Raw genomic sequence first — 143,511 nt, forward strand, 5'->3', positions numbered from 1 at the left:
AATTGAACTCAGGACCTCTGGAAAAGCAGTCAGTGCTCTTAACCCCTGAGCCATCTCTCCAGCCCCAAGCCTGACTTTTCAAGTCTTGACAGAGCCACAAACAACCTTCCCAATATCTACTGTTAGAGTTATGGCCCAGAGAAAGGAAGAATATGAAAGTAATGCAAATAGAAAGAAGCTACAATTAGCAAAGCATCATGGTACCTGCCTGTAATTCTAAATGCTGAGATTTCTTCAAATTCACACCACTACACTAAGGTTTTCTTTGCTTATTGTTTTATTTTTTTTCCTCCTTGAAATAGGTTTTCACAATTGTCAGGGTCCCAAATATCGATTATGATTTTTTGGATCCAAGCCCCAGCTGCATTCCAGGAGCTGGAATCTCCCATTGTCTTTCAGATGCCTGCTGATTACCTCCAGATGCCTGCCTGGCCTTGAATGGTTCCTAGTTTGTGTAACAATAGACCTAGTTCCCAGGTGGACATATACCCGTCATGGGGACTGGTGGGATGTGCCTAGGGATTGGTGAGAGGCTAGTGAGGACTGCAGTTTTAGGATTAAAGGAAATATTTGATATCAGCTTTATACAGGACAACAGATGTCTTCTGCTGTCACCCCCACTGTTGGAAAGCTATTTAAGAGGATGCTTAAATAAACCACGGACTCCAGCATGTACTGAGAGCCCTCCTGAGATGTCTCTGTCTCGTCCTTAATGCCCCTGGGTAGCTAGGAGTTTCCTGAAGCACACTCCTCCACTCAGGGTCACACCCCGGGCTGCTCGGCTGGTTCAGATAGCAGCTCCAAAGACATCAGTCCGGAATAGATGGCCTCTGTAGCTTGGGACTGATACAGGCCAGACCACGGCACACAATGTAGCCAAGTATGGCCTTGAACTCATCACACATCTGCCTCCCATGTGCTGAGTAGTATAATTACAAACATTTGTCACTTAACTAATAAGAGCACTTAGTATTGTGGTAGAGGACCCAGGCCCAGTTCTATCTAGCACATACATCAGGTGGCTTAAGACCACAGTAGGCAGCAATGCAGTACATATACACACATGCATATAAAACACTCAAACAGGTGCCGGGCGTTGGTGGCGCATGCCTTTAATCCCAGCACTAGGGAGGCAGAGGCTGGTGGATCTCTGTGAGTTCGAGACCAGCCTGGTCTACAAGAGCTAGTTCCAGGACAACCTCCAAAGCCACAGAGAAACCCTGTCTCGGAAAAAAAAAAAATCATAATTTACAATCTGAATTCAAGGAACTGTTGCCACCATCCTCAGGTTGTTTCATCTGTTAGTATTGAAGGAACCGGCTTCCCTTTTGGCAGCCATAACAGCCGAACACGTGCTTGCCATAAACCTGCCTTGGTCACTTAGAGGTCAGATGCCTGTCTCGTGACAAGGAACCTTAGTCACTTAGAGGTCAGATGCCTGTCTCGTGACAAGGAACCAATCAGAAGTTAGCTGGTGGCGCTATGCTTTACGACCCTGGGTGTGCTTTACGGACAAGCGCACGACAATGACGTAAGAGCATAGCAACCACCCTGGGAGGGCCTATGGGCCATAACAACCAGTTGACCAATCAACACAGGGCAAGCCCTCCAAGCCTGGAAGCACACCAATCGTGAGCCTGTGCGTACCCCTAGACACTCCCCTTACGCTGCCCTATAAGATCTTTTGGGAGCCCGTAGGAGCCGTCTTTTCTAGCCGTCCGCCATGGCGGGTGGGTGAAAGACCCGAGCTAACATGGGGTTAGCTCGTTAAATTACAATAAAGCCTCGTGCAGTTTGCAGCAAGCTCTCGAATCCGCCTGGTGATTGGGGTGACCGCGAACCTGGCCTGAGACCCCGGATACTTGAGTTTTCGGGGGTCTAACAGTATAACTTTATCCTCTAATCTCTTATATCTCCTAGCTAAATGTACTGAGATACTTGACAAAGGGGATCTTCAATCTACCTCTTCTGGGTGTTTATATGTCTCTGAAGAACTGCAAAATCCACAAGGCAGCAAAAATGGCCTGTTATGGTGGTGCACACCTTTAATGCTACCACTGGGGAGGCAGAGGCAGATGGATCTCTATGAGTTCGAGGCTAGGCTGGTCTACACAATGAGCTTTAGACCAGCCAAAGCTACATAGTGAGACCCTATCCCTAACAAACAAAACCCTCACCCCTTCAAAGATTAGGGAGTGTCCAGAGGGAGAGACATCACCTCTTCAAGAAAGCTTTGCATTATCAAAATTAAAATTTATATTTGTTTATTGATTGACTGGTTGGTTGGTTGGTAGGTTTTTGTTTTTATTTTTGAGACAAGGTTTCTCTGTTTAGCCCTTGATATCCTGGAACTCAATTTGTAGACCAGGCTGATTCCAAACTCAGAGATACACCTGCCTCTGCCTCCTGAGGGCTGGGCTCAAAGGCACGCACAACCACTGTCCAGTTTATCTATTTATTTTTTTGAGGGGGTTAGGACTGGAAGCATGTTCTTTTTTTATTTTTTATTTTTTGAGGCAGAGTCTCACATGGCCCAAGCCTGCTCCAGCTAGCCTGGTAGCTAAGGATAACCTTGCGCCCTGATCATCCTCCTCTGCGTTCCAAGTATTGTGAGTACTGACAAATGCCAGCTAAAAGCATTTCATTTTAAAAGTCAAGGCCTGTTACATAAATAAACATTAGTTGAAATGGCAAAATTTGTGCTATTATTGCAAACTAAAAATAACAAATTAGTTAGTTAAAACCGACAAAAACAAGCCAGGAGTGGTGGCGCCTGCCTTTAATCCCCAAATTCAGGAAGCAGAGGCAAGCTATTCTCTCTGAGCCCAAGGCCAGCTTGGTCTACATAGTGAGTTCCAGGAGAGCCAGGGATACATGGAAATACCCTGTATGAAACAAACAAAAAGGGACAAAAAACAAGTTTAATGTTACTGAACATATCTTGAACATAAAGCTCTGACTCTTAGACCTTTGAAATCAGTGGCAGTGTGGTGTAAATTAGAGCCAACAAAGCATGAGCAAGAGTCTGAATGAGAGGCCTTTCCCTCTGACATGCTCAGAGTGACTACTCTGCACTGCTGGGCTGAGAACTCTAGTCCTGGACCTGGCTGTTTAGAGCAGGGTTGCATTGCAGTGCACAGTCATTGGTGGCAGATCCTGCCATAGTACAGTCCAAAGTTCAAGGCCCACAACCTACACACATCTTACTGCCTACGGTCTAAATCATCTTCATATTTTTTTGTTTTTATTTTGTTTTTTTTGTTTTTGTTGTTTTGTTGTTGTTGTTGTTTTGAGACAGCATTTCTGTTTCACAGAGCCTGGCTGTCCTGGAACTTACTTTGTACACCAGGCTGGCCTCGAACTCACAGAGATGCACCTGCCTCTGCTTCCCGAACGCTGGGATTAAAGGCGTGCATTACCACCTCTTGGCCCAGATTTTTTTTTTTTTTTTCGAGACAGGGTTTCCTCTGTGTAGCTTTGGAGCCTATCCTGGCACTCGCTCTGGAGACCAGGCTGGTCTCAACCTCACAGAGATCTGCCAGCCTCTGCCTCCCGAGTGCTGGGATTAAAGGCGTCCGCCACCAACACCCAGCGGTTTGTTTTTCTGAGACAGGGTTTCTCTTGTAACAGTCCTGGCAGTTCTGGAACTCACTTGGTAGACCACGAAGGCCTCCAACTCAGAGATCGGCCTGCAGTGCTTCCTGAGTGCTGGGATTAAAGTCTGGCTGACTTCTGTTTTAAAATTTATTTTTATTTACATGTATTTTCTGTTTTGAGACAGGGTCTCTGTAGTCTGGGCTGGTCTTTAATTCACTAAGTAGTCAAAAGCTGGCCTGGCATTGAACTTCTGATCTTCCTGCCTCAGCTTCCATAGCAAATGAGACATTGGAAGTATATCACTACATCAAACTTTAACTTTTTTTGTTTTTGTTTTTGAGACAGGGTTTGTCTGTGTAGCTTTGGAGCCTGTGATGGCACTGGCTCTGTAGACCAGGCTGGTCTCGAACCCACAGAGATCTACCTGCCCCTGCCTCCCGAATGCTGGGATTAAAGGCATGTGCCACCACTTTAACTTCTTACCTTTGGTGACAATAGTTGGATGTAGTGGCACACACTTTCAATCCCAGCACTCGGGAGGCAAAACCTGGTGGGTCTCTAGGAGTTCAAGGTCAACCTGATTCACATAACAAGTTCCAAGCCAGGCAGGAATTCACTGTGAGACTTTGTCTCAAAATAAATGATAGATAGATAGATAGATAGATAGATAGATAGATAGATAGATAGATAGATAGATGATAGATAGATCTTTGTAGGTTAGGCTGTCCTGGAACTCACAGAGATCCATTTGCCTCTGCCTCCTGATAGCTATCAGAAGCATAAGTGTGTCTCTAGAGTAGCTTGGGTTCTTATACCATGATTGCTCTCAGAATTTCAGTGTGGGTGGAACAGCGCCCTCTTCTGGAAGGATGTCCTGAGAAATCTTCAGCTCAGAGCTATAAAGGGTGAAAAGTTCAAATTAAGGAATAAAGAGAGTTCTGGAATTTGAAAAAGCAGATATCCCAGGCCACATCCTATATGGGACAGAGCCATGGGAGCTCAGTAACAAGTTCCCTTAAAGCTCAGTAAATTAGGGTTATTATTGCTATGACGAAACATCATGACTAAAGTAGCTTGGGAAGGAAAGGGTTTATTTGGCTCACACTTCCATCGAAAGAAGTTAGAGCAGTAACCTGGAGGCAGGAGCTGATGCAGAGGTCATGGAGGGTTGCTTCAGATTGGCTTGCTCCCCATGCCTTGCTCAGCCTGCTTGCTTATGGAACCCAGTACTGCCAGCCCAGGGGTGTCATTACCCACAATGGACTGGCTCCTCCCTCAACAATCACTAATTAAGGAAATGACCTACAGGCTTGCCTGGTCTTATAGAGGCATTAGTTGAGGCTCTCTCCTCTCAGATGGCTTTAGCTTGTGTCAAGTTGACATAAAACTAGCAGCACACCAAGGTGCTTTTCTCCCAGTGTTGAAATTTAATGCCTGAATGCTAACACCCAGACCATGAGGAAGCAGCTTCAGAGGTGAGCTAGCCTGGACAGTTGCTCTTTCCCACTGTCTAATCTTTTTTTTTTAATTATCTTTATTTTATGCGTATTATTGGTGTTTTACCTGTATGTATGTCTGTGTGAGGGTGTCAGATCTTAGAGCTATAAGACAGTTGTAAGCTGCCATGTGGGTGCTGGAAATTGAACCCAGGTCCTCTGGAAGAGCAGCCAGTGCTCTTAACCACCGAGCCATCTCTCCAGCCCCCACCACTGTCTAATCTTTTTACCCTTGGAGTTCAAGTTATAGAACAAGGACCCTAAATAATTAAATTTTATCCAGAAATCCCCATGCAGGGCTCAAGAAGAGTTGCAAATCCTGGATCAAGCCAGAGGTGGTGCTGTCACCAGGGGAAAGGTTACTGCTGGTAATTCATTCATCTCATAGCCCGGCTTGAGCACTGCTGCACCATGCTGCTCCTCCAGGCAATGTAGAAAGAAGCTGAGGGTGCTTTTTGCCACAGTTTTTTTTTTTTAATTATTTATTTATTATGTATACAACATTCTGCTTCCACTAGAAGAGGGCACCAGATTTCATAACGGATGGTTGTGAGTCACCATGTGGTTTCTGGGAATTGAACTCAGGACCTATGGAAGAGCAGTCAGTGCTCTTAACCTCTGAGCCATCTCTGCAGCCCCTTTTTGCCACAGTTTTGACAAAAATTCTAAATAAAAACCACCGTCCATGCCGGGCTTTGGTGGCGCACGCCTTTAATCCCAGCACTCGGGAGGCAAAGGCAGACGGATCTCTGTGAGTTCGAGGCCAGCCTAGTCTCCAGAGCGAGTGCCAGGACGGCCTCCAAAGCTATACAGAGAAAGCCTGTCTTGAAAAACCAGAAGAAGAAGAAGAAAAAGATATATATAGAGAGAGTTTATGCTGGAGCCAAATATGAGTGACCATGGCCTAAGAACAGTCAAATAAACACAAATGTCACATTCCAACACCGAGGCAGTTTCATAGATTTTTTACTCTTACAGACAAAGCCATAAGTTAATGTGCTTAAAATTAGTGGGAACCTGAGGCAAGCAGATTACACTGAAGGGGAGGTCTCTGCTGTAGCTTTGAGTATGGTAAAGGGAGGAGCTCTACTATAGCTTTGAGATGCTGTCACAGCTATTCTTGGTTTGGGGGCTAGTGGGTCTAAGTTCATATATCCCCAAATATTTCAAGTGATCTTAGGACACACGCAGAAGTGGACAATAAATAACTATGAAAGGGATCAAAGATTGCTCAAGATAATTTGTCTCTGAATCTGCAACATTCCAACTCTCCGCTATCATGAAGTTCTAGTTAGTTCTGTAGAGTCATTAACGTAGGTGTGGCTTTTTATTATTATTTTTTCTTTTTCCTTTCTGAGAAACTGAGCTCATTCCCACCCAGGAATCAGAGAGAAAGCGAGGTTATATTTAAGTGCTGGCATTGGCCTCCACACTCAGCACTAGTAAACCACTGAGGATATTTAAGGTTAGGGATATTTGCCTGGGAACATAACTCAGTTGTAGAGTGCTTGACTCACATGTAGGATGCCCAGGATTTTGTCCCCAGCTCTGCATAAGCTGGGTGTGGTGGCACAGGCCTCAATCCCAGCAAAAGGCAAAGGCAGACTGATTCCTATGAGTTTGAGGTCAACCTGGTGTGCATAGTGAGTTCTAAGCCAGCCCAGGGCTGCATAGTGAGACTTGGTTTCAGAGACAAAGAATAAATTAGAAGAGACTGTCTCACTGCATCACCTAAAGAGCATGGATCGGGATTAGATTCTGCTGTTTCATTTTCCTCTGGGTAATTGCAGGAGACTGCCAGCATGAGAACCACTAATTTAGTTGGCTGTGGGGCTCATGTCTGTTATCTTGAGGCAGGATAAAAAGATGGGGGAGATTAGGGGAGCTGGGGGAGCAGGTAGGAGTCTGGTTGAAGGCTCTCAGCGACCAAGAACCAAGAACACAGCACAGTTATCAGCACTGGCTGCAAAGGCTGCTCACAATAGATGGGGTACTTCTTTCAGTATGCAAATATTTTAAATAACAACACTAGATTAGCCATGAACCTCGCTCAGACCATACTGCTTTCCAAGACATTTTCTGGGAATCTTAAAAACAAGACTAAACAGTCATTTACAATAAAAAAAAATATGAATTTAATCCTGCAGTCCTTGCTCCCTAAAGTTTTACCTTATCCACTGTAATCCCTTCCCTGCAGATCAGAAAATGGCAACTGCTTCCTATTGGGTTCTGCAGAAATTCTTCTCTGTGGTGAAGTCAAGAATCCAGGTGGTGGCACACACCTTTAATCCCAGTACTCAGAAAGACAGAGGCAGAAGCAGGTGGGTGAGATCCACAGCCTGGACTCCAGAGCGAGTGCCAGGACAGGCTCCAAAGCTACACAGAGAAACCCTGTCTTGAAAAACAAAATAACAAAACAAAGCAAACAAACGAACAAAAATCCCAGCTTCACCTGAGCAGAGTGATCTCAGGAAGAGGGGTGCACAGGGGTCTCTTCAGTCTGCTTCAGGAGGCTATATTTCAGTCAGCCCTGTACCTTGCAGCCACTAATAGTCCTAGCACTGGGGAGCCTGAGGCAAGATCCAGTTTGTGGGAGGTGAAGATGAGAACTGTCTCAACTTCCAGGCTAGCCTGGGCTACAGAGTGAGATCCTGTCTCAAACAAACAGGTCTGTGCTTTCCATGTAAGCCTGAGGATCAAGTTTGATCTCTCATACCCATGAAACAAAACAATATGACAGGGTGGACCATTCCTGGAGGCCCAGATTCAGAGAGATGGAGGCGGTGGATTCCCAGGGCTCCCTGGCCAGCAGCCTAACCTACTTGGAAAGTTCCAGGTTAATGAGAGATCTTGTCTCAAAAATAAAGCAATGGGTTAGAGAGATGGCTCAGTGGTTAAGAGCATTGGCTGCTCTTCAGAGGGCCCAGATTTTATTCCCAGCCCCCACATGACAGCTCACAATCATCTGTAACTCTAGTCCCAGAGGTTCCAATGCCCTCCTCTGGCCTCTACATACATATACATATACATATACATATACATATACATATACATATACATATACATATACATATACATATACATATACATATACATATACATATACATATACATACATGCATACATACGTACATACCGAAAAAACAAAACAAACAAGCAAGTTGGATGGAAGAGCCTGTGAGACTAATCCTGCCCTCCACAACAACGTGCACACACTAGCATATGTAATGATACACTCAACTGTGCCCACATAAACACACACAAGCAACAACAAAAGAAACACTCTTCATATGAACATATTGGCTAACACAGAAAATTGCTAAGTTTAAAACATGACAAAATTATGCATTGTATAGCTAAATATTTATTAAAATAGAGATGAAATGCACACACATATACAAAACAATACATACACAAAGCTCAGCAGTTAAGAACACTTAAAATTGAAATAAGTAAATCTTTCAAAAATCAAACACATAGCCTTTAATCCCTGAGGTAAGTTGGTATCTGTGAATTTGATGCCAGCCTGGTCTATGTAATGAGTTCTAGAACACCCAGGCTACATAGTGAGACCTGATCTCATTGTATCTCAAAAAGGTGAAGTAAAATCAAACAAAAGGTAAAGCCCAACCAAAAACAAATAAAAATACCTGGGAGTGAGTCTAGCAAGTCCAAAGTGGGTCCCAAAAATGGCAGTACCTGTGACAATGTCCTAAACAGAAGGACTCTGACTGGGTAAACAGAAGAGTTGCCATTCAGTTAACAGAAGCCCAAACTCAGCATTCCTCAGGAATCTTGAAAGCCAGGTTTCTATGTACCAGGAAAACCACCACCTTCCCTTCCTACCCACAGTAGTCAGCTACCCATCGACAAGGGGCAGCTAGTTCCAGATTAATCTAGATAGCTTGTATCACCTCAAACACCTCACCCTGATGACTGCATGTAAAATCTGCTTGCATTCCCAACAAGCTGGTGTCATATGTTGTGGAATAATCTTTTTGTACATCGTGAAGATGTGTGTCTGCCAAGGCAACTTCTGATTGGTTTAATAAAGAGCTGAACTGTCAATAGCTAGGCTGGAGAGGATAGGTGGGACTTCTGGGCAGAGATAGGAACTTTGGGAAGGAGTGAGAGACACAGAGATTCACCAGTGAGACACAGAGGAAATTGGACGTACTGTACTGAGGACAGGTAACGAGCCATGCGGCAGAGTGTAAATTAGTATAAATGAGTTAATTTAGGTTATAAGAGCTGGTTGGGAACAAGACTAAGCAACATCTAAGTTTTCATACTTACTAAGAAGTCTCTGAGCCAGGCATTGGTGGCGCACGCCTTTAATCCCAGCACTCAGGAGGCAGAGGCAGGCAGATCTCTGTGAGTTCGAGGCCAGCCTGGTCTCCAGAGCGAGTGCCAGGATAGGCTCCAAAGCTACACAGAGAAACCCTGTCTTGAAACCCCCCCACCCCCAAAGTCTCTGTGTCATTATTTGGGAGCTGGTGGTCCAAAGAAAATCTTATGTTCTCAGAGGCAGCCCAACAATTTGTTCCCCCAGTAAACTTTTCTCTCTACCCATGGAGTGGTCCAGGTAAGTGGTCTCACTTCATCCCTTGCTACATGGCCACTGTAGACTGGGCCAGGAGATCAGGCTTTCATCTTGCTCTTTGTTATAGTTTGGATTTTAAATATCCTCCACATATCCATGTTGAAGGGTTTGTCTCTAGCTGACAGGCTCTGGGAGGGCTGGAACTGAGACAGACAAGCACAGGAGATAGTTTTGCTTTGGGTTATGTGCCACCTACTGCTTGTAATGATGCATGGTGTAGCATAGTCTGGTACCTTCACCTGCACAAACTATGCACACATTCCTCTGCAGACAACACATCTAGCAACTGCAGAAACATCGTGAATCCTTACCTTTAACAGGCTATTTATACTCCAGATCTCTGAATATTAGTATAAGGTTCTCCATCCCTGGTTACAATCAAATTTAGGCAGTTGCTATTCAAATGTAATTCCCAGCATATCCTGGTAAAAAGAAGGGCTTACCTAGTCTGAGTTGGTTTGGAGTACATGACCAGTAAGGCAACACTGTGCCCTTCAAGTAAGTAACCTTATGGGATAACTTCTTATTCACCATCTTTTTTTTTTTTTTTTTAAGATTTTATTTATTTATTTTGTATAGTCTTCTGCCTGCATGCCAGCAGAGGGCACCAGATCTCATTTAAGGTGGTTGTGAGCCACCACGTGGTTGCTGGGAATTGAACTCAGGACCTCTGGAAGAACAGTCAGTGCTCTTAACCGCTGAGCCATCTCTCCAGCCCCTTATTCACCATATTATGGTGAGATCAGAAACATGTAACCTGGGCCCAACGGTGGGTAACAGAACCCGTGAGAGGTGGCCCCATAGAAGTCTAAAGATCGTTGAAGGTGTGCCTTAAAAGGACAGTCAGCCTCCCAACCCTTTTCTTTTTGTTGTTCTAAATTATTACAATTTCCATTATTGCTCTTACTATGGCTACTGCTACTACAACTCCACAGTGTCTCACTATGTATGTAGCCTTGACTGGCCTGGAGCTTGATGTGTAAAGATCATTCTGGGCTCCAACTCAGAGATCCACTTGCCTCTGCCTCCCAAGTGCTGGGATTAAACGTGTAAGCCACCATGCCAAGCCAACATTTTATTTTCATTTTATGTATATGAATTTTCATGCCTGCAAATCTATCTGTATTGTAGCACATGTGTGCCTGGTGCCCATGGAGACCAGAAGAGGGCGTCAGAACCTGGAACCAGACTTACGGATGGTTGTGGGTTAACAAGTGGGTGCTAAGAATCAAACCTGGGTCATTTGTGTTAGATTTCTGAGGCAGTGTAAAGAGACAGGATGTAGAGACAGAAGTCTGACCTTAGCAGATGGAACTGTGTTTATTAGCACACACAGACAGGGGCAGCCTCTCTCCTGCCAGGAAGTTGAGGGGGTGGGAATTTGCCTTTTTGCCTTTTATAGGGGTGGGGCTTAGGAAGGAGGAAATTGTTTCAGCCTTTCCTTCCTGAAATTGTGTTTTTTTTGTTTTGTTTTGTTTTGTTTTGTTTTGTTTTGTTTTGTTTTTTGAGCCTGTCCTGGAACTTGCTCTGTAGACCAGGCTGGCCTAGAACTTACAGAGATCCGCCTGCCTCTGCCTCCTGAGTGCTGGGACTAAAGGTGTGTGCCACCAACACCCAGCTCTCCTGAAATTGTTTGCCCAAGGTCAGGTGAGACCCATTGTCCCAACAAACAATCCTTTCTAGGATGGCTGAGCAAAGTCAACTGTCATCTTGTGGGAATCCTATTTTACCACCCAACCCAAAGAGGCACTTAAGGGCAGCAGTCTCAGCCAGTGCTTTTAACCGCTGAGCCAACCCTGCAGCCCTGCGGCCTTCCAGCCTGTTCCTTTTCATCTTTCATGTCCAGGCTGTGAAGTGAAGGGCATTGCACACCTTGCCATCATGTGCTCCCCAGAGGGCCCAAATCAAGGACCAACACCCCCCCCCAAACTGTGAGCTAAAATAAACCTTTCTCTTTTTTATAGCTTGAGCTATGTCAGATATTTGTAACAGTAACAGAAAAGCTGACATATATTCTGCTACTCACGGCTTCTAATCAACAAATCACTTGCACAGAGAAAGTTTCTTTCCTAGGAGGCAGGCACTGTTTTCTGTGATATTCATAGCAGTCCCAAAAAGTAACTGCTATTTTGTTGTTGTTTTCTTTTTATTTTTTTTTGTGTGTGTGTGTGGTTTTTTCAAGACAGGGTTTCTCTGTGTAGCTTTGGAGGCTATTGTGGCCCTCGCTCTGGAGACCAGTCTGGCCTCGAACTCACAGAGATCCGCCTGCCTCTGCCTCCTGAGTGCTGGGATTAAAGGCTTGTGCCACCAACGCGTGGCTTTTTGTTTTCTTTTTAAAGATTTAGTTACTTATGTGTGTGGGTGCTCTAGTTGCATGTGTGCCTCATGACAGAAGAGGACTTCAGATCTCACTATAGATGCTGTGAGTCACTATGTAGTTTCTGGGAATTGAACCCAGGACCTCTGGAAGAGCAGCCAGTGTCATAACAGCTGAGGCCATCTCTCCAGCCCTGTTGTTGTTTTCAAGACAGGGTCTCACTAGGTAACTCTGACTGTTCGGGAACTCACTCTGTAGACCAGACTGGTCTCTGTCTGTCTCTGCCTCCCAAGTGGTGGGATTAAAGGTGTGCACCACTATGCCTGACTAATAACTGCTATTTTAATATCTGTCTTACAGATAAAGAAACTGAAATCAGTTAATTTTCCAGTGGTCACACACCTGCTAAATGGCAGAGCAGAGACACTCTAGCTTGAGAGTAACTTTTTGTTTGTCTATTTACTTATTCATTCATTTATTCACTTATTTTTGTGATCAAGGTCTTCTATAGGCCAGGCTGGCCTCAAATTCACTATTATATAGGAGAAAAACCAACTTGGATTTCTTTCTTTTTAAATGTTGCTGTTTTTTTTTTTAATTTATGTATTAAGGGTGGAGAGATGTCTCAGTAATTTAAGAGCATTTGCTGTTCTTGTAGAAGACCTAAATTTAATTTCCAGAGCACCCATGGCAGCTCACAAATGTGGGGCATTCACCAAAGAAGACTGCTTGGACCTGGATTTAAGCCAATAGAAAGTCGTTAGTAGCCTGCCAATGACTATACTGGGTGTTCAGGATCCCAGGGTAGCCTCGAGCTTTTCTCAGGGTGAGCTTTTGAGCATAAAAACAATGTCCTGGCTTGACATTCTTCAGTTAACATGAACGGTTAGCTGGAAGCAGAACTACAGAAATCAAGGTCAGTACATGTAGAGACTTTTCTTGAACTACGGACTTTGATGGATTAGGCCTCTGTTTTAGTTTTGACTGGTGGTGCTGTCTGTGTGCTGAGTTTTATAGCCTCAATGGTACTTCCATCATGGAATCAGTTGTGCTAAGGTCTGGGGCCTACTAAGTTCTGGGACCTTGTTACAACAACCATCCATTTTATTTATTTATATGTATGTGTGTTGTGTCTACATGCATGTCTGCTGTGTGTGCCCAGTACCCAGGGACAATATCAGAGTTATAGATGATCATTGGTCACCATGTGGGTTCTTGAAATTGAACCCTGGGTTCTCTAGGAAGAATATCCAGTGTTATCAACTGCTGAGCCATCTCTCCAGCCCCATCCTGGGATTTCTAGGCCTTCTCTCCACTTTTCAAGTGCTGCGATTACAGCAATACACCACCATCCTCTATTTATGCAGTATTGGAGAATGAACTGAAGGCTCCATGAGTGCCAGACAACCACTCTGCATGCTACTTTAGCTATATCCCCAGACGCAGATTTTACTCTTGTAAACCATATTTTTCAGATAATAACGTCTTTTCTAAGGTCAAGGCACTTTCTGTATTCATTTGGGTTTTTTTTTTAACCCCTTACATATCTTTTATTCAATTTACTATTAGGTTCTCTATTTTGCTATTTTTAAAAAAGATTTTATTTATCTATTATGTATATAGCATTCTGCTTCCATGTATATCTGCACACCAGAAGAGAAGAGGGCACCAGATCTCAATACAGATGGTTGTGAGCCACCATGTGGTTGCTGGGAATTGAACTCAGGACCTCTGGAAGAGCAGCCGGCGCTCTTAACCTCAGAGCCATCTCTCCAGCCCCTACTTTGCTATTTTTAATGATATTGTAAGTGCCCAAACTGGCAGGAATGAATATATGCTAAAGGGAAATTTGTGCTATCAGACCATTGAAAGAAAGGACCTCAGGAATTAGGCTTTCCCCCAGGAAGCTCCTCCTGGGAAAAGAAATGGCCAAAGCTTGAAGCTGAAGCAGGGGAAGCAGCCAGAGGAGGGGCTTGTCTCCTACAGAAATACTTTACAATTTATCAGATGACCTTGTAGGAGAGAGTGGTTCAATAGTAGACAAAGACCACACACCTTGCTCGAGTATTTAGTTCTGCATATCTCTTACTTTCTATTTAACTCTCCCCTCACATCAGGACCACGCCCTGCCTCCACACTCCCCCATGCCCTCTCAAACCTGCATCCCACCCCTGTGCAGGTCTTGCAAAAGTAATTACAGTTGATGAATGAAGCAGCCTTGTCTTGGCCAGACGACGACATTCCGAAACACTCCACCCCCTCCTCAAGTCTTTGTTATTAATATTATTTTGAATTACATATGTGTGGAGGGAGGGAGTGTGCTTTTGAAAGCAGGTGCCCTGAGCCGGAGTTCCAGGTGATTGTGAGCCACTGATGTGGGTGCTGGAGACAACTTAGGTGCTTCCGAAGAGCCGCAAGTGCTCAGCTGAGTCACCTCTCCTGCCCTCCTTCTTCAGCTCTTACGTTCTTTCCTAACCCTCTGTGGTGGTTTGAATAAGGATGGCCACCAGTGGCTCTAATATTTTAGTGCTTAGTCATCAGGGAGGGGGTAGTATTTGAGAAGAATTAGGAGGTGTGGCCTAGTTGGAGGAAGTGTGTGTGGGGTGGGAAGTGGGTGTCAGCTTTGCGAGTTTTAAAAGCCCAAGCAAGGCCCAGTTCTCCCCCTCCTTATCTGCGAATGGTTCAGGGTGTCTCTGAACTACTTGCTCCAGTGCCAGCCAACATGCCGCCATGTTCCCTGCCGTGCTGATAACGGACTAAACATCTGAAACAGTAAGGCAGCCCCCATGAAATGCTTTTTTTTTCCATAAGAGTTTGTGGTGTCCCTGTAGGCATCATAGCTGGTAGGGGAATGATGAAAGTAAGGTAAGAAGGAAACTGGGTTCAGCATGACTTAGGTATCAGATGCTGGTTCAAGCCTCTGGAGTCTTTGACACCAGGACCGTTTACTTTAGATATATTTAAGTTCTGTACAATCTTTTTTTTTTTTTTTTTTTTTTTTGGTTTTTAGTGACAGGAGACAGGGTTTCTCTGTGGCTTTGGAGGCTGTCCTGGAACTAGCTCTTGTAGACCAGGCTGGCCTCGAACTCACAGAGATCCACTTGCCTCTGCCTCCCGAGTGCTGGGAATAAAGTGCTGCGCCATGACTGCCCGGCTAAGTTCAGTACAATCTTGGGAAAAGGTTTCTGGTAACAATTATTCCAGTCCTACGTGCACAGTAAAGCTTAAGTTGTGATTACATCAACTTGCTTGAAAGTACATGTGATCTGTGTCATACACACGGGTCCTATAGTTTGAGGGCCCTAGGATCTGGCGTGGTCTCTGAGATAGCATCGAGGTCAGCAGGCTGTAAAGGACAAGTCTCCCCTAAGCATGGGTTCTATTGCCTGATCAACAAAGCTAAAGGTTTGGGGAGGGAGAGTCTGGGATAAGCATTTGGGGGATTTGGGTGTGGCCCAACCCTGCAGATAGCAAAGGTCTCCAGGTGGTAAACAACATTCCTTTCCAGTCTTCTGGGTGGAAAGCAGGTATATATTTCCTCCACTGATGGGACAACTTTGTATGATTATCATTCCTGGTTTCTCTAGTGCTTACCTGTGAGCACTCTACAAAGAGTCGCCTTGGTCATGGTCTCTCTTAACAGCAATAGTATGCCATTAGTGACTATGATCGACAGCTTTAATTGTCAACGTGGCACAACCCAGAATCACCTGAGGAAGGAGTCTCAGTGGAGGATTGTCCACACTGAGCTGACCCTTACTGAAGGGTTGTCCACACTGAACTTATCTTTGGGAGTGTCTGGGAGGGAGGTTGTCTTGACTACCTTATTGTTAGGAGAAAACCCACCCTAAATGTAGGTGTACCTTGTGGCATCCCAGATAAAAAGGGCTGGAAGAAGAAATGCTTTATCATATTTTTTCTCTCTTGGCCTTCTCTCTTGCTGGTGAACTCATTTGCTCTGTTTTGTTATGCCCAGACTCTGAAACCCCACCCCCGCCCCCCAACCACCTAGAGACGAGATCCGGATGCAAAAGCAAAGAGTCTTTTAAATTATGAGTTAACTCAGGTTCTCTGTCCGTACGACACAGTAGGAGGGACCCTGAGCCACAGTGGGGGCAGGGCATATATTGGGGGTAGAGCAAGTAGGGTGTCTGGAGTCTGCTAGTTGCTTAGTAAGTCTCAGTATTGGCCCAACTCCAGGATGGGGGAAGCTGTCCTGAGGTGATTGGTCAGCTGCAGCTACAGAACGGTGGCTATGCCTGGAGGCCCTCCCAAGGCCACTACTTCCTACTGCATTCCACTGTTATCAAAGCCGCCAGCTAACTTCTGATTGGTTCCTTACTGCATGGAGGGTATCTGGCAGTTTCTTTCCAGTAATTAGGACAAGGTGGTGGCAAGGTGTGTGTGTGGGGGGTGTCACCACATCCTGCAGAGAGCCAGGTGCCTACTATACCTTGCTGTTTTTTTTTTTTTTTCTGCAGCCTGTCATGGCTGCCAAAGCAGGGGGCTGGGTGAGGGTCTGGGCACTTCATTTTCACTGATACAGCTCCTGGCTTCCAACTTGGGGCCAAAGACTTGTGGCTCTCCAGGAATTCTCAGGCCTTTGGTGTCAAATTGGGATTGTAGTGGCACACAAGGTTGTAAATTGAGGGGCTACTAGATTTCCGGCCTCTCCGGTGTGAAATTGCTGAGAGGCCCTGCTGGTTGGAGGTTGCAGTCTACCATGGCCTGGCAGCAACATGGAAGACACTAACCCAGCCCTGGAGGAAGGTGTCCTGTTCTCTACCTGGCCTTACTTGCAGACTGTCTCTCTGCCCAGATGCCTGACTTATCTCTAGTGTGACCCTTGATGAAGTTCCCTGCAGAAGCTCCCTCCTGTTGCCTGTATGGTAATTTAGACATTGTGACAGGAACATTAAAATAGGACCATGCTTCCACATGGTAGCTAAAACTTGTACCAGCTTTATGATAGGAACATGATGTTTAATGCAAATCAGGTGGTCCCCCAGCTACTGTCCCCCAATCGTATATATTCCCTGTACTCTGGAATAAAGCTGAGCACAACTCACTGAAGCAGTCTCCTGGAGGGCTGTCTTCATCCCCACACAAAGGTCTCTGTCATCACTTCTGCCCCTTGCCCTTTCGGATTGGTGGCCAACAGGCTTTGAGGGAAAAAGGGACTCCCACCACATGAAACAGCCATTGTTCAGGACTGTTCCTCAAGTATATCGACCGTAATAGTGTTGAAGGAGGAAATAAAGTTAAAATAAAATGAAGGGAGAAAACAGAATTTCAGACATCATCTGGGGAAATGGTTACTTATAGCTTTCTTGGAAAACAGCTGCCTGTAATTAACATGTTTTACAGAAAGGAAAAATTCCCTATGCTCAGCGCTCTACCTGCTTCTGTAAACATGCCTGGACACAAGAGGTTTCTCATTTTGGTCTTAGTCATATGGGCCCCTCTGGCTGATAGAAAGTTAAGCCTTCCACTGAAGTAGTTGAAAATAATTCTGAAGGGCTTAGTGGTTAAGAGCCCTGGCTGTTCTTCCAGAGGTCCTGAGTTCAATTCTCAGCAACCACATGGTCGCTCAACCATCTGTAATGAGACCTGGTGCCCTCTTCTGTTCTGTAGGGATACACAGAGGCAGAATGTTGTATTCATAATAAATAAATCTTTAAAAAATTAATTCTGGCCGGGCGTTGGTGGCGCATGCCTTTAATCCCAGCACTCAGGAGGCAGAGGCAGGCGGATCTCTGTGAGTTCCAGGCCAGCCTGGTCTCCAGAACGAGTGCCAGGATAGGCTCCAAAGCTACACAGAGAAACCCTGTCTCAAAAAAAAAAAAAAAAAAAAAAAAAAAAAAAAAAAAAAAAAAATTCTGAAAGGGCTATCAGTACTGTTGCTCAGAGTTTTGGAGGTAACTCCACGGAGCCGCCAATGTGATAAACTCCCTGATCCACTCCATTTCTGGTACCTGTTTCAGGGAGAAGGCTTCCATTTCTTGTAAGTGTAAGGCAATCTCATACCCCCCTCCCCTTAATATTCATTCCTGTCATTAGTTCTGTTTCTCTAGAGAATTCCAACCAATCTAGTGATGTTCCCTGCGCCTTTGTGTGTGTGTGTGTGTGTGGTGTCCCAATTGGGATATAGATGTCCCAATTTGGGCCCCACATTTAATAGTCACTTATTCCTAGAACTTTGACTAGTCATGAGTCTGCAATCATCATTGCCACTGCTAAGCCAGGTTTCTGACTGAAACTGATGGCAGCAATGATCTGTGGGCAGGAGCACAACACATCCACTTAGCAAAAGCAGCGGTAGTCACACCTCCCTCTCGAGGGTCTGTGACCGCCACAGCCATGGTACATTGTGCTATCGTTTCACTCTTTTTTTTTTTTTTTGGTTTTTTTGAGACAGGGTTTCTCTATATTGCTTTGGAGACTGTCCTGGCACTCGCTCTGGAGACCAGGCTGGCCTCGAACTCACAGAGATCCTCCTGCCTCCGTCTCCTAAGCGCTGGGATTAAAGGCGTGCACCACCAACACCTGGCCTATCTTTTCACTCTTAAATTTTTTTTTTTTTTTTTTGGCCAGGTAGTGTTGGTAGTGCACTCCTTTAATCTCAGCACTTGAGCGGCAGAGCCAGCTGGACCTCTCTGAGTCTGAGACTAGTCTGGTCTACATGGTGAGTTACAGGACAGCCAGGGATACATAGACTATTTAAAAACCAAACAGTTACATTTACTTATTCAGTGTGTGTGTGTGTGTGTGTGTGTGTGTGTGTGTGTGTGTGTTCTGGAGATGTAACTCAGCTCAGGTCTTGAGAACTAGATACCTTTATCTTCTGAGCCATCTTTATTGGCCCCTTTTATGTGTGTGTGTGGGGGGAGGGGTGTTTGTTAATTATCTCATTAAAAAAAGCGATCCCCACCCGGCAGTGGTGGCACACGCCTTTAGTCCCAACACTTGGGAGGCAGAGGCAGGTGGATGGATCTCTGAGTTCGAGACCAGCCTGGTCTACAAGAGCTAGTTCCAGGACAGCCTCCAAAGTCACAGAGAAACCCTGTCTTGAAAAAAACAAAAAAATCCCCTCATAGTCAAATGTTGTGAGTTACACCTGTAATCCTAAGATTTGGGAGACTGTGGGCAAAGAACTGCTGTTAGTTCAAGGTCAATTTAAGTGAGCTCAAGACAGCCTGTGAGACCTCTCTCAGAAAAAAAAAAAATGTTTTTGTTTTGTTTTTGAGACAGGGTTTCTCTGTGTAGCCCAGACTGTCCTGGAGCTTGATCTATATATAGACCAGACTGGTCTTGAATTCAAAGATGATGAGCTTGCCTTAGCCTCTCTAGCGCTTGGATCAAAGGTGTGTGCCATGCCATCACTCCATGTTAAGAGATACTTTTGACTTAAATAGTCTAGTCTGCATCTAACTCTCATGGGTAAACTGTTGTAGAATATTATTTTAACATGTGTTACATTTGTTTGTGCTATGGAACATTTGTTTAATGATGCAAAGATGTTGTTGCATTTGTTGTTGTTGTTGCTGTTACATTTAAGTAAAATTAACCTGTGGCCAGGAGACTGCATCCATCAGCAACTAGCTGACGGGAAGTGGTAGGGAGGAGCCATGATGTGATGTCATAGAAGCTGGTTGGAAAAACTTGAGGGTTGTCTTGGAGGGAGACACAGAAAGGAGAGAAGGTTAGCTCCTAGCAATTCAGCCTCTCTGAGCTTTTGAGTTCTGTAGAGGGTACAGAGCTAGATAAAATTTCCCTTAGCAGCACTGAGAAAGCCAGTGCATGAAGGAACAGATTAGAACCCCTCCCCTGATGCTGGTAGCGGAGTTGCCTGATGAGGACAGCAGTTGCTCAGGGGGGAGCCCACTGTGTTAGGTGAAAAACAATAGTAAACTTTAGGGTTTTTTAATAACTCTAGTCTAGGCAAGTGGTGGTGGCAGCCGTGGCCCACGCCTTTAATCCCACCACTTAGGAAGCAGAGGTGGGTGGATCTCTGTGAGTTCAAGCCTAGCCTGTTGGTCTATAAGAGTGAGTTCCAGAATAACCAGAGATGCTACACAGAGAAATCCTCTTAAAACAAAACAAAAGAAGTCTTAGTCTGGAATCATCTATTGCTGTTATTCTGGTCCTTGCGAATGACTGATTTTCTGATTCCACATGCATTTTCTGGCCTACTGCTAAAGGTGGTGCTTCATCTTCCCTCTGTCACTTATTTTCATCCTTCATACTCTGCTCCTGAATTTGTTTCAGACAGGGTTTCTCACACAGTCCTGGCTGTCCTGGAACTCACTTCGCAGACCAGGCCTCCCTCTGCCTCCTGAGTGCTGGGATTAAAGGCGTGCACCACTACCCAGGTTCTTAATGCAACATCAATGAATGTAATTATCGGGGGCTTCAGAGATGGCTCAGAGGTTAAGAGCACTGACTGCTCTTCCAGAGGTCCTGAGTTCAATTCCCAGCACCCACATGGTGGCTCACAACCATCCGTTATGAGACCTGGTGCCCTCTTCTGGTGTGCAGATATACATGGAAGCAGAAAGTTGTATACATAATAAATAAATTAAAAAATAATTTATAAAAAATGAATGTAATTATCCTTGTAGTCTGTAAGTTGAAAAGAATAGAAAGTTCTTTCCCTTCACGCTCCCTGCGCTATCTATGGCAACTGTCTCTCCTAACGAATCTGCTCTGCAGAGCCAAAGGATCTGGTCATGGCTGCAAACGGGCATGGTACTGTAACTCTATATATTGTTCCTAGCTGAAGGTCAGGTCCTCTCCACCTCCTATCTCCTGGAATCACCTGCAACATCTTTATTTTTAACAAGAACCCTGGAATACCATCTTCTCTGTATCTTCTTTGCTTTTGCTGAGTTTTACTTGATCAGGTCTCTTACAGATTTAGTTGTATACACCTGTAAGCTCAGCATTTGGAAGGCAGAACCAGAAGGGTCCAGAGTTGAAAGTTGTTGTTGGCTCCAGTGGGAGTCAAGGCCAGCTTGGGCCATATGAGACTTTATCTCAAAATATAAGACCAAGCAAGACAATAGAGAAAACAGAGAAAAAAATTTGGGAGGGGGATGGGCACAAGGTCTCACTATGTAGCCCTGGCTGACCTAGAATTCCTATGTAGACCAGACAAGCCTTGAGTGCACAGAAATCCAAAGGCCTTCTGCCTGCCCTGTGCTGGGATTAAAGGCAAGGTGTCATGTAGCCCAAGATGACTTCAAACTTATAAAAATCCTGGCCTACCTGGCTCACACCTGTAAGCATAGTATTTGGGAGTCTGAGGCAGAAAAATGACATTTTGATACTAGCCTGCTAGACATGCTGAGTTTCAGGCCAGCCTGGACTACAGTATGAGACCCTGCCTCAGAATGAACAAACCAACAACAACCAAAACCAACAACAACAAAATCTATGTGGTGCCTGATGCCTGTAACTCCTAATACTCAGGAGACTGAGGCAGGAGGATTGTTGTGAGTTCTAGGTCAGCCTGGGATAGTATGAGATTTTTTTGTTTGTTTGTTTGTTTGTTTGTTTGTTTTGAGACAGGGTTTCACTGTGGCTTTGTAGGCTGTCCTGGCACTCGCTCTGTAGACCAGGCTGGCCTCGAACTCCCAGAGATCCGCCTGCCTCTGCCTCCTGAGTGCTGGGACTAAAGGCGTGCGCCACCAACACCAGCTAAAAAAAGCACTTGTTACCAACCTTCAAATCCTTGAAACCAACTACAGTTGAAAATGAGGAAATTGTTAAGGAAGTCAATAACTACAGTAAGAAAATTGGCTACTGTTCCAACCCAGCAATATTTGTGCCAGTTTTTAGTTGGATCAGTGATAACAGGTTGGAGCCAAGTGCGAATGTGCATTCCTTCAAGGGATAAAAAATGTCACGTAGAGATTGCATGCTAGTATGCATTCAATATATATACAATATAGTGTACCACCATGCCAACTGCATTGCTTTGATTTGTTTTTTGATAAAGAGTATTACTATGTAGCCCAAGCTGGCCTCCAACTCACAGTGATCCTCTGGTTGTAGCTACCCAAATACTAGGATTGCAGGAATGTACCCACTATAGCCAGCTAATGAACAAAACTCTAAAAGGGTTCCCCTTTTGGAAGACATGTCAAGAAACAAGAATTCTTTATAACCTGTAGGGGATATAAACCATCATTTCTGTGGGTGACAAATATTAAATACAGCTTCAAGTGCCAATATACCTGATTTAAAAATTATATTTCTTACTGTGTGAAGATAAATGTGTACCAAATAAGACAATGTCTATTACATAATAGATACTCAGCAAATATTTGTTAAAAAATCATTGTGAGGCAAGCAAGTATAGGAGACAGTTGAGCCTGTGAAGCATTTTTTTGGTTACTCACACCCTCTCTCCTGTAATATTAGACTTCTCTGCCTCGTTCCTTCATATTGAAGCAATACACAAGCATTCCCCTCCAAGCAATATCCCTAACAACCTCAGAATCTTTCCACCTCCCACCTCTATAGGGTTACAGTACCCCTTTCTCTGAACACAGCCTACCTGGGTAGGGAAAACAGAAGGGCTGATCTAGCTGGTTTTGGGTGTGTGCCCAGCTGCTGTGATAAAACACCATGAACATCAGTGTCTTATGGAAGAAAGAGTTGTTTTTGGCTTGTGGTTTCAGTGGGGGAGTTCATAATGTCAGGAGAGGAATGGTGGCCACGGGAGCAGGTCACATCTCCATAGAAATGAGACAGAGAGCATCAGCAGGAAATGAGGTAAGGTTATACACACGCAAACCCATCCACAGCAATGTGCTTATTCCTTCCATAGCCTCCCAAACAATGCCACCAACTGTGCACTGAGTGACCTCATATGTGAGTTTATAGGGGACATTTTCCTTTTGAACCACCGTGTGTATGAAGCAATGTCCTCAAATAACCTTTTAAGGAGAATCCCCTATTTGCCATTTTATGTCTGGGCATAACTTGACATGTTTCTAATCCAATTAAAATCAAATGTATTATGCAGTAGGAAAATTAATATAACACCCAGTCACCCTTACTACACCCCTTAGTAATGGCCCCTGCCTCTTGAACCCCATACAAGGAAGCCACAAACAATACTCAGGCCCTTTGAGTGCTCTCACTTTATGTGACTTGATGTCAGTCTGGACCCTGTATCCCTCTACATAATCTGTACTCTCCTGTAGCCTTCAATAAAGTTGTCTTGCTTCTTTTAAAAATCTGTGTGATAGCTGGGTATACACACCTTTAACCCCAGCACTTAGAGGAGGCAGAGGCAGGTAGATCCTGATGAGTTCAAGGATAGTCTGGTCTATATAATAAGTTCCAAGCCACTCTTGAATACATAGTGAGATCCCCTGCTACCTGACAAAAAACTCCGATTGATTCCTTACTTTCAGTTCTTTGAATACAAAGTACATGGAAAGCCTGGCCTGGGTCTTGGCTACCGATAACAATTGTTCATAATACATATTTTATATATACATTTATAAAACATTGTAATATAGTCAGACTGATGGCTGGGAGGCCAGCAAGGGACTGATCCAGACCCCTGAACATGGATGTCAGTGAGGAGGCCTCGGCACTCTATGGGGCCTCTGGTAGTAGACTTAGTATTTATCCCTGGCGTAGGCAAGGAGTTTGGGAGCCCATCCCATGTGGAGGGATGCTCTCAGCCTGGACACGTGGGGGAGGGCCTAGGTCCTTCCCCCCGGACGATATGACAGACTTTGGGGATCCCCCATGGAGGGCCTTGCCCTTCTTGGGGAGCAGAGGGGTGATGGGGTGGGGCTTGGTGGGGGGAGGAGGGGAGGGAGAGGGAGCTGGGGTTTGACATGTGAAGCAGACTTGTTTCTAATTTGAACTAATAAATTAAAAAAAAGAATATAAATAGTATACATACCTTCTTATTTTGGCCTGGAACTCACTATGTAGACCCAACTAATTCTGAACTCCACCTTTCTTTGCCTCTTGAGTGATGGGACTAAAAGCATGCATTACTACATCTGAATTTTTGTTTTCTTAATGGTAACCAGTCTGACTGGGGTGAGATGGAATCTCATAGTATTTTTAATTTGCATTCCCTAATAGCTAGGAAAGTTGACTGTTTTAAAAAATATTTATTGTCTGGCCATGGTGACATTCACTTTTAATCCCAACACTCCAGAGGTAGAGGCAGGTGGATGTCTGTGAGTTAAAAGTCAGCCTGGTCCACACAGTGAATTCCGGGACAGCCTAGGCTACATGGTGAGACCCTGTCTCAAAAAACCAAACCAAACCAAATAAAAAAACCAACCAACCAACCAACCAATCAACCAACCAAACAAAAAACCCAACCAAGCAACCCCCCAAATATTTATGGCTATTTGTATTTGCCTGCCTCCCTCCCTCCCTCCCTCCCTCCCTCCCTCCCTTTTTGGTTTGGTTTTTTGAGACAGGGTTTCTCTGTGTAGCCCTGACTGTCCTGGAACTCAGTCTGTAGACCATGCTGGCCTCTAACTCAGAGATCTGCCTCTGCCTCTCAAGTGTTGGAATCAAATGAGTGTGCCACCACCACTCGGCTGTATTTCTTCTTTTACAAACTATCTGTTCAGGTTTTTATCCCTTTTTTTTTTTTTCTCTTAATTGGGTTTTTTGCTTAGAGTTTAGATTTTAAGTTCTTTGTATATTCTAGACATAGGTCCTGTCAGATGTAACTGGCAGAGTTCTACTCTGGTCTCTTGGCAAAGTTAACGGTCTCCTTTGCTGGTTTCATCTCCTTTCCTCCTGCCCCTCCACCTTGAAGCATCTTCTCCACTTCTAGCCGTTTCAGAGGGTTCAGGGTTTACATCACGGTTCTTGATCTATTTAGAGTTCAGTTTTGTGCAGGACCAGATAAAGATCTCATGTCACTCTTCTACTCTTAGGTGCTTTGGTTAGCTTTCAGTGTCAACTTGGCATAAGCTAGAATGACCTGAGAATGAACGGCAAATGATGTATTGTCTGGACCAGACTGGCCTGTGTGCAAGCAGGACTGTCATGATTGTTAACTGATGTAGGTGGGCTCAGCCCACAGTGAGTTGCCCCATCCAATAGGCAGGTGGTCTCAGGTCATAGAAGAGCCTGAGGTAGCTAAGCATGAGCCAGCAAATGGCATTCCACCAGTTTCTGCTTCAGCTCCTCCTTGAGTTCTGTCTGACTTCCCTCAGTGATGGGCTGGAAACTGGAAAAAACCCCCTTCTCCTAAGTGGCTTTGGGTCATAGTGTTTGTCATAGCAACAGAAAGCAAACCAGAATGGCAGCTGGTAACCAGTTTTTTCAGAACCATCTGTTAAAGAGGCTGACTTTTCTCTGTTAGGTGTTTAGGAAGACACAGGGTTCCAAAGAAACATGAAGTTGGACTGTTCTTCAGGGAAAAGTTTCAGATAAAATTGTTCGATCAGAAGCAAAAAGCTTAGGGTAACAGAACCTGCTCTTTAAAACAGAACCTGTCCTCTGAGGGAAAGGGGAAGGGCATGTGTTGTGCCACAGCAAATGGGGCCAAGGTTGGGTGACATCCATCTTCTAACTAGGCTAAGATATTTTGTTTTCTGTATTTCTGGCTGAGGCAAATGTTTGAAGTTCTCAAGTATATTTCAGGTACATCAGGAAGAACAATGGGCTTAGTATGATAGGACCGTCTCTTGTCCTGCCTGTAGTTCTGTTTATGGTTTTGTTCTCTGAAAGGGGCCATTCCCAGGAATGGAGGTGAGGCATAAAAGTACTTGGATATTTGTGAAAGCAGGGAGGGTCGATGTTTGCAGCAGCTCTGGACACAGACTGTACCTGGGGCGTCTGGGTTTTAACATTCTCCAGAATTTTGGCATCTTTGTTAATCACAGGTTGGTTCTTTTTGTTCCATTTACCCACATTTCTGTTTTTGTACTATGCTACTTTTGTCGTGTGTATATATAACTTGACTCTAATATAACTTGAAATCAGATATGGTCATACTTGGAACTAAATTATTTTCCTTTTAAAAATAATATCATTTAGTCAGACATGGTGATGCACAGTCTTATCCAAAGGAAGCTCCAATTTCCCAAACTCAAAAAAGCAGACCAAATATTCAGAAATGGGCTCAACCTAGACTACAAGGATTTCTGGCAGTTTAGATAAAAGCCAGCATTCCTCAGGAACTTGTGGTTCCTGGTTCTTTTCTACCAAAAAAACTATTTCCCCTCATCTTTGACAGAAGGGACAAATAGCTTACCTGTGGTGTATGTCAGCATATCCAAGTACATGCTGGCCTCCGAGTTCCTGTCTCAAGTACCTGTTAGATTCCAGGCTCAGCATCCTGGCACTCCTCACCTCCCACCACACCCTAAACTCCCTCCAGCTCAAGGGCTCCTCGATGCTCATTCTTCTTATAGCCCTGCCATTCTGGCTCTTTTCTCTCTGCCTCTCACAGACCCTGGCCTGGTCCAGTTTGCTGGCCATGTTCAGTCTCTTTCTCTGGACTCTTCCAGATGTCTCTGGCTGTTCTATCTACAATAAGAATCTTCCCCTTAACCATACCATGGAGGAGTCATGTTTATGCATGCTAGTAGTCTCAGCAACAAATGGTATATATGCATACAACCATTCCCAGTAACGTCTATTGCAAAGATTAAATGAGTTACCTTGATGACACAGAAAAACTAAGTAAAAGGTCTTTACTCTTAAGCCTTTTGGCTAAGGAACTGAGTGGTATATTTGAGACAAGTAAAACAAAACTGAGGTGTGTCAAATGCGGGGTGGGGTTGGGGGAGGAGGATGGCTATTAAATCTACTACTCTGGGCATTTCAACAAGCACTACCCAGTGCCTAGTTAAGGCCCTGAAATGATGAAAAGGTATAAAAGTTAAAGGTCAACTTAATGGGATTGGAATCAATAGATGTTTCTGTGTGGGTTTTAATTAGGTATTTTTGAATCTCCAGTTGTGGGTTTCTCTGCCAATGCAGTAAGCCAAATCGAGCCAAATTAATAAGACCAGGTTTAATAAAGAGCAAAGCAACTCCATGGCAACCCAGGGGGAAAACAGGAGCAGAGATTCCCAACAGGTTTATGTGGGTATTTGCACAAAGGATTAACTGAGTGGGCAGCCTTTCCAACAGTAACCCAGTGGTCCAAGGTAGGCTGGAGAGAGGGGTCAGTGGTAGGTGATTTTCTGTTCCTCCAGAGAACCTGATTTCAGTTCCCAACTTTTACTCCAGGCAGCTCATAATTGCCTGCTTGTAACTCTAGAGGATACAAGGCCTCTGTCCTCCAAAGGAACTGGCACTCATGGTCCCATAAAATCTTAAGAGGTCCAAGGAAAAAGCAGTATTATATGTCCACCTTTGCTCCAGGCTTAGTCAGTGTACCCCTGCAGCTACTGTCACCCTCTAGCTCCTTGGGCACCCAATATGTACTGAATTGACTCCCTTCAGCACCAGGCTGGGATGGCTTGGCCGAGTCCTCCAGCTTCATTAAGCCAAAGGACTATTAGCCTGTCCATTGTGTAGACAGTCAATGTTAGGACTACCCAGGCCATACTGATTGCAAATAAATAATACATGTGCATATAAATGTGTGGTGATAATATATCTGTGATCCCCAGCATTCATGAGGTAAAAGCAAGAATACCAGAAATTTAAGCCTCAAAATAACAAACCAGAAGTACAGGCTGAGAGAGGATGCCTGTTCAAGGAGGGCCCTAATCTCAAAAACAGTAAAGGTGTTTCCACCCTCATTACAGAGCAAACCAGACAATGACAAAGTCGTCACATAAAGGAATATAAAACTATTTATTGACCACTGTTCACCATTATTTACAATAAAGTAAATATACAGTTGGATGACATTCTGATACTACAAAGTTACTTTTCTGGCTCATTCATTGAACCAGAACCAAATACTGAAAAGATGGATCCTACCAGTAAGGAATGAGTCAGGGTAAAGAAAAAGCATGCAAGTCATTAATTTATATTACCAAATTTTGTTCATTTATGTCAATGGGTTTGAAATTGCCAACATCTTCTTTAACTGTATTCCATTTCCACAGCAAACAGATAGTCCACGAATCATAACCTTTTAGGAGATTTCAACTTTCTACAAAGGAATGGTTCACTACAGGAACCTTTACATGCCCACTTAAATCTTTTTGTTTGGTTTTTAGAGATAGGGATTTCTCTATGTAGTCCAGGCTGACCTAGTCAGAGATCCCTCTGCCTTCAGAGTGCTGGGATTAAAGGCATGCACAACCACACCCAGCTTAAGTATTGTTATTAAAACTGTCTAAATCCAATCTCTGAAGGGGGGAGTTTGTAACGACAAAATTTTGTAAATAAACCACTGTATAATAAATTCTGATGTGCTTGCTGTAAAACTATCCGATAAATTACAGAATCACCTACTTGTAAGGTTATGGTTTCAGGAAAATGTTCACAATGATGGAACCTCATCAACACATTTTCATCTATGGTTTTTGAGTATTAGAAAACAAGACAAAACGAAAAAGTTACGTGTCTTATGCAACACACGAATACAAACAAAAAACCCAGAATGGTCCTTTCTGTGTCTCAGTCAAAAATAAGTTTTGGTTGACTAATGACTGTAAGATCTCCTCAGCGTTTAAGAAAAGCTGTTCTTCAAAGCCGAGAAAATACAACATGGTTATCAAACATTCTATTGTGAAAGGAAGCAACTACAGAAAGCTTTTATTTGCCCAAAGGAATCAGTCAGTGCCTTTTGATGCAAAACAAAAACCAAAAATATCCCAACTACTATCAATACTTTCAAAACCAGCATATCAAACTCGATTTTCATTAGAACGCTATTTTTTCTATACTAGTAATTCAAAACCCAAGATTCAGATTTTATATATATATAAATATATATAAAAAATGCAAACAATTATTGGGCTTCATCTTCTGGACAAGAATGCCAAGTCAGCCTCTCCTCATAAAAGGCAATGACAATCTGAGGACACTTCATATTTGCCTCCTTTGCCAGCACCAAGTCTGCCTCATCTGAGTCCTTCCTGTTGTGAGAGGGGGGAAAAAAAGGTTATAACTGTCATCTGAGCTCTATTCAATAAATAATTGAATAAAAATGAATGTTAATGTGGTTACATTTTAATAAACTTCATTTCTCAAAAGAGGCTATGCATTTGTTTCTTAACCTTCACTTGTGGCAATCCTACCTCAGTCTCTCTTTTTTTCTTGGTTTTTTGAGACACGGTTTCTCTGTAACTTTGGATGCTGTCCTGGAACTCGCTCTGTAGACCAGGCTGACCTCAAACTCAGAGATCACCTGCCTCTGCCTCCCAAGTGCTGGGATTAAAGGCGTGCGCCACCACCGAACTGCTATACACACCCAGGGTGTATAGCTGACTGGGGTATGCCAGGTAGTGGTGGCGCACGCCTTTAATCCCAGCACTTGGGAGGCAGAGGCAGAGGATCTCTGAGTTCGAGGTCAGCCTGGATAGCAAGACTGAGCTCCAGGACAGCCAGAGCTGTTATAGAGAAATCCTGTATCCACCCCCCCCCCCACTCCAAACTGTGTAACTTCCCCTCAGGCCCAATTCTTGAATTGAGGCCAGTTTGGTCTACACCAGCCAGAGCCTCTTAAGCCCCTCCTACCCCCAAAACACAAAAACTAACAATGTATCTTTTTAAACTTTTATCTTTACTTTAAACTGCAATGTAAGATGACATAGCAGGTTAAGATGCATGGCATACAAGCCTGGTAATCTGAGTTTGACCGCATGAATCCACATCCAGGTAGAAAGAATGGACTCCTCAAAGCTGTTCTCTAATATGTACTGTGATACACTTAGTGCCCTCACCATTATGCAAGCACACACAGCTAAAAAATAAAAGTCACCCTAAAACTATTGCCCACACACTTACCATTTCATGAGAAACATTAATTCTCCACTGCTGTCTGTGGCACCAATTATTCGTTCAGGATCAAGACCTCTGGCAAAACCCCTTGGTTTGTCAGCCTGTTTAGAGGATTAAGTAATAGTCTGCATAAATATTTCTATACAACAAACAATAATTTATAACAGTCAGATATAAACAACTAGAATAAGAACCCAAGTTACAGGGCTACAAAGAGAAACAAAAAAGAACCCAAGTTAGAGGCAGGAGGATCAGGAGTTAAGATAAGCCTGAGCTATTAGACAAGACATGTCTTAAAAAATAAGATAAAATTAAAATCTTACTATATAGCCTAGATTAGTCTTAAACTTTCAATCCTCCTGTTTGACTGTAGAACTACAAGTACGCAACAACACATTGAGAGAAGTATACTCTCTAGCTAGCACTTTAGAGGTAGAGTTCAAGGCTGGCCTGAGCTAGTATAGTTAACCAAGAACCATCCCCTAATGAAACAACAAGTAAATATACAGCCACGACAGTAACATAAGCCTAGAACCATAACTTAGTATTAAGGAAGATCGTAAGTTTTAAGTGCATCCTTCGCTACATAGCAAGACCGTGGCTAGAGAGATGGTTCAGTCATCTTATAGAGAACCTGGGCTCAGTTCCCACTGCCCACCTGATGGCTCACCACCACCTCTAACTTCCTCTTCTAACATCTGTGTTAGATGCACACATTTCTAATGTAATGTTAGTTATTATTGCTGGGCACTGCAATGCAAACTTTTAATCCCAGCACTTGGGGGACAGAAGTAGGCAGATCTCTGAGTTTAAGGCCAGCCTGGTCTACACAGTAAGTTCTAGGACAGTCCTGGTATGTAGAGACCCTGCCTCAAAAACAAACAAACAAACAAAAAAAACCCCAAAAGCAAAAAACCCAGAACAAATTAGTTACCAAGCCAACCCCAAACAACAGTAAAATCCAATGAACTCACTTCTGGGAAATCAGTCTAAATTATTTGCTTATTGTAAGACACACACGCACGCATGCGAGCGCGCAAGGTCTCCTATTGGGACTATCTCACACACTTCTTTTAAATATAGTCACAGCAAACCAAGACTGGTGGCACGAAGCCCTCTGATCCACCATTTAGATTCAATCTGGATGATCAGGGGTTTAAAGACTGTCTCATCTAGATTTCAAGACTTAACTTCAAACTCTTACCTCACTCAGTCCCTCAGGTGCTAGGATTGTAGGTATGAACTGTCCTGCCTTTTTTCACAACATGTTTAACACACAATAGGTATTATTTATATGCACGCTTGTATGTAATTTTGCTTTGTAGGTAATGACCTTGAATTTACCTCTCAAGTGTTTTGATTATAGGTGAATGCCATCATGCCAAATTTCCAATCAGTTCTGGCCTTAAACCATTTTCTCTTGTCTAGTTTTTTTCCCCTTTTGGTATTATTTATTTTTAAAAATTGCATGTATTTTTCTGTGTACCTGCAAGCATGGGTGCTCTTGGAGGCCAGAAAGGGTGTTGGTACTCCTGGAGCTGCAGTCACAGGCAATTTTGAGTGCCCATATAGGTGCTAGGAACCGAACTAGGGTGTTTCTACTAGAGTATTTGTATGCTCTTTAATTGTATTGTAAAACTGTTATCCAAAAAAGACTTATGTATTTAAGTGCACTACCTGCATGTATGATTGTGTAATGCCATGTGTGTGCCTGGTGCCATGGAAGTCAGAAGAGGGTGTTGGGTGCACTGTAATTGGAGTTAGATTGTTGTCAGCCACCAAATGGTCCCTCTTTAAGAACAGCAAGTGCCCTTAACCACTGAGTCAGTTCCCTAGCCCTAAAATTGTCCCTGACCCCACAGGGTCTCACTAAGTAGAGTAGGCTGGTTTGGGAAAGATCTGCCTGCCTCTGCTTCCCCAGTGCTAAAGCCAAGCCTCCAGCTGGCTGTTTTCAATTTCTAAAACAGCAAAAACAAACGTTGGTAATTACAGCCTACATAACTTTGGAGTGTATTTAAGAACTAATGGTATCAGTACATTAAAATTATTTAAGTTTCACATTGGCATAACCAGGCTCTGGAGTCAGACTGGGTTAGAATAACAAGTCTTTGAAGATCTGGGAGTTTGGGACGTTAATTATCTATGAAAAAAATTAGTCCCTATTTCATAGGTTTTTGGGAGTGTATCAATATGATTCAATATAAGCTGTTTGGAACACTGTTCAATATAGCTTAAGTATTACTGCCAAAGTTCTGCTTCCCTTATGCATATGCTGTAATGATCTTGTTTTCTTGTCTATACAACTGGGTCACTATCTAGACTTAACAGGGTTGGTATTAAAAGACTAATAACCTATAAGCAAAATTCTTGATACCTAGTTCAAACGACCACATTTGAAACTTATAGTTCTTTTAATAATTTAACATGTGCTGCATGCTTGGAGCCAAAGGCTAATTCAGCGTCAAGACTTTTCCTTTAATTATCACACTATGTCAATAGGGTAAATTCAAACCGTTTTAAAGATTACTTTATTTGTGCCATGAATGATGCTATAAAGTTTCTTTCTTAATTGGAGTTTAAAAAGTATTCTAGACAAGTTAACATGGGGTTAGCTCGTTAAAAAACAGTAAAGCCCTGTGCAGTTTGCATCAAAAAAAAAAAAAAAAAAAAAAAAAAAGTATTCTAGAGCTGGAGCAGTTAGAACATCTGCTACTCTTTCAGTCCCAAGTGGTTTGATATTCTCTTCTGGCTTATGAGAACACCAAAAATGGACGTGGCGCGCACACACACAGGGGTAGGGGGTAGGGGGTAGGGGTGGGGGGCGAGGCTGGGGACATGGGCAAAATACCATACATGTGGGAGAAAAAAAAAAGTATTGTAGTTTTAGCTGAACATGGTGGTGCATGCCTTTAATTGTAGTACTCAGGAGGCAAAGGCAGGCAGATTTCTGTGACTCTTGAAGCCAGGCATGACTACAAGGTGAAAACCTGTCTTCAAATCACTTAACCTATTCTAGTTTTAAGCAGGCACTGTGATGAACACCTGTAATTGCAGTGTCAGGTCAGAGGTAACAGGAGTGGTTCAAAGTCATCCTCTGTTAAATGAGATCCTGCCTCTAACCCAACCCTCAAAAGGAAACTAACCAGAAAGGGGAAGGGATAGGGAGATGAATTACCACAAGGTTTAATGATAACTATGTATGAAAATTACAAAACCCATCACTTTGGAAGATAATTTAAAAAATAAAATATGAACTAGGTAAAAAAACAAAAAGAAAACAAGCAAAAAAAAAAAAAACTAGCTGGAAAAGATTCAAAGTAATTAAAATTCAAGCCATTAACTTTTGATAAGACCCAGTCTAACGGGCAGTACTTTATACTTACAGCATCTCTCTTCTTCTTCGATTTGCTATCATCAGATTCACTGTCAGATAAAGATTTCCTTTTTGTACCATCTTTTTCTTTACCAGCTTTTTGAGAATTAAGAAATGCTTCAATTAATTCTGGACAATCTAAATTTTCTTCTGGTTCCCAAGTATTATCAGCACTGTGTTCAGTTAAAGAAAACAAAAAGTTGATTCAATTAAACATTGCCATTACCTGGACCTGTTCATAGCTATCTGGAAAAAGTCTCGCTTCCTTTCACGCCCCTCTCCACATCCCTAAGTGATCAATATGGTATTTTAACCCCAAAGGCAGTTGAACCTGACTCCAAAGGCAATCAATACTAATATTTTCCTGCTCCATATGCAATTCACTTCATGTAACCCTAGCTGGCCTCAAAACTTATGTAACCCAGTCTTCATTCTCCTGTTCCCAACCCCCAAGTACTGGAATAAAACACACTCTATCACACTCAGTTTATCTGGTGCTGGGGATCAAACCCAAGGCTTTGTGCATGCCAGGCAAGCATTCTACAATTGAGCTACATCCCAACTCTTTGAGTTTTCAAAAATGACTTTTTTTAAGAGAGGGGGATCTTTTGTACCACAGGCTGTCTGTGAAGAACTCTCAATGCTGGGATTATAGAAGAATTTTTAAAAACAGTGATTCCTAATTCCTTATTATCTTAGGTTTGGGATCTCCGATGATGTTTAGAAATAAAGATTCTGACATATTCTTTATGTGAAATATTTTCAACTTTTGGTGGGTTCTCAGTTTGGGAAAATGATGTAACACAAGAGCTGGGGAGGAAAAAATCCAAATCTAGATTGCTATATATATGGTTCATGAAGCATCAAAACAAATCCCCCCTCTAAAAAAAAAAAAGATAACAGTATTATATAGCCTACGTTGGCTTCCCACTCCTAATCTTGCCAAAGCTTTCATAGTGCTGGGAGTATAGTACTGTACCCGAAGAGTCATGCCCATTTAATGTGTTAGTTGCTGCTTTTATTCTCCTCATGCAGAAAAACAAATGGTCCCCCAAACCTAAAATAGCCACATAGATGCTTTGGTAGAAGATACCGTCAATTCCCGCACAAGGCCGAAGTAACCAATTCCATGTGTCTTTCAGAAGCGCCATGATGAAAATGAGTATCAACTCACAAATATATACAAGTTGTACCAACGGACAGACTGTTTTGTGCTCTGGCCACAAATCTTTATAGAACTAGATGGGACGAGTGATTTCAGTAATATCTGGTGTCATTAACATCTGGTACTCAATAACTTGGTCTGCTGATGATATCTTCAGACTATAACATGCGCAAAGCTTAATTTTGGAAGGAGGGCTGATGTTTCAAATTTAGCATTGTCTTCAGTATTGTCTTCTATAGTATAAATATGTTGTACTGTAAACGTTAGGCTCTTGGTCATAAATATTCAAATTAGCACAAAGTTTAATACAATATTAAAATTCTTTAATGAAAGATGCAAAGGGTAGGAGATGGGAGAGATGAGAGGCAACGAGAATCCACTACAACATGCTTTGCATGGCCTTTGCATGCTAGTTTAAAAATTAGGCTTTAGTGAGCTTTACTTTTCTGTTTGCCTTGACAGCAATAAACTAAACTCTAATATGGTAGGTTTCAACTGTTGCTAAATTTATTTTTTGTGTGCATGTCTCTTTTTTCGCCCCCAGCACATGGAGACATCAGAAGGCAGCACTGGATACCCTGCAACTTGAGGAGTTATGGATGGATGATATAGGGGCTACCATTGGTGTTAGGCACTGAACCCTGGTCCTTTGTAAGAACAAATGCTCTTAACCACTGAGTCACCTCTTCAGACCCCTAAACCTTAAATAAAACCAAAACAAGATAATTCTGGAATTAAAACTGACTTCAAACAGATCTTTGGGCAAACTGGTAAAATATTTAAGCTGAAAGTAAAATTTAAGTCTTTTCTAAGTAAAATTACAGGTACTGAAGTAAGGGTGTACTTGATAAAGAGTGCTGGTCCAGCATGCATGAAAACCTGGGTTCAATCTTTAGGTTCACATAAATCAGAAGTGGTGGTTCATGCCTGTGCACTGGGGAGGTGGAACCAGAAAGATCAGAGTTTAAGGTTATTCTTGGCCATATAACAAGTTCAAGAGCAGCTTGGGATTCATGAGACCCTGTCTCAACAGAACACAAAAAATAAGTAAGTAAATGAGACACGGTGAACACCTATAATCCCAGCACTTGGTAGAAGGAATGGAGTACAAGGCCAGTCTGTGCTACATGAGAGACCCTGGCTTAAAACAAAACCATAAGAAGTTTCTTACTCTGTGAACCCCTTCCACTTGAGGAAATACTCCACCTTCCCATTCACTACACGCCGGTCCAGCACTTTCTCTACCACAAATTCTTCGGGCTCTGCCTCTTCAACTTTTTTACTCTTTCCATTCTGTTTCTTTCCCATCTTTTGCTAAAACAAAAGAGAAATTAAGAAAATTAAAAAAAAACCTTGAGAACATTTTAAGGCCAAATTGTTTATTCATCTGACACAATTTTTTACTTTTTGGAAAAAACAAAAACCAAAACAACAAAAAGAACACCCCTTTTAAAACTTCCGTGACCCAGGGCAGGTACCTCCTAGAAAGTCAATAGACAATAAAACAAAAGCTTTGCTCCACTGATTTATACTTATAGCCCAATACCCTTCACCAGAATAAAAGAATTAAACAACAAAACATCTGAGAAGGATAACCTTATCCTTTCCCAATTTCATTTCCAGCATTCTACAAGACCATTTTTACCAGATCGACACTCATTTTAATCTCAATAGTGACAAATAACCAAAAGACAATGACAGAGAATGATGTAAATATTAGTAGTTGTGGTTTGAATGAGAATGGTTCTTCAGGCTCACATTTGAATGGTTGGTCCCCAGGTGGTGGAACTGTTTAAGGAATTGTGTGGCCTTTTTGGAAGAGGTATGTGGGGTGGGGGAGGGTGTGTCATGAAGGTTTGGAGGTCACTCTGCCTTGTGTTTCTAGATCAAACTCAATCTCTCAGCTACTACTTCAGTGCCATGCCTGTTGCCATCTTCCTGCCAGGATGGTCATGGACTGATCCTCTTAAACTGTAAACTTCAATAAACTCTTCTGTAAGTGGCCTTGGTCATGGTGTCTTATCACAGCAATAAAGAGCAACTAAGAATGAAGTGTGACAGTAAAAAAGAAAACTAATGAAAACAAAAAAAAAACAAAAAACAAATACCCAAGTCAGGGTCACATATAACCCAGGGTAGCCTCCAGTTCACTTGGTAGCCAAGAAGACCCTAAATTCCTAATCCTTCAGCTTCTACATCCCAACTACTGGGTTTACAGGTGTGCACCACCACACCCCACTAAATGATAGGTCTTTCCAAGTGTAGCAGAGTAGACCTATTAAAACTGCAGCTCTAAGACATCCCTTTCCCAATGATGGTATCAATTTAAAATTGTCCCAAAGATAAAAACTGCAAACTGAAAGCAGTTTTAGGCTCAACCATGGAGACCATGAATAAACTAAAAAGGACAAGATTCTTTCCCCATCAATTGTATGTAGTTAATTTCCCTGACCACTCAAATCTAATACTATCACTATAAGACACCAAAATAGTAGATTTTTCTTTAAGTGGGGGTTAATTTCTGGGCTTCAACCTAGAATCTTAACTGGTAACTGACTAAATTTACTTTGAAGAGTGGCATGAAGTGGACATGATGAGCTTACTAGCAAGCACCCAGGCAGTTGAAATAGGCTGATTACCATGGGTTCCGGGTCAACCTGGGTTATGGAGAAAAACCATGTCTCAAAAAACAACAAAATTTTTTCTTGGGGGGGGGGGGAATGGGCATAATACCAGTCACGAATGTTTTTTCAGCACATAAGGAGTTAAAGGAGTGAAGCTGGGTGTTAAAACCTTGAGATGGTTCATTACAAGCCCTTATGGAGTACCGCAATAACACAACACAGTATGCTCAGTCATTTCATCTCCAAGATGGTGCTATTCTTTAAAAATTTTCAGATAGTAGCCCAGTCTAGCCTTTAACTTGCTGTGATCCTCATGACTTAACCTCTCCCAGGGCTAGCATTATAGGTGTGCACAGGTGCTACTTAAAAAATTAAACCAAAACCAACAGAAAAACACCCATCAAGTGACTAGTCACTAAAACCATCTACCAAATGAAGAATCCAAGAGGGGTGGGGGGTAGGGGGTGGGAAGCAGCACACCAAGGCCACCAAGACACTTAAATCTATTAGCATATAGGGGCATACCTACACAAACATCCTATGGAATTCACCAGATGAGTCATGCTTTTTGTTTCCAGACAGGATTTCTCTGTGAAACAGTCTTGGCTGTCCTGGAACTCAGTTTGTAGACCAGGTTGGCCTCGAACTCACAAGATCTACCTACCTCTGCCTCCCAATTAAAGGCAAGCACCACCACACTGAGCCCAATGACTCAGGTTTTTTTTTTTTTTAAATTGTTTTCGAGACAGGGCTTCTCTATATTGTTTTGGGGCCTGTCCTGGAACTCGCTCTGTAGACCAGGCTGGTCTTGAACTCACAGAGATCCACCTGCCTCTGCCTCCCAAATGCTGGAATTAAAGGCATGAGCCACCAACACCTGGCTTATGACTCAGACTTTTTATCACTAAGGCTTTAACCTATATTTGGTCATTAATCAAGAGTGACCAGACAGGCTTTAGATCACAGATTCTAGTTGATTCTGTAGAGCATTCCAAGTCACATATAATATAATGACAGCACATATTAAAAATCACTATCTTGCCCTTTTTGGTGAGAAACTCAAAAACTATATGGATCAAAAGCAAGTTTTGTTTTACTAAGGTGGTAACACCTGCCTCCATATGCTTGTGATCAATGCATTAGAATATAGGAACCGTAACACTTTTTATATGTATCTACTAATCTAGACAGTTTTGCCGTACAGCCCTAACCTAGTACTTTTAGAGTCCAGGCTAGCCTCAAACACAGCAACCTGCTAGCTTCAGATCCTCAACATGCTGGGATTATGAATATACACCATCAGACCCAGTATACCTCCCCCACTCCCACAGGGTTTCTCTGAGTAACTGCCCTGGCTGTCTTGGAACTTACTCTGTAGACAAGGCTAGCTTCCAACTCAGAGATCCACCTGCCTCTACCTCTGGAATTAAGGGCTTGTGCCACCACTGTCCAGGTGACCCAGTTTTAACCTTACTTTTTTTTTTTAGTATAACTTAACAAAAATAAGCAAAATGTCCTTAGAAATTTGTCTAACTTGCTAGAAAACCCAAGAATACAAACATTGGGCTTAGAGCAATAGTCAGGAAATTGCTCAAAAGATACAGAATTGATCTACTATTGTTCTTTCATTCCTAGACATGGTTTGCAATTTTTGCTCACGGCAAAACGATGCAGTTTTTTTGATTCACTCTGTGTAGTGTCTTTTCTAAAATTCTGCATTAATGAAGACTTAGTGCCTCTAAAATTCAGCACAAATTTAAAGATAATCATACCAATCAACTAATAATTTAGAGATTTCCCCATGTACCATTTTTTCCATAATTAAGTTCATTAAAAGTGTAATCATCTGATAGTGGGAAGTACCTGCTTGGAGATGAGGGAACAACCTTATAGATTCTCTCCCCTTCCACCTTCCCTTGGGTGGAAAATTGAGCTATTTCACCAGCCACAAATATGCATTTTTATTTCAGAATAAAAACATTCAGCTAAAGTTGTACTATGTAGTCCTAAGATTAGGTTTTAAAAGATGCATTGTGACCCTCCTTAAGGAAAACCATTAAGAATATCTCAAAATTAACAACTCAGTTTTTCTTTAGAGTGCTGAGAAGTACATGGATGTAAATAATAGCTAGGCTTCAAACTCAAAGCAGTTCACCTGCTCCTTCCAGGATTAAAATCATGCACAACAACGTATTTCTTGACTTACAATTGTTTTTTGCCCCCACACAGGGTTTCTCTGTGTAGCCCTGGCTGTCCTGGAACTCACTCAGTAGACCAGGTTGGTCTTCAATTCAGAGATCCACCTGCCTCTGCCTTTAGTGTGCTGAGATTAAAGGTGTGTGCCATCACCTTATTGGCTTCTTAGTTGTAAATTTCAAAAACAAAAAATTCTTCATTTAAGATTCTTACATGTTTTGGGGTTTCACGAACTTACCAATGTAGTTTTATTGGAGGCCATTTTTTTTTTTTAAATCGAAGACTTGAAGAGCTATTACAAGAAAAAAATGCATCAGTTAAATTTTCATGACACACAAAAGGCAACTACAAGTTTTGTGTGGATTTCGACCTGCACATTTTAGATTAAGAGGCAGGTTAACAGTTCTGAGTTTCTGTGATTAGTGTTACATACTTGAGTGCTTTAGCGAAGTTAGTAAAGATAACCTAACAAAGGACACTGGTACCTCAGACAACTTTACATGGTGATAATCTTACTTGTAACAAATCCAATGTTTATTTTGCATAAAAGGCAATCTTCTGTTTCAAAATGGGGCATCATTACTTCATTTTTATCGGTAAATGATCGTATTTTTTTCCCTCTAGATTTGTGAATACTCCCAGGAGCTCCTACATAATTCCAGCCTGCCTTCTTCAGAAGCTCTCCCTCATCAACCGAGAAAAGGAAAACACTAAGAGGCCTGGGTCCTATTTCTTCTTTGTGTAGAGGGGAGAGAACTGCTCTCTGTAGCCCCGAGTGGGCTTTCCACCTAGGGAAGGAATACTCCTGCCTGCCTGCCTGCCTGGATCCTGCCAGAGGACGGATGAAGCTGGAAGGAACCGCCGTGCTCCGCGCCCGCTCCCCTTCCCCGCTCGTTGCCTGGTCACAGGCCGCGGCTGGGAGCCCGCCCCCCCCCACTCGGGAGCGCGGGCCTCGTGGTCAGCGCCTCCGCGGGGAGAAACAAAGGAGGCGGCGGCGGCTCAAGGGCAGCGCCAGCAGCGCACGCCTCCCCCTCCGGCGGCCGCCACGTAGCGGGGAGCGCGCTGCAGCTCGGGCCTGGGGCCTCGCGGCGGCGGCGGCGGCTCTAACGTTATCCGCGCCCGCCGGCCGCGGCGCGGCTGGGGGAGGGGACCCGCGCGCTTTGTCTGGAGGCCCCGCAGCTGTCATCGCTCTCCCACCCTCGGCACGACTGTGCCGTCCTCCCCGTGCAGCGGCGCGGCGCGGCGCGGCGCGGCGCGGCGGCGCCTCAGCCAGGCCCCGCCAAGCCTCCTCCCCGCAGCAGCCCCGGGTCCCGGGGGCCCACGGCGGGGGCGCGGGGGCCCGCAGCCTCCCCGCAGGGAAGCCGGGCGCACGGAGCATCCCCGGCCCCGCCGCGCCGCGCCGCGCTGCGCCACGCGCGACCAGAAAAGCAAGGCACCGACTTCACCGCTCAGATGCTCCGGGCGCGGATCCTGCAGAGTCTCCCGGCTGCGCGCCTCAGCTCAGCCACATCCGAGGGGAGGGGGCGCGGGCGCGGGGCGCGGGCGCGGGCGGCTCGGCCGGGGGGGAGGGGAGGGGAGGCACCGCCCACGCCCAGGCCGCGCGGGGCCCGCCGGGAACGCGTCCTGCGGGGGGCGGCGTGCGCGCCACTCACCGTCCGCGGCGTGGCGCCTTGGGGGTCTCCTGAGGGGAGGCGGGCGGGACCGCCGAGGCCGCTCTGCGTCAAAGCCCAGCGCGCCAAAGCCGGGCTCCGCCCACCTCCTCGCCCCGGGGCCTGCGGGGCTGGGGAGCTTCTGAGCACCGCCTCTCACGGGGCGCGGGGGTCCCAGGGCCTCGGGTGCCGCCGCGGCAGCCGCGCTCGGACTGCACCCCCCCTGGGGGACGGGCACAAACAAACAAAGGCCGGCGCGCCTCGAGAGGCCCGCAGCGAGGATCGGCGAAGGCGTCGTCGCCGCAGGGAGTGCGGCCGGGGTGACGAGGGCCTCACGCCTGAGCGGCGACGCAAGCCCCGCCCGGCAGCGTTAATTTCAAACTGCGCGACCGTTTCTCCGGCTCCTTGCGCGGAGGTGTGGGGGGGGAGGGCCGGACCTCACTCCGGACGTAGTAACACGTTGGGCGCGCGAGCCTTCCGCAATTCACCAAACGCGGTTGCGCAAGTGACGTAACGCGGCCTCGCTATCCCGGGAGGGGGAGGGCGCACGCACCCGGCGCAAAAGGCGTGTCGAGGCCCTTCCCGCCATTGGCGGCGGTTAGGACGTTTGCGTAACGGCCTGACGTAGGCGGAGACGCGTTAGTGGGGGGAAGGTTCTAGAAAAGCGGCGGTCCCGGCTCCAGCGGCAGTAGCAGCGGCGCCGGGTCCTGTGTGCAGGTCTTTCCCCCGCGGCGCGGTTTCTCGAGCGGCGGCTGCTCTTCCCCCCCCACAGCGTCAGGACGAGTCCCGTGCGTGTGCGTCCGCGGAGGTCTTTCTCATCTCGCTCGGCTGCGGGAAATCGGGCTGAAGCGACTGAGTCCGCGATGGAGGTAACGGGTTTGAAATCAATGAGTTGTTGTTGGCGAGGGCATGGCGAGGCCGCCGTGGAAGCCGGCCACCGCCGCGGCGGGCGGGCGGGCGGAGGGAGGGAGAGCGGCCGCCCGAGCGGCGGTTGGCCCGGGGGCTCTGAGAGGGTCGTTGGCGGAGGCCCGATTGTCCGAACGCCTTCCCCGCCCTCAGCCGCCCGGCGCCATTTCCCTGAGCCGGGTGGGGGATGGGGCCCGGCCGCGGCCAGCGGCTCGTCCTCCGCAGGGGCGCGGGAGCCCGGCCGGCCTGGTTCCCCCGCGGGCCGTGCGCGGGCCCCGGGGCCCGGGGCGTGTGCGCGGCGGAGCGTTCGTTCGGGCGGCCACCGGGTCCCCTGGAGCGGCTCTGCGCGGCTCCCTCCCCCTCCCTCCCTCCTCCCCCCCGGGAACCGGATTTGGCGGCCGCCATTTTCCCGTCTCCTTGCTCGCAGCGGTTTTTCGCGTCCCGCACTCTGCGGCTCTGCCCGTTCGGCCCCTTCCCCCCCGCGTGGGAGCCATTAGCTGGTTTCCTTTGTCCCCGGCCCGTTTTGGTGGCGTTCCGAGGGGGATCTGGGGTGTTTTGAGCTCTGATCTCGGAGTCCTGCGCACCTCGTTTTAGGCGCTCCGCCCTCCTTCCCCCTCGACGAAATGGCGCCATTGCGCTCCCGAGCCACACGGTGTGCGCGGCCGGGTGGGGGTGGCGGCGGCCTCCGCAAGGGTTCCCGGCGCAGGCCCCGGGCGAGGAGTGCGATCCGGGCCTGAGCCTGCTGCTGAAGGCAGCCTTGCAGCAAAGAAACCATTTTACTTCCCCGAGCTGGCTCCTAATTCCTTTAATTAAGCGATTTGTGAGTCTGCAGTTGTAAAAGGAAGCCCAGAGTGCTCAGCTGTAGTTAGAAGGTGATCTTGGGCGGAGGGATATTTTTTTATTGCTGCGTATGTTTATTTTCCTGAAGGATCCTGATGTTTGAAATAATTCAGATTATGAGGATTTTAAAGGGAACCACAGGATTTGTTCCTAAAACAACAGATCTTTACGCGTGATGGTCACGTTAGGGAAGAGAAAATAACTTTTCGTAGTTCACCTTTGATTACAGCATGGAACAGTCCAGTATTAACGCAGGAACCTAGCTATGTAAAAACTTTTATTTGGGACACAATGTATTTGAACTTTGTCATTTGCTTTTTTCTGATTTATGTTTGCAAATGGTTGATTATTACATTGATAAGCATAAGGTTTCAAATTAAAGGGGTCTACTTGGTTATATTCTTTGACCCTAAGCACGTTTATAAAATAACCTTGTTTATAATCGATAGTGGACGTCGGGTAAGTTTGGAAAAACCTATGAGGTAAGTAATAAGCTTTTGCTTTTTGTTAGTGACATTAAAAATGGTAAGTTTATGCTTACAGTTTGAATTTAAAGATGGCACATCTGTGGACATTTATCTAGAATTGCCTGGAAACTTGGATTTCCAGTCATACTAAGTATTTTACACGTCCTATTTTAATCTTTAACCTATTTTGTCTACTCAATTTCTCCAAATTTCAGAACCTGAGAAAGGGCATCGAACAAAATTTTTACAGACTTTTTTTGAAGGAACCTTAATAGATTTGGGTTGTAATAAGAGTTGTGGAAATTTTTTGTGTGTTATGAATTTTGTCTTTTCAGTTTGTTATGCAATCAAGACAGGTCCTGGATAGTATTACCCAGTTTATAAGCATCTTGGTTTTTAAGCTGTTTTATTTATAAGTCAGTAATAACACAACTTTAGTATTTACTTCAGGAAATTACTATTGGAAATTTTTGAGAGATTTGTCAGAAGGCCACTAATTACTAAAAGGAAAGTTAAGCCAGGCGTTGGTGGCGCACGCCTTTAATCCCAGAGGCAGGCGGATATTTGTGAGTTCGAGGCCAGCCTGGTCTCCAGAGCGAGTGCCAGGATAGGCTCCAAAAAAAATGTAAAGTAACTGTTGGGGCAATAGCAACTGTAGATAAATGTGTGCTTCTTAGTACTGTAGCCTGAACACCAGACAAGGAGTGCCTCCCAAAAAATTAGATGGAATAAATTTTGCTAAGTTAAAAGAAAACTATTTTGAGGTGGTGCGTATATCTGGTGTTCAACTTTACTCATGGAACTTCTTTCAGAGTTGAAGGATCCCCCATTGAAATAGTTAGTCTAACTCCAGGGTGGGGGGGCAGTTTAAGGAAAGGCAGATCTGCCACTACTCTGAAATTGAATCCTGAATTAAGCAGTGGATATCGAAATTTCAGGGTTTTTTTTTTTCAATTTAAAAAAATAAGTTTGAGCAAAGTTCTGTGCTTGAGTTGTAGACTTTAATAAAGAATTTCATAAGAATTCTTTGATACCCTTTAAATCAGAGTTGGTTATGGTTTTTCTCAAAGGTTTTTAAGAAAGTGTAAGCTAAGGTAATTTATATGAATTAAAGTTAGATCAAATATTAGTGACTTTAAAACTTGCATAGTTCAGCTGAGGCAATTTTTGGTGTAACACAACTAATATGCAGTTTAACATATGGTTTAAATTTGATGTAAGTTTTTTTTTTCCCCCCAGAAAACTTTAGAAACTGTTCCTTTGGAGAGGAAAAAGGTACTCTGCCAGCAGGTCACCTCATATTTAAGAATTTAATTTCCTGCATACAAAGAGAAAATGTAAATAAAAATTGAAATGGTATTTTCCTTTACAGAGAGAAAAGGAGCAGTTCCGCAAACTCTTTATTGGTGGCTTAAGCTTTGAAACTACAGAAGAAAGTTTGAGAAACTACTATGAGCAATGGGGAAAGCTCACAGACTGTGTGGTACGTTAAATGTGAAAGTCTGACTGTGGGTTTTAGTATGGTTGAGTTTAAGCATAAATTTTGGGCTGAGCCAGCCTGCAGTGCCACATGCCTTTAGTCCCAGCCCTTAGAGTCTGGCGGATCTCTGAGTTTGAGACCAGACTGGTCTATAAGAGCTAGTTCCAGGACAGCCTCCAAAGACACAGAGAAGCCCCTGTCTCCCAAAAATCCAAAAAGGATAATTTTCTTGTTGGGATGAATCATACAGGAAATTAGTATATAAAAAAGGACATTGGGGCGGGCTCTCAAACAGGGTGTCTCTGTAACCAACCACATTAGCCTCGAACTCTTCTCTCCAAATTCTGAGATTAAAGGCGTGTGCTACCACACCTGGCCAAAAAAAAAAAAAAAATAAAAAAGACCAATTGGTTTGTTCATAACTACCTTGAAATTAATGCTGACATCTTTTGGTTTTAAAGGTTATGAGAGATCCTGCAAGCAAAAGATCAAGGGGATTTGGATTTGTAACATTCTCATCCATGGCTGAGGTAGATGCTGCCATGGCTGCAAGGCCTCATTCCATTGATGGCAGAGTAGTTGAGCCAAAACGTGCTGTAGCAAGAGAGGTGAGCAAAATATGTTCAGTGGTTTTCTTGGGTTGTACTAGCTTTTTGTACATGACTTTCTAGGACTTAACTTCAAATCTATTGCTATATCTGAAGGAATTTGTCCTAAGACTGAAGTATAAGTTTGTGCTTTCAAGGTGGTTTAATTTGTGTATTTGTTTTTTCTGTCAGATAACTTTGTCACTATCTGTTGTAGGAGTCTGGAAAACCAGGAGCCCATGTGACTGTGAAGAAACTGTTTGTCGGTGGAATTAAAGAGGATACTGAGGAACACCACCTTAGAGATTACTTTGAAGAATATGGGAAAATTGATACTATTGAAATAATTACTGATAGGCAGTCTGGGAAGAAAAGAGGCTTTGGCTTTGTTACTTTTGATGACCATGATCCTGTGGATAAAATTGTATGTAAGTGTCTAGGCATAAGAGTGGTTGTATATAAAATGTTGGGTGTATTAACAGCCTGTTAAAACATTCAGGATTGCACTGGGTGTTGGTGGCACACACCTTTAATCCCAGCACTCAGGAGGCAGAGGCAGGCGGATATGTGTGAGTTCCAGGCCAACCTGGTCTCTAGAGCCAGTGCCAGGATAGGCTCCAAAGCTACACAGAGAAACCCTGTCTGGAAAAACCAAAAGAAAAATTGCTTATTAGAATGTATTTATGATTCAGTTTTTTTGTTTTTGTTTCAGTGCAAAAATATCACACCATCAATGGTCACAATGCAGAAGTTAGAAAGGCATTGTCTAGACAAGAAATGCAAGAAGTCCAAAGTTCTAGGAGTGGACGAGGAGGTAAGAAATCATACATTTTTAGATTTGTGTATTTTATATGTATATATACATTTGATGGGTTTTGTCTGAATGCTTGCTACTAATCAAAACATATATCCTAGGAAACTTTGGTTTTGGTGATTCTCGTGGTGGCGGCGGCAATTTTGGACCAGGACCAGGAAGCAACTTCAGGGGGGGTTCTGGTGAGTGTTTTTAAAGGGCATGATTTTTGAATGGAATGGTTTTATTCGGATTTAGGATGTCCTGTGTTGTGTGTTGGTAAAACATGCTGAGCATGTATGGTGCTATTAGCCTAATGTTGAATCCCTAACACCTTAATTTCAGTATGTGGGAACAAGAGGCAGGAGGATTAGAAGTTAAGTGTCTTCCTCAGCCATGCACACACGTTGAATTCAATATAAACACTAGACTGTTCATAAGTCTTTGTTTCTCCCCAAAAAACTGTCAAAACTGGTAGATAATTTATTTCTTCTTAGGTTATAGTTTGTGTGAATGTTGTGACTTAGAAGTTTTGATGCACTTTAGACCTTTATATTAAGAAAATAATTTTTCTTATTAACAATTGGGGTTTTTAAAAAATGAGTTGCTTTGGTAGTAAGATGCAGTTAACATACCCCCCCCCCCATGAATAAACTGGTTAAGATTTTCAGCCACCCTCATTCTGAGATACTAATAGAAAATATTGAGAAAAATAAGTGTAACTTTACTTTTTCTAAACAGATGGATATGGAAGTGGACGTGGATTTGGGGATGGCTATAATGGGTATGGAGGAGGACCTGGAGGTTAGTTTCATTGAGAGTTTAATATTTATTTAATATATTTACTAGTATACTTTGTGCTTTATTAAATATGTGTATCACTTATTTTGCCTGTCCGTACTTGGGTGTAATTGTTATTTGGCTTTTAAAAATGCACTCTTGAGTTTTGTAGCTAAGCAAAGCATGCCTGTAGCTAGGTGGGGATTGCACTTTGTAGAAAAGCTAAAATGTTGGGATTTTGAGGTCTGTGTGTTATGGGGGAATATCAAGAGTACAGGTGGATCCCCTTAGGATAACATTTTACCTAAGGGACTTATCCATAGCCTATAAATTTTGTTTTTTTAGATGATCTCTATGTAGACCAAGTTGATATCAAACTTAAGAGATCAGCTTGCCAGAGTTTAAATCTTGCCTGAATGCTGTCCCCATATTTCTTCCTCAAACTGCAGAGCATAAGAATTTCAAATATTTTCTGGTTCAAAGTATATAGTAATGGTATTACAGGTTACCTTACGTTGTTTTAAATGGTGGTTTGTGACCCTGAAACATTTGCTCAAGAATAGTTATTTTACCTTTGAGTAAATAGACTAGAATAGACTAAAATAATTAACCTTATAAAAAAAGTTGTATTTTGAAAAACCAGAAATGAGTGTAATAAAGACAATTCAAATGGAATTGTAAAAATTTAAGCAATTACTTAAAGGCTTATTTTATAATAGGTGGCAATTTTGGAGGTAGCCCTGGTTATGGAGGAGGAAGAGGAGGATATGGTGGTGGAGGACCTGGATATGGCAACCAGGGTGGGGGCTACGGAGGTGGTTATGACAACTATGGAGGAGGTAATAAATTCATCTACAACCTTTATGTTGGAATTTGGATTAGAATTAATGACACTTATTTTTATTGTCACCTAGATGCTTTAAATTGTAGGATTATAGATAGGTACCATATACTTTGATTTTTGTAGAAAATTTATCCTAAAAATTAAACCTCAGTTATGGTTTAGTTCTTATAATAGTTCAGAGGTCTATTAGCTGATACTCTTAATTCTTTCATAGGAAATTATGGAAGTGGAAATTACAATGATTTTGGAAATTATAACCAGCAACCTTCTAACTATGGCCCAATGAAGAGTGGAAACTTTGGTGGTAGCAGGAACATGGGAGGACCATATGGTGGAGGTAATAAGACTTGAAATACATCTAGGCAATTGAGGTATAGAAGTTAAGCGGTTCTGTTGCTCATAAAATTGTTAACATACATCTGAAGTATAATGTTAGAGGTGATTGATTGGGGTGGCAGGGATAATGTTCTTTGAGACCGGGTTTATGTAGTCCAGGCTGACCTGGAGCTACATAGGTCCACCTTTACATGGCAAGAGGGGAAATAGAGGCAGGAGGATAAGTTTTTCAGGGTCTTTAATGTACTAAACATGAAACCATGTCTCAAGTACGATAACTTGCCATTTAGCTTGTTGAAGAAGCGTCTTTTAACATAATTTTTTTTTTTGCTTTTGTTTTGAGGTGAGATCCAAATTTTTAAAAGCTGTTTATGCTTAAACATATTTAGAAGATGGTAGGTGTTACATCACACACCTTTCAGATCCCAGCACTCACAAGGAGTAGGATCTCTTTTGAGTTAAGGCCAGCCTGGTCTTCATAGCAAGTTCAGGACAGGCAGCTCTATGTAGACACCCCCCTCTGTCATAAAACCAAAATTTGTGCTAAGCTTGCTTCCTTATTTCAATCGTAGGAAACTATGGTCCTGGAGGAAGTGGAGGAAGTGGGGGCTATGGTGGAAGGAGCCGATATTGAGCTTCTTCCTATTTACCATGGGTAAGTAGCTTTTGAGTTTTACAATTATTATTACCTTGGGAGAACTAGCTGCAGGAGTTAAAGCATTTTAGGATCATGTTATCTTTCCTTAAAGTCTGGTTAGATGGATAATTTCATAACCTATTTTTTTTTACTCTTTACTTCTGTTGAAACAGGCTTCACTGTATAAATAGGAGAGGATGAGAGCCCAGAGGTAACAGAACAGCTTCAGGTTATCGAAATAACAATGTTAAGGAAACTCTTATCTCAGTCATGCATAAATATGCAGTGATATGGCAGAAGACACCAGAGCAGATGCAGAGAGCCATTTTGTGAATGGATTGGATTATTTAATAACATTACCTTACTGTGGAGGAAGGATTGTAAAAAATGCCTTTGAGACAGTTTCTTAGCTTTTTAATTGTTGTTTCTTTCTAGTGGTCTTTGTAAGAGTGTAGAAGCATTCCTTCTTTGATAATGTTAAATTTGTAAGTTTCAGGTGACATGTGAAACCTTTTTTAAGATTTTTCTCAAAAGTTTTGAAAAGCTATTAGCCAGGATCATGGTGTAATAAGACAACGTTTTTCCTTTAAAAAATTTAAGTGCGTGTGTAGAGTTAAGAAGCTGTTGTACATTTATGATTTAATAAAATAATTCTAAAGGAAATTGTGTAATTATAGACTTTTTATTTTAAATAAGTTAAGGAGTGGGTAGTATAATTAAGGTCCATTGCAAAGTTGTTGTTGTATTTGTGTAAGATAAAATGCTGGTCAGTTTTAAGTGTGTTGTCTGCAATTCATCAGGATTAAATTATCTAGTTAACTTAAGGGATATCTCTGCAAGGAGAAACACCTTTTTAGATCTTTTAGATGCTGCTTCTTCAATGCAAGGAAAGGAAATAACCCCAGCGAGGTACTCTTCAGGGACACAGGTCTAGTACAAGAGAACTCTTGACGACTAAGCTCAGCCAGTCTTAAGAAACTGTGCTGTATCTACAAAGCTTAAACTACAGTAGTTGATAAGGATGCCAACGAAAGCTGAGGGTGTAGAGCAAAGTAGTTCTAAGCTTCAGTTAAACTTCTTTAGGTAAGATCTTATTTACTTTTTCTTTCTTAATTTTCCTCCCTAAAAGATAAACTAATAAACTCTTCAATGGTCTTTTCAGTATAGTGGTTCTTATGTAGTTTAACATAGCTTTATAAATTGAGTTTAACATAATAAACTCAAGATAATTTTATAAACCCTGTTTTCCAATCTGTCATTTACTTATTATTTTGGTTTTCCCTTTTTTCCTTCTTTCTCACCCCCTCCCTTTCATGAAGATTCAGGTGCTTAACATATCATTTTTTTCCCTGCTGGAATTTTAGCATTGATATGAACCATGGACAAGTATATTCTGCTGCCACAAAGACTGTAAAGTGCTTCATTTCAACAGCTGAGGCAAGCCAAGTGATCATTAATAAAGCTTTTCTTGCTTCCTTCAGTGGTGTTGGTAGTAAAATGGTAGGTAAAAGTTAGGCTGCAAGTTCAATAAATGAGATTTACCTATCATTCCACCCTTGTGTATTTTATTCACCTGTCCTGGATCAAGCAGTTTGAGTCAACTAGGCATTTAAAAGGCATTATGTTTATTACTTTATGGTTCTAAATTTTACATGCTTATCAGGATGAGGATGACAGGTTAAGGATAGTGTCTTTACTACATAAGAAATTTTTGTGCAACAATAAAAAGAAACCCTTTTGTATACCCTGTACTAAATAGTTGGGTTAAAATGTGGTTATTTTGCCCATTGTACTACCCAAAACTGCTGTAGGTTGGCTACGGAAATTCATTTCCTGAAACTACCCTCTGACTTCTAGGCTTTATTGCCTTTCCAGAACTGTGATACTCAGGGCTTATACACATCAGTGAGTCTGCTTTAATCATAAAAACCACCACTGAAGTTATTTAGGTTCTTTGGACAAACATGATAAACTTCTTCAGATACTTTTTTTTTCCTTTGGCAGGAAGGTGTCTTGCTGCAGGTAACTAATGAAGAAGTGGTCAACCACAGAGTCTTCAAGAAATAAGAAATTCTGTACCATCTGAAAGTAGTTCTTGTTGGTGCCTTTAAGAAGCACTTTAAAGATAAAAGGGAATGTTTTCTGATTAAAAATCTTGATTTAGTACAGGTTCTTGATAAAATTACAAAGTGAAATGAGTACTGTTTGTAAAGAGTTAACATCAAATTAGCTAAGGATAATGTATTATGTTTTAAAATAGGATTTGTGAGTAGACAGATAAAAGCTATTTTGAGTACAAGTTTTATAAAATAAATACTTTTGTATCCAAATAACGGTGGTGTAATGCTTACACACAAGTGTGAATCTTGTTCTATCGACACCAGTTGTCTACAAGATTGCCAACCCTTTAAATTTTAAATTAGTTTTGCACAAAATACATTTACAGTTTTTATTCAATATTACTAGACAAATGAGAAAAGCGTTAATAGGCATTATTTGCTGTCCCTAATAAAATATTCCTTATTATGATATCTACATTGCTACAACTATGTTGAACATTAATAATGGCATTAAGGTTGAAACCATGAATTTTAACCAGGTAGAGTGATACTAATTTGTATGTGCACTAGAAAAGTCTTGCCAAGTGTGAATTCTTGTTTACACTTGAATAGCAAGTGGTTAAACTCGGTGTTTTGGTTTAAACTTACGGGACTTGGTGACTTAAAATGATTTTCATAATGAGGCAACAATACAGGTAAGTCAGTGACTAGTAAGTGTGAGCTCTTACATCTGGTGGACTCTAGTAGCTAACAGCCAGAAGTGGCTAGGATATGATGTGTGTGCCCTTAATCCCACCCCTGTGGGAATTTGAAGTTGGTAAATCTGAGAGCTCATCCCCCTCTGTACCCTCAAATTTGATGATCTGAGAAATATATTGGGAGGAGGGAAGGGAGATGGATCTGGGATTGACATGTAAAACAAGCTTGTTTCTAATTTAAATAAAAAAATAGAAAATAACTACTTTAAAAAGTTAGGATCTCAACTACAATTACAAAGAAAGCATTGTTAAAGCAGTAAAGGTAATGCCGTGAAAGGAAAATTAATGCATGGTTGTGGCTTGTGGAAGGTAAGGGACTAAGCATATACTTTTATCATGTGGGGTTTCATGCTGACTAGTATGAAAGGATTGTTGACATTATTTTAGCTTTTACTGTACATAGAGCTTTTTAGCTTTTTGTTGTGCATATAGCTTTTGGGTTCCCTGGAGCTGGATGGAGTTGCCTGTCATAGGTGTGCCTCCAGGAACTGAACTTGGGACTTGTATGATAGCTTTTAATGCCGAGTCTTCCTGATAGTTAGGAATTTAAAGTCTGGTGGACTGTCTGGTGGCAACTTTGCACTCTGGCAAAGGGTGTTCATTTACTCGCTAAGCCCTTTCACTGGTAATGGCATTTATGAAAGATAACACAAATGGGAAGCAATCTTGGGTGTGTTTCGTCTATTCACATGTGGCTGTATTACAAAGGGACAATGCAAAACTATTACCTTTGGTTTGGTCAAGGTATATTAGCACTTAGGCAGGAGCTGTAATTTTTAATCTATGGACTTCAAAGAAATATGGAGCTGGGGGGGTTTGATAAAAGTCCCATGCCATCGTCGCTTTACTGGGCATAATCAGCCTATCCGTTAAAAGAGCCCCCAAATGGTCTTGTAAACATGTAGACAAATCTCATCTGTGATCACACTAGCGGGTTGACTGGCTGGGCACGTGAGGGATCAGATTAGTGCAAATCTCAAGATGTGTTCAAAGATTTCCTTTAAATACAGGATGTATATTGGGTTTTCTGTGTGTATGGCTACTTTGCAGTGCCCTTGAGCAATGGGTCATCTGAAACTAACTACATGCTGGGAATCTATCTGGATTCTTGTTTATCCCTACTGTTGGTATATTCAGTTTTTTTTTTTCTTTTTTAACTTTCATTTGTTAAAGAGGACCTATGCCTGATGTGAATAGTAGGAAGCCTTGGTTCACAAGTTTTTTTTTTTTTTTTTCCTCATTTATAAAAGGAGAAACTGACACACTGCAATGGCTGACCATCTGGGCAATGTATTGTTTCTTTGGAACTAGGATGTAGTACAATGTTAAACATCTTACCTGAATTTGATGACAGGCTGTTCTGTTACAATCTGGTTGTGTACAGTTTTAACTGTTGAACATGTGAAGCCTGAAACTTCAGAATATTTTTGGTTGTGAGGCCATCACAGACTAGTACTGCTCCCATGTGTTTCTCAACACCAGAACTTGCATTCTATTAGGATATAGGCCTGTGACTGCATTCGCATACAGCTGGGGTAATCTGCTCTGAAGCTTGATGTTTAAACTTTTGGAGGCATCTCATGTTAACGTGGCATGTTGTTAAAACTTCATAAGGGTTAGAGTGGGTTTATTTTGAAGGACGAATAAGGCAAATATAAGACTTCCCGCTGATAAAATTTTTGTAAATTCAAATACAAAATTTTATTTTCAGACTTAAAAGTTAAATAAATATTAAAAAAATACCTTCAGAAAACAACTACAGGCTATTTCCATTTTGTAAGCATAATAAAGCTTTTTCAAGTGACCACCTTACTATAAGGAGGAAAATTCTTGGTGATTACATGGGTATTTAGGAATTTCAGTACAGAAGTGGTCCATGAAAAGGTGTGGCTCTCCCAACTTCACAGAAGCATAACCTTGAGTCATAAACATCAATATGAACTTCAACATGTACCCTTAACTGAATGATTCAAGTAGCAGTACTCTTCAAACCACTGCAGCCTGTTTAGTTTTTTCTCTCCCTCTTTCCCTTTGGTGTTTCCTTTTTGTGGCCTGATGTGACCAGTTCTTTTGGTACAATCAGAACAGTACCATCATGGCTGTACTGAAGTGCATAGTGGTTTGGGTTGACTGGCCTACCTTGGTCATCTCTCAACCTACTAAAAACATTGTAGTAGAGGTCATGCAGCTGCTGTTTCATCATGCCAATAGCTTTGTGACATTGAGCTTGCTCACTCTTAAGAGCCTCTTTCTTGGTTTGCAAGTTACAGATATCATCTTCTAGCCTTAGAATGATGTTTAGTTTACGTTTACGACAGTTCTGAGCAGCAACTTTGTTTTTTCCTCTTCGTCTGATGTCCCGGATGAGAGAAACTTGTAAATCTGTCAGGTAGTGTCTGCTTAACATGCTGTTGAAAGAGTCAACAGGCATTTGGACAATTTCATCTACAGAAAAGGGAATATGCAGGTCTTTAGCACGCTGTTCATCACGGCTCAAGTTTCTTTCTGGGTCATCATGGCACTCACTGATTTTCTTTGACTTCTCAGACCATGTAAAAGATTCAGACTTGGGCTCTAGTGCATCTGGCTGTATGTGGTAAGTGTGGTCATGAAATATTTGCTGACATTTGAGATCCTGGTGAAAGCCAGATACAGTCCTATGGTCCATATAACAATGTTTATGGGGTTCTGGGTAGTAGCCTCCTACAGCACCTAGATCATGGCAATTGTAACCTACAGCACCATCATACATACAATGAGAAGAATTAGACTTTGTGTTATAACTTGAATTTAATGAGAGCCCAGAATTAGAGTCTGGTTCTTCAAAAAGTTGAGAAACTTCCAGGGGACTGAATCCTGTGGCCAATGACATTAGGTTTATTCCATCAAATATATTTGAATCAAGGTCGTACAGGAGATCTTGGCTTGTTAGATTCCTCATTTGATTGTCAGCTGGTGAAAAGGACATTCCAGGAATGACTTGCTGAGGATTGACATGAGAATTTAATTGCAGAAATGGTTCTTGTGCCTGAGAAGTCCTTGCTGGATCTCTTCTAAATGTGTTGTTGGGACACAACAGCATGGCTTCATGAAGATTGACATCATGGCTTATAGCATGGCTTAAGTTTGTGTTACGTGCTGAGGAATTGACACTTTCATTGACACTGCTTAGAAAAGGTGGAATGTCTTCCAGTGAGATGCCCTGAAGAACAACAATACTATTTCAAAAGGAGTTCCATTATCTAATAAAATATCACATGCCTTTTATCTAATTTCTGTGTCCTAATATGGACATACTATTGGCTATGAACAACTTACTTGGGATATATCTCATCAGAATATGCTGTTTATCTGGGGGCTAGGAGTCTACTGAATAATCAGGGAATTAAATTAAGCCTTGTAGCTATCACTGCTTTTGGAGCCATAATCTACATTGTGAAGGGTCAAGGATAAGCTCATGAGCAGTTTGGCAAGGAGAGGCTCATGTTACTAGGATGAATGATCTAAATCTGACAATAGCATATGTTTAAATTCTCCAAAGTGTTTCTATGAAAAGCATGTATACTTCATAATGTACTTGACAAAATTACTACGTCATCCAAGTAGGAGAGTCCCTTAATTCACAGATCTGTCATTTCAAGTTTTTTTTTTTTAATACAAACCAAGATTCCTTTTACCTCCAGGGAATGTTCAGGCTGTGACGAAAGCAATTGAAATAAATCTTCCAGAGAGAAAGATGTATCAGACCAGTGTAGGTGGCTCTGTATATAATAAACAAAATGTATACCATCAGAGAAAGACAAATAGTAGTTACTAGGCTTTTTCTCACAAGTGCTGGAATTAGTTTCTATGTGTAAGCAAGGCTGGCCTCAAACTCAGATCCACTTGCCTTTGCTTCCCAAGTGTATGCTTAAAGGCATGTGCCAGTGCACCTGTCACTGTTTTAAAAATAGTCTATGACACCCAAGTCTACAGTTTTGAGACATTTGGTTTTGTAGAACTTGGCTATCTGTTCCTGTTACATAAAGCCAGACATAGTAGTGCTTTCCTGTAATCTCACCACTTGGGAGGTAGAGGCAGGATTGTAAATTTAAGGACATCCCCAGGGTACAAGTAGCAAGGTCCTGTCTCAAACTACAGAAACAGGAACTGTTGATTGGCCATGCAGCTCAGTAAAGTGCTTGCCTAATATATACAGAAAGCCCTGGATTAGGTCCCACCATGTGGGGACTATAATCAGAATCTAGAAGTTCATAGTTGCTGGACAATGTTGGCACATGCCTTTAATTCCAGTGTTCATGAGGCAGAGGAAGGAGGATATCTGATTTCTAGGACACCCAGGGCTACACAGAAATCCAGCCTGGGCTACCTGAAACCCTGTCTGGAGGGGAGAAAATGTCATAAACTTAGTTCTATGGACACAATTTAGCTATTTCTAGAAACACTGAAAGTATACTTTGAATTCATTTTATGTTGCTGGGATATGTGAAGCTTAACTTTGCGGGGGGAGGGGTTGAGGTGCATTTCTCTGTGTAGCCAAGGCTGTCCTGGAACTCGAGATCTGCCTGCCTCTGCCTCCTGAGTGCTGGAACTAAAGGTTTGCGCCACCACCGCCCAGCAAAGCTGAACTTTAAACTCATTTTAGACTGAGAATTCAAGAAACATGGGGAGGAGACATTTAATAGAGCTATCTTTTAGCATGTATTTCAAGCTTTATTTTCTTAAGTGAGAATCGATGGTTTTCAGATCACTTAATCTGCACACATTACCTGCCTGCACTCTGAGCCCAGGCCACATTTTAACAGTGTTCCTTGGTATTTTTCCAGGCTTTCTACTCAAAGTGATTTATTGATCTGACATTTTTGTTTCCCTGCTAAGATACGTCAAAACTGCAGCTAGTGCTGGAGAAATAGCTCAGCAATTAACAGTACTAGCTACTCTTGCAGAACCACTTCCAGTTCCAGGACATCCGTTGACCTTTTATGACTTCCACAGGCACCAGGCATGTTCATGGTGCAGAGACACAATGGCAGGCAAAACATGCATATATACACAAAAATTTTTAAGTACAGTATCAGAGCTTTCTTGAGACAGGGTTGCTCTGTGTAACAGCTCTGGCTGTCCTCGAACTAGCTCTGTAGACCATGCTGGCCTGGAACTTCCAGAGGTCCGCTTGCCTCTGCCTCCCGAGTGCTGGGATTAAAGGTGTGTGCCACCACCACCTCCTGGTTTAATTTTACTCTTCAATTGCTACACTGCTCTGACCTGGGAGTGTTTAGTTTCCATTCCTGGAAGTGTTGAGGATTCAACTAGGGCCTTGTGCTAGGCAGTCATTGTACCACTGGCCTGTATTCCCAGCCCAACCAGAGGGATTTCTTCATCTGAATCTCTAGAAGCCATGGCCCTGACCCATGTTTTTACCCATGGTATAAGAACAATGAGTAGGGGAGGGGGAGGAAGGGACCTGGGATTGACATGTAAAATAATTTTCTTTCTAATTAAAATAAAGTAACACACACACACACACACACACACAAAGAACAATGAGTTCCTAGAACTGGAGCAGGCTGGAAGAGGGGCAAAAGTAGTTGGTAGGGGAACACTGAACAAAAACTCCTGCAAAGCAGTGTCTTCAAGGACCGATTGACTGGTTAGAATGCAGTACTGTGGAAAGGTTGCAGTGTTGCAGGTTCACAAGCTAGTTACCTTATTGTGGGCTAGTTCTAGCCCTCCAAAAAGCCATTCTTGCCCATCTGTGTCAGAACTAACATTCTGGGACTGACAGATAAACCTTTTGTGATGTATTAAATTTGCAGACTAGCTCCCACCAACCCACAAGCTCAGAGAACATCTTGGTGAACCTATAGAAAGGCTGTCCCCACTTCACTGCCCTGCCTCCCTGACGTACCCACCAAGTATTTTAAACTTGTCTACTAAAAAATAACTTTATGAAACTGCTTCCATGTTTGAACATGGAATTTGGGATAATCTAAATCTGTGTTCCTGGGCCATGGTCACTCAAAATGACTCCAAAATAAACTCTTATTCTCTTTAAGATGGGGACTGTGATTTTTACATCAAGAACTCGAAAAGTCACATTCTTGATGTAATGTTACATGGTGATGAGGGCTGTCTAAGGGCCAGGGCATGGTACTCTCCATCTAAGGATTTTCAAGACTAAGCCCTAGATTCCACCTCCCAACAAAGGCAGGTGCTGGGGCTGCAGAGATGGCTCAGAGGTTAAGAACACTGACTGCTCTTCCAGAGGCCCTGAGTTCAATTCCCAGCAACCACATGGTGGCTCACAACCATCTACAATGAGATCTGGTGCCCTCTTCTGGTGTGCAGATATATATGGAAGCAGAATGTTGTATACATAATAGGATTAAAAAAAAAAAGGCAGATGCCGAAGCTAGTCATGATGAAGACAACCAATAGGGCAAAGATGTGCTTTGTTGGTGAAAGTGTCTGGAGCACCTGTGTGCCAAATTTATGGCTAGAATCATCCAGATCTCAAAACCAGGGTATGGCCCACATGAAACCAGGGGAAGCACTGACTACAGAAAGAACCCATCCCTTCAACTTGGTTCCTGGAATTTACCCTGTTCAGCCAAGACAAGTACAGAAAGATGCCCTCCAGAAGCCTGGACCTGACTCCTTAGGTGAGGTCAGGGTACGGAATGTGCTATTGGATGCCAGTGATTTGGCATAACTCACTGGCAGACTGAAGACTTGAGCTTTAGTGGAAATTGAGAGAAAGGTTTGTAAGCCTGGTCTTTTGTTTGATCTCCCAGACCTGGATAGTCTAAAATGGATGTCAGCTATTTTTGTTATGTTGTTTTTTGACACAGGGTTTCTCTGTGTAGCCTTGGCTGGCTTTGAATCCACAGAGATCTGCCTGCTTCTGCTTCCAGAGTGCTGGGATTAAAGGCATGCACCACCACTGCCCGGCTGCCAGCTTTCTTTTATCCCTTGTCTTGGCAAACACAAATAACAAAACTGCTAGTAAGTTCTGTCTTTAACCAGAGAAAATGAGTCTATGGGTTAATTGCTTTATAAGTATAGCTAACACACACACACTTAAATGTTATTTTCCTATGCCAGATTTGCTAAAGACAGTGCATACTTACACACTGAACTCCTTACCAACACAAACTCTTCATGACAGACAAATGACAAGCCTGGAAGCTTCTGCCACACTTACCTCATTTCTGGACTCTGTGATCTCTTCTGCTTCCCAGTCAAGGGCATCTATCATTTTGTTTTCATCTTTCTTACTCGGTTGTAGTGATTTCAGGTGGGCTGGTACCCCTTCCTCATCTTCCTCATGCTGGGAACTGTGATCCACGCCTTCGATCTTTTCTTTTAGTGTATCATTCTCCTGAGGGGGAAAAAAAAGCACCCAAAATTCTGCTAAGCAGAAAACCATTATCAACAAATAGGACAACTCTTTTAAAAGCCACACTGTCATCAGCTGAGGCTGGTACTTCACCATTTCACCATCAGAGAAACGTTTAATCCTAACACAAAGGTCAGTCTTATGCCCTGCCCTTATGTATCCCTAAGGACTGTCCAATCTGCATAACCTAAATCATATATATTTATAAAGCCCCTGAATTGAAACCATTAACAAATTGTCTTAAGTTTGGAAATCAATGTTCCCCGCAGGTAGTCTTTATTTAGTTCTCAGTTGCAAACAGATCAAAGACATATGTTGGAAGCAAATACTTATCAAATGTAGTATATGTATGTAGAAAAATCCAGAAAGCAGTATTCTTAAAATTATGTGCTGTGTTCTGTCTGAAAGGCAGACAGGGTTAACTTTCTAGACCAATCAGAACAGCTGTTTTTGTTTTTGGCTTAGATATTTCAATTTCACTTATTTACACAGAAGACTCCTTCCTGCTTTGAATTTACTTCACCTAAGAAAGTTTTTAAATGGTGAGAGTACTCTTCAAACCAGTCAAATGTTACAATGGAGCAGACTAGCTGCTGACACTTTTAATTATGATACCGAAAGGCTGAGCATATTTTGCTCAACTGTAACGTCACTCAAACATCTGCTTTCAATTTATTTTTCTTTCTGAAACAAAGGTCTCACTCTGAAGCTCAGGCTATCTTTAGTCTTGGTGCATTCTTCTTGCTTCAGCCTTCACCCTCAGCTTGGGATCATAGACATGTCCCTGTTCCTTTCCCTCCTCCTCTTTGCCTTTTAAAAAATCTCTTGCCAGGCATTGGGAGCACTGGGGAGACAGAGGCAGGTGGATCTCTGTGAGTTTGAAGCCAGCCTGGTCTCCCAGAGCGAGTGCCAGGATAGGTTCCAAAGCTACACAGAGAAACCCTGTCTCAAAAAACCAAAAAAAAAAAAAAAAAAAAAAAAAAAAAAAAAAATCTCTTTGTGTAGTCTAGACTGGTCTTGAACTAGTAGTGATCCTCATGTTTTATTTAACCTGCAGAGTACTGATATTACAGGTTCCTACCACCACTCCAGGATGGTTTTCTGGGTTACAGGAATATGATCTTAACAGGATTAACTCCAGGGTCCACTTACCCTCCAACACACAGGAATCTGTGCAAAATGTAAAAGTCAACTAAATGAACATCTACAAATGCTGGGAGTCAGGTGTGGGTGTGGGGCAAGACAGAAACCGTGCTTTTCTTGGCTTCTCCACCTGTCCAGGGGCACGGCATGGCACTCTGATACTCCAGTTTCCCTCCAGACCCCATGGTGTTTGTTCCCAGGGCAGGCAGTCCCTCCGTGAGCACTCTTCTCAGGACACTGGTGTTCACGAGTAGCTCCCACTACTTTCTTCCCTTCTGTTGGCAGGATGTTCCTTGTTTCCCATCTATGGACAATCCCCATTAGCTACCTACTGTGGGCTGGGGGCTCCTAGCTACAGAACTATTCCCTTGGTCCCCTATCCCTCCTTTAGATTCCATCCAACTGTTCTGCCCACCTTTATGGAAAAATTCTCCAAGAGTGATCTGCACTCAGTGTGTTCTCTCCATTCCAAACGAGGAACTATGTTCCCAGCACACCACTGAAACAGTTTGTTAGGGTCTCCCAAATCTAGCAGCTCTCCATCCTTATATGTGACCCATCAGCAAATTTGGACTTAGTTACCACTGCTTTCTCCTGGAAACAGCTGCCTCAACTGGCATCCCAGTACCCCATCTTTCTTCTAAGTCACCAGAGACTTCTAAGTTGCTCATTCTTGATCCTTAGATCTCTAAACTGAGCAATATCCTAAGGCTGTGTCCTCAAATTCACTCTCTCCAAGTATTATCATCCCATTTCTTCTTAGCTCTCCCTCTTTAATATAGTAAAAATTTATTTTTGTATGTGAATGGTGTTTTGCCTGCATGTATGTCTGTGTACCTCATGTGTGCCTGGTGTTCATGGAAGTCTGTAGAGGGTGTTGGATGCCCTGGGGCTGGAGTTACAGTCATAAGCCCCCATGTGGGCAGGTGGAGATTACCAGGGTTGTTTGGAAGCTCAACTAGTGCTCCTAACTACTGAGCAATCTCTCCAACCCCTCTCTGTGTTTTCTAAAAGCACCTCTACTGCCAATACTTAATTTTTTTGTACCATTTAGCACCAGCTATATTTGTTTGTTGTCTGTCCTACTAAAATGGTAGTCTCTCTCTGTCTCTGTCTCTCTGTCTCTGCCTGCACATGTGCACACGTACATATGTACACAGAAGCCACAGGAAGGCACTGTGTGTCTTGCTCCATATCACTCTCTGCTTTATTCCCTCCTGAACCTGGAACCTGGTTCCAGTGATTAATCCCCAGAATTCCACTCTGTCTCTGCTCCCCATAGCACTAGAGTTATAGGTGCCCAGTGACTGTGCCCAGATTTTTATATGGGAATTTGAATTTAGATACCATGTTTGCAGGACAAGCACTCTTATTCACTGAACTGTCTCCCCAGCTCCCAAAATGGTAGTTTCTTTTTCTTCTTTTTTTACTTATTTTATGTTCATTCATTTATTCACTCATTCATTCATTCTTCATTGGAGACAAGGATCTTTTCTGTACACAGCCCTGGCTATCCTGGAACTCACTATAGGCTGGCCTTGAACTCACAGAGGTCCACCTGCCTCTGCCTCCCCAGTGCTGGGATACAAGGTGTATATTACTAAGCCCAGCACAAAACAGTAGTTTCTTGAAGGCAGGGACTCTGTATGCCTTCTATCTACTCAAGAGCCTGTCATTTATTGTCTGTTGAAGTCAAATTTTAGGCACAACATCCTTAGGACTTTGGCAGGAATCCTTCTAGACTGTTCCTTCCTATAATCACAGTGCCGACTTCTCTAAACTGGGAAGGGAGGATGGGAGGAAAAAGTTACTGAGCATCATTTTGTTGCTGCCCATGTTTTGTCCAGGCAAGCAAGGCTTCTTTTGTTAACCCCAAATATTGGATTCTCAACAAAGCTGATTTTGTTTATAAAACTGTGGTTGGACAGAACTCCTAAAATCTAAAATGTGTGAGGCAATTCAATTTGTGAGAACACCCACACAAATGTGCAAACAGAAGGCCATGCCTATGACGTCATGCACAGCACATACAGGCTAGATCAAGCCCATAAGGAAACTGAGCAGGTGAACAGAAGTCTGGGAAGGCGCGCGCGCGCGCGCGCGCGCGTGTGTGTGTGGGTGTGTGTGTGGGGGGGGAGGTTAGAGTGTGGCAGGCTGGTAACAAATGTATGTAAGACATTCTGGAAAACTCAGGGAAGAACTTAAATTACAAAAATTCTCTGTATGACCAGAATAGCACTGCAAGAGGCCACAGGTGGTTAAAAGTTGAGACTAGAGAGATGGCTCCACAGTTAAGAGCACTGTATACTTTCAGGGGACAGGGGTTCCATTCTTAACATCCACATGGGGATTCACAACCATTCCGGAAGATCCAGCACCTGATTCTGGCCACCTAGGGCTCTACACGAACATGGTATATAGACTTACATGCAGGTATACCACTCATACACATGGAGGAGGGCACACGCCTTTAACCCCAGCACTTGTTCAAGGTTGAATGTGGTCTACATACCAAGTTCCAAACTAGTCAAGGCTACATAGTGACATCCTGTCTCACCTCTAGCCCCACCCCCAACCCTATCATGTGATGGTGGATCCTGAGTCACTGAATAAGGAGCTAAGCAAAAGGACAAATCCACTAAAGTATAAAATGACCAAATGAGTGTGTGTGGGAGGGGATCCCACAGTAGATTACAACTAAAAAAAAAAATGGTGATGCTAAATGTCAGGAAAAGACACTCTGACAGTCTCAGAATGTCTTTCTATAGACTGCTTGTTAATTACAAAAAATAACATTACAGGAGAAGCCTCAATGGCCACGTCTACCATCATAATCTGGAGAGGAACAGCATATACCTGTTAGGAAGGAACAATACTTACTATATGGATTTTCTGTCAAAAAACAGTCCAGAATAACAGACAGTGTGTGGCTGGTTAGATGCTAATGGGAACTCTGAATACAGACAGATAAGACAATGATCCTAGATTCATAATAAATTTCCTTACTCTGGTAATTGGCTACAAACGAACAAACAAAAAACCCCCACCACTCTAGGAAACATACAAATGTATCCAAAATTAATTGAAGCACTGGTTTTGATTCACTCTTTTTTTTTTTTTTACTCTTTCACCTTTCTTTTTTTTCAGATTTTTTTTATTTGAATTAGAAACAAGATTGTTTTACATGACAATTCCAGTTCCCTTCTCCCTCCCCTCCTCCCCTACCATTCCCCCCCAACTAAAACCCTACCTATCACATGTCCTTTCTGCTCCCCCCTGGATGGTGAGGCCTTCCATGGGGGGGGGGTCATCAGAGTCTATCTTATCCTTTGAGACAGGGCCTAGGCCCACCCCTTTGTGTCTTGGCTCAGGGAGTATTCCTCTATGTGGAATGGGCTCTCAAAGTCCACACCTATGCTAGGGATGAGTACTGAACTATTACAGGAGGTCCTGTAGATTTCCAAGGTTTCCTCACTGAAACCCATGTTCCTGGGGTCTGGATCAGTCCCATGCTGGTTTCCCAGCTATCAGTCTGGGGACCAAGAGCTCCTCGATGTTCAGGTCAGCTGTCTCTGTGGGTTTCACCAGCCTGGTCTGGACCCCTTTGCTCTTCACTCGTCCTTCTCTGCATCTGGATTCCAGTTCAGTTCAGTGATTAGTTGTGGGTGTTGCTTCTTCTTCCACCAGCTGCTGGATGAAGGCTATCAGGTGACATATAAGTCAGTCATCAATCTCATTATCAGGGGAGGGCATTTAAAGTAGCCTCTCCTCTGTTGCTTAGATTGTTAGCTGGTGCCATCTTTGTAGATCTCCAGACAGTTCCCTAGTGCCTGATTTCTCTGTAAACCTAAAATGTCTCCCTCTATTATGGTATCTCCATTCTTGTTATCTTCTATTCTTCCCCTGACACAACCTTTCTGCTCCCTCATGTCCTCTGCATCCCTCCTCTTCTCCCCTTCTCATTCTCCTAGCTCCCTTCCCGTGCTCCCAATTTGCTCAGGGGTTGATTCACTCTTTAAATATGTCATAACAAAAAAGAATTATGTATTTATACATATGGATGGTTATTAATATAAAGTCAAATGGGAAAATGTAAAATCTGGGGACAGGACATTATTCAATATTCTTGCTTACATTTTTTTTGAGATTTTTATTTCATGTGTTTTTGTATTTTATCTACATGTATGTCTGTGCACCATGAGTGTTCAGTGCTCACAGGGGCCAGAAGAGGGCCTTGATAATTTGGGGCTGGTTGTAAGCCGCCATGTGGGAGCTGGAAATTGAGCTCAGGTCTTGTGGAAGAGCACTGAACCATCTCTCTACCATGATTTCAGCACCACCACTTTTTTTGAGACAGGGTCTCACTATGTGTATTCCTGACGGGCCCAGAACTTGGTATGTAGAACAGGTTGGTCTGGAACTCACAGAGATCCACCTGACTCTGCCTCCTGAGTGCTGGGATTTAAAGGAAGACACCATCACACCTATATTTATTTTATTATTTACATCTGATATATATATATATATATATATATATATATATATATATATATAGGTGTTTCGAGACAGGGTTTCTCTGTGTAGCTTTGGAGCCTATCCTGGCACTCGCTCTGGAGACCAGGCTGGCCTCGAACTCACAGAGATCCGCCTGCCTCTGCCTCCCAAGTGCTGGGATTAAAGGCGTGCGCCACCACCAAAATGTATTATATTTTGGGGTAAAGAATTACCTTAAGTTTAGCTGAGTGTTAGTGGCTCACGCCTTTAATCCCAGCACTCAGAAGGCAGAGGCAGGCAAATCTCTGAGTTTGAGGCCAGCCAAGTCTATAAAACAAGTTCTAGGACAGCCAGGGCTACACAGGGAAACCCTGTCTTGAAAAAAAAAACTTCCAAAAAGAATCAAAAATCTCTATAGAGCAAATGATTTTGGCAAAGGGTTGACCCAGCAGAACCCTGCTTTCATAACAGTGTCCTGGAATCCAAGAGACTGTTTTGGGAGGAGGTGACAGGCCACATTGATCCTTCAAGATGAGTTGAGTCAAAAGTACCCATGGGACCTGCCAATAGGTTGGTGGCCTTCAATATTTTTTTAGGGTAGAAGCCTAAAATGTCATGATTTTTCTCTGATGGCACCTCGCCCATTTTATTTTGGCCTTTTCTCCCCTAGTAGGCTACAAGCTCATGTGACCTGTTCATTTGTCTCCCAGGAAAGGAGCAGGAAAGGGAATGAAGGCTTTCTTTATCAGTATAGAGAACTGTGGTGGGTGGTGGTGGCACACGCCTTTAGTGCCAGCACTGGGGAAGCAGAGGCAGGTGGATCTCTGTGAGTTTGAGGCCAGCCTGGTCTACAGAGGGAGTTTGAGGGGAGCAGGTGTGAGGGGAGCAGGTGTGAGGGGAAGAAGGGAAGCTGGGCTTGTCTTTGGAAGGTTTTTGTTTGTTTGTCCCCTCCCCCCCCCCCTTTTTTTCCTTTCTCTTGTAAACTTAATTCCACTGTCCTGAATCCTGAGGAATGGGTGGAGCCCTTACTCTTGCCTTGCCCTTTGTGAGCAGTAACAGTTGGCCTAACTGGCTCTTTCTTTTTCTCACCTGGGGGAGGAGTGAGGAGATCTGCTTTGACTTTTAGGGTTGGGTGAACCTTCAAAGACAAAGAACAGAGCAGTGTCTGTGAGTGGGATGACATCAGAGGGAGCTGAGAATCCTGAGGCCTGTCTCTAGGCTGCAGGCAACCTGGAGTCACCCTGCCTAAGAGAACCAAGGAGCCAGATAAAGACAGCCTGTGTCCTGCTTGGCCTGAGTGATTTTTAATAGCAGTTTACAATAATTACAGCTCATGTCCACTGTAGGCTGCACAGCTATTACCTCATTTAAGCTGCTCAGCATCCTGGCAAGGTGTGTACTGCTAACACTCCTTTCACAGGGGAGAAAACTGAGGCGCCAAAGTTAAGACAAGTAACCTCTGTCACACAGTAGTGAGTGACAGGATTTTCATTTGGCTGTGGGCATTTTCACTTCATAACCAGCTAGAAGCCCAATATTGGTTCATTCTCTCTCTCTCTCTCTTTCTCTTTCTCTCTCTCTCCTTCGAGACAGGGTTTCTCTGTGTAGTCTTAGCTGTCCTTGAACTTTCTCTGTAGACCAGGCTGGTCCCAAACTCACAAAGATCTACCTGCCTCTGCCTCCCGAGGGCTGGGATTAAAGGAGTTTGTCACCTTCGCCTGGTGGTACTGATTCTTAATGACCTTCTAGATCATGTATGTGTCCCTGAAGCTCACCCTTGCTAAGCTGGTGTAGGCAGGAGCTACAGACCAGTTCACACAGTAAGAGTCCTCAGTAGGGAGGGAAGGAGTCATTTCATGCTGAAGTAGACTGCACAGTCAGGCAGTCTTCAGCAATCTCCTGGAGAGGACAAGGTTTGCTGGGGCTTTGACATGGAACTCGTGGAATCTGTCAATACAGGGGAACCAGGCAGAGACTTTAACATGCCACTTACTCCTCACAAGAATGCTCCAAAAAAAGGACACTAATATTCTCTTCTCACCAGTTTGGACAGCCAGGTTTGCAGAGCTCCCAGGAGGAGGTAGAGCTGGAGGGTCAAGGCTTAGCTATCAAGGCATCCAGTGTCCATGGACTCAACTGCACAGGATATTTGCGCTGTAGGAATCTATGGCTCTAGTTATACCACTTGACTTTAAGTATCTTCTGTAATTGAGTAGCCATATCCAGTCAGTTGAAGGACTTCAGGAGCAACACTGAGGCTTCTGGGAGGAGAAATCCAGCATGAGCCTGCAGCATCCCAGCTCTAGCGAGCTGCTAAGACACCCCACTGTCTTACTGTCGGAATGTGCCAGTTCCTACAACTGCATTGGCCAACTCTTTGATTTGTCCGGGTGTTTATTCATTCATACTCTTCTCATTCCATTTTCCCGGCAAAGCTTGGCTTGGCTGATAAGATGGGAACCCAGTTCGAGTCCCTGGAGACCTCCCAAGTATGGCCACATTCTGCCAGCCACTACCTGCTACTCAACTAAAACTGGGGCACATGCCTCTGCCACCTCTAGCTGCTCAGAGATGTATGAATTGTCACAAATTCTTCACAGCTGTGTCTGAGGCGCCATTCCTTTACAAGGCTGCCCTGAATTCGAGAGGATTGTTTTTCCCTTTGAAGTCCCCAAGTGAGTGGGAGGTGTGGTTTACTCAGTGCTTAGGGACAGTAACCAGTCTATTCCAGGCAAGCTCACCACTAACTTGCTCTATCAGTTTAGGCAGTCCCAAATCTTGCCACCTGAGCCAATTATAATGACAACTGGAAAGTCTGCTTGAGTGGCTGGCTGGCATGAAGTGGTCAAGATTTCAGAGCTGACCTACTTTCCACTTGGTGATCTGGCCTTGAAGGACCCAAAACTCACTGCAGTCATGACATCCATCAAGTGCAAGCCCCTACAGAATGATGCGCAGATGTTACACGCTACATGCTACTGCAGCCTCTGCTCCTGGCCTTGGGCAGACTGAAGTTGAAACTCAAGCCACCATACTCCAGACACTGCAGTTCAAGGCAGAGAGTGCTCTGTGTCACAGAAGAAAGGCTCCAGGGTGCAGTGTTGGCTCAAGGGAAGAGGGAACGTTTTGTGGATGGCTGACAGTTGAGCCAGGCTGAGAATTTAACAGTGCCGAGGAATGAGAGGCAAAGGTAAGCGAGGCAAAGTGATCCTGAGGTTGTCTGGGGAAAGCAAGGGAAGGAAGTTTGGGCTGGAAAGTGGGTCACAGGCAATTATCAGCAGGCTAATAGTTCAGCAAGATCGGTGTTACAGTGGCCACACCTGTGGAGCCTTGAATGCAAAATATGGAACTGGAAGGTAATGAGGAGTGAGTGGGTGGAGGCCCTACAATGGAAGCAGCACCAGCAGCAAAATGAAAGGGGGGCAGACGGACACACGGACACACGACAACTCCGGAACCCTGCCAGGATGAGTAACAGTAGCTAATCATTCTAAGACAAGGGACCAGGACGGCGGCATGCCAGCTCCACTCAGCTTGATTAGCATCATCTCATTTACTCTTCCCAACAACAGAGAAGACAGTGCATGGTTCAGAGAGCCTGAAGTGAGCTCAGCAGATCTCTCATGCAGACATGGAGACAACCTCGTTGGCCTGGCACAGTGCTAGCACCTTGACTCCTAGGCTGGCCTGTCCCAAATCCTGGGCCCTGAATACTGGATTCCTACCATGAGCTAAGAAGCAGAAAGATGGAGAGCAGGGAATAATTGAACAGATAAAGAGATTTTTTTTTTTATCTGTAACCCGCCCGCAAAACACAAACACAAAAATAACAACAACGAAACTGTAATCACGACAATGGTTTGAATTAAGGTTCTCAGGATTGCACATCAAGCCAGCAAACCCTGCTTCCTCAGCAAGGCATACAAAGTCCCTTCACAAACAGCTCCACACACAAACAGACTGACTCAGTTTCTTTCTTTCTTTTTTTTTCCCTTTTGGCTTTTTGAGACAGGGTTTCTCTGTGTACTCCTGGCTGTTCTGGAACTCACTCTGTAGACCAGGCTGGCTTCACATTCATAGAGATCCTCCTGCCTCTGACCCCCGCCCCCTTCCCCACTGCTGGGATTAAAGGCATGCACCATCACTTCTGGGCACTAACTCAGTTTTTAATAGCTGGAATACAAGCAAGCTGTATAGTTGACAGAATGGTCATGGGATTTATTCAGGTTAAACTGTGTCTCCTAAAATTTCCACTAAGTTCTAACCCCTAAGACCTAAGAATGTAGCCATATTAGGAAATCTGGTCATTGTAAATATAATTAGGTAAAAAGAAAGCCAGATGGGTCCTTCCTATGCAAAGGGGAACGTGCAGGAATTACTCTGCTGATACCTTGCCTGGGACTTCATGTCCCCAGTAAATTTCTGTTTGAGCACCCAGTCTGAGCATGTCCTAGTGCTCTAACACAATAGCCTGTGTCGTTCCTTCCCACTCAAGGAGCCAAAGCAGACCTTTGCCATTAGATCCACTAATAGCAAAACAAAAACCCTACTGTGAAGTCACACTGCCATGAATGAAGACTATGCCTGTACCATGGCTTTGTGAAGTTTCTTTCCCACCTCTGACCAATTGCATTGGTCAGATAGGAGATACTATTGACTTTGAAATGGAAATAAAATTTACCTCAGCAATCAGAAATGGTCTTTCTCTCCCCTTCATTCTTCAGATTAAATATGGACTATATGTGATTCTATGACCTACGGGAACCATCCTAATGTAAATCAGGGTGTTTGGCAGGATTGCTCACACAGCAGAGGGGTTGCTGTGACAGGTGACACAGGAGGACCATAAGCCAACTCAGTTTCCAACAGCTCTTTGAAACACTGACATATTCAACCCCACAAGAATGTTACTTAATTTTTTTTATTATTTTCTTTTATGTGCATGGGTATTTTTGCCTTCATGTATGTCTGCACACCTTGTACATGCAGAGGTCAGAAGAGGATGTCAGATCCTCTGGAACTGGAGTTATAAATGATTGATAGCCACCATCTGCGTGCCAGAGGCAAGAAGAGGGTGTCACCTGGAACTGGAGTAGCAGACAGTTGTGAGCCATCATTTGGGTGCTGGGCACAGAACCAAGGTCCTCTGGAAGAGCAGCCAGTGCTCTTAAGCCCTGAGCCATCTCTCCAGCCCACAGAGCTTTATTTCTTGAGAAGCCCACAGTTCCCCTGCTGAGCATGGGCTCCATCAGTTGTAAGTGAATGGCCATGGTTATAAAAGGAAGCTGTCAGCTCTGGGGAACTCCAGAGTCTATTTTCAGAATTATTAGCACCTCTCCTAAGAAGTGAAATCAAAGCAGTATTTGGTTTTTGATACTTTGAAAATCCCCTATTCTAAAATGTTCTTGCATATGCATAGAAGTTGTGAAAAATTAGCCGGGCGTAGGTGGCGCACGCCTTTAATCCCAGCCCTCGGGAGGCAGAGGCAGGCGGATCTCTGTGAGTTTGTGGCCAGCCTGGTCTCCAGAGTGAGTGCCAGAACAGCCGCGGTAGTTGCCCGGAGAAACCCTGACTTGCAAAAAAAAAAAAAAAAAGTTGTGAAAAATTATACTCTAAAACCAGAATCTTCTACAACTCAGACGTACGCCAATTATCTAATTTTCCACCTACATTCCTACCGATCCTATACATTCACTTCCTGACAAGCAAGCTGGGTACAAACACATCCAAAGGGAAATAGCAAATGGGGACAAGCACAGATTTCAAACAAAGGGGAAAAGAACAAGTGCAATCCAGGCACCGTGCTGGCACATCAGACTAGCTTTCCTCTTAGTCGGCTCAACACCCCTCCAGAAACACTTCGCTCTGAGACACTGGGACTTGGAGTGATTCACATAACCCATGGGAGGAAATGCTAAGGTCTAGGTAATTGCAAAGACTGGCATTATTTCTCTAGCTCATATTCCCCAGAGTTATGGTCTTCATCATGAATGCAAAACCTGCCTTTTATTTATTTATTTTGTTTTGTTTTTTGAGACAGGGTTTCTCTGTGGCTTTGGAGGCTGTCCTGGAACTAGCTCTTGTAAACCAGGCTGGTCTTGAACTCATAGAGATCTGCCTGTCTCTGCCTCCCAAGTGCTGGGACTAAAGGCGTACGCCACCACCGCCTGGCTATTTAGTTTTTTTTTTTTTTAAAGAATTATTTATGCTTTTTACCTAATGTGTCTGAGTGTCTTGCCTGAATGGGTCTCTGTGCACTCTTTACATGCAGTGCCTGCACAGGTCAGAAGAGGGCGTCAGATCCTCTGAAGCTGGAGGTCCAGATGGTTGATATCTACCACATGAACGCTAGGACCTAAACCTGTGTCCTCTGCAAGCACAGCCGAAGCTCTTAACCACTGAGCTCTATCCTAGCCCAGAACCTGCTTAAAAAAAAAAAAAAAAAAAAAAAAAAAAAAATCCAAGCAAGGCATGGTGAGACACACCTGTAATCCCAGCACTAGATAGGCTGGGACAAGAGGACTAAGAGTTCAAGGCCAGACTGTTCAACAATACCCAATAAAGCTGTTGTTGGCTCATGCCTGCCATCTCGGCACTAGAGGGGGAAGAGAAAGGGAATCCTCAAGAGTTCAAGGTCACCCTTGGCTATATAGCAAGTCAAAACCAACCTGGGATACATAATTACAAAACCATCACCACCACCACCACCACCACAAAAACCCAATCAAACAGATAACAAGCAAACAAATCCAGCACCTGAAAAACATTGTCTTGAGGCTTGGAGACAGGCTGAGTCAGGGTCTGACTTATCCCATCCCAGAAGCATTCTTATGGAGGGAACCTGAGTACAGCCCACAGAACTTATATACAGTCTGGGAGACAGAAGACTGGGATTCACAGCCCACTTCTTGCATTAACTAATGTACGGGTTTAGCCAAGTTCCCTGACCTGGGTTTGTTTTCCTTAAGTGTAAGTTGGACATGTAAAAGGCATCAACACATCAGTGCACTGGTTCCTACCTCTAAAGTCCTCAACTGCCTAACTGAACAGAACCAAACCCCCACTGCTACCATTGTCTAGCAGGTGCTCATGCCAGCCCAGCCAGGTAAGGCACTGCCAAACGAGTGTTGGGGGGGGGGGGGTGTTCATGGGAGATTGGAGGAGGTGGGGCCACAATGACTTTATTGTCTCTCTAAGAAAGAGGGACTCCAGGTCCTCCTTGTGATCACCATTGGCTGACACAGGGTAAGAGAAAGATAAGAGGAGCCTGACACCTCGATTCAGATGCCACCTCCATCACTAGCCAGTTTTGTTACCTTGCATGAGTTTTCCTAACCTGTGTTTCAGTTCCCAGGCCATCAGAGCTGCCTCCAAAACCAGCCCACCAGCCTGTATAGGCACTAGCCAGGTAAAGATAGGAAGAAGTCCTCAGAGAGAAAAGGCTTGTATTGTACACTTAGCAATCTGGAGGACTTTCGGCGGCGAGAGCGGTGTGGTACCAAGTTGTGGAGAATCTACCTAGGATTCCAAGCCCACACTTTACAGGACCAGAAAAAGTTAGGGGGCAGCAGGTGCGCCGCCTCAGGTGACACCCCTCCCCCTCCCTCTTAGAGCTCAGATCTGTAGAGTGGAATAGGGAGTGGTTTCCCATTTGTTCTAAACCCACAGAAGTCTACCAAGACTAACACCAACCCCCACCCCATTAGTTCCCATCCCTAGGAGGAGGAAGGGATCAGATCAGCATAACAGTGAATCACCAGCACCTCCCGCAATGACCCCTCCGAGAAAGGGTGGAGGAGCCCGTCAGGCAACTGCCTACACAAACAGGGTGATTCTGAAGAGCCGCAAACAAACCAGTTTAGCCCCAATCCCCATTTTGCATAAGACTGCTCTTCACAGAAACAAAGTCCTAGGAACACTTGTGGATCCACATCCGTAGCGTCAAACTCTGGTCCTAAAAGGAAGCTCCCCGGTGAGGCAGGAGGTCTCTAGATGCAGAGGTCTTTCCAGTTTCAGCCCTTGGATCTTGGAGAGGGGAGCGCCGGCAACCAAAGGGAACTTGCGTGTCTCAGGAAAGACTGCGTGTTTTGCGTATGTTAATAAGGGATTTCACACGTTCCATTAGGGAGGATTCTTAAGCGGGGGTGGGGGGTGGGGGGTGGATGATTAGATCACAGAGGGACCAAATGCACTGAACACCGTGGCTCCTTATTCCAGGAGTACAATGGCACAACCACAAACGGGCTACAGTAAGGTTAAATTCAGGGCGAGGGCCCTGCCTTGCTTGGGTGAGTGGGCCTCCTCCAGATCTAGTCCCGCGCAGGTTCCCGGGACATCAAGACATCTTAATGCACGCGGGATACTGATTAAAGGCCGTGGACCAGACGGCCCCATCCCCTCTCGCTTCCCCATTGCCAAACCACCCTCCACAGCCACCGACCACAGAAGGGTGTTCTCCGCACGCAAATGGATCTCATCCACTTTCCCCAAATCAAATCTCAGCGCTCACCTTCTTCCTTCAAAAAAGAGGCAAGGCAGATTTGTCCCGCAACCTACAACTACCTAGAGTAAGAAGGAGAACGCGGGGTGTGGCCCCGCACAGCCGTCGCGACCACCGGGCTCGGGGCCACTGGGTAGACGTGCCACTCGCTCGAGCCCCTTTAGGTTACCTGGCTCCCGCGTCCGCCTGTGTCTCGCACCTGCGCCGTCGGTTCCGCCGCCTGGTCCTCCTCCGCGACAGCCAGAGGACTGTCGTGAGCCTCTCGGGGGTCCCCGCCGCCCTCGGGGGCCGCCTGGCCGCCGTCTCCCACGGCAGACGAGGCGGCGGTGCCGAGCAGCCCGTGGGCCCCGTCTGCGTCCCCGGTCGCCACGCTGTGCACTAGCCACGCGTCCACGCGGGTGCGGGGCACGAAGGGGACGCCGAGCGCGCGCACTTCGCGCAGCAGCTGACCCTTGGCAGGCAGCTGCGGGGAGCGTCCCCAGCCTCCCGAGGCCGAGAAGGGGCTCGAAGCCGAGGCGGGGCGGGTGGGACCGAGAGGGAGCGGCTCTTCGCAAAACGAGGCGGCCGGTGGCGGCAGGCAGAGGTCCAGGTCCACCCGGAGCCCAGCCAAGCTCAGCAGCAGAGTGAGGTTCAGGAGGCCGTCGCTCGCCCACCACGGCTTCGGGAGCTTCATCTCCCACGGCGCGCCCGGGATCCCGGCGCCCACCGGGCCCGGCACTGCAGCCGCCGCGGTGGCACGTGCGGGACCCTGTCGCCAGCACCAGCCGGGAAGACAATGGACCAGGGCGTGCAAGGGACCGTCGCAGCCTCGCCCCAGCCAGGCACAAAGGCGCTCCCTCGGTTGCCGGCACAGTGCCTGGCGCGGCCGGCCGGGGATTCCGAGAGGCGGTGGAGGAGGCACCTGCAACACCCAGCCCTCTGGGCAACGCCCCATTGCCTGGCCACGCCCAAAGCTAAATCCTGCACTCCCAGCCAGGCTTCGCCAGCCCCAACCTCGGGCATCTCTCTTAGGACACGCCCACGTCTGTCCTGGGCTCCAAGCCTCTTCACAGGAGGGGCCTCGAAGCACTTTGGAATGGAAGCGATTTAGGGATCCCAGATGTCCCTGGCAGCGCTGTGGGAGTGAGCCGGACCGCTCTAGCTGAAAAACTAGGGGTAGACGTGGAGGAAAGTTCGGGGAGTTGAGTGGGAGGACACAGGATGTGTAAACTAGGGGGAAAGTAGCTGGGCAGGCTCGAGGCACCAAGCACATGAGGGACCACTGACCAGCACAGAGGGTGAGATGAGCAAACCTAGCCGGGTGTGGTGGCTCACGCTTCTAAGCCCGGCATTCGGGAGGCAGAGTCAGGCGCATCTCTGTGAGTTCGAGGCCAGCCTAGTTTACAAAGTGAGTTCCAATACAGCTAGAGTTGTTACACAAAGAAACACTGTCTCAAAAACCAAACAACAACAAAAAAGAGGAGTAGCCCCTGAATTCAGATTGCATCCTCATTACCAGCCAGTTTTACAACTTTGCTTGGGTTTCCTAATAATCTGTATTTGTATTGCCTTCTAGGTAAAATGAGCATAGTAGCAACTCAAACAGAGATTCGGGGAGGCCAAGGGAAATATACAAAAATCAGGAATTGATACAGATTCCACGCCCTTTCCATGATCCTTCATTATTCCCAGATATGCTCTGCAAATAGCTAGTTTTCCCTCATGGCATCCTTTGCTCCGTAACATGAGCTCTACAGGATCCGTGTGTGTTCAAATCCGCCTGCCCCAGCACTGCTTCCTAGGCTGATCCTGGGCAAATGCTCACTCTCTGTGTGTCTCTCAGGAGATTCAGGCACAATTGCAAGGCAAGAAGTATTCTGGGTTATCTTTCCCCCATCTTGTAAGGGGTGGCCCCCAAAGCTACCTCCCCTGAATAGTCAGCATATGGGACTAATCTCTCCCGCATCTGTTCTCTCACAGTGCTTTCTCCAGCTGCCAACACTGCACTTTGTGTTTTACCAAGGCTGAGGGTTAGTCTGATTTGACTATTGTAAATTCTTGAAGGCCAGAACCTGTTTGGTTCACCTTTGTACCTGCCCAGTACCCAACATGGGCTTTGCAAATTGAGGTTTTATCCAACCTTTACTCCTTTCCTTTGGGGACTCTGGTACAGAAAGGCCCCTCTGAGGGGTTTGCCAGTTACTTGAGAAATTTTGCAAGGCTCTCTCTCTCTCTCTCTCTCTCTCTCTGTGTGTGTGTGTCTGTCTGTCTCTGTCTCTCTCTGTTTCTCTCTCTCTCTCTCCCTCCCTCCCTCCCTCCCTCTCTTCCTCCCTCCCTCTCTCCATCTCTCTCTTCCCTTCTCTCCTTGGGAGCTATTGAGTGACAAATGTCCAGCAAAAGTCAGAGGAGAAGAAGCCAGAGTTGTTTTTTTAGGGCTTGTTAGGGAGGGAATGTTTTGAGCTACATATGCACTCCTTGGTTTTCTGAGACAGCGGTCTTAGTATGTATTCCTGGCTGGCCGCAAATGCTCCAACCTCTGCCTCTGCCTCCCTAGTACTTGGATTCCATGAAGTGTACTGCCATGCCTGGCAGAAGGTATTTCTGCTTTAAGCCTTGCAGGATTGGGGGTGAGGAAGCGTGATGAGGATGAAGAGAATGTTTATCACTTAGCAAGACTTGGGACAGAGCCCATACAACATTCAGTCCTTTAATGGGGGATTCTGGATGATCTTGGATCAGTAAGTGTCTGTCACTTTCAGCATTTATAGACTGACTCCCTCTCTTCCTCCCTCCCTCTCTTCATCTCTCTCTTCCCTTCTCTCCTTGGGAGCTATTGAGTGACAAATGTCCAGCAAAAGTCAGAGGAGCAGAAACCAGAGGCTTTTTTTGGGGGGGGGGCTTCATAACCAGGTGTGTGTGGTGATAGTCATCTATAGTCCCAGCACCTACGGAGAAAAAGCAGGAGGACCAGACATTCAGGATCACCCTCAGATCCATAGAGAATTCAAAACCAGGCTGCACTACACGATGCCTTTTCTAAGAAAGGAAAAAGCAATGTTAAAAAAGTAAATGCCTTTTCTTCATTTGAATTCAAGATGTTACACTTAAGATATATGTTGAGGGGATATAAAGAGTAGGGGTAGAAAACAGTCTTTTGTGGGCAGGTAGAGAGAGGGGAGGCAGGGGTAGCTGGCTTGGAACTCACTATGTACACCAGGCTACCTTTGCACTCAGAGAGACCCAGATCCATCTGCCTCTGCCTCTGCCTCCTGAGATCTGGTATTAAAGTGTGTGCCACTATACCTGGCAGGAGGGCATTTTAAAAAGTCACCCGTATTTTACATCCTTAAAGCAGTGCTACTCAAAGAGTCTGAAGCTTGTACCAGTCTGAGAACATTCTGACCCAGAGGAAGTAAACTGTCTCTCTTGCTTTCAGTAAGAGATCAGTTCCAAGACCCTCTTTGGGGTACCAAAGACATCTATGGGTTATAATTCCTAATGCACTGCAAATTCATGTAAACAGCTGTCCAGCTTTATTGTTCATAGACGAAGGATGGAAAAAAAGTCTGTACAAGTTTAGTGCTGACAATTTTTCAAGTATTTCTTCTCCTTGGTTGGCTGAAGCTACCTCAATATGGAAGGAAGGCTAACAATGGAACCGAGAGTGCTTCTCCTTCTGAGGGATCTGTTCAGCTCCTCAGCTTTTAAAGTTACAGTTTGTTCATTTATTAACCTGGTGTGTGTGCACCCATGCACACGCAATGTGCTCTCTCTCTCTCTCTCTCTCTCTCTCTCTCTCTCTCTCTCTCTCGTTCCATAGTGCTTCTGAGGAGATTAGGGGACAGCTTGTGGGAGTTGGGTCTTTCCTTCTTCCATGTGGGGTCCAGGATTGGACTTGGGTCATTAGACTTGGTAGCAAGTGCCTTTACCTGTTGAGCCATCTCACTGTCACCAAGTTTTTAATTATTTTTAGTTTATATATTCTAGATATTAATTTTATCAGGCATTAACCTGACACAGATTTTTCTCCTAGTTGCTTCCTCTTCACTCAATTTACTGTACAAACGGCTTCCTTTTAAGGTCCATTTGTCAATATTTGGCCTTATTTCCTGAGTAACTGGAGTCCCATCCCAAAACTCCTCACTTATGCCTGTATTGTGAAGTGTTTTTTCCTACTAATTCCTCTAGTATTTTCTAAGTTTCAGGTATTTCATTGAGGTCTTTGCTCCATTTGGAGGTGATTTTTGTGAGCGATAAGGATAGAGTTTTATTCTACATGTGTTGGTTTTGTTTTTCTTTCTCCAGTGAGTATTTTTGACATCTCTGACTGTAGCAGTGTGTGTTTATGTCTGAGTTTTCTACTCTGTCCCGTGGATCTGTGTGCCTATGTATGCGACAGTGCCATGTTGTTTGTAGTTTCTGTGAGTCTATGATACAACTTGAAAGACAGTTTGGGGCACCGCCAGCATTTGCTCGTTTTGTTCAGGGTTGCTTTGGCTATTAAAGAGGTTTTATGGCTTTCCGTATATCTGTGAACAATGATGTGCTATTCTAATGGAGATTGGGTTGAATCTGCAGATTGATTCTGGTAAGATGGTCATTTTCACAATATTGAGTCTCCATTCCAAGAGCAGGGGAGGGATCTCCATATTCAAGTGTCATGTTCAATTTCTCTCTTGAGTGTTTTAAAGTTTCCATTATAGAGATCATTCACACCTTGATTAGGGTTATTCTGAGGTATTTTCTTTCTTTTTTTAAATTTAAATACTCATCCACTATCAGAGGCCCCATAGGTTGCCCAGGCCTCCTAACTAACACCCATGTTCAGGGGGCCTGGTTCTGTCCTATGCTGGTTTCCTACCTATCAGTCTGGGGTCCATGAGCTCGCCCTTGTTCAGGTCAGCTGTTTCTGTGGGTTTCTCCAGCCTGGTCTTGACCCCTTTGCTCATCACTCCTCCCTCTCTGCAACTGGATTCCAGGAGTTTGGCTCAGTGTATATCTGTGGGTCTCGGCTTCTGCTTCCATCAGCTACTGGATGAAGGTTCTAGGATGGCATATAAGGTAGTAATCAATCTCATTATCGGAGAAGGGCATTTAAGATAGCCTCTCCTCTATTGCTTAGATTGTTAGTTGGTGTCATCCTTGTAGATCTCTGGACATTTCCCTAGTGCCTGATTTCTCTTTAAACCTATAATGGCTCCCTCTATTATGATCTCTTTTCTTGCTCTCCTCTATTCTTCCCCCAACTCAATCTTCCTGCTCCCTCATGTCCTCCTCTCCCCTCCTCTTCTCCCCCTCTCTTTCTCCTAACTCCCTCTCCCCTCCCCCAAGCTCCCAATTTACTCAGGAGCTCTTGTCCCTTTCCCCTTCTCTGGGGGACCATGTATGTCTCTCTTAGGGTCCTCCTTGTTTCCTAGCTTCTCTGGCAGTGTGGATTATAGGCTGCTACTCCTTTGCTCTGGGTCTAAAATCCATATATGAGTGAGTACATACCATGTTTGTCATTTTGTGACTGGGTTCCATCCATTTGCCTGAGGATTTAAAGATTCCATTGTTTTTTCTGCTGAGTAGTACTCCATTGTGTAAATGTACCACATTTTCTCTATCCATTCGTCAGTTGAGGGGCATCTAGGTTGCTTCCAGTTTCTGGCTATTACAAATAATGCTGCTATGAACATGGTTGAGCAGATGTCCTTGTTCTATGAATGTGCATCTTTTGGGTATATGCCTAAGAGTGGAATTGCTGGTGAAGGAACCAGCTCCCTTTTGGCAGCCATTACAGCCGAACACATGCTTGCCATAAACCTGCCTTGGTCACGTAGAGGTCAGATGCCTGTCTCGTGACAAGGAACCCATCAGAAGTTAGTCACTAGAAAGTCAGATGCCTGTCTCATGACAAGGAGCCAATCGGAAGTTAGCTGGTGGCGCTATGCTTTACGACCCTGGGTGTGCTTTACGGACAAGCGCACAGCAATGACGTAGAGAGCATAGCAACCACCCTGGGAGGGCCTATGAGCCATAACAACCAGTTGACCAATCAACACAGGGCAAGCCCTCCAAGCCTGGAGGCACACCAATCATGAGCCTGTGCGTAAGCCTGTGCGTACCCCTAGACACTCCCCTTACGCTGCCCTATAAGATCTTTGGGGAGACCTTAGGAGCCGTCTTTTTCTAGCCGTCTGCCATGGCGGGTGGGTGAAAGACCCGAGCTAACATGGGGTTAGTTCGTTAAATTACAATAAAGCCTCGTGCAGTTTGCAGCAAGCTCTCGAATCCGCCTGGTGATTGGGGTGACCGCGAACCTGGCCTGAGACCCCGGATACTTGAGTTTTCGGGGGTCTAACATTTTGGGGGCTCGTCCGGGATTTGCGACCACCCTTCACCTGAGTGGATTCGATCTTGGAGGTAAGATGATTAGAGCTCGCAATTTATATATGTTCAATGTTCTATGTTTCTTGTTTTGTCTCTTGCTGTGTTGTTGGTTTGGTGCCATGATTTGTATTTGATCTGCACAGAATTTGTATTTGTAATTCGGACTTCTGGGGAAGACCCTGAAGTCCTGCCCTGGATGAAAGTCCGAGGGTTGCTTGATTTGATCTGCGCAGAATTTGTAATTTGTATTTGATCTGCGCAGAATTTGTAATTGAACCATAGGGTAAGCAGACTTGCGAGAACCTTGGTTCCACCCTGGATGAAAGTCCAAGGTTTGGTTGTAATTTTGGTTTGGGGCACCATTTCTTTGCCGCGGTTTGTCCTGTCTAATGTTTGTGCTGTCTAATGTGCTGTCATTTGTGTTATGTGTTTCTTAAGCATCTCTTTCTGTCCCACATTGCCCATGCACGTGGCATGCATGGGTCAGGGGGTCAGGGGCCTTTTCTTCTCTGAGCACATGGCGCCACCTCAACTGTGATCTACAGATGCGCCGGAGGACAGACTGCCACTCTGAGGACACCCAGGACCCAAGAGGTATGGACGTGGGCCAAGGACACTTGGACCCACCTCAGTTAGCCGCCAGGTTCTGCCGCCTGGCTTCCCGCGCCATTGCCTTATGAGCAGCGTGGGCGGATTGGGTTGGCGTCTATTCTTTCCTGTCTATTCAGGATCCACCACAACACCCCCTTTCTATTCCCACCTGAGGGTCTATGAGGCATGCCCAGTAGGGCTGTTTCTGCCCCAGCGGCTGTCTCGGGTGTTTCCCTGCTCTGAGGGAACATGGCTACAAGGCCACCATCTACTACTCATCTTTCTGTGCTCCACACACATGGTATGCAGGGGGGCCGCAGGAGTCTTTCCCACCCCTGGATTGGCCAAGGGTCTGGGGTTACCAGCAGCACCCCCACCCCAGGTCTCTCTGCCTTGAGCACATGGAGCTTGAGCGTATAAACTTATCTGGCCTGATCCGGACATCTAAATGGCCTTAAAGTTATTAAGAACTATAAAAGGGACTTTGACAAAATTTTTATGTTAACTAAAAAATAAGAAAAAAATGTAAAAAACTTAAATAATAAAAAAAAATTGTCTAAAAATGTCTAAGAAAGTCAAAAAAATAAAATAAAAGGTTAAAGAGAGTTAAAACAAATGGTAAAAGTTATAGAGGGTTAAAGCAAGTTGTTGGAGGTCAGAGAAAAAGATTGTTACAGAAAGTTATAGAGGGTTAAAGTAAGTTGTAGAAGGTCAAAGAAAAGTTGTCGAAGGTCAGAGAAAAGGTTGTTACAAGCCAAAAAAAAAAATGTGTAAACTGTGCTATGGTTTCTCATGTCTACAAATAAATTTTAAAAATGGTAATATAAGTTAAAATTTTAACCATATTAAGCTGATTTTGTTTTTTAAAAAGTCCTGTTTATTTCTCAAGTAAATTATGTATACTTGTTTTAAAAATGTTCTATTTCCTGATATAAACTTAAGCATGTTAAGCAAAGCAAGTTACGGCCATTTTGTAACTGGTCACATGACTTGACTGGTCGCCATTTTGCTAAAGTTAAAAAAAGAATACTTAAACCGCCATCTTGACTAAAGATGACCGCATGGAAATTAGAGGTACCATCTTAGAAACAAGTTTTTCAATTAAGATTTAAAATGTTAATGCTTCTATACATTACAGAAAGACCTTAAGGGAATTTAAATTTCTTTTTAAAACCAGTTTTCAAATGTTTGTTTTTATTAATGTTTGTACTTAAAGAGCTTCAATTTAGAATTATTTCTAAGCAAAGCCTGACAATGTAAAGCTCTTGTTTTATAAAAGATGCTAATCTGTTACAGTTTGTGTTTTCAGAAGTTAAGTTTAGGATGTTGGTAGCACACACCTTTAAGCTCAGGATGTTGATGGCACATGCCTTTAATCCCAGCATTCGGGAGGAAGAGGCAAATGGATCTTTATGAGTTCAAGGCCTGCCTGGTCCGGCAGATCGAATTCCAGGACAGGCTCCAAAGTCACAGAAAAACCCTGCCTCAGAAAGAAGTTAAGCTACTGTTTAAAAAATGTAAGGTAGCTCTATATAGTTTTAAGTTCAGCTGTATTACAGAAAGACTTTAACTAGCCACCTGTGTGCTTCTTGTATGCTTAAGGCAAGTAACTAAAACAGACCTCTAATGCTTCAGAGATCTTCAGAATATGGCATTTAAATTGTTATCTTTAAAGTTTATAATGTCAGACAGACTGCCAGATCTGGACAGTGACCCAAAGTCTCCAAAGATTATGAGGCAACCCAGTTCCTGCACCTGGACCAGTGAGCGAGATGCTCAGATGTGAAACCTGCCGCCTGCCAGAACCTGGCCGAGACTGTGGACAAAGCTGCTGGACACTGGAAAATTGATTACACCCCTTTGCCTAGACAAAACAAGGTCAGTCTTTTCCATGTCCCTCTTCCACAGAGAGAAAAAAACTCTCACAGTATAGGCCTGGCGAAGATTACTGGTCTTTAAGACACCTGCCTCCAGCGGTAATGGAGAAACTTGGGTGTGGCTAACTGTATATAGACTGGCTTCTGTCACTTTTCAGTAGATTCGGATAAAATATACCCTTCTCAGATCTCTGAAATATTATTGGTTGTCAGCTTGACAGCATCAGTCAGTCAGATCCACTATAGACTAGTCAGTATGTTAGCTGATAAAATAGTAACTATCTACTGTTCAGGCACGAGCTCAAAGTTTTTAAGTTTATTTTGGTTGTCATCTAAGTACAAACTTAAAGGGCTTTTCATCAGGCCAAAGGCACCTCTGTCCAATCCATACCTGGCTCTCTGGACAGAAGAAAAATATACATACTTATAGCCCAAATCTGTAGTTTTTGCTAAGTATGTTCCTGCTGTTTAAACAGATATCCAGATATCTGCTTTTTCTGCACTGTGGGCTTCAATAAATAAGTTTTAACCTCTGTTCCTAGTTTAAACATGTCTTAAACAGGTTTCTGCTTCTGGCAGACATCTGAGTATCAGTTGCTGACTACAGGCTGTTCCTAAGTAGACTACGAGCCCTAGACTTGCTATGGATGTGAACCAGTCCAGCTGATGTGGACACCCCCTGTCTCTGCAACAGTGTCTGCTAACCAGAAGCCCCTGATGGATTCCCCATTGCCTAAATTCCTTTTTGCTTTTGACTAGCATTTCAACCTTCTGGGGTCCCTAACTTCGTCCCAAAGTCAGCAGGAAGCAGTTTGGAAAAGAATTTCGCCGTCCATTTTCCCTGGTTAAAATGCTAAGTCAAAGGGAACTCCCTTGCATGGGGATGCCAGTATCTATCACTCCCTGATGGGGATGCTAGAGAGACAGCAATTCCATGATTGGAATTTACAAAAAAGAAAATGGGGGAATGAAGGAACCAGCTCCCTTTTGGCAGCCATTACAGCCGAACACATGCTTGCCATAAACCTGCCTTGGTCACGTAGAGGTCAGATGCCTGTCTCGTGACAAGGAACCCATCAGAAGTTAGTCACTAGAAAGTCAGATGCCTGTCTCATGACAAGGAGCCAATCGGAAGTTAGCTGGTGGCGCTATGCTTTACGACCCTGGGTGTGCTTTACGGACAAGCGCACAGCAATGACGTAGAGAGCATAGCAACCACCCTGGGAGGGCCTATGGGCCATAACAACCAGTTGACCAATCAACACAGGGCAAGCCCTCCAAGCCTGGAGGCACACCAATCATGAGCCTGTGCGTAAGCCTGTGCGTACCCCTAGACACTCCCCTTACGCTGCCCTATAAGATCTTTGGGGAGACCTTAGGAGCCGTCTTTTTCTAGCCGTCTGCCATGGCGGGTGGGTGAAAGACCCGAGCTAACATGGGGTTAGTTCGTTAAATTACAATAAAGCCTCGTGCAGTTTGCAGCAAGCTCTCGAATCCGCCTGGTGATTGGGGTGACCGCGAACCTGGCCTGAGACCCCGGATACTTGAGTTTTCGGGGGTCTAACACTGGATCTTGTGGTAGTCTGATTCCCTTTTTCCTGAGGAACTGCCATACTGATTTCCAAAGTGGCTGCATGAGTTGGCAGTCCCACCAGCAGTGGAGGAGTGTTCCCCTTTCTCCACATCCTCTCCAGCATAAACTGTCATTGGTGGTTTTATTTTAGCCATTCTGACAGGAGCAAGATGGTATCTCAGAGTTGTTTTGATTTGCATTTCCCTGATGGCTAAGGATGTTGAGCAGTTTCTTAAGTGTCTTTCACCCATTTTAGATTCTTCTCTTTAGAATTCTCTATTTAGTTCTGTACTCCACTTTTTAATTGGATTAGTTTGTGTTTTGGAGACCAGCTTCTTGAGTTCTTTGTATATTTTGGAGATCAGCCCTCTGTTAGATGTGGGGTTGATGAACATCTTTTCCCATTCTGTGGGCTGCCATTTTGTCTTATTGCCTGTGTTCTTTGCCTTACAGAAGCTTCTCAGTTTCAGGAGGTCCCATATATTAATTGCCGATCACAGTGTCTGTGCTACTAGTGTTATGTGCAGGAAGTGGTCTCATGTACCAATTTGTTCAAGGGTATCTCCCACTCTCTCTTCTAAGAGGTTCAGTGTGGCTGGATTTATGTTGAGGTCTTTGATCCATTTGGACTTAAGTTTTGTGCATGGTGATAGATATGGATCTATCTGCAGTCAAACTCTCCCAATTAAAAAAAAAAAAAAAAAAAAAAGCCCAGGGGCAAATGGTTTCAGTGCAGAATTCTACCAGAAATTCAAAGAATAGCTAATATCAATTTTCCTCAAAGTGTTCCATACAATAGAAGCAGAAGGGTCATTGCCAAACTCTTTTTACGTGGCTACAATTACCTTGGTACCCAAGCCACACAAAGACACAACTAAGAAAGAGAACTACAGACCAATATCCCTCATGAACATTGATGCAATAATACTCAATGAAATACTGGTACATTGAATCTAAGAACACATCAGAAAAATCATCCACCATGATCAAGTAGGCTTCATCCCAAGGATGGTTCAACATATGAAAATCCACCAATGTAATCCACCATATAAACAAGCTGAAAAAGAAAAACCATATGAACATCTCACTAGATACTGAAAAAAACTTTGACAAAATCCAACACCCCTTCATGATAAAGGACTTGGAGAGATCAGGGATAACAGGAACACACCTAAACATAATACAAGCAATATACAGTGAACCAACAGCCAACATCAAACTAAATGGAGGGAAACGCAAAGTGACACCATTAAAATCAAGAAGAAGACAAGACTTTCCACTCTCTCCATATCTCTTCAATATTGTACTTGAAGTTCTAGCTAGAGCAATAAGACAACAAAAGAAGATCAAGGGGATAAAAATTGGAAAAGAAGAAGTCAAACTTTCACTATTTGCAGGTGATATGATAGTTTACATAAGTGAAAGTGAACCGAAAAACTCTACCAGGGAGCTCCTACAGCTGATAAATACCTTCAGCAAAGTGGCAGGATACAAGATTAACTCAAAAAAATCAGTAGCCCTGCTATATACAGATGATAAATGAAGTGAAAAAGAAATCAGAGAAATATCATCCTTTACAATATACACAAACAACATAAAATATCTTGGGGTAACGCTAACCAAACAAGTGAAAGACCTGTACAGTAAGAACTTTGAGTTTTTAAAGAAAGAAATTAAAGAAGATGCCAGAAAATGGAAAGATCTCCCAGGCTCTTGAATAGGTAGAATCAACATAGTAAAGATGGCAATCTTGCCAAAAGCAATCTACAGATTCAATGCAATCCCCATCGAAATCTCAGTACAATTCTTCACAGACCTTGAAACAACAATACTCAACTTTTTATGGAGAAACAAAAGACCCAGGATAGCCAAAACAACCCTGTACATTAAAGGAACTTCCGGAGGCATCACCATCCCTGACTTCAAGCTCTATTACAGAGCTACAGTCCTGAAAACAGCTTGGTATTGGCACAAAAATAGACAGGTAGACCAATGGAATCGAATTGAAAACCCTGATATTAACCCACACACCTACGAACACCTGATTTTTGACAAAGAAGCTAAATTATACAATGGGAAAAAGAAAGCATCTTCGACAAATGGTGCTGAGATACTTTTTTTTTTTTATAGAGTTTTGAATGAAGTTGTTTCCTGATTCCTTTCTCAGTACGTTTGTCATTAGCATATAGGAAGGCTTCACATTTTTGTGTGTTAATTTTACATCCTTCCACTTAGCTGAAAGTGTCAGTTCTAAGAGTTTTCTGGTTAAGTCTTTAAGGTCTCTTTTTCACTCCACTGATTTTTTTTCATACAACATATTTTGATTATATTTTCCCCTCCCCTAAGTCCTCTCAGATTTTCTCTGCTTCCCTATCCTCCCAAACTCATATTCTTTTTCTTGCATCAAAACAAAACAAAAACCACTAAGCAGTGGTGGCACACTCCTTTAATCCCAGCACTCAGGAGGCAGAGGCCGAGGCCAGCAGATCTCTGTGAGTTTGAGGCCAGCCTGGTCTCCAGAGCAAGTTCCAGGACAAGCTTCAAAGCTACACAGAGAAACCCTGTCTTGAAAAACAAAAACAAAGCAAAACAAACTAAAAACCCAACAAAACAAAACAAAACCCAAATGGATAGACAAAAATATCAAACCATAACAACAATACATCTCTCTCTCTCTCTCTCTCTCTCTCTTTCTCTCTCTCTGTGTGTGTGTGTGTGTATTTGTGTGTGTGTATGTCTCTCTCTATCTCTTTGTCTGTCTGTCTGTCTGTCTGTCTGTCTCTCTCTCTCTCACACACACACACAGACACACACACACACACACAAGTCTGTTGGTCAAATACTCCTGAGACCTGCCCTGTGTGTATAGTTGATATACCCAGTGTCACTCCATTGGTGAAAACCGATTTTCTCTTTTCTAAAAGGTATCGATTGGAAATGGCTTCTTGGTTATGGATGGGGATTTGTGCTGACTTCCTCTTCTCTATGCTGGAGTTTTGTCTGGCTTGAATCTGTGCAGGTCTTATGTGTGCTGTCATAACCTCTGTGAGTTCTTCTGTGTGTCAGCCCTGTTGTGTCTGGAAAATGTTGTATCCTGGAGTTATCCACCACCTTTGGATCTTATGATCTTTTAGCCTCCTCTTCTGCATATGGCCCTGAGCCTTTAGTGGTGGAGTTTGATAAATGCATCCCATTTAAGCCTGAGTGCTCCAATATCTCTTACTGTCTGCACATTGTCCAGTTGTGGGTCTCTGGGTTAATAACCGTCTACTGGAAGAAGAAGCTTCTCTGATGATGGTTGAGCTATATATTGAACCATGGGCATAGCAATATATCATTAGGAGTCATTTTATTGCTAGTTCATTTAGCAGAATAATAGTAGTAGGTTTTTCCCTAGAGCCCATGACCTATCTAGGCTCAGGTTCTTGGCCTCATTAACAATGTCAGGTTTATGTTCTGTCTCATTGAGTAGTTCTTAAGTTCAATCAAAAAGTGATGGAACTCCCATAGTATTTGTGCCTTTATTGCTCCAGTGTATCTTGCAGGTAGGTTGGTGTTGCAGGTCTTAGGGTTCATAGCTGTGTGAGATTGATGATTACTTTTCTTCTCTGATGTAGTGGTTTGAATAAGAATGTCCCCCATAGTCTCTTATGTGTTTGAATGCTTAGTCACCCGGGAAGGACACTATCTGAAAAGATTAGAAGGATTAGTGGGTTTGGACTTGTTGTAGGAAGTGTGTCACTGAGGGCTTTGAGGTTTCAAAAGCTCATTCCAGGCCTAGGTTCTCTCTCTCTGCCTATGGACCAGGATGTAGCTCTCAGTTACTGCTCCAGTGCTTGATGCTGCCATGCTCTCTGGCATGATAGATTAAACCTCTGAAACTGTATGCAAGCCCCTAATTAAATGCTTTGCCTTGTAAGAGTTGCTTTGGTCATGGTGTCTATTCATAGCAAGAGAATAGTGCATAAGACATCCAGTAACATGTATAGTACCTTCCACTACTGTGAATGCTAATTGGTAGGTATGAAACTTCTAATTGGCCACCAGTTCAACTTCAAATGACATAAGTCAGTGGTGTCTTCATCAATAGGGCCTTGCCATCATGTTGTGTAGAGCAACCAATAGCATTGGCAATTGTCCATAATGGTATAATGTTTGTGGAGGGATTATGGAACCCCTCTGACCAACAGCATAATAAGATGTAACCTAATCTTGGAACTTGGTTTTATTTGCTTGCCTAGTTGGGACACTGACTCTCCCATTCTATGGTAGCTCCATTTAAATTCCATTTATATATTTAGGAATCTTCTAGAGTAGTAGGTTTCCATTTGTCTTTTCAAATAGCCTTTGGTGATAGTTACACTTTCTCATTTCCCTTCTTTATTTTACCCTCCCATCTACCTCCCCATTTAATCCTCCTACAAAAGTTCCCCCTTTTGTCGGGGCCCAAATATTGAATATGATATTTTGGATGCAGGCCTCAAGCTCAATTCAAGGAGCTTGAATCTCCCTTTGTCTTTCAAATTATCTCCAGATGATTACCTCCAGATGCCTGGCCAAGGTGGAGAATGTCTCCTAGTTTGTGTAACAATAGACCTAGGTTCTGAGTGGAGGCACACCCATCATGGGGGCTGGTGGGACATGTCTAGGGACTGGTGAGAAGCTAGTGAGGACCGCAGTTTTAAGGGTGTCTCTAGGATTAAAGGAAATATTTGATATCAGCTTTATACATGATAACACACAACATGATAGCGACCCTAGTGGCTGGACCAGTTTGCCTCTCACTAGCAATGAATAAGTGTCCATCCCCCCATCACATCCTTACCAGCATCTGTTGTCATCCGTTTAATTAATCTTGTCCTTTCTAGCTGGAGGTAAAATGGAATTTCAAAGTAGTATTAATTTGCATTTCACTGATAACTAAGGATGTCCAACATTTAAAGGTGTTTCTCAGTCATCTGTGTTTCATCTTTTGAAAATTCTCTGTTTAGTTCTTGTCTTAGTGTTGCCATTGCAGTGATGAAACACCATGACCAAAGAAACTTGGGGAGGAAAGCATTTATTTGGCTTATATTTCCATAGCACTGTTCATTACTGAAGGAAGTCAGGACAGGAACTCAAGCAGGGTAGGATCTTGGAGGTAGGCACTGATGCAGAAGTCTTAGAGGGGTGCTGTTTATTGACTTGTTTCCATGACTTTGGCCAGCCTACAGGACCACCAGCCCAGGGATGGTAACATCCACCATGGGCTGAATGCTCCTCCATCAATTACTAACTAAGAAAATGCCTTACAGCTGGATCTCATGGAGGCATCTTCTTCAACTGAAGTTCCCTCCTTTCAGATGACTCTAGCTGTGTCAAGCTGGGACATATGACTAGACAGGACAGTTGATTGGTTTATTTATTTTCTTGATGTTAATTTTTTATGTACTCTAGAGACTATAATTGGTATAATTGGTATTGTTACCATTCTGTAGCTGCCATCTTACTTGAATGATGGTGTCCTTTGCTCTACAGAAGCTCTTTAGTTTCATGGGGTCTCATTTATTAATTATTGGTCTTAATGTTTATGCTACTGGGGTCCTATTCAGAAAATCCTTTCAGGTGTCAATGAGTTAAGTATATTCCATACTTTCTCTTCAATATGGCATTATAATGAAGTCCTTGGTCCATCTGCAGTTGAGTTTTGTCATGGATCTATTTTCATTCTTCTACACGTAGCTTATCTAGTTTTATCAACACCATTTATTGAGGATGTTTTCAGTTCTCCAGTGTGAATTTCTGGCTTCTTAACTACACTAACCCTGAAGTGTGTAATTTTGACTTCTTTGTCAAAAAATCAGGTGTTTGTAGATGTGTAGAGTAATTTCTGAGTCTTCAACTCCATTGGTCAGTGTGTATGTATTTATGCTGATGCCATGGTAGCTGGAGTCTTATCTAGAACAATAATACAACTGAAAGAGATCAGGGGATAAGGGAAAAAAATCAATTTAAACATCCTTATTTGCAGACAGTATAATTCCATACATAAAGACCCTAATGTCTTCACCAGGAAACTTGTACAGCAAAAAGTAGCAGGCTACAAAACTCAACACAAAAAAGTCAGTAGCTTTCCTATATACAAATGACATACTGAGAAAGAAGTCAGGAAACAGTACCTTTCATAATACCTTCAAAAAATAAAATACCATGGAATAGTTCAAATTAAACAAGTAAAAGCCTTGGACAAAAAACCATCCAACCAAACAAAACCTTTAACACATTAGAAAAATAAGTTGGTGACATCAGAAGGACGAAAAATCTCCATGTCCTGTCAGATGACTCTAGCTTGTGTCAAGTTAACATAAAACTAGCCAAGACAGTTTATAGCTCATTTTTGATTGGGTTATTTGCTTTCTTGATGTTCAGGTTTTTTTTTTTTTTTTTTTTTTTTGAGTACTTTATATATTCTAGAGACTAACCCTGCACGTAGAGATTGGGCTTCTGTCAACAGCAGAAAACAAGCTCACGTCCCCAGGCACGATGGTGGAGGGCTTCCTTCCACTGTCACCATTTCTACAGGACACCAGGTAGGAGACAAGGATACAGCAGCAGTAGCCCTTCAGGGTTTGGAGAGTCGGCTAGTTCACCTTCCTGATTGGTCCCATTTTGCACCCCAATTTGCATTTGAAGACTCCCAGCCAATCAAAGCACACCAATGTCTAAATAGCAGTATATACAAGTTATGTACAGACTCTGATACTTAACTAAAGAAGGAAGAAGAGGAAGACTTCAGAGTCCCACCCTCCTCAGAATCCAGCTCTCAGCTGCCTCCCGACTCAGGCAGGACCCTAATCCCCAGATGTTCTTTGAAGGAAGATTGCTCCTGAGATTGGACAAAGGCAGTTATGCCAGAGACCTGCCATAGACCGGAGCTTTCTTGTGATCCCGTTACTTCTGCTCTAAGAAATGTTGTACCTGCTTCCCATGCAGGGAAATTGCTTCTGTCTTAGGGGTCACTGCTCCTATTTCAAGACACACCATGTCTGTCTCAGCCTTATAAACCTGCTGCTTCTGATGAACTTGCTCCAGCCCTGCCAGAGAAGGGAGACCTGTCACACCTACTCCTGAGGAGGTGACCTGTTCTCTGTGGTCTTGTTCTACAATAGACTAATTCAGTCTCTCAGTGCCCTTTAAGCATTTAAACCCATGACACCTGTTAAAAGTCTCTCAGCTAGCACTGGGAAGCTGCTGGGAGGTGGGGTGGGGCACAGCTGTGTGACTCCGCCTCTTTTGCTTGGCGTCTTGCTGCTGCCAAGGTCTCAGAGTTTCTACTCTCCCGTTCAAGATTTTACCTGCCCATTTGAATTGTTAGCCCCCTCCCCACCCCATGAAAAAAAAATAAAGTTCCTCTTGTTTTCTTTCCACTGTTTATTTTGTGCACTCCAGTCTTGGAGGGTAAGATGAGAACCTGATATATGAGAATCCATTGTCTCACTGTGGTAATTTCTTGCAACCATCTAAATAAAAAACTTTTCCTCACCCCATGTTTCAGACAACAAAGTGTGTGAGATTTCCACAAAAACTAATCACTAATATCCTGGGGACACCAACAGAGTAGCTTACAAGTTAAAAGCCAGTCAGACAAGTATGCCTGCACATCAGATGCCAACCTCCAATCCATACTCCCTAAACTTCCAACTTATGGGCCAAAATTGGGCATTCCCCTTGAATCAGTTGGCAGGAACCCATTTCCTATTCCCAGCTCCTGTCAAGAATGAAGTAGGCAGTCAGCAAAGAGAACGAACTGGAGGCATGCTGTCAGTCTGAGAACAACCTTAAACAGGAGAAAGCAATTGAAAACAGTGGGATTTGGTGGAATTTGGAATTTAATGGAATAGGGTTGAGCTCAGTAGCAGCAATAGATTAGCTAGGAGCCAGTACAGCTCTGAGAAGGGTGACAGTTCAAAAGCTCTTGGTGATCTGTGAGGTGCCAGCAGACAGCATTTTCTTATAGTCAAGTCTGCCCATGGAAGCCGAGCAGCAGCAGCCGTGGTGGCAGCAGCAGACCTTGGAAGCAGCAGGCTTTGGAAGCCCAACACCTGGGTACCTGGGGCAGCAGGTCTTGGAGGCTGGCAACAGCTGCAGGGACAAATTCCCTTTACTTTTTCAGCAGCTGGTCAAGTTCTGGAGGCCCAGGGCAGAAGCCTCAGGCACGGGGACCCTCTGGCTGGCCAGTCTTGAAGGCAGCCTTCCTTCTCTGATGAGCCAGGCCTCTGAGAGCAGGGCTGCTATCTTCAGTTTTCTTCTCCTGAGGAAAGAAGGAGCCTCTGTGGATCTAGTTCCTGGTCCTCCCATCCTCAGCCCCTGGTCCTCCCATCCTCAGCCCCTGGTCCTCCTGTCCTCAGCCCCTGGTCCTCCCATCCTCAGCCCCTGGTCCTCCCGTCCTCAGCCCCTGGTCCTCCCATCCTCAGTTCCTGGTCCTCCCAACCTCATTCCCTGGTCCTCACATGCTCAGCTCTTGGGTTCTCCCATCCTCAGCCCCTGGTCCTCCCGTCCTCAGCCCCTGGTCCTCCCATCCTCAGTTCCTGGTCCTCCCAACCTCATTCCCTGGTCCTCACATGCTCAGCTCTTGGGTTCTCCCATCCTCAGCCCCTGGTCCTCCCGTCCTCAGCCCCTGGTCCTCCCATCCTCAGTTCCTGGTCCTCCCAACCTCATTCCCTGGTCCTCACATGCTCAGCTCTTGGGTTCTCCCATCCTCAGCCTCTGGTTCTCCCATCCTCAGCCCCTAGAACCGTGTCTGTTGTCCTAAGTGCCAAAGGCTGTGGTCATTTATTAGGCATTCCTAGCGAACTTTGTGGTAAGATTACTAAGTTCTGGGGCTCTGTAGTGATCTGAACAGGAAGGTCTTCATAGGCTCATGTGTTTGAATATGAGTTGGAACTGTTTGGGAAAGATTAGGGGGTGTGGTTCTGTTGGAGGAGGTGTATCACACTGGGGGTGGACTTTGAGATTTCAAAAGTCCATGCCATTCAAAGTTAGCTTTATCTCTGTCTCCAAGTTTTGGATGTAAGCTCTCAGCTGTTCCTGCCACCATACCTTTGTTCCATCATCATGGACTCTAATTCTCTAAAGCCATAAGACCTAAATTAAACATTCAAAAAAATAAGTTGACTTGGTCATAGTGTCTTAATATAGAAATAAAAAAGTAACTAAGAAAGAAGTTGATAGCAGAGTGTAAGCTACTGTTGGAATATGTCTGCTCATGTTAGGTTTTGGAAGAATTAGGAAGACTTTGGGACTTCCTTAATCATCTTCCTCCATGATTAAGGAGAACTGCTGGGGCCAGGTGTGTGGCAGGGGAGTCTTGGCGTGCCGGCCCTGAGAGGCCAACATTGTATGCAGCTGTGAAAGTGAATCCTGGGATATCTGCCAAAGGGTACTGCATGGGGGAAGTAAGGCCAGTCCAAGAGAGAGAAGTTTGTTGTAGGCAGCAAAGATGGATGGGACATCGGATATGGAGCTACAGGGTTTGGTGTTTGCCTTGCTGGGTTTCAGTCTTGCTTTCAGTCCAGTGTTTTCTTATTTTGGAGGCCCCATTTCCTCTATTTTGGAATGGTAATGTATATTCTGTGCCATTATGTTATGTTAGAAGTATATAATTTGTGTTTTGCAGAGGTTGCCTTAAGTCTCAGAAGAAACTTGGAAGTTTGGACTTTCACACAGTGTTGAGACTGTGAGAGAATAGGTAGAGTTTTGAAATTGGATTAAATGCCTTTTGCGTTATGATGTGGTCATAAGCCTGTGAGGGCCAGGGAGTGGAGTGTGGTGTTGGATGAGAATGGCTCCCATTGCTCATTTATTTGAATGCTTGATCTCCAGTTGGTAGAACTGTTTGGGAAGGATTCGGAGTTGTAGCCTTGTTGGAGGTGTGCCACTGGAGCGGGGCTTTCAGGTTTCAAAAGTCCACGCCATTCCCAGTTAGCTTCAGCTGTGTTCTCTCTGAAGTTCCTGCCCCCAAGCCTTTGTTCAGTTATCACAGACTCTATCTGAAATGTAAGCCCCAAATTAAACACTTTCTTTTATCAGTTGCCTTGGTCAGTGTCTTATAGTGATAGAAAAGAAGCTAAGAGAGCTCTGATGCACAATGTAACACCATAGTGGTAACCTTGTAGCTTCATTTCAAGTCTACACACAGACACATAAAGGGAAACGGACACATACACCCCAACACACACATCACAAGTAAACTGTTATTAGTTGTGACTAGTTATGTTAACAGGGTAACCATTTTACAGTATATATTTCCATATCAAATGACCACATGGTATTCTTTCCGTATATACATTATTAGTTTCTGGTTGTGCCTCACTAAAGCCAAGGTGAAAAGGATTGGTTTCTGAGTAAAACCTGGATTGCTGTGGGTGCCCCTGGGCAGAGGGCAGCCTGGGAGCCCAGCACGGAAGGAGGCTGCTGTCCTAGGAGCACCGACAAGGTCAGAGCTTGTTTCATGGTCGTGTTGATAGGTGCTCAGATGGGCGGTGTCTTGTCTGAGGAGATTCCTCAGAGAGATCAATTCTTGTCCTTCTCCATTCACCTGTAGCAAGGACCCAAGAAATGCTCCTTCAGGCCCATCTTTCAGAGTACTTAATTAAATGTTATGTTCAGAAATAGAAAATGATGTTTGTTTCCTTCTGGCTGTAGATGACATGTTTTGTGTTCACCATAGATACTACATAGAAGGAAATAAGAAGTTACTATCACCCCAGGAAGCTTTCTCCTATGTAATATTTTGCAGGTTTATATATTTGCTTCTAAAGCTAGCTTTCATAATAATTAGCCTAGGATGGTCTTGAGCCTAACAATTCTGTTTTTCTTTTTCATATATTTGCTTATTTATTTATTTATATTTTATTGTGTATGGATGTTTTGTCTGTGTGCATGTATGCCTGCTCTGTGTATGGCTGATGCCCATGGGGGCAGGAGGGCATTGGATCCCCTTGGACTGTAGTTACAGACAGTTGTGAGCCTCCATGAGGTTGCTGGAACTGGAACCTGGGTCTTCTCAAAGAGCAGCCAGTGCTCTTAACCACTGAGCCATTTCTCCAACCCAACAATTGGGTTTTGCAAGTGCTGAAATTATAGGCATATGCCACCATGTTTAGCTTTGAATTATATAATTTTTATAAAAATATGGTAATTTTTTGTAACATGTTTTCATTGCAGCTTATTTATTTATTGTATTTAGTGTTTGTGGGTATGTGGGTGCATGGAAGCTGCAGGAACTGTGTAGAAATCAGAGTTCAATATGAGGGACTCAGTTCTCTCCTCCTACTGTGTGGGTTCTAAGGCTTGAACGCTGGCCATCAGCCTTGTTGACAAATGCCTTTACCCTCTGAGCCATTCCAATACTCAAAATTCTTTTTGATGATTACTTGAAAACAAAAACATCCAATTAAAAAGTGGGGTACAGAACTAAATATACAATTCTCAATAGAGGAATCTAAAATGGCTGAAAGACACATAAGAAAGTGTTCAACATCCTTAGCCATCAGGGAAATGCAAATCAAAACAACTCTGAGATACCATCTTACTCCTGTCAGAATGGCTAAAATCAAAAACACCAATGACAGTTTATGCTGGAGAGGATGTGGAGAAAGGGGAACACTCCTCCACTGCTGGTGGGAGTGCCAACTTGTACAGCCACTGTGGAAATCAGTATGGTGACTCCTCAAGAAAATGGGAATGAGTCTACCACAAGATCCAGCAATTCCACTCCTAGGCATATACCCAAAAGAAGCACATTCATACAACAAAGACATCTGCTCAACCATGTTCATAGCAGCTCTATTTGTAATAGCCAGAAACTGGAAGCAGCCTAGATGTCCCTAGTAACTGAAGTATGGATAGAGAAAATGTGGTACATTTACACAATGGAGTACTACTCAGCAGGAAAAAAACAACAATGGAATCTTGAAATTTGCAGGAGAATGGATGGAACTTGAAGAAACCATTCTGAGTGAAGTAACCCAGTCACAAAAAGACAAACATGATATGTACTCACTTATATGTGGATTTTAGACACAGAGTAAGGGATTACCAGCCTACAATCCACACTGCCACACTCTTTTAAGGAGGACAAAAAGAGATAAACTGTCCCCTGGAGAAGGGGAAAGGGTCATGATCCCCTGAGCAAATTGAGAGCATGGGAAGAGGGGAGAGGGAGCTACGAGAGTGAGAAGGGGAGAAGAGGAGGGATGCAGAGGTCATGAGGGAGCAGAAAGGTTGAGTCAGGTATAGATTAGAAGAAAGGGTGTGTGATAGGTAGGGTTTTAGTTGGGGGGGTGGTAGGGGAGGAGGGGAGGGAGAAGGGAACTGGGAATGTCATATAATTCAATCTTGTTTGTAATTCAAATAAAAAATGATTAAAAACATAGAAAAATAACAAGACTCTATGTTAACGCCAGGAACTCCATTCTTCCTGCCATGATTTCAACCATGCAAACTCCAAAGTTAACAAACTCCCTGCTTCCTCCTCCTAGGAACGGAAACTCACTTCTGTTGTGATTTGAAGTGGTCCTTGTAAAACCTAGCGTGAGAGGTTCTGTCCCATGCCACCTCATCCCTGTCACCAGCAGCATTTCCTTAGCTGTAACTGTAACAATGCTCACCTGGTATTGAGTCCCAAGAGAAGGTCTTAGCCTCCTGAATTTCTCTGGAGAAAGGTTGGCTTCTTTAGAAAAGCACCATGAAGAGAAATTGGAGAGGTCTTCTTGGGCAGCAGTGATAATTACCAAGCTTGCTCACAGCTTTATGGGACCAGGGTTTTGTAACTACAATGCTCTGTGGGATGTTTGCCACTTAGAATCTCCAAGCCGTCTGTGTGTCATCTAGCTCATCCCGGAAAAATGCCAAATCTTGGCATCTCAAATTCTCTGGGGTCTGACTCTACGATCTTCTGGGACTCCAGAACTTTGCTTGGCTATGTTGTTTCTCCTAGGTTCACACCACACAAGTACTGCTGCTGCCCTTGATCCTTTTATAGTCTCACTTTTCCCTAGGACAGAGCAGCCATCCTGGCCTCAGTGAAAGCCTCAGGCTAGGCGCTCCAGCTGTCCCTGAATCAGGCTGGAATGAGCTCTAGCTCATTCTCTAGCTCTTCTAAGAGTGCAGCTTGTCTCGCAGCAAGGCATTCAGCTGTTCTGCACATATTTTGTACAAATCCAGAAGGACCTTGGCCACTGTGTAAACATATCAATCCACCCCTAGAGGTATACAGGGAGCTTTATTTAATAGGGTTGGTTTGGGATAAATTTAATTATTTCAGTAAATACTTGATGAGCATCTACTACATATTAGACATTGTACTGGCAACATTAGTTTATGAATAAAACAAAACCTCAGGTCTGAGGAGCTTGAAATCCATTTGGCAGAGACAGAAACAAATAATTCGTTTGGGGATACTGAGTACTAGAAAGAAAAATTAATCAGAGATAACGGATGAAAGGAAGGAAACTGGAGGCATGGGTGTGGGCACGCATGCAGGCGGGCAGACACACAGAGAAAGTCTGCCTTGGAGAAAGGAGAAAGCCTCTAAGTTGTCTGAAGGAACGAGATGACCTGGTACACGCAAACATGCTGAGCAATCTATGGTGCCACTGAATTGTGGCTTTACAGGGTGAACCGGTAATCTTCATGTAGTGAGCTGCAGGGCGAGGGCCGCAGCTTTAGGCAGGCCCCCAGGGGCTGAGAGGGAGTAGCAGAAGCAATGGAGAGAAGGGACAGTGCTCCAGGTTGGACAGAGCTGATCAGGGACGAAGAGAGGCAGACCTGGATCACGTCCTCTCACAGACAGGGTCATTTGGGAACAGAGTGGATTTCAACTATGATGGTTATTCTCGGATGCCAACTTGACACGCCTGGCAAGAGGGAACCTTAACTGAGGAACTGCCTCCATAAGATTGGCCAGCGGGCAATCTTGATTGCTGACAGGCGTGGGGGCCTGGACCTGGGCTTGATAGGAAAGGGAGATGAACTCAAGCCTGGGAGTAAGCCAGTATGCAGTGTCCCTTTGTGGTCTATGCTTCAAGCTCCCATCCTGGGTTTCTGCCTTGGCTTCTTCCCTCATGGACTGTAACTGCAGATGAAATAAACCCATTCCTCCCCGAGGTGCAACACAAAAGCTAACTAGGACCCCCCCTTTCCAGTCTGATCTATTAGGCCTGGATCATGGTTGGCTATGGTCTCTCCAACTCTTGATTTACTTCTCTAGTGGCTGCCATGTGTGTGTGTGGTGTCCTGTTTTCTTTAGACCAGTAACAAGTTTTAACTTAGTATGTTAAGTTATAGCATTTTCTCACCCCCCCCCCCCCGCCTTGTTCTTTCCTTTTCTGCTCTGTGTAAGAAAAGATCTAGTTCTTCCTGGAAGGAAAGGAAATCCACTCTAGGATAGTTGCACACACCTTTTCCTTTCCTTTATGATATTGTGAAAAGTGTGCTGGCAAGGACCCTGGAATTGTCAAGTGAGTTGAACCAAGATGTTCAGAAGTTCTAAGGGTCCGAGGTCTGTGGGCTGGCTGACTGCCTGGTCCCTCTGCACCCTGAGAGGGTCACCATCCTCTTTTCAGGGGAAAAATCTGTTTCTATGTTCCAAGCCTCTTCCCTGCTCTCTAGAGCAGTCCCCCTCCCATGATTTGGGGCTTTAGTTGGTTTTATTATATAATTGTTTAATGTCAGGCCAAGAGACAGCGTGTGTGTTTGTTTGTGTGTGTATGTGTGTGTGTGTGTGTGTGTGTGTTTGTGCACAGGTGCCCAAGTGTGTGCATATTTGCATGTGGGTGCCTGCATTTGTCTGAACCAAAACAAGAGGTCCACTTCACATTGAAGTTATTCCTCCTTAGCCATAAGTCTAGGGTTTTTTGTTTGTTTGTTTTTCGAGACAGGGTTTCTCTATGTAGCTTTGGAGCCTATCCTGGCACTCACTCTGTAGACCAGGCTGGCCTTAAACTCACAGAGATCTGCCTGCCTCTGCCTTCTGAGTGCTGGGAAGTCTAGTTTTTTGAGACAGAATCTTTTTAGGACCCGAGGCTCTTGGGTTAGGCTTTTGTTTTTTGTTCTGTGAGGTTCAGGGGTTTGCTTGTCTTTATCTCAACCACTAAGGCAACAAGCACATCTCAGTACCTGGCCTTTTATGTGGGTGCTGGGATCAAACTCAGGTTTTATGCTTGCGTGTGTTTCACTGACTATCTTCCCAGCCCCTAAGAGACAGCTTTTAACAACCTTCATGCTCTCCTTCTCAATCCATCCTATCCGGGTTTTCATTTTGAATGGTTTAACAGTTCTTTCTCCTTTTGAGCCCTAGAAACCTACTTATAGATGACTATATAGTGGAGTCAGAGATAGGTTGATAAACGGTAGTTTATTGGGGAAAAGTACTCACGAAAGAGAGCCAGTGACCAGGTTTGCACCTGAGCAGGACAGACCCAGAAATGATTGCTAGTCAGCTCAGCCAGGCGAAAGAGAGCCATGTTCGAGCCTCTCTCTTTTTTAAACGCTTGCTATGTGTAACTCTGACCAGGCCCAAGCAGGCGTGGTCAGCGGTACTTCTAATCAGGATTTCTCCCTACACATACTTCTGGCTTTCGTTTAATTTTTGTTTTAAGAATGTTACTAGATGTGATAGCATGTCTATAAAACCAGCCCTTGGGAGAATCATAAGTTCTAGGTCAGCCTAGGCTACAGATTGGTTCAGTGGCAATTTGGGCTATAAAGTGAGATGGATCCCAGCACACCCTCACTGCCTCCAAGTTTGTTTTGAAGACTTCAATGTTGCCACCTTCCTCTCTCTCCATCAAGACCCCAGCACTCTCTGCTTAGACCTCCCCACTCCCACCTGCCCCCTTTGTCTCTCAGTCTTTCCTCAGATGAAAGCATCCAGGACACAGAGAATCTATCCCTGCCTCTTGCCCCTGTGTCTCCCGTTAGCTCCCAATCCTCAGTTCAGACATTTCTGCTGCAAGTACAGTGTAGTGTAGTGTGTTAAAGGCAAACTTCACAGGCACCTCAAAGTCTCAGCAGTTTCTAATATATCACCTTGGCATTTCCGTAATCAGTGCCTCCGCCCCTGAGTGAGTCTGAGAGCCAACCCCGTTCACAATCCCTGTCAACTCCAAAAGACTATAAACCATTTAGAACTGGTGTCGCTCAGATGCTAAGGGTTTTTTTGCTTGTTTCTAAGGGCTTTCCAACCTAGTCTCCACAGATATGAGGGCTGATCCCTCATGCTTGGCCCTTGGCCCGAGGAGAAAGGTTGTCAGGGGCTGTCAAGATCTTACACAGGCCTGCTGCCTTGCTGGACAGTCTTCACAGGTGGTCCCAAGACCACGTCTAGGTATTCACCTTATTATGTGAAACCTTCCCTCCTGGAGGAAGAAGAGGCTCACTAGGATTCAGGAAGCACACAAGGGAGCCTCAGAAGGCTGTAACTTACAAGTTCACAGGGCACCTCTCCAAGGTCACACATCAGCAAGCAGTTGCTGGGAGAGAGGACTCAGGCAGAGTTACTTGTAAGCTATGCAGGGAGCTCCAGGAATGCAGCTTCCTCCCTCCCTCCCTCCTTCCCTCACCCCCCCCCCCTCTTCCTTTCTTTTTCGAGACAGGGTTTCTCTGTGTAGCTTTGGAGCCTATCCTGGCACTCGCTCTGGAGACCAGGCTGGCCTCAAACTCACAGAGATCCACCAGCCTCTGCCTCCTGAGTGCTGGGATCAAAGGCTTGTGCTGCTGTGTGCGCTATGGGATGCAGATTTTGTGGGTTGTCATCCTCACTGGGGTGGGGTTTTTGGTGATATAGCTGCCTTCTAGCCATCTACACTCCTGTAACTCCTTATCCTTGCTTCACAAGGAAGCCCAAACTGGACTTCAGGAGAGTTTTGACTTTGGTCTAATTGTTGGTCTCCTATCTGGAAAGAGTAGACTTTTGTTCAAGCTTCCCCAGCCGCAAATGTACAACCTGAGTGGGGAAGTGATTCTGCCCCAGAAAGAACTGGCCTAGTGAGGACAAAAGGGCACTGTCATACAGGCTAGTAGTGTCAAAATGAAGCAGCCAACTTAGGGCACACTGGGTGGGTAGCCACTCATTTGAAAAAAAAAAAAAGCAGAATAGTGGGTATGAAGAGGGGAAGCACTGCTGAGCCAACCTGCTCACACTGGGGTCTTCAGTAACCACTGTTCTGTTTTGTTCTCATGAGGTGACTTCCAGGCGCCTTATCTGAGGTGAATAGGTCCTTGTTCTTGTCTCCCAGGGAAAGTGGAAACATTTGAGAGATTGATTTTCGGCTCATGGTTTCAGAGGTTCCTGTTCTTCACTCAGTCTTTGTGGTCTGGAGCATCATGGCAGGTAAGTAGAACTGCTCATCTCATGGAGACAGGAGGCAGAGAGCAAAAGGAAGGGCTTGTGGCAAGACACATCAAGACAGGTCCCCAGAGGTCTGTTTCTTCCACCTAGGCTCCACCTCCTAATAGTCTATTCAGTGTTGGATTCTTCTGTGAATTGATGTGGTCATGTGGTCCATTCACCTCTCAATAGTGCTACCAGCTGGGGATGAAGCTCTCAACACATGAGCTTCTTGGGCTGGGGGTTGGAGGGGCTTGCTTCATATACAAACCATATAGATATCATCCAGGGGACACCAGGGAAGGGAAAAGAAAGTCCCGCTGGCCCTGTCATCAGGACTTTCTGAAGCCTTTCCCCTACAGCACGTATTTGAGGTAACAACTGGTTTTCCTCAGTGCTGCTTGAGAACTAAGTTGGCATACACCCAACATTCCTAATTTGCCAGTTTAAACTGCATCCTTGTACTTTGAGTTTGGTGGCTGCAGAGAAAAAAATATGTTTGAATTACTCACATGACTATATTCAATTTTCATTGATGTAATTACTGCTTAGCAAAGAAGTTGCCAGATTTGGGCACTGGGAAACAGCCAGGGACATCAAGTATCACATCCTTCATGGGGTTCAAGAGGAGTCCTTGTTGACCAATCAGTGAGCTTACAGTGGAATGTGATTAGCCCACTGCTTTTGAGGTCCTTTTAAAAATTTGTGTTGTGCCGGGCGTTGGTGGCGCACGTCTTTGATCCCAGCACTCGGGAGGCAGAGGCAGGTGGATCTCTTTGAGTTCAAGGCCAGCCTGGTCTATAGAGCGAGTTCCAGGACAACCTCCAAAGCTACAGAGAAACCCTGTCTCGAAAAACCAAAAATAAATAAATAAATTTGTTATTATTGTGTGTGTGTGTGTGTGTCAGGAGGCAAGGAGGATGTGTGGAGGGTGGAGGACACCTTTCTGGAGTTGTTTTTCTCCATTGACCATGGCTTCTGGGGATTGAACCCAGGTCCTAACCACTGAGTCATCTCTCTAGTCTTTGTGTCCCTTCTTGCTGATTTTTTTTTTTTTTTTTTTTTTTTTTTTTTTTTTTTTGGATAGGGTCAAAAGAAATCTGCCTGCGTGGTGGCCCTTTATAGGGATCTTTATGTCCAGTACTTTGTGGGATTCTATAAAATGCAGAAGGACTTTTGTTTGTAGACTGAGTTCTTTCAAGTGTCTGTGCTTCTTGAGAAGGTCGTAGAGCTAGCTGTTAATAGGATACGAAGCAGGTGAGGACTGTCTGGGTAAGGAAAAGAAGAAAAGATGTGTGATTCTACTGTAATCAGCTTTTTATGAATGGGAGCTACGGCTGACTTTAGAAGTGGTAAAACCTAAGTCTTGGCAGCAGTCTTCATACTTTGGGGGCTGCAACTTCTGTGTAAAGAGCTCCTGTGATTCATGGTAAGATCAAAGTGGGTTACAGAACAATTAGAAAATGTGCTTCAACATAAATGTCAACTGAGGGATTCTGGGACAGCCAGCTCAGGCAGGTGCACTGTGTACATACTTGCCTGCATTTGAGTCATGCTCACAGAGTGGGCAAAGACGCCCATTGTTCTCTCCTCTGACTTCCCAACCTCTAGCCCTGGGATTAGAATTTTGAAAATCTGGTGGCTGAACATATCCAAGTCCTCAAATGCCCCTAGCCCAAAGGGCTCATCTGCTTCAGGCTTCCAAAGTCCTCCCACAGCCCTCACCCCTAGGCCTGCTCCCTGGGACTTCCCAAAGGGAATCCGATGTCTGTTAGAATGTTTTCTAATATTTGAAGTTAGGTCTCTTGCATCCTCTAACTTACCGGTTACCCTTTCCAAACTGATTCTGTGATCCTGGATCCTTCTGATGTCATTCATTTAATCAGGGATGATGGCCTTCCTGGAGCGAACAGAGGGTTAACTCGGCAAATGCTAGCAAGTATGTTTCTGAACTAGAATCTTACAGAGACTCCTGTGCCCCATACATATTCAGATTGCTCAGCTGCTCCTGCCTGGCAGGGAATCTAGAGCATTCTGGAGGTTCTCCAGGCTCCTTGGTGCTGGCACACTTCTCCTTTTCTAACTGTAGTTCTCAAGAATCACGGTGCTGAGAGTTGTGTGTCTAGAGGAGAGGAGACTGGTTGGCACGGCCTGGGTTCTGCTCGGTGTCCTCTAGAAATAGGATGTCCCTTGGTATTTTAGCTCAGCAGTTCATGTTCCATGGGGTATAACATGCAGGTAGATGTGGTAGCTGAGACCTGCAGGCAGCAGGAAGTGAGAGGCCCTGGGCCTGGTCTGGGCTTCTGAAGCTTCAAATCTGACCCCAGTGACATACTTCCTCTAACAAGACCACATCTAATCCTTTCAAATAGTATCACTCTCTGGTGACCAAACATTCAAATCTATGAGCCTACGGAGTCCATTCTCATTCAAACCACCACAAGGGGGAAACTTGAACATTCTGGTTGGGAAGAATGAAGAAAAGAGTGTGTGGTATTAGCAGAATAAAACTCTGTAATTCTATATTTAATAACAATGGCATTTACTGTAAGATTCCTCAAAAGTAGGCTCTCGTGTACAGTTTCCAAAGCCCCATCCAACAGAACCAAGATTGCTGTCCCTGAATCTGTGGGCTCATCCCTCAATGGAAAACTCCATGTCTGTCCCCAAGACATTTTGCTTCACTGAGTCTGGGGTAGGACTGCATTATAAGACTTAAATAATTAAATAAAATACCCATATTTTAAGGCATTCCTTGAGTAATTCTGATGGGCAGCCAGGCTTGACAAACACAGGTATAAATTATTCGGCTACATCCAAATTATTGTGACCCATCATAACAATCTAATAAATTTGGATGTCACCCTTTGGGGAAGAAAATCCTAGAAAAAAATATATCATAAAAATTAAATTACTCCTCAAAGGTGAATAAATTAACCTCAGTAAACATGTTACACCCATGGTATAAGGTGAAAACTTTGTCTGCCTAATCAATAATGAAATAAGCAGAGAGGAGACATTTGAGAGCCTGCAGGGGAGGTCATAATTCAAGCAATAGCCTGGCACTGATAAATATTTTATGGACAATCAATTTCATTTCATTATGCTTTAGAGGAAGGACATGTGCTCCTGTCTGGCAGCATCAAGTTCTGTAAGCTATGAAGCCCATGGTGTTGGCTAACATGGCGTGACTTTCAACCCACTATTAGTAGCTTCATGACTAGAAGGCACTAGGGCACTTTCCCTCCTCAGTATGAGCCACTTCAAATGCCTGAGCCTCTGTTCTGAAGTTCAGTGTTGTTGACCAGTGTCTTAGTCACTGTTTTATTGTTGTGAAGAGACACCATGACCAAGGCAACTCTTACCAGAGAAAGTATTTAATTAAAGACTTGCTTACAGTTTCAGGGGCTTAGCTATTATCATCATGGCAAGGTGCATGCAGGTGCAGGGGTACTTCCTGAGAGACACATCCTGATCTGCAGACAGAGCCAGAGAGAGACTGAGCCTGGCATGGCCTTTTGAAACCTCAAAGCCCACCCCCAATGGCAAACTTCCTCCAACAAGCCTCCACCTCGAATCTTATCTTGTGTTGGAGACCCCAAGATGTTCGAGATGGTGGAGTCGTGGGATACTTGCCAAGGAAATCTGAAGACTGGGTGTGGAAACAGCTCAAGAAAGAGAAGTGTGTTCTAGTCAAGAAAGCTGAAAGGAGTTGGAGATCTGAAGAGCTCTTTGACGTCAGACATGGAGATGCAGTATTTGGAGTTTGCCCAGCTGGTGTGCAGTCTTGCTTTGGTCCAGTGTTTCCTCGCTATTCTTCCTTTCCTCCCTTTGGGAATAGTAATGTATATTCTATGCCATTGTATGTTGGATGTATATGTCCTGCTTTTTTATTTTGATTTTACAGGGGGTTACAGTTAATAGATTGGCATGAGTCTCAGAAGAGACTTGGAATTTTGGACTTTTAAACAAAGGAAAAGGTGATAGTCTAGAGTTGGGACTTTTGATGATGGGACAAATGCATTTTGCATTATAATATGGCTATAAGCCTATGGGGGCCAGGGAATAGGATGCAGTGATTTGAATAAGAATGGCCCCAGTAGAATCATTTATTTGAATGCTTTACACATCAGGGAGTGTTCTTAACCACTGAGCCACATATCTGGCACCCGAGATAATATTAAATATAACAAATCATGGGTAAAATTTGTCTTATAGAAGATTTTTTCCTTTTTTTGTCTATTTGCTTATTTGCACACAAGGTGGTTTCCTCAACTCCTCTTATCCTAGCCTCAGCTCAGTGGCAGACTTCTAGCTCTTGGAATTTTCTGTGAGCTCCACATTCCTCCACTTATTCTCACTGGTCTGGTCTCTGGCTTGTAAGGGAGTCTGTACATTTTTATAGCAGTTGCTCTCTGAGTCGAACCCTTAGCTGCTGGAAGCTGCTTTGACTTCGTTCTAACAGGTAGGAACTCTCCTACTGGATGAACAGCAGGGAAAGGACTCCCAATCTAAAACCAACAATCTTGAAGCATACACATTTGTTAGATGTTATGGTGACGAAACTTGTGACGGGAGAAAACACTCACCTTGTGAGTGAAAATAGGAGATAAGTGGGTCACATACACTCTGGTTTTTATTTTATAAAAATAACAGGAAGATAGAGCTTGGTAAGGTAATTAGCTATTTCCCTATGGCCGTGTTTAAATATTGTGACCAAAGACAGCTTTCAGCAGGAGGAGTTTACACTGGCTTACAGTTCCAGAGGGATGAGAGTCCATCATGGCAGGGAAGCATGGCAGGAAGAGACAAGCATGGCAGTGAAGGGACCAGCTCCCCATTTCGGCAGCCATGACAGCCTAACACATGCTTGCCTGACCTTGTCTTGGTCACTAGGAGGTCAGATGCCTGCCTCGTGGCAAGGAACCAATCAGAAGTTAGCTGGTGTGCTATGCTTTACGGCTCTAGGTGTTCTTTACTGACAAGTGCACAGCAATGACGCACAGAGCATAGCAACCACCCTGGGAGGGCCATAACAACCAGTTGACCAATCAACACAGGGCAAACCCTCCAAGCCTGGAGGCACACCAATCCTGAGCCTGTGCGTACCCCTAGACACTCCCCTTACGCTGCCCTATAAGATCTCTATCCTGTGGCTTCGCAGCATCTTTCTAGCCATCTGCCATGGTGAATGGATGAAAGACCCAAGCTAACATGGAGTGAGCTCGTTAAACAACTATAATAAAGCCTCATGCTGTTTGCGTCAAGTTTTCGACTCCATCTGATGATTGGGGTTGTTGAGGTCCTGGGCAGAGATCCTGGGGGCCTGAGCTTCTGGGGGGTCTTTCAGCAGGCGTGGGGGAAGCATGGCAGGAAGCGGCAGGTATGGGGGGAAGCATGGCAGGAAGCGGCAGGCATGGTGGGAAGTATAGCAGGAAGTGACAGGCATGGCGGCAGGGGAGGGAAACTGAGAGCTCACATCTCAACCATAAGCCCAAGCAGAGACTGACCTGAAAGTGGTGTGGAGCTTTTAATCTCAAAGCCCCCCACCCTCACCCCCATGATGTACTTCCTCCAGCAAAGCTGCATCACTTAACCCTCTTGAACAGCACAATCAATGGGGACCAAGAATTTAAATGCCCAAAAATATGGGAGGCATTTCTCATTCAAACCATCCCAGTAGCTTTTTGTTTGTTTGTTTTGTTTTTGTTCCCAAGACAGGATTTCTCTGTGTAGCCCTAGCTGTCCTTAAACCTGCTCTGTAGACCAGGATGGCCTCAAACTCAGAGATCCTCCTGCCTCTGCTTCCTCAGTGCGGGGATTAAAGGCATGCGCCACCACTGGCTACCACAATAGCTGTGATAGTGCCATTTGTAAAGGGATGTTTGCACACACACACACACACACACACACACACACACACACACACACACCAGTATTGTCTTATATCAATGTATTTTGTGAAAAGAAATGGAAAAACAAATCACTTTTGAGATCCTAAAATGAAAAGTTGAACAGATATTTTGTTTTCTACTAATGTGAAGAGAAAAAACGTACCCTAGTTCCAGGTCACGGGAGGCAACACTGCATTTTAAAGGAGATGAAGTGGCTTTTGGCTGCAGCAAGGCTGGGCATGGTCTGCATTCCCATCCTGTCTTTCGGAGACTCCACTAGGTGCTTCCTCTTGAATGGCTGCTACAGGCTGTAGTTTCAGTTGTTGATGAGCCCTGCAGCTCACTTGTCATTTGCAGGTTAGCTGTTTTGCCACGTCTTGGTGCAGCCCTCCCCCAGTGACATACTTCCTCAGCTATCCTCTTGGTTGATGTAAATTATTCCCTGTGGGAAGCATTTGTTCAGCAGTGTGGAGAAAGCCCTAGAAAGTTCTCCCTGAGTGTTTAGGTCTCATTGGTCACTATTGTTGGAAAGTGCGGTTTCCCTCCTGTCCACATTTGTCTCTTACCTGTAGCCCTGTGGTAAACAGCACTGGTTCGTGCTCATTAATCACTATGCATAGCAGGCAAGACCACAGCAAATGCCTTGCTGACATTCTTCCTGTTTTAAGAGAAGAAATACTGGCTGTCGGTGCCAGCATCTCCTGTCTTTTCAGGGTGTAACTTTACACAGGCAGAAAAAAGCACAGCTCATTACAGTCAGGGCTAAGCTGTTTTGTTGAGTGGCTGTGGAAGACTGGCCTTGAACCCCAAGAGATTCCCCATCCAATCTCTTAGCACAGGGGCCTTTGAAAACCACTGTAAAATGATGCTTGACATTTTCCCTTGGCCAGTTCAGAGAATAACCCGATGAAGGGAGAAGTCTCTACTGGTAAGCTTTTATTGTTTTTTACCTTTTTATTTTATTTTTTGTCAGGCTAGGGACTGAACCCATGTCCTTGTGCATGCTTCACACAGTGTAATGCCTTCGGGTCTATGGATTTATTGTTAGAAGATTTTTTGTTTTGTTTTGTATTGCTGTTAAACTGTTAGCCCCCAGAACTGTGGCTAATACATTTCTGTTGTTAAGCCTCTCAGCCTCTGGTGCTTTATTGTAGCTGCCTTGACTGATGAAGACAGTCAATGGATCCTTTGAGCTATGGTTGGGGGCTAGATTGAATCAGAAAGTCAACTCTGCCACTTCTCAGATAGGGCTCCAGGCAGACTAGCTAACCTCACTGGTTTCCTTAGACTGAAAATGGGGATAAGACTCTCTCTTTTATGATGTTGCTGTTACGTGAATCAATGCAAGATTATGGGGTGGAGCACTTGTTGAAAAATGGGAACCACTTTGGACACTTGGCTCCCTCAAAACACAGTTCTAACAGCATTTCAATGTGGCTTATTGGCTAAGAGCACTCAATGGTCTTGCAGAAGATCAAGGTTGATTCCCATATTGGCTCACAACCATCTGTAACTCCTCACACATAAGATGCACAGGAATGCACGTAGGCGAAACTTACACACGTGAAATAGAAATAAATAAGTCTTTAAAATTAGAAAAAGAAAGATCATTTTAAATTAAAATAAAACAAGACCCAGCATGACCAAAAGACCAGAAACTTTAACATGTACAAGATATTATGCTGCTAAGGCCACAGCTGAGACAAGTGGCTCCATGATATTTCTTCTCTTCAGGGAAGAGGGAGAAAATTCCGAGGAAGCTTTTGGTGATGGCAGTCCTACAGCAGGTGTCAGCTATGTCACAAGCAAGGGAGTTCACCTCCCCTGCAGAAGGTGTGCAGTGGGTTTGAGATCTGGGCAGGTTAAACCCTACACTGGGGTCAACGATGCAATGCAGCTGAGTCTGGCTTCTCCTCATCCCGGGAGAGCCAACCTAACAGCACAGACTGTTCCTGGGGAAGCAGTCACAGGGCATATCCAGGGGCTCAGCAGGGAGGTGGGTCTGCTTCCTCTGCCTGTGTGTCACCACTGGGATTCAGGCGTGCATTTCGTAACATTAGCAGAGCCACCGCCTAGTGTGTGTGTGTATGTGTGTGTTTGGTTTGAGTAGAGCACAAAACTTTGTTTATAACAACCAAAAAAAAAAAAAAAAGATCATAAGCTGATTATTGGATTACATGCTTTTATTATGACTTAAACTTACAAAAATATAAAGTTATCTAAACATTTTGTGTATTATTTATGTAATTTCATATACATGTATTTGTATAGATATAATGACAAAACAGTGCATTTTTGTGTTAAAAACTCAGGTCCTGGAGCCAGACCTTTTTGGTTCATATCCAAACCCACTACTTGCTTGATGCCAGGCTCAAGCCAGTTAAACTCTGTGCCTTGGTTTACTCACTGAGACAGGAAGCTCATAGTAACCATCTCATAGTGTTGTGTGGATTAAAAAAAGCTAATTTAAGGTCTAGGCAGGTAATTCTAGCCACTTGGGAAGTTGAGACAGGAGGATCACAAGTTTAAGTGTAATCTGGGCAACTTATTGAGACCCTGTCTCAAAATAATAAAATGTAATAGTAAATAGTAGGGCTGGACCACACAGCTCAATGGCAGGGCATCCTGGGGTGGGGGAGGGCTATCCATAAAAAATGTTATTGAAAGAGTGTCTTTAAGGCGGCCATCACATAGCAGACATTCCACAATCATGTGCTGGTATAGCAATGTCTATGTATTAATGATGCCCAAACAATGGCAAAGCCAATATAACACAAGTAAGTCCCACTAGATTGTATGATAGACACTTCTGCTGTCTTAAAGCTAGTAGCATCAGGTTGAGCATGACAGTAGGAAGATGTGGTGTTGGGCCAGTTCTGTACTGTTCCTGGCCTGGGTTGGGGGTGGGAGGCGCTAATACAGAGGTTGTCTGTCTCACAGACTTCATAGTCAAGCTCCTCCCTCAGGAACTCCTGAAATCCATCTTTAATGAGGCGGCTTGGTAAGCCTGGGGCTGTTTTGTTCATCGAGAAAGGCAGTTTCATGGTGTCCTGGAGATTTGTGCTCGACTTCTAATTGTGTAATTGCTAGTAAGAGGGCTAGAGACTCTCCCTATTGTTCCTTGATTGCCATGCCAGCAACAAAAGGACTCTGACAAGTTGGGAGCGTCAGACTGGTGCCCATGAAGAGTGGTTCTGTGGTTCTGAGTGCTACAGGGCTCCTTCCAACAGGTTGAGATGCCAAACTACTGAGCATTTGAAAGACTCAAATGTATTGAACTTACTGGATCTATTCGTAGTTCCTCGTACTGGGGTATCATTTGACCTTTACTTAGTGAGTATGTATTTAATCTCTAACTTTGTATGAAAATGCCATTAGAAATTATCCTTAAAGTGAAAACAGGCAAAAACAACAACAACAAAAAACTACCACACCCCCAAAAAACCTAACCAACCAACCACACAAACAAACAAACAAAAACAATACAGAACTCTTCCAGAGAAGTGAATATTTCCTGGGAATCGAAGGACATTCTCACTTTGGTAGCCTGGTACTCAATAGATATTTATTTCTCAATGAAGGAAAGAAACGGGTGTGGGAAGTGAAGGCCAGAGGCCATTCTTATGGCTTAGGTCAGTGTTTGGAGGGCAGGGAAGATTCTGGCTCTGGGAGATTTTGTGGATTCCTCACCTAAAGCTTTGGGGCACCTTCAGGGAATAGGAAGAAGCAGAGGCGGCTGGGCTCCTGGCCACAGGACTGGAAAGGATGGCCTAATTATAGCCAGAGTGGGTGGAGGGTGGGACTGAGGTCTGGGCATTGGGATTGCTTCAAAAACCGGGACTGCAGCTGGGGCTGAGGAACCCTGCCTGCTGTGGGGGTAGGGCATGCGATAACACCCATGCCTTACGTCTTCCTAGGCAGTAGGATAAAACACACAGGTTTATCGTGGGTGAATATTGACCTGTTCAGGGCAAACAGAACTCAATATTCTGAAACTGTCCGCAGTAGAACAAGATGACCTGCATCCCACCGTTGTGTAGTGTCCCGGGCCCTAGCCAAGAGATTAGGATTCTTTGTGTTCCCCCGAGGTCTGCATTTTAACCAAGCTCTCGAGGTGATTTTGATACAGGAGCATGTAGCTCCACCGAAGCGCATGCCTATCGGGTTTCTGCTCATATAAATACTCCACAGACCTGGGTTGCCTAAATAAAACGCTGAGTTAACTAATTAGACAGCCAGGTTATCTTCATCAGTTGCCTGCCACATCAGGGCTCTCTGAAACTAATCAAGAAAGGTGGGTCTCTGCGCCTCCCTCACTCTGCCCCACATCCGGTGACTGCGATCTTTTTCCTGTAATGACACCTTCCACGGCGCCCCAGTTTGATTCACTGAGTACTTGTATTGTTCTCTTGCTCCAGAATCCATGTTGGTATTTGTCTCTTCACTCCTCTGGAATTTGGATTCCAAGTTGCCCTCAGGACTTGAGTCTCCTGAGAGTCTGTCTCCTGCCATGAAGACCTCCCGAAGCTTCGGGGTCCCTGGGAGCTTGCCTGCCCTCAATATGCTTGCTCTGCGGGGCTCGGAAGTTCTCCCAGCAGCAGCTGATGGGACAAGGTTGGTCTGAAGATGTCCCCATCCTAGCCAGTCGAGATGAGCTGGGAGAGAATCTGGGGAATTTGGAGTTTAGTATCAGAGGCTAAAAAGACCACGAGAGACGTGGCTGCTAGCTCTGTAGCTTTGGTTGCTTTGCTTAAAGGCTAGCTTCAAGAAGCAGAAGCCCTAACAGAGAGGAAGAGACTGGCCAGAGCTGAGCAGCTGCCATTCCCCGCCTCCCTGGGACACCTGGCTGCTCAGTTTGCTGTGGGACTGCAAGCATGTGTGTGTCCTTTCCATAAACCCTGTTTTCCCAGGTGACGGGTCCTGACTAGCACAGCCATCTGTTTGTACACCCAGTCCCCACCCCCTGCCGGAACTAACCTGAAGTCCTGGCAGCATTCAGTCAAAGAGCTTTCCTTGTACCCAGGCACACGCCCCTGACCTGTGTGGGATGTGGCCCCAGGGACTGAGGCACCTTCATCTGGGCTGAGCTAACCGATGACCAGCCCTGCCCCTGAGATAGTTCCACATTCAGGTTCCACTGTAAAATCTTAAATTTTGTCTGTTTTTAAAAGATTTATTCTTATTACTAATTATGTGTATTTGTGTGACTGAAAGTGTGTGTGTGTGTGTGTGTGTGTGTGTGTGTGTGTGTGTACATTGTCTACCCTTAGAGGCCAGAAGAGGGTATAGAATCTGAACTCACAGGTGGGCGCCGGGAACTAACGGGTCTTCTGTAAGGGTAGTAAGTACTTTTTATACTTTGAAAAAGTGACATCACTTCCTAAGTTTTTAAACCCTAGGGACCACCCTTTTCCATTCCCATCCTTTCACTAAACTGAACTTGAAAGAAATGATGACTTGAAAGGAAACAACAACAAAAACACATTTTGTTTTTCTTTCAGGATGCTGATATTTTAATTGACTGCAGGGAAATTCCTGGAGAACTCTTTTTGCACGTGCAGGGGAGGGAGGTAGAAGACAAAACTGTTCTCTAATTGTGACTCCTCGTGTGAAAATTGCTTTCATTCACTCTAGATCTTGATACTGTGTATGACAAGTCACAGGACCACACTTCTTGTCCCTTTCCTCAGCAAATTTCAGGCAGTGCCTGTGAGGTTTCATGCTCCAGCAAGTGGCTGTAGTTAGTGTGCCTCTGTGGATAATTCCATCACACAGCTTCTCCCAGCTTTCCCCACAAGGCCTTTTCTTTATTAGCAAACCCATCTCTCCGGCATTGAAGCAGGTTGTTCTCTGAGCCAGTGCTTCACCTTACTGTCAAAATGTACATCCATAGGACTGTGGTGCCCATGGTTGTGGCATTTGCTGGGCTCTCTTCCTGCTGGAAGGTTGCATTCAAGAGGCAGTTTTCTTGCTGCCTAGAACAGCCACACAGCCCTGACTGGGCTCCTGATTTTGCTGGAGTTGGAAAATGACTGTCTCCATGGAACATGCTTATGAATTTAATGTGTATTGACAGGGAACTGAGATGCTGTGAGTAGGCCAATCACAACTTTTCTTTTATAATAATTTTTATTATTTAAGAAAAAAGTTGCAAAAATAACCAGAAGCCAGCATATAATAAAATAAATGTTTCCAAGTAGACTCCTTGGGAAGCTATGTTGCTCTGTTTACCATGTGGTGTGTAAAGGAGAAATGAAGACTTTGGCATTACTGTGAACTTCTAGAGTCTGTAGTCTTACACTCTTTCCACCTCCTCTTCCACAGGGTTCCCTGAGCCTGGAGGGGAGGCTTCAGAGACATCCCATTCAGGGCTGAGTGTTCAAGGCCTCTCACTCTCTGCGGACTGTCTGGCTGTGGTGTCTCTGTATGTTCCCATCTGCCACAAGAGGAAGCTTCCTTGATGGTGGCTGAACAAGGCACTGATTACTGGAATAACAGAATATCATTAGGAGTCATTTTATTGCTATGTTCTTTAGCAGAATGACAGTATTTGGTTTTACCCTAGGCCCCTGGGCTATCTATTTTCAGCTTTCTCGTGTGGGTTCTATCTCATGGAGTGGACATTCAGTCAAATCAGATATTGGTTGGTTATTCCCACAAGCTTTGCACCACCATTGTACTAGTGGGTTATGTGACAAGCCCTAAGTAGACACCAGTAGAAATGGAGTAAGATGATATTCTCTAACCCTCATTATATTAATTAGTTGATTTGTTTGTTTGTTTATTTTAAGTTTTTCAAGCTCTCTGTGTAGCTTTGAAGGCTGTCCTGGGACTCTCTGTGTAGACCAGGCTGGTCTCGAACTCACAGAGATCCACCTGCCTCTGCTTCCCGAGTGCTGGGATTAAAGGTGTGCGTCACCACCACTTGACTGGCAATTACTCTTCTCATCACTGTGACAACATACCTGAAAGATGACTGAAGAAAGGAGGAAAGCTTCATCTCGGCTCACAGTTTCGGTGGACAGCCTGTCATGACAGACAGGGAAGGCCAGCTGGAGCAGCACAGACTCAGCAGCTTCTCAGACCCTGGCAGTGGGAACTTGTGGCTGCTGTTTCTCACATCATTGATAGTCAGAAAGCAAAGAAGGGGACAGGAACTGGGCATAACTCCAGAGGCCAGCCTCCAGTGGCATTTCTTTCCAACCAGGCCATTTGTCCCTGAGGTTTCACCACCTCACACAAGACAATACAGCCATCTGAGGACCAACTGTTTAGACACAGAAGCCTGTGAAGATGTTTCTGACAGACCACAGAGGTGCTCTTGGACCAAAGCAATCGTAGCTGCTGAAGTCTGATGCACAGGTGCCAGGTGCTGTGACTCAGTGTGTCCTTCCTCATTGTTTCGTCCTCTCCGTGGGAGTGGGAAGATTTACTAAGCCAACCCTCAAAACCCTGTCTGAGCTGGGTGTGGTGGAGTAAGCCTGTAGTCCCGGCACCTGAGAGGTGCAGGCAGGGAGATCAGGAGTTGAAGGTCACCCTTAAGTATGTATGAACTCAAGGCCAGTGTGGGCTACCTAAAACGCCATTCCAAAACCAAGTGAACAAACCCCTGAACCAAAGATGGAACAAAAGCTGCTTAAGCACTTGTATAAACTTTTCTTTAAATCCAGCTTGGAAGCTCTTCAAGGAGATACTTTCCATTGCATTATGGCCACACCCCCTTTGGGTTAATTACCCAGGCTGCTCAGTCATACACGTGTTCCTAATGTCCTTCAGCTATTTTATTTTATCTTTGAGACAGGCTCTTTCTCTGACTGGGGCTAGCCCTTGCTGTCCTGGAAATCACTATGTAGACCAGGCTGACCTCCACCTCACGGAGACTTGCTTGCTGAGATTAAAGACACGCGCCATATCCGGCTTCGTTCTGCTGTTTTAAATAATCACTTTTGTTCTCCAAACACAAAGATTTAACATTATGCCAGGTACTAAATAACAGGCCCAATTCTGTGTAAAATTCTTAAGGAGAGATTTAGGGTTTTGAGCCACAACATGATGTTGGAATAAAGACATGGCTTCCCAAGACTGTGTTCATGACAACAGCAAGTTCCAAAGTGTTTAGTTGCATAAGGTTTTTTTTCCTATGGACGAAAGTAGTATAAATAATGTGAATTTCATCCTAGTTTGCTGTTGTCTGAAGCACTGCCCTTGGTTTGGGGAGATTTCGAGGTTCTTTATTTTTTTCTATATTTATTTATTTAAGATTTTATTTATTTATTTGTATACAACATTCTGCTTCCGTGTATATCTGCACACCAGAAAAAGGCATCAGATCTCATTATAGATGGTTGTGAGCCACCATATGGTTGCTGGGAATTGAACTCAGGACCTCTGGAAGAGCAGTCAGTGCTCTTAACCTTGAGCCATCTCTCCAGCCCCTATATTTATTTATTTTGTATGGGTGTAGATATGTGTGGATGCACATACCATAGCAGATATAGAGAGGTCATGGACAACCTGGTTCTCTCCTTCCACTATGGGGTCCTGGGGACTGAACTCAGTTGCCAGCTTTGGCAGGGTTCTCCTTTACCTCCTTAGCCATCTCACCTGCCCAATCTTTCCTCTTAATGAGTGAGCATTTAAAATAACTCAAGACAATCATGTCTTCTATTTCATTATAGTCTTCATCATCTTGGGATTTGAAACTACTGGGGCAATCTGGTTCTTAAACCTGTTTCATAGATGTGAGCAAATAAAGTAATTTATTGGTCTCTCTAGCAAATATTTACTAAGCATTTACTATGTGCATGGGAGCAGGAACCTGAATGCCTGCAGTCGTGCTGATCTGATATTCTCTTGCAACCAAAGCCTGGAGTAGAGGTCTGGGAACACTGTTTAAAAGAGAGGAAAAAGTCCCCATAAGCCACCTGTTGGATGAAACTTGCTACCCACATGTGCTGGCTAGCTTTTTGTCACCTCCACATAAGCGAGCTTCACCAAGGAAGAGGGAACCTTGATTGAGAAAAAGCCTCTGTAAGATTGGCCTAAGGGCAAAAAAATGTAGAGCATTTTTGATTAATTATTGATTAATAGAGGAGAGTCCCGCCCACTATGGGTAGTGCTACCAGGCAGGGGTCCTGGGTCGTACAAGAACACAGGCTGAACAAGCCACAGCGAGCAAGCCAGTCTCTGCTTCAGTTCCTGCCTCTATGTTCCTCCTGCCTTGCGTTCCCATCCTCAGTGATCCACGGTGACCTGGAAGTTGTAAGATGAAATAAACCCTTTCCTCCCCAAGTTAGGGTTGGTCAGTGTTTTATCACAGAAATAAAACCAAACTAGAGCACCGTGCATACCACGCAGAATAATTCTAGATGACACAGACTGTGTTTTTCTCCCCTGGTCTCCATTAATCAAAGTATTAACTCATCTTGGACAAGCTTTGCCCAGCCCCAGAGACTTTCATCCAAGACGCTAAGGCTGCCCATAAACGGTAATTATGTCCTTTGACACCCTTGTTGGCCCCATTTAATGGAGAAGAAAAGTGAGGAGGAGAAAGATTCATTGCTTAAAGAGGAGCCACCAACAGGGGATGACTGATGCCTGTGGCCAGCTGAGACCAGATCTGTCTGAAAGTTAAAGCACCTGTGGCCAGCTTCTCCAGAGTGAGGCTCAGCAGTCAGCTTGCTCTATCTTCCTTGATTTCCTGAGCTCCTGGGTTCTCAGAGTGGGAAGTGTAAGCAATACAGAGGCCCCAGCAAGGCCCTAAACATTCCTCTCCTCTTTGTAAGATGTAGGACAGTTGCTTTGGTCTCTTTGGAGATGGTAATCAAACAATATTGACCATTTTTCTAGAACCCTAGCTGGAACCCACAACATAGTATGAAAAGTTGTAGGAAAATTACAGAAACAGTGGAAGAGAGATTAAAAATTGAGGCTATCATGGAAAACCCTGTACACATGGAACCCTCGGGGCTCACATAGCCCAGGCTAGTCTTGAACTGCTTACCCTCCTGCCTATCTATACCTTCCGACTGCTGGAATAACAGGAGTGTGTTTATGCCTGGCTTACGAAGTGTGCCTTTAAAAGAGATATAGATGGGCTTTTAGATAGGCCGTGCATGGCTATAATTCCAGCTCTCCCGTCAGTCTGGGTAATATTGTGAGACCCTGTATGGAGAGGAGAAAAGGGAGAGAGGGAAAGGGAGAGGGAACACATACACAGTGGGAATAATTTTGCATCTCATCTCAGCTAAAGATGATGAAAGGAAGGGACTGGAATAAAGCCTGGTGACCCCTCAAAGTTCAGGTAAAAGAACAGACTGGATGCAAATTCATGCCAGTGAGAAGCAAGAAGGATGCTGTGATAATTCAGACCATACATGTGGGGGCTCAGTGTGGGGCCTCCCTCTCAACACCGCAGGGCCTGCTCAGCGATACCATGGTGACTAGACTCCTTAGCCACATGCTCAGCTTTATCCTGCATCCCTTGGTTAGGCGGCTGAGAACTCCAGGGTAGCTGAGGCAGCTGAGGGGCTGGTCCCAGGCTGCCTGCTGCCCTCTGGCTGATGCTGCTTTGTGCAGAAGCACAAGGGAAGCTGGGCTGCTTCTCCCATGAATGGAGAAGGAGAGACCTGGTTCCCCTGTCACCCAGCATACATCTTTCCTCTAGGACTGAGAAGGGAGGCTGGGAAGAAGAACTGCGTCATCTTTCCTCCCCGATACCGTTTCCCCCTTAATCCTTAAAATGGGAGCTGGAGGAGATTAGAAAATGAGTCTCATGTTCCAGTGAAGTTTAGACCCGGGCCACCCCTCAGTGGAAGAGTGTTTGCTTCCCATGGAAAGGGCCCTGGGTTTCACCCCCATTATTGCAAACAAACAAGCAAGCAAACAAAGCTGTATCAGTTACTTTTCTGTTACTGTGTTAAAACACCGTGACTAAAAGCAGCTTCTAGAATAAAGGGTTGATACAGGTTTAAGGATCCCGAGGAAGAGCCCATAATGGTAGCGGGAGGCATGGCAGCAGGAGCAGGAGGCTGTGAGGTCACACATCAGCCACATCCAGGAAGCAGAGAGAATGAACTGGAAGTGGGGTGAGGCCCAAGCTATGATACTTCTTCCAGCAAGGCTTCATTTCCTAAGGGTCCATAACATCCCAAACCACATCATCAATTGGGGCCAACTGTACTGAGCCTATAGGGGACATTTCTCATTCAAACTACAACATAAACCAAACATTATCTGATTAAGAGAAGTTTTTCTTTCGAAGTTGTTCACCCAGTGCTCTTAACCTCAGAACCATCTTTTCAGACCAGTGATTAAAAAAACGTAACACGATGAAATGTTATATGACAATGAGCAGGAACAATCACAGGCATTTCTCAGAGAAATACGGTAATAGGAACTGGATACAAGGAGCACACACAGTATGAGTTCATTTAAATGTAGTTCAAAATCAGGTGTGTGACTGAGTCTATGGCATTAGATGTTAGCATTTCTCTTGGTTTCCTATGGTTATATTGTTGTTGTTTTTTTCTAGGTATGTGTCTTGGTTACTGTTCTACTGCTGTGATAAAATGCCATGACCAAGGCCACATACAAAAGAAAACATTTAATTTGGGGCTCACAGATCCATCAGGACAGACAGCATGGCAGCAGACAGGCATGGTACTGAAGCAATAGATGAGAACTTATATCTATTAACTCGGGGTGGCATGGGCTTTTTTGTTTGTTTGTTTTTTTTGTTTTTGGGTTTTCAAGACAGGGTTTCTCTGTGTAGTCTTAGCTGTCCTGGAACTTGCTCTGTAGACCAGGTTGGCCTCAAACTCACCTCCTGCTTCTTCTCCTGGGATTAAAGTCGTGCAACACCACCAGCCAACTCTGACTTGGGCTTTTTGAAACCTCAGACAAAGCTTGCTCCCAGTGACTCACCTCCTCCAACAAGACCGCACCTCCTAATCCTTCCAAAATGGTTCCACAGCTGGGGACCAAACATTCAAACATATGAGTCTATAGGGGCCATTCTCATTCAAACCACAGTGTATTTGCTTTGTGAAAATTGACTGAGATTATAATTTGTTCACTTCTGTATGAGCATATTATACTTTGTTACATCTATCAAAAATAGCATGCATGTTTGGATTTTGTTTATGTGTGCATGCAGGTCGTGTACCTGTGCACATACATGTGTGTGATGGCCCGAGGATAACCTCCAGTATTATTCCATAGGTGGTGTCTACCTTTTTTTTTCCACACTTTTTTTTATTAGAAACAAATTTCTTTTACATGTCAATCCCAGTTCTGTACGGGAAGCTGTAGCCACGCCTACTTAGGAGCTGGCTACAGGTGTGCCTGACCACTCTTTCGAGGGCGTGGTCAGGATGACGTAGTGTGACTGCGTTTTCTCTTTCGGTTTCACTTTGGTGCTTGCTGGACAGACCGCTGCCACGCCGGCTGGCTAGGTCGCTCTGTAAGTAAGGCTTTTCCCTATCAAATACCCTTGTATTTCTACCTGACTCCGTATTGGTAATTTCCCACTATACAGTTCCCTCTCCCTCTCCTCCTCCCCTGCCCCCTTACCCCCCATCCCAATCCCTTTCTGCTCCCCAGGGAGGGCAAGGTCTTCCATGGGGGATCTTCAAAAGTCTGTCATATCATTTGGAGCAGGACCTAAACCCTCCCCAGTGTGTCTAGACTGAGAGAGCATCCCTCCATGTGGAGTGGGCTCCCAAAGCCCATTGCTGTACTAGGGATAAACACTGATCCACTACCAGAGGCCTCATAGATTGCCCAGACCTCCAAACTGACATCCTCACTCAGGGGATCTGGAACAGTCCTATGCTGGTTTCCCTGCTATCAGTCTGGGGTCCGTGAGCTCCCCCTTGTTCAGGTCAGCTGTCCCTGTGGGTTTCTCCAGTCTGGTTCTGACCCCTTTGCTCATCACTTCTCCTTCTCTGCAACTGGATTCCAGAGTTCAGCTCAGTGTTTAGCTGTGGGTGTCTGCTTCTGCTTCCATCAGCTACTGGATGAAGGCTCTAGGATGGCATATAAGGTAGTCATCAATCTCATCCGGGAAGGGCATTTAAGGTAGCCTCTCAACCACTGCTTAGATTGTTAGTTGGGGTCAAACTTGTAGATCTCTGGACATTTCCCTAGTGCCAGATTCCTCTTTAAATCTGTAATGGCTCCCTCTATTGTGGTATCTCTTTTCTTGCTGTCCTCAATTCTTCCCCTGACTAAATCTTCCTGCTCTCTCATGTTCTCCTCTCCACTCCTCTTCTCCCCGTCTCTTTCTCCTAACTCCCTCTCCCCTCCCCCATGCTCCCAATTAGCTCAGGAGATCTTCTCCCTTTCCCCTTCATGCATGTCTCTCTTAGGGTCCTCCTTGTTTCCTAGCTTCTCTGGCAGTGTGGATTGTAGGCTAGTATTCCTTTGCAATATGTCTAAAATCCATATATGAGTGAGTACATACCATGTTTGTCTTTTTGTGACTGGGTTACCTCACTCGGGATGTTTCTTCTAGTTCCATCCATTTGCTTGTGAATTTCAAGATTCCATTTTTTTTTTCCTGCTGAGTAGTACTCCATTGTGTAAATGTACCACATTTTCTTCATCAATTCTTCAGTTGAGGGGCATCTAGGTTGCTTCCAGTTTCTGGCTATTACAAATAGTGCCGCTATGAACATTGTTGAACAGATGTCCTTGTTGTATGAATGTGCTTCTTTTGGGTATATGCCTAGGAGTGGAATTGCTGGATCTTGTGGTAGACTCATTCCCATTTTCCTGAGGAATCACCATACTGATTTCCACAGTGGTTGTACAAGTTGGCACTCCCACCAGCAGTGAAGGAGTGTTCCCCTTTTTCCACATTCTCTCCAGCATAAACTGTCATTGGTGTTTTTGATTTTAGCCATTCTGACAGGAGTAAGATGGTATCTCAGAGTTGTTTTGATTTGCATTTCCCTGATGGCTAAAGGATGTTGAGCACATTTTTATGTGTCTTTCAGCCATTTTAGATTCCTCTATTGAGAGTTCTCTTAGTTCTTTACCCCACTTTTTAAAAAAAGATTTTATTTATTTACTTATTATGTATACAATGTTCTGCTTGCATATTTTGCCTGCATGTCAAAAGAAGGAAAAGAGCACCAGATCTTATTACAGATGGTTGTGGTAGCTGGGAATTGAACTCACGACCTCTGGAAGAGCAGCCAGTGCTCTTTACCTCTGAGCCATCTCTCCAGCCCCTGTACCCCACTTTTTAATTGGATTAGTTGGTGTTTTAGTGACTAGTTTCTTGAGTTCTTTGTATATTTTGGAGATCAGTCCTCTTTCAGATGTGGGGTTGGTGAATATCTTTTCCCATTCTGTGGGCTGCCATTTTTGTTTTGTTGACTGTGTCCTTTGCCTTACAGAAGCTTCTCAGTTTCAGGAGGTCCCATTTATTAATTGCCAATCTCAGTATCTGTGCTACTGGTGTTATGTTCAGGAAGTGGTCTCCTGTACCGATTTGTTCGAGGACATCACCTACTTTCTCTTCTAAGAGGTTCAGTGTGGCTGGATTTATGTTGAGATCTTTGATCCATTTGGACTGAAGTTTTGTGCATGACAATAGATATGGATCTGGTGATGTCTACCTTTAACATTTTTATTATGTGTGTATGCACACGCTCGCGCACGTGCGCATACACATCAATGTTATGTGTGCATGGAGGTGAACAACTTTTAGAAGTCTGCTCTCTCCCGCTGTGTGAATCTCAGGGATTGACCTCAAATTGTCAGGCATGGTGGCAAGTGCCCCAACCCATGGAGCCATTTTGCTAGCCTTCTTTTTTTTTTTTTTTCCTCACTGGCCTGGAACTCACTTTAGATGAGACTGATTGGCAAGTGAGCTCCAGGGGGGGTCTGCTTGTTTCTGCTCTTTCTTTCATGTGGAACCTGAGGCTAGAACTCAGGTCGTTCATGCTTACATGGCAAACACTTTACCAACTGAGTTATTGCCACACCTTCCTAGGTGGAGTTTCTTAATCCTGTTTCCCAAATGAAGAAACAGTGGCCTAAGTATTTACTCAATGTGTTTTAGGCCAACAGTGACAAACAATGGCCAGGTTCTAGTAGACTGCTTGATCCTTGGAAGCAGGATCAGGCTTCACGCCCTCCCCTAGGCTCCACAGCTCTCCATCAGGTCTTTGAATCTCTTCTTCCTTTGGCTACGAGCTGGGTTTCCATGGAGAAATTTGTTCTTGCCCTTGGGTAGCCAGGTATCTGTCCTCCACACTGGAGCTTGGGTGGGAGGATGTTTGGTGTGACGTCCTCTGTTCTCTTCTAACACTGTGCAGATCTGCCCCATGCGCCCTCCATCCTAGCACCTTTTACTGCCTGGAACTTTCCTACAAGTTCCAGATAGGGGGCAATGTGGAGGAGAGGGATGGTGTTCACCTGTCACGTTAGAGCTAAAAACAAAAAGGGAGGTTATAGTGAGATGCCTACGGTGGCTTGGTACCACTGATTGACACATTCTAGTTGCTATTTCCAGTGAGAGGGTCTATCTAAGACACAGCTGACTCGGTCACCCAACATGACCGAAAATCCTTCTGGTCACTTACTAGGACACTATAAGCCAGACTGGGCGTGGGAGGGAGAGTCAAGACAATGACAGGAAAGCAGTGTCTTCTGAAAAATACAAAGGAAAATGATACCCAGTAAACGAGGGATATCTAGACTTGCTTGGCATACGGTGATTGCGCAGCATCAAAGGCCACAGAACCTTCCACCCACACAGGAGGAGGTCAGTGATGCGTCCTCAGCGGAACCCGGCCCTCCTTTCAGAATGCATGCTTCCAACAGCGATTGCTCTAATGAACTGAATCAGAATTTTAAGTGGAAGTTTTACCTCCTTCAGATAATTTTCCAAGTTCTTAGGGCAGAGTTTTTAGTTTGGGGCATTGCCCTGCCAGAGATCCTGAATGAGAAGGTTTTCCATCAGGGCTGGGCAGAAAGGCACTTGCTGTCATCCCAGCACTGGGAGGCTGTGCAGGAGGAGAAGCCAGAGCTCAAGGCCAGCCTGTGCTATACAGAGAGGCCTTATCTTAAACAAATGAGGAAAAAACCATTAATAACATCCCAGCAAAGGCGGGCCTGCTCGGGCACAGGAACACCATTTCCCTAGGCCCACATGGATACACGGAAAACAGGGTCTAAATATACTTAGATTACTATATGGGCGGGGTGACTCAGAAAATAGGAGTTATTATTTTCTGGATTTTTAAGTTTAGAGTTCTGGGGAGCGGGTAAACAGGAGAGTACAGACTGTTTCTCACAGCAGGCTCTTTAAATATAAACTCACTCTGCCACAAGCTTACACGTTTTCTTCTGTGTCTTTTCCAGCCCCAGGACTCCCAGAAGATGTTTGACACCCCCCCCCACCCCCTGGCCCTTTGGTTTTTATGAGACAGGGTTTCTCTGTGTACCAGTCCTGGCTGTCCTGAAAAATCTCTTTGTAGACCAGGTTGGCCTCGAACTCAGAAAGAACCACCTGCCTCTGCTTCCCAACCACTCAGCTAGACTTTCTTAGTTCTTAAGAAAAGGGGTCCATTCATTCAGAGCACCCAGACAGCACCCTTTCTTTCATCTCTGGAATTCATCTGCTTTCCTAGGCTCATGTTACCAATTCATGAGTGGGATTTACAATGGGGACTAGAGATGGGGCTAGTATATTCCTTAGCATTGGTTTTATTTTGATTTTATTCAAAAGTTTTATTGTGATAAAATACACATAGCATGGGTTCAACCATTAAAGGCTAGGCTCACAACCAACCTGTCAAAATACAGATAGCATAAAATTGACCATTTTAACTATTTTTAGTGCACAGTTTAGTGGTGTTAAATGCATCCCACATTCAATACCCATAACTCTTTTCATCTTATAAAATGGAAATGCTACCGTCATCAAATAATGATTTCTGTCCACTCTCCTCTCAGCCCCCTGTAACTACCGGAGTTCGATTGCTTTTATATCACTCCCTAGAAATCGGGGTATGAGATGTTAATGCAGTTTTTTTAAGGGAATATAGACATAATTTCATTATATTTCTCCACTTAAAAAATTAAGAAGGAAGGAATTTCTTTGTCTTGGAGCGAAGACCAATATTAAAGTCTCCGGGGACATGCTGAGAGCTGGTTGGCTGCTTTCAACTGCAGGCAAAGTGTAGTGGCCAAGAACAAAGAGCCTTGTTCATGCAGGCAAAACAGCGACACCTGCTGGTGGCCAGTAAAATTTCTTTTCAGATATTCACAAGACTGCTAAAGGTTTTGTAGGGACCCATCTTGTCTCACTGTTTACAGAGATGCGCTGTTTTGGTTGCTGTCCCTGGCCAGAGTTCTTGGAGGAAAGGCAATCTTTCCCTGTCGTGTTTCCCTGTCATTTTTGGTTCACAGACTGTAGTGAATGGCTCTGCAGGGCAGATCTGCAGAAAGAGGATTCCTTCTAGGCAGACGCCGTGGTGTGCATCATGTCTGGGGAAGGGTGGTCCTGCTGGAGTCTAGCCCAGCTTCTCCGGGCCGGCTGTTAATTCTGTGTGCTGCTGTTCAAAGGGACACACCGACTGCCATTCCTAGGGCAGAGGGAATGCTGGAGACATAGAATGCGGTCTATGTCTCCGAGAGAAGACATAGACATATAGAAGACATAGACATAGAGAAGACATAGAAGGGAAGGCGGCTTCCCTTCTCTCCCCCCTCCCCCCACACAACCTGGTCTTACAGAGGGCCAGGAGCTCAGAGATGCTCTGTTCCCCACCTGCTCCTTTCAGCTCCCTGCGGAGACATGCCCTGCTATTTATCTCAGACACAACAAACCTCAAACAGAATTTATCCTCTCCAACTGCTTCCCACCCTCAAATGCCTTTGCCAATAGAAGAAGTCTTAGTCAGTCATGTTAGTCTCAGAACAGGCTCTGAAGTCATGGCCTCAGTTTTCCTTTCTTGAAAACGGGGAACATAATCCATTCCCAGGTATGCTTTCTAGGTGAGCTCAGAGGCAGTTGTTATACAAGTTGAGGTACACAGCTTGGTTTTTGGCTTTGTTTTTCCCCCATTTCTGTTGCCTCCTGGCCTGAATTGATACAGCTGTGGAATACAGACCTCTGGGCTGGCCCCTGACACCTTCTCCCACTGACCCTACAGGCTGCTGCCATCAAGCTTTTCATTTTTGTTTTTGTTTTTGTTTGAGACAGGGTCTTGCTATATATAGCCCAGGCTGGCCTTACACTGGCATTATCTCCTGCCTCAGCCTTCTGAGCATGGGGTTACAGCTGTGTAGCACAGCTAAACTAATATCATTTAAATTCAGTTCTTGATGAGCTATTTTGTAGTAAAAAAAAACAAAAAAAAAAACTAGGTGGCATTCTTCAAAAATCAGCCTAGCTCTCTTGCCTTTCTATAACTTCTTTATAGTCGGAATTTTCCCCATATTATGCAAATTATCCAGCTTCACTAATCCTCTAGGCAGGGGAACCTGTGTGTGCTCGCTTGACTATGGTTCCAACCTTTGTTTATTCAGTCATTTGGTTCCCTTTATCATCCTTGTCATCATCATCATCATCATCATCACCATCATCATGTTTGTTTTGAGGCAGGGTCCCACATGGTAGTTAGTCCAGACTGACTGTATCTGCCCTCCCACCCCTCCATCCTCTGAGAACAGAGATCACAGATGTGCTTAGGGTCACATGTACAAAGGCAGTGCCCAGCCACTAGTCTGATCCCTTTCTGTGTGCACGCAGGACAATAACAGCTAACACTATTAACACTAGTGGCTGGGCACTGCCTTTGTACATGTTTTATTATTGGGCATGCTTCATAGAGGAAGGCCCTGCGTCTGTGCCCTTCACAGCTGTCTGACTTAACATTATGTGACTTTTGAGCAGGACATGAATTCATTTAACAAATATTTATTAAGATCCTTAACTGCTTCCAGATACTTACTGTACTGTAGCTTTGGGTCTTAGCTTTGTTTATTTTCTTACAGATGTAGCCAGCCAATCATTCATATCCAGAATAAAAAGGCAGAGCAGATACACTCATCAAAGGGGCTTCAAGTTCAAGTCCTGTCTTTGCTTTGGGTAAACAATCTGCCTCGGCCGGCTTCCATTTCCTCTGCTGTACAATGAGCTCAGGAGTCTGTGTCTTTATTTTGTTATTTGTTATCATCAACTTTAGGGTTAGCCACACGGTAGCCAGGCAGGTCCTAGCCCTCTGTCAGGTCTGGCTTATAGCAGGTGAGCATGTGTAAACTGCTTGTCCAGATCTGACACTCCCTTAGCTTGTCTGTGGCTGTTGGCTCCCCTCCTTCCACTTTGAAGAGAAAAGCCTCTCTGAGGGTTACTACCTTGTCCATATTATACCCCTTATTATTGTCTTAGAAAAAGAGAGGTGTTATAGAACTAAAAATGGAAAAGAAAGGCTGCTTCCGTTTGAAGAGTTCTTTTTTATTTTGAGTTGCCATGTGTTTATAAATTTAGTGCTCTGCTAATTACACTCTGGAAGTAGTTAATGGGACATGAACATTGCTTTGATAATAATAAGACAGATCTGCAGAAGAGTCAGCCGATTGGTAGTCATTCATATATTCTTAATTTTGTATTGAGACAGTGCTGATAGTTTGGGAGCCACAAGGCTTTATGCTGACCACTCAAAAATAATATTGACTTATGCCTTGTTTTTCATTTCTGTCCCGATTCTGCACGTGTCTCCAGGTTTATAGTCTCACAGTTTTTACAAAGACATGTTTGCATTGAGAAATTTAACCCAAAGGGTTTTGATAGGAGGAAGTAGACCTCCAAGTACCATTGTAACTAAAGTCTTATTTAGTCATTATAAATACTTATCTGTCAGTTTTGACAGATGGGGGCCAGCTTGATATTTTAACATGAGCCAAGTATGGAAGCCTTAAAGGCTTACTCAATTTTTTTACCACTTTATTGAAAATATTTGAAATCTGTTTTTACATTTTTTTTTGGTAATCTGTGCCATAAGATTTGAAAACCACCAAAATTATAAGAACTTTTATATCCAGTTCCTTTTTGGGGGTAATGTTAAGTTGTATAGATTATTAATGCATGTTTGCTGAATATAACCCTTGTTTTGTGATGTAATTGCTTAGATTTTGTTGATAACATTAGATTAGTGGTTGTATTAAATAACTAAATTCTCATTGTGGCTATTAATTGAAATTTTATCTTTAAGCAGAAAATTATTTGTGATTTTGAGTTTGTGCTTAGAGAATGTATGTGTTTTCATCTGTCAGTATGGGAGCACATAAATGTTTGCATCATTTAGTGAAGTTAAAAAAAAAAAAAAGAGAGGCTTTGACCTTACTCCCCAAATACTGTAGAGGAAGAAGTGTGTATATCCTTTTCTACTTACCTTCTTTCTCTTTATTTCTCTGCCCCTAATTAAATTACACGTGTATATTCTCCATATACGTACAACACCGAGACTCTCATATGTATGTATCTATGTATGTATATATGTTCCTTAATGCAAGACCCCACCATATATTTAAATCCTGGCCGTGCCTGTATGTCCCTATCATGCTCCCAGCCCAGTGTTCTTGCTTTACCCAAGCTTGTTGACAGATGGACACTGCCTGGTGGGCTACTTCGGTCATGTGTATGGAACACTTCTTTTTCCCAGTGGTTTCCAAGTGCATGTGGGGTTTGAACTCTCTCCTCCTTTTCCTCCTCAGTGGGATCAGAATCTGCACTGAGAAACCTGGATGTCTGACAAGCACCCAGGTAATCCCTCTGCACACTTACTAAATAGCCAAGGATGGCTTTGAGCTTTTTTGTTTTGTGTGTATGATGTGTGTATGTTTGTGTGTGTGCACAGGTGTGTGTGTGTGAGAGGGAGACAGACAGACAGAAAGAAACAGAGAGACAGAGAGAGAGGGATAGAGCACACGCCACAGTGCCAGTGTAGAGGTTAAAGGACCACTTTGCTGTCGGTCCTTACCTTTGTCTTGTTCCACAGAAAATCTCTCGGCTGGCTTCTGCTGCCTGCCCACCGAGCATTCCCTGCCTCCCGTCTTGCTAAGGATGAGGGCTGTTGCACTCAGCTTTACATGGATTCTGGGTTTTGTCTTCAGTTCCTCACTGGCAGACATGTTACCCACTGAGCCATTTCCCCATCCCCAAACTTGAACTTCTGATCCTCCTGCCTCCACTTGTGGAGTGCTGGGATTACCTGCATGCCTCTCCCGGACCAGTTTATACAGTGCTGGGAATGCAACCCATGGATCTGTGCATGCTAAGCTATATCACCAGCTGTTGAATCACAGCTTGAGAAATTTTATGCTGAGACTTGGGATATGTACAGATACAGACACACAAATTCACCCAGTAGTCAAGCACATATTTTGACCACTGGTGTTTTCTCTTCTATTTCATCAAAAGATAGTCTTTTAGGTGCAACATCTGGGTCTGGAGTCTTTGGCAAGAGTCCATCAGTGACAGCTTCCATTTAACCCTTCATTGTTTTCAATGCAGTCTCTGTAGAGCACACACAGCCCTGACCAAGACATTTTCCTGTTTGGTCACTCCAGGAAGGGCATCACAATGCTGGTGAAGGAGGGTGACATTGTATCTAACACTTTTCGGATCTCGGATCTCGTAACAAGTTACTACCTAAACAGGAGAGGGGACCCTACTTTCAGAACACCTGAGTCAAAGTGTGTGTGTGGTCTCTACCCAGTGTAGAGCTGCTGGAAAGCCTTTCTAGTGGGCTGCACAGTGAGGTCAAGGCTAACCTGGGTTGCACGAGACTCTGTCTCAAATAAAGAAAATTTTAAATTGAAATTTTCTATCTTTGGTGCTTGTAACTTTTAGGAAAGTTGCTTGATTCTTCCACCAGGCTGGGCATGTTGGTGCACACCTGTAATTCTAGCACCCAAGAGGCTGACCCTGGAGGATTCTGAGTCATCTGGATGCTAGCCTGGCCTATACAGCAAGACTTTTTCTTAAAATTGGATTTTCCCAATCCTCAGTTTTTCGAATCTGTAAAATGGATCTGAGAAAGCTGCAGTTTGACTGACTGGCTTGGGGAGGACAGAGAGTGCAGAGCATCTGCAGTGTTCAGCAGACTGTATGCGCATGTTTGCAGAATTCTGAACATCAGCTGTTTTATCCCTTACCTGACCCCAGTCATAGTCTCTTCCCTTCTAATGTCTTTAGTGGAATTAAAACAATTAATTTCGCCAGGCGTTGGTGGCGCACACCTTTAATCCCAGCACTCAGGAGGCAGAGGCAAGTGGATCTCTGTGAGTTCGAGGCCAGCCTGGTCTCCAGAGCGAGTGCCAGGATAGGCTCCAAAGCTAAACAGAGAAACCCTGTCTCGAAAAAAACAAAAAAAAAAAAAAAAAAAAAAAAAAAAAAAAAGAAAAAAGAAAAAAGAAAAAAAAAAAAGAATTTCAGAGGCTGGAGAGATGGCTCAGTGGTTAAGAGCTCTTTTGTCCTTTAGAGGACCCAGGCTCAATTCCCAGCATCCACTTGGCAGCTCACAACTGTCTGTAACTCCAGTTTCAGGGCACCTGACACCCTTACACAGACATATATGCAGGCAAAACACCAATGAACATTAAATAGTTTTTAAAAATTTATTTTAAAAATTAATTTTATTTAAGTATGTGTGGGTGCCTGCAGAGGTCAGAACAGTGTTGGATTCCCTGGAGTTATTATAGGCAGTTGTGAGTTACCTAATATGGGTGTTGGGAACCAGACTTGGGACCTCTTCAAGAGCAGCAGGTACTCTTAACCACTGAGCCATCTCTCTAGCCGTTGTTCTCATATTTTGACCCAAAGGCTAGAAGCACAGGAAGCAATGACCATTAGTTTGCTATTTTCAGCCATTGCTGAGTCTGGCAGCTTGTGTAAGATCAGGGTCTGTCTGAGAACAGTGTAACCAAACTAACTATCTTCGTTAGGGGCCAAACCCTCTTCATTTCACACCCGGTATTCTTCCCTTTGCTTTTTGCCTTCAAGGGCTCTAATCTCTGTTCCTTCCACTGCTTGTTCTCTAACATAATCCCCTCTGTACTCCTCAGCTGACACTAATGAGTATCTTAAGAAACTGGAAATTCTTGAATGGTTGTGCAGGCCATTCTGCTCCTAGACATGTGTCTTCCGGCAGTTTCTCTGGCTACAGCAGGAAGAGCTCTCTAATTTTCAGCTCCTGTGGTCTGGCCCTTCATAACTTGGTCAGATTCAATTGTGAGTCACATCAGTGCTCTCTGCCTTACCCTTTTCTGTTAGCATAGCGGTAATACACAATCAGATTACTTTCTGGATCCTTTTTTGAGAAGGAGATTGAGTTCTAACTTGGAATGGGGATGGCGCTATTACATGTCGGTGTCTAAACACATGAAAACACACCATTATCAGACATGAAACATATACTCTGCACTGAGACTTCTCATCTTTACTCTGCTGTGACTTGTCCCTGTTTTAAAGATGCAAACCTTGAGTGACTTGCCTGAGAAATACCTAAGTCCCCACCACACCCTAGTCCCTAGTGCACATTCTAAACCCCAGCCCCTGACATCCATATACCCAAAGAGTCTGGGATGTTCTGGTGGAAGCTTCACCCCAGCCCCTAGTATCCATATACCCAAAGAGTCTGGAATGTTCTGGCATAGGTTCCACCCTAGGCCTCCTCCCCAGCTCCCTCCAAACCCTGCTGCATCTCAGAAAGTCTGCCAAATGATGACCCCTCCCCCAGAGATACTCAAAACCACTTCCACAGGGTATTTAAACTGTCCTGTCCCCCTCTCTTTTCTGGGGGACTGGAAGGCCATCTGGGAGCATTGTATTCATCAAATGTGGGCTTTTCTAATTTGGTTTGATCTGGTCTGATCAGCAGAGAGGCTTATGGGGTACACAAACTTTTCAGATATGTAAATGAATGGGTGTGGCTGTGTTCCAGTATAAAATGTTATGGCAATGAAACTAGAATTTCACATGATTTTGACATGTTACAAAATGCATTCTTTGTTTGACACCCCCCAATTAAAAACAAATCACTCTCAGCTCCCAAGCACAAAACAGACAAGCTCGGCCTCTGGGTCCTGGGGGTGGAGCCTGATCTAGATCTTTGAGAGCAGAGCAGACAGGACACCTGTGAGCTTGTCCATCTTCCCATCTTCTTGAGATCATTCTCTGCCTGGACACTGTTGAATTTTCTTATCTCCTTGATTCTTGCACTCAAAAGTTCCTTTTAAGCTTTTTTTTTTTTTTTGCCATTATAAGCTTTTGTGTGTTTATTATTATTTTTTTGCTGGCTAAGTGTGTGTGTATGCATTTGGAACCCAGAGCAACAGGATGTGCTATTGTATTTCAGTTTTCTTAGATTTATTTTCTGTCCTCAGATTATGTCAGTCTGTACATTCTAAATTTCCAGTTCCTCTGTTGGGAAGGAAAAAGAAAAGCTGGATAGTTAACCTGTTATATTATCTGACATTCCTATTTGGCTTCAGGAAGGAAGCTTGTAGAATAACTACCTTTCTACTCATTTTCTCCCTCTTGGTCCAGCTGGGCATCCAAAGGCGGCCTATGGTGTCTTGTCCGAAACACATGGATATGGAGCAGGGATCCCACTCTGGCTTACGTGTGGGCAGCGTCACACGTGCCATCCAGCCCCTCTTAGAGATGAGGACTGCAGATGGATTGGCTGAAGAGCAAACCTAGTGATCAAACCGTGCAAGGCTCTCTACACATTTGGGTGCTGAACAGGCTTTTTTTGTAAGGACCTGCGCTCGCTCGTTACACTCACAGATTTGAATCTCTGTTCTTGTTTCACTGGAGGGACAGACAAGATAAAACCTAAGAGCAAGAAACCCACTTGCTGTGTGCATGTCCACACAGACATAATTCTCCAAGTACCTAAAAGAGGGATAAGTGTTACTTAAATTTGTGTTTAATTAATCTGTCTGAGGACCCTGATGTTTCTACGGCAGTGTCACTTAGTGTTTTGATGGTATCAGATCATAGCAAAAAATTCATCGAGCGTCTATCGCATATTAAGAAACAGCACACACTCTATCTATCTCTTTAGGCCCGACCCTTAACAAGGACACGACGGCATTTACTTCATCCGGCAGATGAGAAAACTGAGGCCAAGCGACTTTCTGTGTCTCCAACCATACAGCAGGGGCGGAGCAGAGCTCACCCCACCCTGCCCCTGGCGCTTTCGACTCTGGGACCCCGCGCACCTGCTCCCCCGCGCATGCGCCGCCGCCCCAGGGAGCGAGCCACGCTTTGGCTTCTTTGTCTGCGTAGGGATCTGCGCGTGGCTTCGGCGAGCTGCGCTTTGTTTTCCGCAGAGCTGTTTTGTTCCCGGGACCTTTACACCCGGAGTAGGTTTTTTGGGCTCACAGCTGAGAAATGTAATCTTACTGAAACTTGTGTTCACAGTCCCCTAGCGTGGAACTGGTGTGTGGGCTGGGACGGGAGCGCTGGGGACACAGAACTGGCTGCAAGGACCAGCTAAGGGATTTACGGAAATGCCAATGGTGCCGGGATGCACACCAAGAGCGAGGCTCGTCCGTCCGTAGAGACTCTCTTCTCTGTGGGAACTCCTGCAAGTGCCTTGGAGTTTATTCCTCAGATTTTGTTTCACGGCATATTCAGTTTGCAGATTTTGTTCCTATGTTTCTTAAACGTCCTGCCTTTTTTTTTTTTTTTTTTTTTTTCAAGGATTCTTCCTCCCCCACCCCTTCCCTTATCAAGTATCAGTGAACTTTGCTTTGAAAAGCATTCGGGATGGGTTAGTATTTCCGAAGCCAGCTCACCGAGGCCCCTATGGGAAACCCATTCCTGTGCCCATGCTAACACCTCCATTCCAATTTCAGTGCCCATGGCGCTAACCAGAATTGTAAACAAAGGTCCACGATCATCACAGGTGAGTCAGGAGACAAGAAAGATACGATTTGATTTTTTTTTTTAATTTGCTTAGGCACTTTATTTATTTTTAAATAGTTACTTACCTGAAACAGGGTCTTCTATGGGATAAAGTACTTTAAAACTCCCCATGCAGCTGAGGCTGGTCTTGAACCCCTGATCCTCCTGCCTCCACCTCGCAAAGGCTGGAATTACAGACATGGACCACTACACCCAGCTAGTCACTTCGGTTTAAGAACACTTACGGTGTTGGCTTACACCTTAAATGCCAGCCCTTGGAAGGCAGAGGAAGGTGGATCTCTGTGAGTTTGAGGCCAGCCTGATCTACAGAGTTAGTTCTAGGACAGCCAGGGCTACACAAAGAAACCCTGTCTCAACAAACAAACAAACAAACAAACAAACCAAACAACCCGTGTTCAGGGTTGGAGAGATGCTCAGTGGACAGTTATGTAAGTCTGCTCCCAGAGGCTCAGTAGCCCTCACCTAGCCTTAGTAAGCGCTACTCATGCTGCAGGCACCTTGTGCGCAGATATACGGTCAAGCAAACAGGCATATACATAAAATAAAAATACAAATAAAATAGAATCTCAAAAAACAAAACAAAACAACTCCCCCCCCCCAACCCAAAGAAAGCCTCTCTATGCTCTTACCATGTTCTCAGCGGATACTTAGTTTCAGTTTCCATCAATTTTGGTTTTGTGGCATTTAAATCTCCTAAATACCATAATAAGAATTAGCATCCCAAATACTGGAAGTTTAAGCCATTTCTTCCTTTCCCCTCTACCTTCTTTCCTTCCCCTCTCTCTCCCTCTCATCTTCTCCCTCCCTTTCCTTGGTGAAGAGGAGGCAAATTCTTTTTAATATTAAATTTATTAAGAGATAGCATATGTAATGAAATTTTCATGTATTTCTTTATACTAAGAAAATAGAATGTTTCTCTTGAGCAAGTCACTTGGAAGTCTCAAGGGCAGAAGACATATTTTAGTCAGAAGGCAGTTTAGAGAGACCCTCATAGCAAATGAACTGGAAGAAATGCTATCTGGTGTGTGGCAGGGCCGTCATGTTATTGCCTTGCTGTCAGTAGAACCTGGAGTGATCGATGGCTACCTCTTCCTGGCATGGGAGATTAATGAATTGACTCTAATTTTGGCAACCTTTGTACACTGAGATGGGAGTGTCACATACTCTAAGTTGATTTGTGTAAGCGTTTGAACAGAGCGTCTGGTCCTCTAGACACACTGGTCATGTTCATAGTGCTATTTCATTCCTAGTTAGTGAGGGCCACCTGTGCCCTTCGTATCTGTCCATGCCCACACAAGATGACTCCGTCTGTGTCTTCCAACTGGCCTCTTCTGTAAGAGGGTGTGTCCAGTCAAGAACTGTGTTTTCCAGTTAAGAGTTATTTGGTCTTATGATTAGATTTGTATGGAGTCACCTGCTTTAGGGGTCTGGGGAGATGGCCTAGGTAGATGGGAGAGTATGAATGAAGGTGAGAACCTGTGTTTGGATCCCAGCACTCAGGTAAAAGTCAGGCATGGCAGTGTGGGTCTGTAGCCCCCAGGGCTAGACTTTGGGTGGGGTTAATGGCCAGCCAGTCTAACCAAATTGGTGAAGTCCAGGTTAAGTGAGAGACATCGTCTCAAGCAACAATGCGGATAGCAATTGAAGTAGATAACTAACTTTAGCCTCTGTCCTTCATTGCACACACACGAACATGTACACAGACACAAGAGTCAGCCTTAAAAATAAAACAAAACTGTGATTTCATCTCTACCCCTTTAATTATACAAGTTACTTAAGTCAAAGGGTTTTCCCAGTAAAACCTGTATAACATTCAAGGCAATTATTCTTTATTTTTTTTCTTTATTACATTTATTTGTGTGTGTGTGTGTGTGTGTGTGTGTAAAACACTACACTCAACCATGGTGCATTGAGCTCAGAGGACAACTTTAGGGAGGTCTTGAGGACCCGACTCAGGCTGCCAGGTCTCTTACCTGATGAGCCATCTTGTTGGCCCTACATTTATAGGCTCTATGTGCTAAAAAACACAGAGGAAAATATTTTCATTATTTTAACAAAATCTTATTAACATTTTTGTTGTGCTGGAGAGAAGGCTCAGCAGTTAGGAACACTGGCTGCTTTTGCAGAAGATCCTGGTTCGATTCCCGGCACCCATTAGGCTCACAATTGTAAGTAACTCCAGTTCCAGGGGATTCTATGCCCTCTTTTGGGCTCCCCAGACACCAGGCATGCATGTGGTGTGCTCATCTGTATATATAAAATTAAAAAAATTGTTTTATGGGTTTCTCTAATCAGTCTATGCTAACAAAACTTATGGCTGGTCAATGGCCACTGATATCATAAGAAGAAACAGGCAACCACTCAGGCTGGTTTATGTCTATAATCTCAGCACTGGGAAAGTTGAGGCAGGAGGATCACATAAATTCAAGGTTAGCCTGGGCTGTAGATTGAGACTGTGTCTCAAAAAAGTAACAAAGAAACAAAACAGAAAAAAAAAAAAAGAGGCAAGCAGACGCCATGGCCCTTCTGACGGAAATGTATAGTGTTTGTAGTAGTCTTGTTGAGCAGCAAACATGAACAGTATAGAAGACAAAACCCAGAATGTGGGAAACCACAGGCAAAATGCCTCCATGGCCTGAACATGTGAACCGCCTGGAAAGGCATGCCACAGGGAACCCATAGACTAAAAATAGGCTCAGGAGACGTGGCAGCCAAAGGCAGCATGTGGACCTCACTGGAACCTTATTGGTGAAGGACACTTAGGAGATGATTGGCGGAAGTGGCACATTTGGTGAAGTTAAAGAACATTATAGAGATGGTAATTACTGTGAGTTCCTGTTTCCAAAAGCATCTAAGAGAAGAAACTCGTGCCTGAGTGTCATAGAGATATGCATTTCAATTAATTTTTTTTTAACATCTCTGGCTGAGGTGATACGATGTTTGAGGCAAGATGAAGTGAGGGCAGCCCTGCTGGTGGTAATTCCCAGAGCTCTGTGGTGGGTGGGTGGAGTTTACGATACTGTGATCCCTACTTTACTATATGTTTAATGTCTTTCATGAGGAGCAATCACTAAACCTGATGAAAACAAAGCAAAACAACAACAGAAAACAAATCCTGTCAGAATCTAGGGGGTCTTCACTGTCTGAATCCCGGTGTGTGTTTCTGGGCCGTGGATGACTGGTGGCCTCCTGGGGGTGGAGGTGGGGGGTTGGGGGGTAGGGGTGGGGGGTTGAGGGGTGGGGGTGTGATTCCTCCCACCACACACCACTATCCTTAACAGAATTTGAGAAAATGGCTATTTGAGGCTGCTTTCTGTCACCTGCCTCTGAGGTCAAATACTGCTATCAGGACTTGACAGTTGTTATTTGGCCCAAAGCACTTGAGGTCATGATCGCTGCATTATTTGCCCGAGACAGTCATTTTTGAACCCGCTTTACTGGCTATCAGGGCCTCAGTCGGTCATCTTTTTACAGGCAACATCAGTATCAGCTGGCATATAAAAGCTTTCCCAGCCATGATTGCCTTATTAATCAATTCATAAAGCTGATCAGGAGATTGTTAGGGGGCCTGGTAATGTGATAGTTAGAAAATAAATCTCAGAAACCATTTTGTTGGCTAAGTAGGTGTTTTGGGAGGTAGGGATGGGATAGAGTTCAAGCACACAAAAATGCATCGTGTTATTTAATTTGCTTTTCTGCCTCTCAACCTATACTTTTGCTCCAAGGTGGCGTCTTCAGTTAGCAGCTAAAAATACATCTGAGTGCAGATAGCCATAATTTGACAGTCTGGATTCCTTTGGTTGTTATTTCTCCATCTTAGAGAAACTAAATGTAAGATTTTGAGGTTATTCAAAAAAGAAACACTGTGCTAAAAGATCACATATATTTTTGTATTAAAAAAAAGTTTCCGGACACTGCGGTACATGTTTGTAATCACGATGCTTGGGAAACTGAGGCCAGAGGACTACCATAGTTGAAGGCCAGCCTGGGTTAGTGACCCTTGTCTCAAAACAAGTTCCTGCTCTCTGCTGGCCTTGGAAGTTTCTAGAACTTCAGAATACTGTGTCAGTTCCTTCCACGAAGTTCTCCTCTGTGTGCTCCTTGCTCCTGATATCCTCATGGTGGACTCACGGACAGCTCTGCCATATGTCCAGGTGGATTAGGGGTCTTTCTCTGCCAATTTTGTCTTCTGTGAGAGTGTAGGAGTTATTTCTTCTGTTGTGTTTTCTGCTTGAATAAGCTTACCTCCAGCACTTTATCTGTTGTGTAAACAGGTTTACAGTTTATACCATTGTCCATTCCTACCCCAGGACTTACAGCTTTCAGTCTCAGAAGTCCTAACTGGGCTCGGGGCCATCGTTCTAGATGTAGCCCTTTCCTGTTCCCACCTTATCCTGCATTTTGCCTTCTGAACCTTTCTTGGTTTGCATTTGTGCATCTGTGTATCCTGGCTCTCCACTGAAGGATCCTTCAGTGTGTCCTACCAACCCTGCAGAAGAATGCCAAACACCTCCACAGAGGGCCTACATTCAGTTTGTGGAAGAAATACAAATACAATCTACATTGCTTTGTTCTTTGAAGGCACCTCCCCTCCCCTACTCCCCAGCACACACCAAGCAGCTGTCAAAATAACAGAAAAAAAAAAAAAGCAGAACTTTTTGTTTTTAATAGCTTCATATAGAAGCTGAGTCTTACCACAAACAAGCTGAGTGGCAGGCCTAGTATCTTGTTATATAAAAGCTACTGCCAGAATTGTAGTAAATATGTTTTTAAAAATAGCTAAAACAGTCAGTAACATTTCCCACACATTCCAGTCTCCTGAAGATAAGATGTTGAGTGGTTCCCTCATTTCTAGGAAATAAACTCTGTACCTCCTCTTAAGGAGGCACCACCCCAACTCTCCTTATGGAATCGGGAGGCTTGCTAAAGTGTGGTATGCAGCCTGAGAGATGGATGAGTCACCCTGGAGACCTCTAAGTTCAGGCTTTGTGTGGTCTCACACTGGGGAGCTGAGATGGCAGGCGTGCTGAGGTTATTTTTGCTTGGAATCCTGAGCATCTTCTCCAAAGTGTGTCACTAAAATATGACACCCATGTCATCTCCGTTTCATAAGTTGGGGTGCCACGAACTGACTGAAACAGAGGCTCAGGTCTGTGGTCAGTGGCTTAGGACTGAAACTGCTCTGTTTTGGGGTACTGATGTGACTAATTTTGAGGTTGAAGTTAGATGTATTTCCTATGAACACTAGGCCATCCAGCTAAAAAGGATTAGAGCAAGGACCTGGTATGTGATTTGCACATGAATCTACAACTGGTTTATAATAATCACGTAATAAGAATTGCTTAGCTGGGAGCCACTGTGCAGCAGGGTTTAGCTGCTTGCTTGCAATATTGCATTTACAAAAATTACATATTTCATATAATCAGGCCTGTCTCTTACTTAATCATCCCACACATCATATAAATCTTTAAAACGGACAGGTCTATAAATCACTAGCATTTTTCATTTACCACTTATTCTAAGCCAGGCAGTTTCTTATTTAAATTGCCATATGGATAAATCTAATAATCCCTATTCACTTACATCATCTCAAACTTTAAATCTTATTCTGGCTGAGGTCATAAGTGAAATCAGTATTGAGGGCAGAACTAGCAGCTGTAACAGCTATAATAGCTTTCCAAATTATATTAAAGGGCCCAAATAACATTAAAAATGAGGAAAAATTGAATTACATTATTAAAGTGTGATCTGCTGAATCAGGCAGATGTAGGGCCTGAACAGAGCTCCTGACTGGGGCGTGGCTTCCATTGGGAATATGTGCCAAAGGGAACCCCTGGCCTGAACCCTTCTCTTATTTGCATATTTTGATACAGATCTGGATTAGGGCTTCTCAGCCAGGTCCTGTTGACTTTTTTGGCTCATACAACTCTTTGTTAAGGGCTGTTCTGTGCACAGTACGGTGATTAGCAGCATGCCAGGCCACTACCCATTAGATGCCAGTAACACTTCCCAACCGGTTTTAACAACCCAAAATGATTATGGTGTGGGGGGCACACCCTCTCCCCACTGCTGGTAACTCCTAATGTAAATAGGTTAGTATTGAATGGCTCCAGGTCGGTGCTCTCTACCCCTTTCCCTGGCAATGGTGCTGCTAGGTCAGTGGACCCAGCGTGTTTCCAGTGTTCACTGAGCAGTGGTTTGGGAGAGCCTGCTAGGAGCAAGGATGAGGAGAGTTGGGAGTCTTTCCATGAATGGGGAAGTTTTGAATTCCTGGCAAATGCTTCTGATGTTTGGGAAATTTTTCCTTGCCCTTCTCAGGTGATCTCAGGTGATAGATATGGCAGCCTACTCTAGACCCTTTCTAAAAACAAAGGGATGTCACAGACCTGGCATTTACAAGTATCACATCACCATGGCTGCAGTATAAAAGTAATTTTTATACCTATTACAAACGTCTAGGAAGGAGAGTGTGATTTCGTGGCGGACTAAAGGAAAAATAGTGAATGTTTGCAAAGGAGACATTCAAATCTCAACCCCTGGCTCGTGAACAACTTTGCATCCTCAGGAATAACATGGAGGCTGAAGAGCTGCCTTTCTCTCTTTTGGTGCACAGAGTGCGTCTTCTGACGGCTGGTGGACGCAGATAGTTCATCTCAGAGCTATGAAAGGAACCGGCTTCTATTAGTCTCCCAGAGAGATCCTGCCAGGTCTTTGACAGCTGGAGGAGTTATTCCCCATATAAATCATCCCTGTGCTGCCATCTTAAATGCACATGCTTTTCTAGAAAGGCATCCATCCTCTATCACCTAAGACCAAATAAAGTGGATGGCGCCATTACAATTTGGAGATGAAACTTGCTGACAGCACGGTGTCACAGAGTGCTGAGGGAAGGTATCGGTAATTATGAGCTGGCAGTGCCTCGTGCCTAACTAATGGGAAGTGTGACATCATTTATACTGAGGACCCAGAAGACAGAAGTAGGAAACAATATCGGGATGAAATTTGCTGTGTTCAGGGACTCTGTTTTCTGAAAGGCTTTTGACCAGCATTACACTGAGAGAGTCTTTCCAGTGTCTCGCAGCTTCGATCACTTCTGACTCATTGAGGTGTCAAGCTGATTCACTTTGTATCAGAAAGAGGCCATTCATCCAGCTCGATTTTACAGATAATTTGTGGAAACTCATGCAATCTTTCCCTTTTATTTCTCTGTATAAAATATTATTTTCATTCACATTCTTTAAGGATGAGATTAAAGCTCTCAGCTCCTTCGTTTAATCACCCTAGAGCAGGTAGAGCTCATGCCTCTGGTGCCTTCCCACCTAATTAAAGCAATCCAGGATGCCTGCTATGGAAGATGGTGGCATTACTTCAAAGGCACAGAGTATCAATCTCCCCTTGGATGATTTTCTACCTGTCCCTGAGTAGATAGAGACAGCATGAAGACAGGAAGTATGAGATGCTTTCAGGGTGTCTGGGGTCATGGCCACAGTCAGGTCAGCAGCTCGGCCTCTACTCCAAGAGTATCAGGAGGACCTGGCCTTGGTGTTTTCAGAGTAGACGTTGAGTTTCAGTTGAGTACGTTAATGTGTTTTTTTGAGTTTTAGCATAAATATTCTGTGACTCCAAAGCCAGTGAATGATAAAGAGGAAAGTGGAGATAAGATTTCATGGCTTCTAATTGGCTGGTGGTATCCACAGACTCATGTTCTACTCCCTCTCTGTACCCAGGGCTGGCCTTATACTTGGGATAGCTTTTGCCTCAGTATTTTGGGTACTGGGACTATAGGGAGGCACTACCATGTCCTTCTCGACAAGTCCTTTCTTTAAATGAGTGCCTGGTGATAGCAGTTGCCTTTTGTAGGCAGAAAGGTATCAAGGAGTTTAGATTCCAGACATGAAATCAGATCTACAAATGATACTCACTAAATCATTTTGTGAGTATGCGTGTGTGTGTGTGTGTGTGTGTGTGTGTGTGTGTGTGTGTGTGTGTGTGTGAATGCTGGTGCCTCTGGAGGCCAGAATTATCAAATCCCCCTGGAGCTGGGTTACAGGCAGTTGTGAGTCACCCAGTATTGGTGCTAGGAACTGAACTCAGGACTTCTGAAAGAACAGTACATAATACTTTTAACCACTGAGTCAACTCTCCAGTCCTAAGAGGTAAGATGGTTGAATCATTTTGTATCTCTCTCTCTCTCTCTCACACACAAAAGAAAAGATTTTAATGACCCCTTTGTCTTGTTTGAGATAGGGTCTCACTATATAGCTCTGGCTGGTCTGGAACTCGCTATTTAGATACCTTGAGCCCACAGCTATCTTCCTGCCTCTGCTTCTCAAGTGTGGTGATTAAAGACATGCACTACTGTACCTGGCATTTAGTGACTTTTTTTTTCCTGGGAGAATAGAACATTTATAAGTCAATATTAGCCCACCCTTCTCTGTAATTGTGGATGCCTGATGAGATGGCAGTCACCTGTTAGCCATCTGGATCCATGTGTGTTGTGGGATATTAATCACAGTATGTTACTGTGATTGGTGTATGAAAAGCGGAATGGCCAATAGCTAGGCAGGAGGTATAGGCAGGATCTCTGGGGAGAGAAAGGAAGAGAGGAGGAACCTAGGTGAGCAGAAGACTACAGGAGACACGGAAAGGAAACAGGAGGTGAAGATGGAAGAGAGGTAATGCCATCCTACAGAACGTTAGATTGATATAAACAAGTTAATTTAAGTTATAAGAGCTAGCTAAAAACAAACCTAAGCTATAGGCTGAGCTTTCATAATTAATAGTAAGTCATTATTTGGGAGCTGGCTTTCAGAACAGAGAAAGACTTGTTACACACGTGGTAGGCTAAAGCTTGCTAGAAGACTCACTCCAGAAGCCCTGGAAAGCTGCAACCTCTAGACTGCCTGCTATTTGGATAAGAGTCAATGTTTTTATTACCCATGCCTTGCCCAGGGCATGTTATGTATAAGAACAATGGTAGCTTTTGTCAAGTGTGATTACAAGCCAGGCACAGCGCTAAGCACTCAGTGCAGATAACCTGTTGGAGTTGCATGGTGACTTCACATAGCACCAGTAATTTCACTCTCGCTTCCTTCTCTGGCTCTTTCTTGAGACGAGGGGAGGAAGAGGAGATTCTGTGGACCCTTTCCTTGTCCTGGTGCAGCATTAGCTGTGGAAACAGCTGAGTCCCCTTCCCGGGTGCCACTCTTCCCAGCCCTGCTTCTGTGGTACGGTGTCACTGCCTGCTGTGGCTGCATCTCCAGCCCTGTGGTGGCTTCCTCAAGTAGCTAATCATCATGTATGATGGTTTGAATGAGAAAGTCCCCCATAGTCCCTGGCTTTTGAATACTCCGTCCCCAGTTAGTGGTGCTGTTTGGGTAGGTTTAGAGGAAGCATGTCGTTGAAGATGGACTTGGACATTTCAAAGCCACCCTCCATTCTCAGGTTGCTCTCTCTCATGCCTGCCACCTGCTGCTGTGATTTTCTGTCATAATGGACTCTTATCCTGTGGGACTTGAAACCCAAATCCTTCTTTCTGCAAGTTTCTATGGTCTTGGTGTTCTATCACAGCCACAGAAAATTAAGATACCACTGGGTCTCACAACCCCATTTGGCCCTTTCCCCACTTATGTACTGAATCCTTCCCTTTGAGTTTCCCTGCATAGTTTCTTCTTACTTGGTGGATCTGAAAGATATAGGATCTTGTATTCTCATGATCTCCATTTGAGGTAAACATTCGCAAGTCTGATTGGTAGCCCATACCTCTTAACCACAAGGCAATTTTTACTGAATTTGCACTGACTTACTGAATGTGCAAGGAAGTCTGTGGACAATTGATTGGCAAAGGAACTCTTGCTACTGGATTTACTGTGCTAAAGAAGTTACGTGCTACACATAAGCTTACTAAGCCTGCAGCAGATACTCCCCGTCCCAGGTGAATGCAGTTCTTACTCTAGCAAGCTGCCATGCGACCTCACAAGGCAAGCTCATCATAAAACACGAGTCAGGAGGCCTCAGCAATCTGTGTCTTCCCATGAGTCTACACCCTGGAGGTGGCATCTTAATTGTGCTGTGAGGCTCTTATGGTCCCCATGAAAGGGGTGCTGTCCACTTCATTTTGGTCCAACCACAGCTTGACAAGTACCTTTGAGTGTTCACCGTGTTCTAGGCACTGTTCTTAGCTGTTGGTATTCGGCAAGTGAGCAAAACAGATTACAGATTTATTCTATAGCCTGCTTTCTCTCCCATTACATCAAAAATATTATTCCCGGGATAGAGAGATGGCTCAGTGGTTAAGAGCACGGGTTCAATTTCCATCACACATATGGCAGCTGACAACCACCTGTAACTCCAGTTCTGAGGAGACCTACCACGTCTTCTGGCCTCCACAGGCAAATACAAGCAGCTTGCCATCACAATCCTTAAGCTTTGGGTGAGGGTACAGGAACTGTCTAACTATGAAGCTCAGCACCCCCACAAGCACGGGTTGAGGCTTTATAGCCCTGTATCTGTTGTCATATACTTCCAAGCTGGGGTTTGAATCCAAAATCAGACTTCTGGTTAGGTGAAACTGTGTTTCTGTGTATCAGTCAACATGGGTTCTAGAGCCTTTGTTCATGTAGACCTGCACATGTTAGAGCATCCTTCCTGACTAGACTAGTCAGTTACCTCAGGCATTTGAGATAATGGTGGCAATTCAGTGCCTCCTGATGACACGTGGTAAACTTGATCATATTAAATTTCTAGCCTCTATTTTGGCAGATCCCATCGGTAACAGCCAAAGTTCCTAGGCTGGGCACAAACACCCATAATCTCAATATTTGGGAGGCTGAGGTAGGAGGATGGTGAATTTGAGGTCAGGCAGAGCATACCGGGACCCTATCTCAAAATCATTAACAACAACAACAACAAAAAGCCAAAAGCCAAAAACCAAAAGT

General features: G+C 44.2%; 4 protein-coding genes across 12 annotated transcripts; 2 read left to right on the top strand and 2 right to left on the bottom strand.

The window, feature by feature from the left end:
• The first annotated feature begins 14,617 nt into the window (after positions 1-14,617).
• Positions 14,618-40,987, top strand: LOC113835719 (translation initiation factor IF-2-like). Of its 2 annotated transcripts, none has more exons than XM_035448713.1 (2): positions 14,618-14,785; positions 39,909-40,987. In XM_035448713.1, the coding sequence occupies exon 2, from the start codon at positions 40,127-40,129 to the stop codon at positions 40,967-40,969; it is 843 nt and encodes a 280-aa protein (XP_035304604.1). In that variant the 5' UTR covers positions 14,618-14,785; positions 39,909-40,126; the 3' UTR covers positions 40,970-40,987. The 2 variants fall into 2 exon arrangements, 1 of the variants encoding a protein (XP_035304604.1); XR_004771056.1 differs by lacking the exon at positions 39,909-40,987 and adding an exon at positions 35,009-35,198 and having other exon boundaries at positions 14,619-14,785.
• Positions 27,808-40,833, bottom strand: Cbx3 (chromobox 3). Its single transcript, NM_001246702.1, is given in 6 exon segments — positions 27,808-29,061; positions 29,933-30,027; positions 33,310-33,472; positions 35,636-35,778; positions 39,523-39,576; positions 40,725-40,833. Coding segments are annotated over 5 exon segments (552 nt in total). The 5' UTR covers positions 39,547-39,576; positions 40,725-40,833; the 3' UTR covers positions 27,808-28,934.
• A 595-nt stretch (positions 40,988-41,582) lies between the features above and the next one.
• Positions 41,583-50,936, top strand: Hnrnpa2b1 (heterogeneous nuclear ribonucleoprotein A2/B1). Of its 8 annotated transcripts, XR_003487718.2 has the most exons (14): positions 41,583-41,802; positions 44,386-44,421; positions 44,519-44,629; positions 45,088-45,234; positions 45,431-45,641; positions 45,926-46,027; positions 46,129-46,209; positions 46,748-46,810; positions 47,506-47,625; positions 47,845-47,967; positions 48,539-48,621; positions 49,461-49,686; positions 49,968-50,103; positions 50,608-50,936. XR_003487718.2 is itself a non-coding variant. In XM_027429615.2 (12 exons), exons 1-11 carry the CDS (start codon positions 41,797-41,799, stop codon positions 48,598-48,600), a joined length of 1,062 nt encoding a protein of 353 aa, XP_027285416.1. In that variant the 5' UTR covers positions 41,583-41,796; the 3' UTR covers positions 48,601-48,621; positions 50,608-50,933. The 8 variants fall into 8 exon arrangements, 5 of the variants coding, with proteins under 5 accessions (XP_027285416.1, XP_027285417.1, XP_027285414.1 ...); XR_004771055.1 differs by lacking the exon at positions 49,461-49,686; XR_003487719.2 differs by lacking the exon at positions 49,461-49,686 and having other exon boundaries at positions 49,968-50,040.
• Positions 50,937-53,277: 2,341 nt separating this feature from the next.
• Nfe2l3 (nuclear factor, erythroid 2 like 3) lies at positions 53,278-73,630 on the bottom strand. The gene is made up of 4 exons (XM_027429620.2): positions 73,127-73,630; positions 58,626-58,802; positions 55,099-55,182; positions 53,278-54,623 (listed from the first exon to the last, which is right to left on the bottom strand). The coding sequence occupies exons 1-4, from the start codon at positions 73,628-73,630 to the stop codon at positions 53,427-53,429; spliced, it is 1,962 nt and encodes a 653-aa protein (XP_027285421.1). The 3' UTR covers positions 53,278-53,426.
• Between the last annotated feature and the right edge of the window lie 69,881 nt (positions 73,631-143,511).

Source organism: Cricetulus griseus, chromosome 8, assembly GCF_003668045.3.
Source record: "Cricetulus griseus strain 17A/GY chromosome 8, alternate assembly CriGri-PICRH-1.0, whole genome shotgun sequence".
NCBI classification, from domain to species: domain Eukaryota; kingdom Metazoa; phylum Chordata; class Mammalia; order Rodentia; family Cricetidae; genus Cricetulus; species Cricetulus griseus.

Bases quoted from the DNA above. Each gene is read 5' to 3' on its own strand.
- LOC113835719 (XM_035448713.1), top strand. From the start codon at position 40,127: ATGAAGCTGGAAGGAACCGCCGTGCTCCGCGCCCGCTCCCCTTCCCCG.
- Nfe2l3 (XM_027429620.2), bottom strand. From the start codon at position 73,630: ATGAAGCTCCCGAAGCCGTGGTGGGCGAGCGACGGCCTCCTGAACCTC. The intron at 58,803-73,126 runs GTAACCTAAAGG...TTTCCCCCTCAG, and splicing joins CAGGCGGACGCGGGAGCCAG to GAGAATGATACACTAAAAGA. The intron at 55,183-58,625 runs GTAAGTGTGGCA...TATTATATACAG, and splicing joins TCACAGAGTCCAGAAATGAG to AGCCACCTACACTGGTCTGA.
- Hnrnpa2b1 (XM_027429615.2), top strand. The intron at 45,642-45,925 runs GTAAGTGTCTAG...TTTTTGTTTCAG, and splicing joins TCCTGTGGATAAAATTGTAT to TGCAAAAATATCACACCATC. The intron at 46,210-46,747 runs GTGAGTGTTTTT...TTTTCTAAACAG, and splicing joins CAACTTCAGGGGGGGTTCTG to ATGGATATGGAAGTGGACGT.